This window comes from Panthera pardus, unplaced genomic scaffold (assembly GCF_024362965.1).
Source record: "Panthera pardus isolate Hobbes unplaced genomic scaffold, ASM2436296v1 HiC_scaffold_2, whole genome shotgun sequence".
In the NCBI taxonomy this organism is placed as follows: Eukaryota; Metazoa; Chordata; class Mammalia; order Carnivora; family Felidae; genus Panthera; species Panthera pardus.
In genome coordinates this window covers 140700204-140822099 of record NW_026526765.1, presented here as the reverse complement: position 1 = coordinate 140822099, position 121896 = coordinate 140700204, and the positions used below count along the sequence as shown (strand labels likewise).

Below are 121896 nucleotides of genomic sequence, written 5' to 3'. Positions count from 1 at the left end.
GAAGGCTTAGGCTAATGTAAACTTAACAAAACCCGCCCAGTTATACTTACAACCTTACTAAAAAGTCAAGTCAACATTACAGGGATGGTTTTGTCAGAAGGGCTCTAAGCCCAGCTGTTGATCCCTGGGGCAGGTTGGGGTCCTTGAGTTCAGCAGATTCTGTGTCCAAAGAACCAAGTGGCCACCAGCACTGGAGAGGATGAGACAGAGATCTGTGCTGCTTTCATGGCAAACACCAACTGCTAGGGAATGGAGACTTAGGTGCACAGAGCTCCCTCACCTTCTGTTGGACCCTTTTGCCTTCTAACTAAATGTATCCTTTTATATCTGGATTGATTCATTTATCATGTTTTTTAAATTTACTTTTGATAGACAGCGAGAGCAAGGGAGGGACAGAGAGAGAGAGAGAGAGAGAGAGAGAGAGAGAGAGAGAGAGAGAGAATCCCAAGCAGGCTCTGTGATGTCAGCACAGAGCCCAACACAGGGCTCAAACTCACGAACCCTGAGATCAGGACCTGAGCTGAAATCAAGAGTTGAACACTTAACCAACTGAGCCACCCAGGTGCCACTATACCTGGATTTAGAAAGGACCACGCAAATTTGTCACACAGGTAGTGCACTAGCATAACAGAAAGCCTTCTCATGTAACCATCAGTGTCCCCCAAATGACAAACCGAGTCACAGAAGGAATTTGCTCCAGGTCAGTTTTCTGCACCCTCACCTATGTGCAGTCCTGCAAACTGAAGTGCATTTAGGGAGGGGTAGGGAGGACGAAGTGTTCTTAAACAGTACGCAAAACCTGCCCTTCCCACTCTGTCACGTTCATGGGAAATGAGCTCCTTCTCAGAGATGCCCGAACAGGTGCGCTGGGTCTGTAATTCAGCTGATTTGGGATCAGCGTTTTCTCCACCTAGCCAAGAGCATAATGTATCATTGCAAAGATAATGAGAAAAGGTAGGAGTTTGATGAAGTCCAAAGTGTTTTGGTTCTCTTGATAGAAACTACCCTTCCTTGGGTCTGAACTCGGATGATCTAGGTCGTTTTGATTTTGTCGGAAGCAAACAATTTTCTTGTAAATTTGCAAGCAGATGTTGTCCCTATTCATGTCCATTTTATTTGATTCCAGCTGTACTCCCGTGAACATTTAATGACATGCATAATTGTTATTATGATCTGTGGTTACTGGGGATAAGTGTCAGACACTTGAATAAATCATTGTGATTAGTGTTAATTACCAAATGTTCCTAAGTTTTGTTTCTCTTTTACAGTTGTTTGGTATCTACAGTCAGTGATGCTATAACCAATTTTTCAGTATTACCAGTTTGCCTGTTATCCACGCAAAATAAAAACATGTCTCTTCTTTCAGGATTGAATATGAAACTGGATGCCAGATGATATCTAGGAATTTTTTTAAGGGCAGCTGTGGTGTTCTCTTATGTAAGAAAATGTGCTGGGATGTCTGGGTGGCTCAGTTGGTTAAGTGACCGGCTCTCCATTTTAGCTCAGGTCATGATCTCACGGTTCGTCAGTTCGAGCCCCGTGTCGGCTCTGTGCTGACAGCGCGGTCCCCTGCTCACAGTTGCTCACTCTCTCTCAAAAATAAATAAACATAATAAACATTTAAAAGAAAGTGTCCTTCTGTTAGAGAAATGACACACTGAATTACGTAGGGTTGAAGAGATAAGAGTTGATGATACTGTTCTGTTTTTTGTGCACATTTGAACATTTTCATAAAAAAAGGTAGTCCCCTCATATATGTAAGTGTAGTGCAAAGCCAATGCATCTCTTCCCCCCAGATATCAGGTTCCAGTCACAGCCCTCCTTCCAAAGGTAGCCAGTAATGCTGGCTCAGTCACACCCCCTTTTTAGGAAACTGCCCTGTTGACAGTTCTTGATATCCTTAATTATAGGCTATAGCCTTTTTCATTATGCCTCTTTTTTAAAAAAATTTTTTAATGTTTATTTTTGAGGGGGTAGAGAGAGATAGAGAATGGGGGTGGGGCAGACAGAGAGGGGGACAGAGGATCTGTGCTGTCCACAGAGGCTGACTCAGGGCTCGAATTCATGAATGGTGAGATCATGACCTGAGCCAAAGTTGGGTGCTTAACCAACTGAGCCACCCAGGCGCCCCTCATTACCCTGACTTCTTGGACACAATAAGTTGAGGTAAAAGGCTGTATTGTGGCCTTAGACCTAAGCTGTGTTTTCCAACTCTGTTTATAAGAAGCTGCTCATTTAGGGGAATCACTGGATATTTGTGTAATCCAACAAAAAGCATTGATCGAGTGACCTACCACCCTCTGTCCAGTTTGAAAAGATGAGTAAGGAGTCCTGGGAAATGCTGGGGGTCCTCCTGAGTTTTTGTGATAACCAGAGACACCCCTGTGTGTCCTAATGGGCCCAGGATCCTGGCATCTGGTGTGGCACTGTGTGTGTAGGAAAGGACAAGTTGTGTTTTTTTTTATGTTTATGATGATTTTTTTATTAAAAAATTTTTTTGAGGGGTGCCTGGGTGGCTTGGTCGGTTGAGGGTCCGACTTCAGCTCAGGTCATGATCTCACGGTCCGTGGGTTCGAGCCCCGCGTCGGGCTCTGTGCTGACAGCTCAGAGCCTGGAGCCTGTTTCAGATTCTGTGTCTCCCTCTCTCTCTGCCCCTCCCCTGTTCATGCTCTGTTTCTCTCTGTCTCAAAAATAAATAAACGTTAAAAAAAAAAATTAAAAAAAAAATTTTTTTTTGAATGTTTATTTCCTTTTGAGAGAGTGAGACACAGTGCAAGCAGGGGTGGGGCAGAGAGAGAGGGAGACACAGAATCCAAAGCAGGCTCTAGGCTCTGAGCTGTCAGCACAGAGCATGAAGTGGGCTTGAACTCACAAGCCATGAGATCATGATTTGAGCTGAAGTCGGACGCTTAACCGACTAAGCCACATAGTTGCCCCCATGTTTATTTACTTTGAGAGAGAGAGAGAGCACATGTAGGGGAGGGACAGAAAGAGAGGGCGACAGAGGATCTGAAAGGGGGCTCCGCGCTGACAGTAGCGAGCCTGAGGCAGGGCTTGAACCCATGAACCCGCAAGATCATGACCTGAGCCGAAGTGGGACGCTCAACCAACTGAACCACCCAGGCGCCCCAAGGCATGCTCTTGACATTCAGGCTGACCCTGTATGGCAGTTAGGATATTTGTGCTGGAGAACAAGGGCTCCAGTCCCTCAGGTGCCACTTTCCTCTGGCTCTTGCTCCCACCTACCATATCCCTTCTATTTCCGGGAAACAGTGCTCAACCATTCCCTGAAAATTTGCCCTCCAACTACTTGCTGCTGGCCAAAACAGCAGTATTGAGAGAGGGTACCACAATCTGTCCTCAGTGATTAAGTGCATAAAAGCGAACACCTGGCTGGGATGAAGCATTGGAATTCATTTACCTTGAAGTATAATCAGTCAAAAAAGTTAAGTGGTGATATGAGAGGTTTTCTAATGAGAGGGAAGAAGGGGATGGGGAGGGTGCCTGGCAAGCAGAAGAGGCCGCTCAGGACTCACTCTGGTCTGTGCCAGGACTAACAAAGGACCTTCCTTCCTTCTGTGGCCTTGACTGCCTAAGGCAAGGAAGACCCCAAGGGGAACGGTGACCCTTGCTTTTGAAGCCAGGAGGCTCCCTGCTACATTTGCCTGAAGAAGATGAATTTCATTGCTCTGCAGTGTTAGGTTTTCTTTCTCCAAATGTGAAGGGGGAAGAAGCCTCTTAGCTTCAGAGAAGACAGGCAGCCATAACCAGAGAGCAGCCAACATGGCTGATGTGTTTTCCATGGACTTAGGAACCAGGGTGACCACCTCATTTTGGATAGTAGAACAGTTGGGTTCTCCTCTCTGCCTCTGTGATGTCAAGTTGGGGGGCTGCACAACTGAACTGGGCCACACAAGGTCTTCTTATTTATGGTTTGAAATTCTTGCTCCGTGCCATAAATAAATTGTAGTCATTAATATGTTCTGGGATTGTTTTCAATCATTATGTTGGTTGTGAGAAGATAATTCAGAGGGTTTGTTGTGGGGGGTGGTGATGGTGTTTGTTTGTTTGCTTGTTTAATGTTTACTTTTGAGAAAGAGACAGAGTGCAACGGGGGATGGGCAGAGAGGGAATGAGACACAGAATCCGAAGCAGACTCCAGGCTTCGAGCTGTCAGCACAGAGCCCGATACAGGGCTCGAACTCACGAACTTTGAGATCATGACCTGAGCCAAAGTCAGACCTTTAACCCTTAACCAAATGAGCCACCCCGTGCCCCTCGTGTTTTTTTTTTCTCCTGCCCTTAGGGAGTTTACAGTTTATTTTATTATTATTATTATTATTATTATTATTTTTGATAGAGAGCGAGCATTCAGGGAAGGGGCAGAGAGAGGGAGAGAAAGAATCCCAAGCAGGCCCCACACTGTCAGTGCAGAGCCTGATGCAGGGCTCAAACTCACAAATGGTAAGATCATGACCTGAGCCAAAATCAAGAGTCAGTTGCTTAAATGACTGAGCCAACTGGTGTTTGTCTTTTTTTTTAATTAATTAATTTTTTTTTTTTGAGAGAGAGACACACACAGAGTGTGACTGGGGGAGGGACAGAGAGAGAGGGAGACACAGAATCTGAAGCAGGCTCCAGGCTCTGAGCTGTCTGCACAGAGCCTGACGTGGGGTTTGAACCCAGGAACCAGGAGATAATGACCTGAGCCTAAGTCAGGCCCTTAACTACTGAGCCACGCAGGCGCCCCACCAGGTGTTTGTCTTTAATAAAGATTATCCATGACTTCTCCCCAAACTATCCCAAGGTAATCAGCACATAATTTTGCTTGACGATGAAAATAGCAGTGCCTGTGAAACCTCTTTTGTGCCAGGGACTCTAAGTGAGCCGAAGCTATATTGTGAGTGCATCTGTAAATGGCTGGGCCTGAACAGGAATAAATTAAGGGGACTGTCAGGGGGATGTGAATCCCAGTCACATTACCCCCTCTTCTAGCCTCATCCAGCCTTTATTGCAGCCATGAGCTCATTGAGGGCATGCTTTTGCCTTTCTGAATTGTTCACAAGCTATTAAAGTGTTTGTAATAGTGGAAGCCAATATCAGATACTTCTCCATCCTATGAGTTTGGAGTCACTTGAAAATGTGCAGGGACTTCCGGAATTGCTAGTTTATGTCGAACCCTTAAAAGGGCTTGTGCTTTTAGAGGAATCTAAATACTGGGGCGCCTGGGTGGCTCAGTCGGTTAAACGTCCGACTTCAGCTCAGGTCACGATCTCGCGGTCCATGTGTTCGAGTCCCGCGTTGGGCTCTAGGCTGATGACTCAGAGCCTGGAGCCTGCTTCCGATTCTGTGTCTCCCTCTCTCTCTGCCCCTCCCTCGTTCATGCTCTGTCTCTCTCTGTCTCAAAAATAAATAAAACTTAAAAAAAAAAAATTAAAAAAAAAAATAGGAGACTATTAGTCAGGAATCCTGACCTGGTGAGCAGTTTTCATCTGCTTTCAGAATATGACTAAAGTTTTTCTTCAGCAGGCTTTATCAGAGTCAGAAGATATGTGGTAATAAAGCCGTGATACTGAGACAAGGGTAACAACAGTCCAATAGTGAAGCAGACGGAGTCTGGAAAATTCTGGAAATCTAGGTAAGGGAGGAAGGTCCAGAATCTAGAAGGCCAGGAAATCTGCCAGATTTGGCAAGTGGTTTACAAAATCCACCATATCTCGAAGTAGGCCGCCAACGAGTTTTTGACGGTGTTACCTGTTTTTCCAACCTTTTCAGTCTTTGCAATTGGTATGCGTTGAGAAAAGTTAGTATCTTTCCAGATAAGAGGTTAATGCCATGGGATTTATGCAGTGGTTTCCAAATTATGGTCATTGCACAAGCAGTGTCTTTACCATCCGGTTCATTGTTGGAAACGCAAGTTCTTGGGCCTGGTCGGACCTACTGACTCAGCAGTCTGTGTTAGCAAGTTTCCAGGTGATTCTGAGGCATGGTCAGGTCACAGCACCACCCCGTCTCCATGCCTTCAGTGGATTCCAGCCCCAGGAAGGTGGGATTTCCAGAACTCTTTGGTGAGAGGTGGTGGAGAGCAGAGCCTGGTCTTCAAGCTCTTTTAGTAGCAAATGCTTATGTGGCCCGTTGAGCTGGGGTGGTGCAATTCGGCCACAAAGCCAACCACAATTTTTTGTTTTTTTTTCTAAAGCTCTGGAAGGTATCTCGCCTCTTTTAGTATAAAATACTCCTGAGCCTAAGAAGGGCAGTACTGACTTCATAAGGCAAAGGAAAAAGGGCAATTCTGGGAAACACCAACATACATACCTGACTCATGGTGATTAAGTTGACAACATGAACATCACTGGGCCCCAGGGGGAACTTATGTGATGATATTAAATGAAAATTTATCCAAATGATAGTGCATAAAAATTAAATATGGATGGATAGTTACCATGAAACTGTTGAATTTCAGGAAAGGCAATTTTCGTTTGCAGAACTTACATTTTTAACTCTATGGCGGCTCAGAGGCAACATCAGGAGACTATAAGCATCATGGGAGTTTTGCCCATGTAGCCTGGGATCGGTTGTAATGGGTCCGAGGTGAGAATCAAATTGAATGAAGATGGGATGTGAAACCTGTCTTGCAAAACATTATATTTGTGTAGTCCTTCAGATTAAGATGAATTCATTAGGTAATGCAAGGAATTCTAGTTGGGATATGGAATTTTATGACTATTCTCCTTTATAAATGTAACCAGAATGGATTAGGTGGCCACTGGGTAGACATAAGTGTAATAATGTTCTCTTTAGTGAAATAGCTTGCGGAAGAATCAGTCGCCTTAGTATGAAGGGCGAGGAAGCTTTTGGACCACAGACTTACACCAACATGAAATGATCCAAAATTAAAAACAAACTATACCTCAAGCCAAACTCAAGGCTTTCTGAAAAATGAGAACCCTTATATGCATAATGGAGAAACCATCTATAAAACTAAAAATATCACCTTGGGGATGCCTTACCTTTGGGATATGAGGCTCTCAATCTTTTAAAATTACCTCTTCCCTTGCATGGATATTATATGCTGAAGAAAATTAGAGAACTCTTTCTGGCTGATTGGCTTCCCTCTCAGACTATCCTGAAAGGTGAAATTATTTTTTAGAAGGCTGGATATAATATCAGACACCGACTAACAAAAGAGTTTCTCAACTCCTCATGTGTCTCCTCTGTGACTGATCCTTCCCATTATATCTTTCAGAAATAAATTGTGACTTAGATTTCCATGCGTCATTTTTGTAAACAATAGTCTATTAAATCTTTTAATAAAATATGTGCTGGCTGCTACTAGAAAAAACTGGAGTAATACATCTTCCTTGGAGTTCTAGTGAGGGTTCTTTTATGTTAATAGCGTTCTTTTTAACAAATGAAGCTTCAGGGTAAAACTCCATTCAGTAACACCTATGGGAAATAAATGATGAGCAATAAACCATAATCAGAAATGCAATCAGAAAACAGGGAAACAGGCTAGCTTTTAACTTAGAGCTGGTTTTTTACCTCATAGGACGTAATCTGATCCAGAAAAGCTGGAGATATACGTCTATATGTAGTTATTAAATTAGGCAAGAGCACCTCTTCCTATAGCAGGCCAAAGTCTTTATAATTTACAGTAAGGTAAGAACACCTTCATTATTTTTAAAAAAGTTTTTTTAATGTTTTATTTATTTTTGAGAGACACAGAGTGCAAGCGAGGGGAGGGGGAGAGAGAGAGGGAGAAACACACACACACACACACACACGCACACACACATATAAAAGATTACCTTAATATCTCCCAATAACATGAACTTGGTACACTGAGCTTGGTGATGTATCCTGCCCTTGTTCTCAAATGGCTGTGGGCTCAAGTTTGATCTTTTCTGGGGCCATTGTGTGGGAGTGAGACTGAGGTAGGGCAGATGCAGGCAACTACTGAAGAGGCCTGAAAGGGAGCAGGCATCTCTTTAGCCCAAATCTGCAGCATTGGACAACCAGAGACATTTCTGGAATTGCTGGCAGTGACCTGAAAGTTTTGGCCAGCCTTGGGTCCCAGAAGTAGTCTGCTGTGTATTTAAGCCAGAGCAGGCAATTACCACTAGATGGCATCACATTGCAGCGAGCCGGGTAAGTGTGAACTTTGTAACGTTGCCCCTCTTAGCCCCTGGTTGTGCAGGCTTGCCCCCAGCATCTGGTTCACCTTGCAATTCAACAGCTCTGTGCTTACACAATGGATTTCTTTTGTTTGTTTGCACTCTACTTATCCAATTATGGGATTTTCTCTCCTATAGGCAAAGGAACTTAGATGAAATGGATATGTTCCTTGAAAAACATAAAATGGCAGAACTAGTGCAAATATAGAACACTTGAATAGAACAATCAATATTAAACAAATATTTCAGGAGGCTTCCCCTCCCTGGGACCCCAGGCTCAAGTTGTTTTACAGGTAAGTTCTACCAAGCTTCCAAGAAACAGTTCATTTCTAATTCCTCCTAGATGTTCCAGAGAGTAAAAACTGCCCAGCTCATTTTATGGATCTACAGTAATGAACAAGATTCACACTGTGTGAGTGGGGAGTGCACTTCTCTGCAGGGAGGTGGGGTTTCCTTAGTACCAGCTGGACTCTTGGAGCCTGGGTGATGCCCACTGTGCCCAAAGATGTGCCACAAGTCTGCCAGATTCTTCCATTGTCCCTTCTCTCCCTCTAGCTCTCCAGAAGACTAGAGCTCTGTATGCTCTGGATTGGAGACCTCGAGAGGTAAGTGGGGACCACTGATGAACACGGGGAGTGGTCCTCTGAAGGTGAAGCTGGGCCATGAAAAGAGGTACCTGAAGCCTGGGAACCACAAATATCAGAACTGGGAGGGACCACAGAGACCACAGTTTCCAGATTATTGCACCATCACCTCTCTGACCAGGCTGAGTGAATGCCCTCTTCACTAGGTGAGGTTGTAACTACCTGTTAGCCACTCTCTCCTAGGACAGCTGGGACAGAAAGTCCTTCCTGGGACTGAGCTGAAATCTACTTCTCTGGGGACTAACCAGAGAACGTGATCTGTCTGGTTGAAGCGCTAACCCGGGAAGTGAACAGCAACCAGCTGGGAAAAAAACAGAGACTTCGGGTCTGTGGTGCAGAGGTTACACAACCAGCGCTAAATCTGTGCTGGCTTTCACACACCTGGGACTTGAAGCAGATGGAAACAGATCAAGGACGTGTAGGGTCCTGACCACAGGAGCCAATGGCAGCTGGGTTTGCTGCTTTGCATACACCTGCTGTTGCTGGATAGCACAGGGTATGAATGTGAGAGGCTTCTCTATTACATAGTTGTCTCCCCTTATCCGCGGTTTTACTTTCTGCGGTTTCAGTTACTCTTGGTCAACAAAGTCCGGAAGAAGATAGTCCTTCTTCTGACAGCAGTATACGTAGCCTAATGCTACATCACAAAGCCTGTGTCATTCACCTCGATTCATTTTACTGCACACACATGGTATCATCTCACGTGGTCCTGAGAAGAAGACTGAGTATAGTACAATAAAATATTTTGAGAGGGAGACACCACATCCACATAAATTTTATTGCAGTATGTTGTTATAATTGTTCTATTTTATGATTAGATGTTGTTAATCTCTGACTGTGCCTAATCTATAAATTAAACTTTATCATAGGTGTGTATGTAGAGGAAAAAACGTAGCCCATATAGGATTCAGTACCGTCTGCGGTTGCTGGAATCTACTGGGAGTCTTGGAACATATTCTCCACCGATAAGAGTGAACTGCTGTCCAGATATCGTTTCTCTATCAGTCCATGGAGAGGGATTCCCGCCAGAAAGACTGTATCTAGGAATTAATTTATTCAAGATTATGCACACGCTCTATGGAGACAAGTTTAAAATGTAAGTAAAGGACATAGAGGATGATCTGAGTAAATGGAGAGACATTTCATGAGATGACTTAAACATGAACATGGTGATTCTTCATATATTATCTGTGATTTCAATTCAATCCCAATAAAAAATTTCATTTGGATTTTTTTTTGATCAATTTGATAGGCTTTACTCTGAAATTTATACAGAATAATTAAAGTCCACAAATAGTGAGCCAGTCTCTTTAAAAAAAAAATTTCTTAGGGGTGCCTGGGTGGCTCAGTCGGTTAGGCGTCCAACTTCGGCTCAGGTCATGATCTCACGGTTCGTGGGTTCGAGCCCCCCATCAGGCTCTGTGTGGAAAGCTCAGAGCCTGGAGCCTGTTTCAGATTCTGTGTCTCCCTCTCTGTCTGCCCCTCCCCTGTTCAGGTTCTGTTTCTGTCTCAAAAATAAACATTAAAAAAAATTTTTTAATGTTTATTTTTTAGAGAGAGAGAGGGACAGAGAGAGAGAGGTGGGGGGGGGGGAGGAGCAGAGAGAGAGGGAGACACAGAATCTGAAGCAGGCTCCAGGCTCTAAGCTGTCAGCACAGAGACCGACAGGGGGCTCGAACCCACAAACCGTGAGATTGTGACCTGAGCTGAAGTTGGACACTCAACCGACTGAGCGCCCCTACCCTTGTAACAATTTTTAAGTGTACAGTAGAATACTGTTAACTATGTGCACAATGTTGTATGGCAGATGTCCAGAAGTTTTTCACGGTAAGCCAATCTTGACAGGGAAGAGTAAGTGGGGTAATATTCCCTGGGCAGATATTAAGACAGACTCCAGAGCCATAGTAATTAAGCCAGTGTGGTACTGGTACAAGGACAGACCAACAGATCAATGCGATAGGAGGAACAGCTTAAAACAGACTCATACACTGATTGGAAGGTGATATAATATGAAGGTTGCACCCTAAGTCAACAGGGGAAAGGAAGGGCTGTGTAATAGATGCTACTGGAAAATGAGGCTCATTCTATGGAAAAAAGAACACTGACCTTGTCATCACGCCACACACAATGGTAGCTTCCAGACGAATCAAAAATCTAAATAGGAGAGCTGAAATGATACAGTTGTTTGAAGAAAAGGTAGGAGAATTTGTTGTGACCTTAGGTAGGGAAGGATTTATTAAGTAAAGCTTCAGATGTAAAATCCATACCAAAATAAGTTGATTTTCAGGACATCTGGGAAATGTTATTACAAAGATCAGAATAGACTAGAAATAAAGTGGTGAATGCCCACAAGGGATTGATACCTAGAACACAGAGAATACCTGCAAATTAACAGGAAAAAGATACAAACTCTAGTGGAAAATGGCAAAGTATTACAGGAAAGAAAAATTTACAGAATACCTGCAAAATTCTACAAGGATATATGCAAAGAAAAGAATATATATGGTTATCTTTGAAGAGGAAGAGAAGAGTGAGATTTAAAACCATATACATGTGAATAAACGGTAAAAAGGGTTCATTTAGATAAGTAGGTGAGGAGGCTTTTCGGACTAGTGAACGGAATGTCACCAAGTGAGAAGCATGGTGAACTGAGTCTTCTCTGAAGGAGACTCAAAAAGAAAAAAGAGAGTTGCTGATACCTGTTCTTTTAAGCTTCAAGCCAACCCCACCTGCCTGGTTTTATTCCTTGAAATCATGTAAACACCTTCCCTTTAGATCATCGGGTAGCCTCAGAGGCTGTCTTGATTACTGGAAGGAATGGATATAGGGCACCTAGCAAAGAGCATAAACTCAAATGTGAGTTTCCTTTTGCCATTTTATTTACTTATTTTTTATTTTATTTTATTTTTTTATTTTAGAGAGAGAGCAATGGGTAAGCGGGGGAGAGGAGCAGAGGGAGGAAGACACAGAGAATCTTATGCAGGCTCCATGCAGAGCCCGACGCACGGCTCGGTCCCATGATTGTGAGATGCTGACCTGAGCGGAAATCAAGAGTTGGACGCTCGGAGCAACCCGGCCCCTTCTCTTGCCATTTTAATGTTGTCTTTTTCAGTGGCTTTTCTGCCAACACTTCTTTACTGAAGACCTTTAAAAATCGATGACCATCAGGGTCTTTCTCCTCTGTTTTCCTCCATTTATTTTGAAGGATGGTCACGATAGGGCTCTACTACAGGTGTGTCTCCTGAGTGCCCTTTTTTCTGGGGATCACACGTCTATGAACGCAGCCTGGGACAGCATGAGCAAAGTGGACAGCCACGTTCCCCTGATGATTCATATCAAGATCCTGCCCCCACCCCTCCATCGCTGTGCTGGACGTCCATCCCAGAACTCATGCTGCTAAAACCCTTTCTCCCCAATCTTCTCCTCTCACAGGTGTTTCTTTAATTAAGTAAAAGACAGGATGCAGATACATGTTGGGTTTTATTTTGTGAAATTTGGCCTCACCTTTGCCTTCGGCTTGTCAGTTGTGCTCTCACAGAAGTTCCTCTGGGTTTGTACCCTTCCCGAATTCCATATATGTGTTGTGTGGATTTCTGTGGCCCTTGTGAGCAGAGCGAGCAAGGACAAATTGGTGGATGTTATGGAAAGGGAGGTTGAGCCTCAAGGTAAGGAAAAGCCTTTAAAAATCAAAACGGTCTCAACATGGAATGGATTTCCATGGAAGGTTAGGGAATTTCCTTTAAAAATTTTTTTAAAATAGTTATTTATTTTTGAGATTGAGAGAGAGAGAGAGAGAGAGAGAGAGAGAGAGAACGTGTGACAGGGACGGGCAGAGAGAGAGGGAGACACAGAATCTGAAGCAGGCTCCAGGTTCCGAGCTGTCAACAAAGAGCCTGATGCCTGGCTCGAACTCATGAACTATAAGATCATGCCCTGAGCTAAAGTCAGTTGCTCAACTGACTGAGCCACCCAGGTGCCCCAGGTTAGGGAATTTCTTGTCACAAGAGGTGTGTCAGATGTGCCTGCTTGATCAAGGTGTGGATGGTGGAGTCCAGGGACCGTGAACCCTCCTGACACATTAGCATCATCTGGAGAGGTTTTGGTACCCTCCCCCCAGTGCTTGCCCCCTGCCCTCAGATATTCTTATGTAATTGGTTTGGCATGGGAGTAGACATCACTTTTTTTTTTTCCACCAAGCTCTCTGGGTGATTCCAATGTGCCCCGTAGCTGAGAGCATCTTAAAAAAAAAAGGGGTGCCTGGGTGGCTCAGTTGGATAAGTGTCTGACTTAGGCTCAGGTCATGATTTCATGATTCATGAGTTCAAGCCCCGGAGTCCGCTTGGGAGTCTCTTTCTGCCTCTGCTTTTCTGTCCCTCTCTCTCTCTCTCACAATAAAGAAGTAAATAAAACATAAAAAAAAAAAAATGAAAGGGAATTTCAGGTTAGGGAGTTTGGGTCTAACAACAGAAAGTTCTTCTCTGATGTGATAGTATTTTAAGTTCCTATTTGGTATGAGGATTGTGCTCAGGTGCTTTTTGAGGCCAACTTGCTCTTCCTCACCTGTTTTCCTTCATCTGGGCTGTGTCCCGAGGCCACCTGGATCTGTCTTTGTAGAAGGAGGGAGCTTGCCACTCTTGAGGCTGCTCTGACTTGGGCCGCTGGTTTTCGCTCCCTTGGGGACCGATGGCCTGAAAGTGCCCTCTTACCTTCCCGCACTGGAAATCACAGCACTCTCTCCGAAGGGACAATTTTCTGTGGAATTGGTTATTTAACTAGCAGCTCGAGATTGAAGAAAACACGTTTCACTGTGGAAAGGCCATCGACAGTAGGCGTGAGTGTACAATTTTCTTTTTTGGGGGTGCATATGCGGAACGGGTTTAGTAAATCCCAGATTCCCGTTTTCTTAGGCAATTGGAAAAGACATTAAGGCATGACGACAAGGTCCTCCATCTGGGGGCACCTGTTAATTATTTGCAACCTGCAAGGACGAAGATAAGTTTGGGAAGAGAAGGAGGGTGAGGGCAGACAGGGTGAGAAATCGGCCGCAGAACCCCAGCTTGTAATGGGAGTTATCACCTCAAGTCCCCTCCCAAGAGTTTGCCTCCTGTTTTTCTGCAGAGACCTTAGCATGAAATTTCGTTTCTCCGATGCTCCTTCCCCTCTGTCCTTTTCAACTCACTGTCTGTTCTGTCTTTTCAGCTCCCCTGTAGGTAGGCTGGCTTTGCTGTGACACGGCGCCATTTTATAGAGTTAATTCTTCTCTTGCCTGCTTTCAGGAAAAAGATCAGGGCTTGACATTATAACAGGACTCTTTAAATGCCTGGGAGGGGGTAAGGTTCACTAAAATAAAATCAGTTGCTTGGACGTGAGTAGCAACAAGTCTCACTCCCAAACCTTAACCTTCCTACCATTAAAATGTTAAATGTAAACAAGATGGACCCTGACGTTACCTTAAATACATGCCTTCCTTAAAAACAAAACAGAACAAACCTAATCTTCAGGTAAATTTTCCCAGCTGGTTTCATAGGTTTCTCTTCTTAACCTGATTAAGTGGCCATATTTTTCCTTCCTCAATCCTTGGTGGAGTGTGGTGAGGTGCATGGGAATGAAAAATTCACCGTGTGAAGAAAATTCTGTTACCTTGCTGGTGAGCGAGCCAACCTTTGCTGGGTTGGCTTTAGTGAGCCATGGCCGAAAGTGACGCTCTCCACTTAACCCCCACATTGCCCTCCTGGAGCCACAGTGACTGGGTCACACGTGGCTGGAGCTGTAGATGATGAGGAGGAGAATCTGAAGGATGGGAGCAGGCGCTGCTTATTCATGGAATGAAACCCTGTCTTTCTAAGAGAACAAAAGCCAGTTTATGTTAGTATGGATTGCTTTTTAATTCATATGATTTTAGGGAGGGAGACAAAAATGCTCACACAAAACAAGAAATGCTAGGCTCTTCAGAACTTCTGGGTGGTGTGCAGTGCCCAGAAGCTTCTAGAGAACAAAACACAGTAATGGTTGTAAGGGAGGGTGGGTGAGGGGTGTCAGCTTTGGCCTTGATCTACTCAGAGGTTTTGCTTTAGAAGTCTGGTTCCTGAAAGGTCTAGGGATGGATAAATGCTGTGGCTCCAGGAAGGTCTTAGCAGTTCTGGGCTCCCTTACGAATCATTTGCTTGACTGTAAGAAGTAGGCATAAAGAATTTCCTAATCAAGAGTCAGTGCCCTGTGGCTTGGTGGACATTGACAATGTTGGCATGACCCATGTAACAGATAAAACACCTCCATTTGAAGCTTCTGGAAGGCTTTCCTCATTGGAGGGTGCAGGCACCATCATTACCTGGAGATTCTTCGAAGCAGGAGGAGATGTGGTGTCCAGAAAGAGGTCCTCAGACTACCAAGCTCCCTAACCTCTGGGTCCCGGCTGCCTGAGCATTTTGGTTCAATTTGAAAACTGAGCCCCCACTTCAATTAGCTCCTGGTGAGTAAGTGGCGGCTGTTGAGAACCGTGTTAGGGGATGTGATGCAAATAAGTTTTTATAATTAGGTAAATTTGAACTATTTTGATTCAACTCAGATGATCCCAGAACTGTCTGATGAAGAAAGATGCAGTGACTGTAAATAGTGCCTTGGTGTATATACGCCTGATATCCTTTACATACATATGAGTGTCCATCTTTATATGCAGATCATTGATCTTTTCTAGCTCTTATCATCAGTTTAAGCAATCCCTCCACTTAGGTTTTTATTTTCATGTGACCTGAAAATGAAAAGAAAAATGAAATGAAAAGAAAAATGTGGATGCCCTCCCAATAATGTTCTTGGAACAATCTGATTCTGAGTGTCTGCCTCCTGGAGGATCTCCCTGGGACTGTTCCTCGTGGCCCTCCCCTATCCCCCTCCCCTACCCCCCCGATAGAGATTTCCACACGGCGGGCCCACCTCCAGCATCTCAGCCCTGGTGGGTACCCTTGTTTCCAGATGGCTATGGCACTATCAGGAGATTCTGTTCTTCTTTTAGGAAATGTTACAGCTTTCCCCAGAGCTGTGTCCTATAACTACAGAGACCACAGGGCCGGTGGGGAAATATTTTCCCTTTGTTTTAGCTGAACACAGGATAGTTGGAGCAAAACTGAAACTGCTACTGAGAAAGAAGAAAAGCATGGCTATTCCGTGGGCAACCAGTCGTTTCTGTCCCACTTCATTTTCATTTCTGGAAAATCTTGAGTTTATGAAAGTGCCTGTTGATAATACAGACAGTAATCTGGTCCCCAAGGCAAAGATGGTTTCAATATTTCCCAAGACCTCTCAAAGCAACCACACAAACCAATGATGGTTTTGCATCACAGTGTGTGTGTGTGTGTGTGTGTGTGTATACATATACATATATGTATGTATGTATATATATATATATATTTTTTTTAACATGACTGATCTTCTGCCTTTTGGTCTAGTTTGGGGAGAAGTTTGTACCCCTGGAAAGGAAATGCAAGGAAAAAAAAGATGAGGCTCTATTAGTAACTACTGTATCCCTGTGAATGGAATCTCTTGGTTTGAACCAGTATCCCCGTTTAACAGATAAGGAAATTGAAGCTTAGAGAGATTAAGCCCTTTTGCTGCAGGTGTTTGTTGAGTACCTGTAAGTGCACATTCTAAGTGTTTGGGACTCATTCATTAGTGAAGAAAACAGGGTTTTCTGGCTCAGGGGCCAAGTTCCCACCTGCAGGCACAGAATGGAGACTGGAAGGCAAGTGTCTTAAATGCACTTTGCCACATTGCTTAGGGCCAAAAGGACTGGACCTTTAAGGTTATTTGAAATTAAAGTTAAAAAAAAATACTGTGATGCAAAACCATCATTGGTTTGTGTGGTTGCTTTGAGAGATGTTGGGAGATACTGAAACCGTCTTTACTTTGGGGACTTGATTGACCTCCAGGTCAAAAGACAATTTGGTAATACCTGCTGACTACCTTCCAGCCCCCATCCACCCAACTTTGGCTTTTTTTCCTTTTCTTTCTTTCTTTTTTTTTTTTTTTAATCTCCTATCAGTTTTTTTTTTAAGTCCTGTAAATGAGAGGGTTCAAGAGAAGACAGAGTAAGTCTCCTTCCAAATAATACTTGAAAGGGAAATAACCCATTTGGATTAAAACAGGTAAGTATCCAGTTAATAGGGATTTGCCTTGCGTGGACAAGTTGTTTTGAAAAAAAATCTGGAAAAAGCAATAGGAACTATTTTGAAAAACCGTATCTACATGTTCATAACAAAAAATTTTATTCTTTACTTTCATTTTGGAAAAATATATTTTTTCTAACGATGCTGCCATTAATAAAAACACTTTGGAATTCCTCCTATCCTACTGATTCAAAAACCACTTCATAAGTGACAAAAGAAATGTCATGTCATTACATCATATGGAGACTCCCATGGAGCAAAATACCATTTCTTGGAAGGACCATTTACCTTATTTTCCAGATGCGGCTCTGAATGTCTTTGTCTACTTTCCAAATCAAATCTACCCATAATTGCTGAAAATTTCTCACCACTGAGGAAATTTAAAAGTATATGTCACAAACTAAAGGCAATTTTAAAAGAGGTGTTCCAAAATATTTTGAGGAATGGCAGCATTATCGGATAAAAGGCATAGATTCCCAAGGTGCCTACTTGGAGAAAGGCTAACTCTTTATTTTGGCAGATATTGAACCACCTACCCCATGAATAGTTCAAATACATATTCAGGCATCTTTCCTCACCACATCTAAGCAAAGATTTTGGATGTTAAAATTTGGAATAGTGGTGACCTTTATCTCATTATTTTAAATGGGAAAGATTGTAAAGCATTTCCAACCCACTCAAAACAGTTTGCTCCCAAATCACTAAATCACTCTTACATCCTTCTACAACAAAGTGAAGTTTTCTGGAACCAACTACTACCTCAAATATCTTTCAAAGTTTTCACACATAGAAAAAAAATCATAGTCTTGGCAGAGGGGAACAATGCATGACCAAACTTCTGTCTTCTCACTTCTCCCTTCTAAATTTTGGGCTTTTCCATCCTTCTTAGATGTACCTACTTTCTTCACAAGCTTTTCTATCTTTCTACTCTTTGGGTAGATTTTTCCCTTAGTAAGGCGAGGGAGGTGAAGGTGGTAATACACAACACTTTTGATCGAAGAGTATACAGGTCTGTCTGGAGAACAGCCAGAGGGGACTTTTCTATTGCTATTTTATTTTATTTGAAAGACACACACACACACACACACACACACACACACACACACACACACACACAGAGACAGAGAGAGGTATCAAGTGGGGGAGAGATGAAGAAAGAAAAAGAATCCTAAGCAGTAAGCAGGCTCATACTCAGTCCAGAGCCTGACATGGGTTTGTGGGGGAGGGGGGATGTGAAGGACTCATTCCCACAACTCTGGGATCTTGACCCGAGCCAAAATCACGAGTGTGACCCTCAATGGACTGAGTCATCCAGGAGCCCCATTAAAGTAGATATTCTGATGCTAAGTGTTCAGCAGATAAGGAAACCTGTGTAAAGTAGCTTGTGTTTCTACTTGTCTCATACATGGTAACTGACTTACTAGTACACCAAACATGTTATTTAAAAACAATTTTTTTTTAACATTTACTTATTTTTGAGACAGAGAGAGACAGAGCATGAGCAGGGGAGGGACAGAGAGAGAGGCAGACACAGAATCTGAAGCAGGTGCCAAGCTCTGAGCTGTCAGCACAGAGCCCAACTCAGGGCTCAAACCTGTCAACCACGAGATCATGACCTGAGCCAAAGTCCGAAGCTCAACCAACTGAGCCACCTAGGTGCCTCTCAGACATGTTTTATACTACAGGAAAATCTCAGTATTTCTTTGAAATTCATGATTGAAGTTTTCGTTTTGGCATCTTGAAAGAATTATCTAAGTGGCATTTGCCACCTAATTCATATAACTTTTGTTTTGTTTTTGGATCCATACTCTGTTTTTTGTGTGTTTTTATTTGTTTTGCTAAGCCTGCTCTTTGTTGGATGAAGGAGATAGTTTCTCTGGAGGTCAACTGACCCTCCCCCCCCCCCAAACATGACTTGTGACTTATCTTTAATTTAGAGTAATTCATTCCATGAGTATTTCTCAGGTTGGTATTTCTTGAAACAACATTCTGGGAATGTGTTCTGAAAAAATGTTTCATTGTATAGTAAGTATGGGGACATGGGTCCCTTCACTTCTTTAGAGATTCACAATTTATAAGAATACACTAATGGCTGAGAAGTCTTGTAGGGAAAACAAAAACTTTTAATTAACTTTTTTCCAATAACACGTCCCATTTTTTTAAAAATGAAACATCTTTTAATATCTGGCAGAACACCAGTTTGGGAGACGTTCCATTAAATCTATTATTTATTTCTATCACAGATGGAAGAGGCTTCTCTGAACTTTGATGGAGTTAAGAAATGTCATACAGTTCTACAGCTGCATTTCCCAGCTCTTAAAAATATCCCAAAGAAGCAAATGCTAATGCTAGACATCAGAATTTCACAAGGGCAAAATGATGTATAAGTTGGCAAGATGTTACGCTCTAATAATTAAAAGGTTTTTCCATGTTAAGCGCTGATCATTTTCAGAAAAGGCTAAGAAGCATTTGTTTTGAATTCTAATGAAAATTAAAGAATGTAATTACAGTATGCCCCAAATGTGTTTCTATTATGAATAATTTCTCCAGGGATATTATATACACGTAGTATTCGATGCATTCCTTCAAAATCGTACTTACCACTGTTGTGAGAAGGGAGAGATCTTCACAGTAATAATATGAGTGTTACCTTACATTAAATGCAGCCAAATTTGAATTGGTAATTAGAGTCAGATTAGTGTACCAGGAGCAGATAGAATGGAAACTTCTGGAAATGAAGACTAAAGACCGCCATGGAAGCTGGTCTTCCCTTCTGGGCTTTCTGTGCAGCATCACAATCCTCCTTCCCAATCCCCACTCTTCCCCCCACCCTTCCATGCTATGTGCCCTTTGTATGTGCATTGACAAACTGTTCAAAGCTTAACTTTTGTCAGAGATACCGCCCCCTCCATGAAGTCTTCTCTGATGTCCTCCAAGTGCCTGTTATTTCTGTCTCTAGACCTATTACACTGGAAAAGTTACGTCTGTATTTTATTGTTTACATTCAACCTTGATTATGATATTTGTGTTCTTGTCAACACCCTGTCATGCAACCCACAGCCCATGTAGAAACTGTGTTTGCATTTCTTGGATTTGGACAATGTGCAGCTGGTGTCCAATATTTGTAAGTTGAATAGTGGGGAAAAAAACTCCTCCAAAGCCAAGTATTTTTTTTTTTTTTTACTGTTTGTTTGTTTGTTTATTTATTTATTTTGAGAGAGAGAAACAGAGTGTGAGCAGGGGAGGGGCAGAGAAAGAGGGAGACCCAGAGTCTGAAGCAGGCTCCAGGCTCTGAGCTGTCAGTGCAGAGCCCAACACAGGCCTCAAACTCATGAACTGTGAGATCATGACTTGGGCTGAAGTCAGACACTTAACCAACTGAGCCACCCAGGCACCCCCAAGTACTTCTTATAAGTATCCTTATACCGAGAGTTATCAGTAAAAACAAAATGGGTATCTGAGGACTGTCACCTCAGTGTTTCATGTTGGCCTTTTGTGTTAATGGTCTCACCAGGATGCCAGTTTGTACCCAAGAAGCACTTGGATACAAGAGGATACAAGTGTGTTATTTCATTATTGTGTCTTTTAGAGGCAACACAAACTTAACCAGCAGAATATTTTTCAGTATTTCTGTTGCATGAACTGCTTTTTTAAAAAAATATAATGTATTGTTGAATTGGCTAAAGTGTGTACATTGTGCTCTTGGTTTTGGGGATAGATTTCTGTGATTCATCACTTACATACAACACCCAGAGCTCATCCCAACAAGTGCCCTCCTCAGTGCCCATCACCCATTTTCCCATCCACCCTCATTGTTCTCTGTATTTGAGAGTCTCTTATTGTTTGCCTCCCTCCCTCTCTGTAGCTATTTTCACCCCCTTCCCTCCCCCCTCATAGACTGCTTTTTTTAGTGTGTTATTATTTTAGAGTGTGTGAATTTTTTTTCTTTCTTTCTTTCCTTCCTTTCTTCCTTCCTTCCTTCCTTCCTTCCTTCCTTCCTTCCTTCCTTCCTTCCTTTGAGCACATGTGAGTTGGGAAGAGGGAGGGAAAGAGAATCTTAAGTAGGTCCCATGCTCAGTGCTGAGTCTGATGTGGGGCTTGGTCCCACCACCCTGGAATCATGACATGAGCTGAAATCAAGAGTCAAACACTCAACTGACTGAGCCACCCAGGCTCTCCTAGAGTGTATGAGGTCTTGGCACCTGTCTGGATTAAACAAATAAACAAAAACTAAAGATGCTATGAAATAACATTTATAAGGTCCATTACACCTTGACTTTGAGCAATTGCCTCATTACCTTAAGTTCAAAGCAAATTCACAGTGTTCCATGTAATAATGATTTACATTTGTCTGTGATTGGAGCTTTATAAGGTGCTTTCATCTGTAGCATTCAATCAGTCAACTAGTTGATTAACATGTCAGTCCTTCAACAGACATTTTATTAGAACCCATTGCGTAGCAAACATTGGCCCTCCTGATTTGGGGATTCCTAAAATAAATAAGGCAAGTTTTTAATCTGGTGGGGGGAGAGAGAAATATAAACCAGGAAATGGGCTCGAAGGTTGTGTCTGAAGTTGGTATACATCACAGAAGGGACACAAGGTGGGGAGTGGGTGGTTCTCACTAAGGGAAGGACAGTCTACAGGAGAGCATTTGTAGAGGAGGTGTCATTGAGTGAAGTCCTATTTGATTCTTACTAGTGTCATTATTGGCCATGTTTTACAGAGGACAATCAGACTCAGAGGGGTGAAGCGTCTTCTCCGAGGTGACCCTGCTCTTAAGATTTCAAAAGTCTGTTGTCCCAACCCAAAATGTCTCCCCTGTATTCCACACAGTTCCTGGAATATGAATGTCATGCTCTAGCAGAAACAAGACAGAAAAGTTGAGGCCAGAGAACCTGAAATAGAGGATTCTATCCGCTTATTCTATTAGAATATCTGCTTATTATAATGGAGCTTGGTTCCCAGAGTAACTAGAAAAACAACTCGATTGAAAATGTTATTCATCCATAAAAAGAAGAGAGAAAGACAAACCCAAAGACAATGTTGACAGCTGGGAACAGTGGTTTTGCTAACATTTACAGGCCTGTGGGATTTCTCAGTTGCATAGAGTATTAAGGAAAGTTACTTGAAAAGTATTCAAATTACTTTGACATCATTCCCCCTGGGCAATGGGAAACTCATTTTTGGAGGTTGGGCTTCTGTTAATGTTAACACGAAACTTTGGGGGAAATAGATTTTAAAAGGATGACCCACTTCTGCTGTCACCATGCACAGATTCCAATGTATTTTCTTACTCTTCACTAAAATCCAATAGTTGTGTTCATGGGAAGGATGCTTCTGTTTAGTCACACTTTGGGTGAGTGTGGCTATATTTCTCTAGGTTGAGGACATATTGATTGATGAAGCACCTTAAGGAAGCATCCATGTGCATTTAAGATACCAGGGACAAAAGCAACTTGGTATTTGCAAAATAAACTTTTTAGTTTATTGGAAGAAAGCTTAATATTGGACGTTAGAATGAAGTGTCACTCCTAGATTTAATACAAGCTAAAACTGCCCAGAAAGGGCAAGGATTTGATATTCATTCTCTTTGCCCTGAACTTCAGACAATCACATGGGAATTATGAGCCAGAGTGTTATGTTTTATAAATTGTTAAACTGTAATATCACAGTTTGGGAAGCAGGTATTTTATTTTATTATTTATTTATTTAATATAATTTATTGTCAAATTGGCTAACATACAGTGTGTAAAGTGTGCTCTTGGTTTTTTGGGGTAGATTCCCATGGTTCATCGCTTACATACAACACCCAGTGCTCATCCCAACAAGTGCCCTCTTCAGTGCCCATCACCCACTTTCCCCTCGCCCTCACCCCCCCATCAACCCTCAGTTTGTTCTCTGTATTTAAGAGTCTCTTATGGTTTGTCTCCCTCCGTTTGTAACTATATATATATATATTTTTTTTCCCTTCCCTTCCCCCACAGTCTTCTGTTAAGCTTCTCAAGATCCACATATGAGTGAAAACATATGGTATCTGTTTTTCTCTGACTGACTTATTTCACTCAGCATAATATGGGAAGCAGGTATTTTAACTTACCTCTTACGCCAATGGACAAGACAGCCCCTTATTATTTATGATCCTTTATGGGTTAAAAAAAATGTTTCAAATGATCTCTTTTGGCCCTCATAAGTCTGTGACTTGTTGTTGTTGTTGTTTTAATTCGTGAAGAAACTGAGGCCCGGACATTTTAAATCTAAGGCTCTAGCTAATAATAATGAGTATTTTTGTTATCCTCTGGACCAGAGTTGCTTAGTTCTGTTAAAAAAAGATAAAAGAGAGAGAGGGAGAGAGAGAATTCCAAGCAAGCTGCACACTATCAGTGCACAGCCTGATGCAGGACTTGAACCCATGAACAGTGAGATCATGACCTGGGCCGAAACCAAGAGTCAGACACTTAACCCACTGGGTCACTCAGGTGCCCCCATATTAGAGATTTTGATTTCTTAACCTTGAGGCATTTATAGGTTTAGGTTCTGGTTTGCTTGCTTATAGGGGCTGCTAAGGTATCAGACGTTGATCTCATGGTTCTTTATATTGCTTCTTTGAAGAGAAATTCTCTCATGGACACAGATTGTGCCCCTACCCCTCACCTGCTGTTTCTCAAATGTGTGTAGTTAATTACAAGGGAATTTGAGTGAGAAAATGGATGATTCAGTACCTGCCCATCCCACTTACAAGAAAAGTAACAAAAATCATATCCCCAGTGGTTCAGTAGTTTGAATTACTTCAATATTTGAAGAGCAGCACATAATTAAATTCTAAGAGTCAAGAATCATACTTCTTTTAGTGGGAACGCCTGCATCAGATAAGAGTTGGGATGAACACAGCCCACTAGGGAGCTTCATTATAACCCTGTGTACAGTTTAAATTGTAGAAAAAGAAGAGAAGGAGGTGATATTACCAATGTCAGCCCATTTTCTCAGGCCACACTAGCCTGGAGTTTTAAAAGGGGTCACACGAATGGCTATAACCCATATTTGTAGCTTTTGATCCTTTTAATGGTTATGAACCTCTGTGCCTCCCCACCCACCCCTCAGCAGAGTCCCCAAGGGTTGTCTTCTACATGCTCTCTAGTTCTTTCTACCACCCATGGGGGTCATGATGTGTTTCCTTCCTCTCCTGCTTCAGTGTCATTTGGGGAAAGCTGGCTGTCCTCTGAGGGAACACAGATTTTACTCTGTTGGCAGCCTCCCCTGGTACCATTCTTGCCCCCGCCTCTGATTCTGTTCTTGGGCTTCTTAACGTAAGCCAGGGAGAAGGATAGAGTGTGGTCTTCTCCTTTGGGGATAAGTGTGGATTTCAAGGCAGGGCAAGGTTGTTAGCATGTTTCCATTTTATTTTCAGAAGTTCAAGCCCTTTCTTTTTAGCCCTGAGAGGTGAGTCTGTGAGGGGAGGCAAAACTGGGAAACATTAAAAGCTGTCTAAAGACCATCACTTTATCTTCCCCTTGGTTCTTAATGAAAATATTTATTAGCATTTCCTGGCAGACTATTACCTATTCACTGCCAGAGGGGTCCAGAATCTCAGCACAAAGTAGAACCTAGGTTAAGCTTGGGGTACACAAAATATCAATACTTTGTGCTCAACTCGGGTTGATTTTTTTCACCCCTTCTATTTTCTGTTCTCTCTTTCTTGTAGTCTCCTGTTTCCTTTGGCTAATTGATTTTTTTTTTTTTTTAATCCTAAATTCATGAAGTGAGAGCTGCTTTGAAAGGCCAAACTCCTTAGGTCAGATCTATCTTCCTGACTGAAGGAGAGGAAATGAGAGAAACCCACTGAAGCAAAGGTATGTGTGGCCATTGAGAAGAGGAACATCCTACTTCCCCCCAGAAGTGAGTGACACCAGAGCAGTAGGAGTGCATTGTCATTCCTAGGGCTAAGGAGTAAGGAACGTGGAACTCGGGGGTATTGTGTGTACAAAACAAAACGAATCTGAACTGTGCTGTAAAAGCAGTGTTTAAAATTAACCAAGGTTAGGGGTGTCTGGGTGGCTCAGTTGGTTGAGTGTCTGACTTCGGCTCAGGTCATGATCTCACAGCTTGTGAGTTCAAGCCCCGCACTGATCCTCTGTCCCCCTTTCTCTCTGTCCCTCCCCTGCTTGCACTCTCTCAAAAATACATAAACTTTTTTAAAAAGGGGGAGGGGGATAAAACTAACCAAAGGATACACAGCTCTTTGACCAATTCACAGGTGGCAAGTTCCTGAGTTTATTGCCCCTGTTTTACTGTCCAGAGTGAGGTGAATATTCCTTACTCTGAATTGGGACTCCTGGGAATGTTGTTGGGAAGACCTTTTCTCCCTTGACATTGCAAGCATCTCCCCAAACCGTCCTGAGTCCATGTCTTTTCTTTACTCTCTCTTAAAGAAAAACAACTTTTAAAAATTCAAGTAAAATGAACATGCAGTGTTATATTAGTTTCAGGCATACAGTATAATGGTTCAATAATTCTATACATTTCTCAGTGTTCATCACGATAAGTGTGCTCTTTTTCTTTTAAGTTCATTTATTTTTGAAAGAGAGAGAACACGCGAGGGGCAGAGAGACAGGAGGCCAGAGGATCTGAAGCCATCTCTGTATTGACGGCAGAGAACCCCAAGTGGGGCTCAAACTCACAAACCATGAAATCATGACATGAGTGGAAGTCGAACACTTAACTGACTGAGCCACCCAGGTGCCCCATGATAAGGGTACTCTTAAAAAAATTTTTTTAAAAATATTTATTTATTTTTGAGACAGAGAGACAGAGCATGCACAGGGGAGGGGCAGAGAGAGAGGGAGACACAGAACCCAAAGCAGGCTCCAGGCTCTGAGCTGTTGGCACAAAGCCCAACGTGGGGCTGGAACTCACGAACCGCGAGATCATGACCTGAGCCGAAGTCGGACGATGAACTGTGAGCCACCCAGGTGCGCTCATAAGTTTACTCTTAATCCCTTTCATCTATTTCACCCACCCCCTGGTCTACCATCCGTCTCCCATCTGGTAACCACCAGTATGTTCTTTGTATTTCAGAGTCTTTGTTTCTTTTCCCCTTTCTTCATTTGTTGTGTTTCTTAAATTCCACATATGAGTGAAATCATATGGTGTTTGTCTCTGACTTATTTCACTTTGCATAACACCCTCTAGCTTCATCCATGTTGTTGCAAGTGGCATTGTCTAGCTCTTTTTTTATGGTTGCGTAATATATGCATATGCCACATCTCCTTTATTCATTCATCAGTTGATGGACACTTGGGTTGTTCCTCTATCTTGGCTTCTATAAATAATGCTGCAGTAAACATAAGTGTGTATGTGTCTTTTCGAATGAGTATTTTTGTATTCCTTGAGGAAATACCCAGTAGTAGAGTTAATGGATTATACGGTAATTCTATTTTTAATTTTTTGAGGAACCTCCGTATTGTTTTTCCAGTAGCTGCGTCAGTTTGCATTCCCATCAGCTCTGTGCAAAGATTCCTTTTTGTTCAAGTCACAAAGAGGATCAGATGCCACCTGACAGTTTGAACTCTGTAGAAATGTATTTCTTAACAAGGTAACATACATGCATGCATGCATACATTTTATTTATTTATTTATTTATTTATTTATTTATTTATTTATTTATTTATTTATTTAACATTGTTTCATTTTAGCACGAATAGGGGAGGGATAGAGAGAGCGGGAGATACAGATTCGGAAGCAGGATCCAGTCTCTGAGCTGTCAGCACAGAGCCTGACGTGGGGCTCGAACTCACAAACTGTGAGATCATGACCTGAGCCCACGTTGGATGCTTAACCGACTGAGCTGTCCAGGCGCCCCTGATCTCTCCTTCTTTAAAGCTCTGAGTATATAATTGTGGAAAATGTCCTCCTACCCAAGGAGTTTCTTCAGACCCCAGTGCAAACTCTCTCATTTTGGGCAGAGGTGTTTTTGCTTACATTTATTGAGCACTACCTATGTGCCAGATGCCAAGTCGCTGTGCAAGGCGCTCTTTACATGGGTCATTAATCCTTAATCATGATGATGGTACCAGACATATAGCACCCCCCTGTGCCGGACACTGTTCTAATCTGTTTACATATATTCACTCATTTGAATCCTCATTATAAACCCTGTGCAGTGCTACTTTTACAATCTTCATTGTGCAGAGTACCACCCAAGGCTTCCAGAAGTAACAAACACAAACAGACCTGCCCAAGTTCTGACCATTGATCTCAGCTCTTCATAAACCAGGGCAGGACAATGATCCTCTCTTTACAGATGAGGACGTTGGGGTTCTCGCAGCCTGAGGGAAACTGCTCAAGGTTAAGAGCAAGTACACAGCACACCTGCAAACCAAACTCACATCTTCCTCATTCCTGAGCCCAGATCCTTTTCATTTTGCCGTTGTGTGTTCCCAGAGGCAATTCTGCCTTGTCATAAACTGCAGACCGTGGCACTTTTGATGAAAGAAAAGTTTGCCAAATGAAAAGCAGATTAATGAGATATTTGGGATGCCTTGCAGTAAATAAATCTCTTTTGAAATTCTCATCTTCTCCCACTCAAATTGCTAAAGCCATAACAGTAACAATTACCTCAACCTGGTCAAGGCTGTGTGGGAGTGAACTCTTTGAATTTTATTGCTCAGGGTAGACACGGGAGACCAACAAAACTTCGCTGTAGCTTCCTGAGCCATAGGTCAGAAACTGAATATATCAGATGTTGGCTTTCCCCAGTAGCCTCCTGTTGCCCCTCATGTGTTAGCCGTGTCTAGGAACATCATTACTTTAGGAGAGAAATAGAGCTTAAAACTAGGTCAGCATTAAAAATATTAGAAATGTCAATGCCAATCTGTTTTCCCGAAAAGCTGAAACCTAAAGCATCATTTGACCGTGACTGCCTGAGACTTGAGGGGAGTCTTTTTTTTATAATGGGTAACCTTAGATACTCCCTGGGAATTGTCAATATCCCTGGTATAACTGAGATTTCAGAATAGAAATGCAATTATTTCTGTGTGATATAGAACTGAATTTGAAGCCAGATGCTCACATATATATTCAAAAAGGAAGTTTGTGATGTGGTGCCTGGGTGTCTCAGCTGGTTGAGCATCTGACTCTTGATTTCTGCTCAGGTCATGATCTCATGGTCTTGAGTTTGAGCCCTGCCTTGGGCCCTGCAGGATAGTGTGGACCCTGCTTGGGATTCTCTCTCTCCCTCTCTCTCTCTGTCCTTCTCCCCCACTCACCTGCATGTGTTCTCTCTCTCTCTTTCTCTCTCTCTCTCAAAATAAATAAACGTTTAAAAGAATGAAGGAAGTTTGTGTCTACTCATGCTAGGCGTCAAGGTGCTGAGGGATATGAGGATAAACAAGAGTTTGTCCCTTTCTCTCAGGGTTACTAATCGATTAAGAGAAATAAGATGTAATTAGTAATAATCTGTACTCTGAGGGGAAACAAGCCATTTAGTTTTTATCTACCATAGACCCAGGTATTACATCAAGCACTTTAAGGACATGGCAGGATAGGAGGATTATCTCCATTTCTGGGGGAGGAAACTGAGGCTCAGAGTAAGTTGCCTGGGCCATTTGATAAATGCGGCTCTGACTCAAACTCAGGTAGTTCTAAAGACTGACCTGAGTTCCTTCCCTGGCATTCAGCTCTTAACTAGACAGGATGCCATTTGACCTTGAATGGCTTACCTTTTCAGGTATCCCTTCATGAGATTTAAAGGCTTAGGCAGTCAGCTCATTAAGTTGCATAAAATTTAGAGATGACCATTTTTTGACTTGGGGACGTTTTGAAGAACCCTGGCCAAATCAAACAATTGTCAGGTTTTTAAAAGGAATATGCAAAACAGAAAACTTCATTCATGCTTTTGTGTTTGTGGAGTGGGACTTATGAATGGGCTCTGGGTAGGGGACAGAAAGGGTTTGGATACCATTTGGCTATATTACTTGGTAACAAATAATGGTTTTGAATTGCAATGTGGTTATTTCAGAGTGGCCAAGTCAGCTCAGTAGAGTGGCCAAGTCAGCTCAGTAGGACTGAACAGTTTGACATGCCTACCTAAAACTGGGTGTGGGAGAGATATCTGTGACAAGGGAAGTAAGAGCCCCATCCCACATTGCCTTGGTTAGACCTTAGTTGGAAAACATTGCATTCAGTTCTGGGGAATGTACATTAGGGCAAAAAGTAACTAGGACACTTTCAGGAGAAAGATGAATGGCAAAGAGGAAATGAACCCTGGATGTTTGGAAGAATAGGGGTCTGTTGTTGAAAAGATTTGAAGAGTTGAGATAACAGTCTTCAAAAATTAGAAGGACCGTCTTAATGGAGGGATGCAGATTTGTTATTTGTGGCCCCAAGGGATGCAACGAGAAACAGCAACCTCTGGGAAAGTAGATGTGTCCTTACAAGGAAATGCTTTCATATATATATATATATATATATATATATATATATATATATATATATATGTATATATATATATACATATATATATATATGTGTGTGTGTGTATATGTATGTGTGTATATATATATATGTATATGTATGTATATGTATATATATGTGTGTGTGTATATATATATATATATATACATACATATACATATATATGTGTGTGTGTGTGTGTGTGTATATATATATGTATATTTAAAATTTATATCCAAGTTAGCATATAGTGCAATAATGATTTCAGGTTTAGATTCTAGTGATTCGTGCCCTATGTATAACACCCAGTGCTCATCCCAATAAGTGTCTTCCTTAATGTCCCTTACCAATTTAGCTCATCCCCCCATGCACAACCCCTCCAGCAACCTGCAGTTTGTTTTCTGTGTTTGAGAGTCTCTTAGGTTTTGCCCCCCTCCCTGTTTTTACATTATTTTTGCTTCCCTTCCCTGCTATTCATCTGTTTTGTATCTTAAATTCCACATATGAATGAAGTCATATGATATTGTTTTTCTCTGACTTATTTTGCTTAGCATAATGCCCTCTAGTTCCATTTACGTAGTTGCAAATGGCAAGATTTCATTCTTTTTGGTTGCCGAGTAATACTCCATTGTGTGTGTGTGTGTGTGTGTGTGTGTGTGTGTGTGTGTGTGTGTGTATCTATCACTTCTTCTTTATCCATTCATCTGTCAATGGATGTTTGGGCTCTTTCCATACTTTGGCTATTGTCAATAGTGCTGCTATAAACATTGGGGTGCATGTGCCCCTTTGAAACAGCACACCTGTATCACAAGGAAGAGTCTTCTGTTATCCCCACTCAAATACAGAGAGTTGTTATTTTCTTGTTTGTTTTGTTTTTTGGGGGACAGAAATGTTGGATACCTGGGCCTTAAGTTGTTGGAATACGAGCCAAGTAACTACTTGGTAGAGGAAATTCATTGCAGAGGAAATTCAAGATAACCATTGAATTGGAGTACCATTGGGGACTGGATTTCACAGGCATCAAAGTTGTTTCCAACCCTGAGCATCTCAGAAGCTACTGGACTCTCCTTTTAGGCTTTGCCTCCACCTTGGTCACCATGGTTGGAATATGCTTTTAGCAGATGGATGGATGGACAGATGGGTGGATGGCAGGCAGAGGATGGAAAGAATCCATGATGGATGGCAGGGGAGGGAAAGAATCCATAATGGCAGAGCAATTACTTCGGCCCTTCTCATTTAGTCTGCCATTTCTATTTTCCCTTTCCTTTATATTCACAGACTTGCCTTAGACTGTGGGCTTATGGAGGGCTAATGCGTTAATCACGATCCTCAACTTAGCCCACCATCTCATGCCACTGGGTTCTTAGAAATGATACTTGAAATGATTTTATCAAGTATCAAATCAGAGATCAAGTATTGTCACACTCCAGCACTAAGACAATCTGACTTGACTGCTTACATAAACTCTAGGTTTGTGAAACTTTTGGATGCCTCCTCTCTCTGGGGAAGACAGAACCTGAATTCTTTTCCAGATTTCAATGAGATGGAAATTTTGGGTCATCCAAGTGACAGAGAATCCATCAAAGGGTTTTATACACACTTGAAAGTACCTTTGAAAATTACTCATCTGCTAGTACATGGCTGCTGGCTCTGTGTCAGGTAGGAATGTTCAACTGTTTTGAGCCTCTACTGGCTTTTTACCCATATACACACTCAATGAGATTGACAGAAGGCTTTTGCTCACAGCCTGCAGCCGAACTCTTGTAGAGTCAACCAATAAATATCCCAGCAAAAAAAGTGGGAGCTGACCATTTTATCGCTTTCCCTGGGGCAAACACCATGGGCTAATGGCAACATGTAATCTTCAGTGACCTCACTTGTCACACCTAGAAGCAGGTTTCTCTTTAATCCATTACAGACCTGTAAATATCAGAGAAGCATAATTTATAGACCAAGAGGCATTTTAAGTGTGGGATTTGTGGGAATTTCACATTCCCCTCCTCATTGAAGATATACCACCCATCTTTTGGCATGGACACTGAGACCATGAATCTCATTTAGTTCCATGAATTGATGTCAAAGGTGTTAGGTTCATGGAGATTTTCAAAGCCCTACTAAATAGGTTTAGAGGGAGATATGGCTCCATTAAGATTATTCCTTTTGGCCAGGGTTTTTTCTAGGCACCAATAATCATCTAACTCTGCTTCATAAAGCTTGCTTCACTTGCTTACAGTTTATACTCCTAGCAGCTGAGTTCCTGGTGAGGTGTCCTTTCTAGTTGTGCGTTTTACTGCAAACTCTGGGCTCTTTTATAATTAAACTTTGATTACTCTGGTTTTTTGAACTCCTTGAGTCTCATCTCAGTTTGTTAACATTGCTAATTTGCAATGGGTATATATGTTTTGTGTTCTTTCTTTAAAAAAAGTTTATTTATTTATTTTGCATGAGAGAAAGAATGTGAGCCGGGGCTGGGGCAGAGAGATAGAGAGAGAGAGAGAGAGAGAGAGAGGGAGGGAGAGGGAGAGAATCCACAAACAGGCTCTGCACTTTCTTTTTTTTTTTTTTTTTAAATATTTTTTTAACGTTTATTTATTTTTGAGACAGAGAGAGGCAGAGCATGAACGGGGGAGGGTCAGAGAGAGAGGGAGACACAGAATCGGAAGCAGGCTCCAGGCTCTGGGCCATCATCAGCCCAGAGCCCGACGCGGGGCTGGAACTCACGGACCGTGAGATCCTGACCTGAGCCGAAGTCGGACGCTCAACCGACTGAGCCACCCAGGCGCCCCGTCTCTGCACTTTCAGCACAGAGCCCAAGGCAGGGCTTGATCTCACATACTGTGAGATCATGACATGAGCTGAAACCAAGAGTCAGACCCTTGACTGACCGACCTCCCCAGGAGCCCCTGTTTTATGTTCTTAATACATTGCTTCACCCTGGGACACCATCTCTGGAAGAGCTTGTCTGTTGCAAATTTCTGAAGAAGTTGAATATTTATTTTCGATACTTTCTCACCACCATGGCCAACATCTGTCTCCCTGCCAGATACCATTCTTTCTTTTCCCAATTTCTACATCTCCTATCCCATGAAAAAATGGCCCACTTCTCAGCCTCTTTTCCCCTAGTCCTTCTGAACACAGGGGCTAATAATGGCTGAAATGAAGGTAGTGCTTCTCAGAAGGTTTAAGTATTCAAAGGACTGAATCTCTATGGCTAAATTTTAGGCAATGGAAAAAATCATTTGAGAGGGAGATGAAGGGAGTTGGGTTGATGACACAGGATGACCAGGGCTCTCGCTTTGGTTCAGGCATGTGGGTGTGGTGCCAATTCTGGGATAGATGCAGAGATAGCACTTCTGTGCTGGGATGAGGAAAAGATACGTAATGGGTCAGGATATTGTTTGGTCTAGAGAAAAAGAAGATCCTGTGTTTTGGCATTTGATTTATTTGAGCTTTGTTTTTGGGAGTTGGGGGAGCCTGTAAGGGAGGTAGCTCATACTAAGTGCAAGGAGCTGCAGAGATTCCAGAGATAAGGAATCATAGCCTCCTCTTCTCAAGGATTCATACCGTGTTGGGGGTGAATGAGACACATTCATTAATAGACTGATCCAAAGGCAGGATATGGAAAGAGCTATCAGAGGTACAACTACAAGTGGTCCATTCTCACTAGGACGCCGGGAGAGGCTTCTTTTCCAAAGTAGGATTTTAGTTCAACTTAAAAACAAATGGTACTTTGACAGACCTGTAAGTACCCAGAACACACTGATGGTCTCACCGGAGGGGAGGGGGTGGGGGGATGGGCACAGTGGGTGAAGGGGAGAGGGAGGTACAGGCTTCCCATTATAGAATGAATGTCATGTGGATAAAAGGCACAGCATAGGGACTATAGTCAATGGTATATAATAGCGTCACATGTGAAAACAAAAACAAAATACAAATTGCTCTTTGAAAATCTGTACTTTTGAAAGAAATGACTTGAGCAAGGAAGGTGCTCTGTTTGAGGTGGGGAAGTCTGGCCCCGTAGCGTGGAGATGAGAAGATAGGTGTTGTGTTGTCGCCTGGAAAACTCAACAGGGACCTTAATCGTGCAGAGCTTTGAATACTGGGTTTAATGTTCTAGATTTTAATTCAGAAGCCATTTACAATTTGAGCAGGAGAACAATGTTCTTTCAGAAAATAACTATGACCAGGATGGGTTAAAGACTGGCGATGATGTACTCATTAGTCTACAATTGGGGGAAGAGTGGAAGATTGCCTCTAATTAATTAGCGGTGCATTGTACCTTCAGGCGCAAAGTAAGCAGTCTATCTCGATGCAAAAATCTTCTTCCCGTGTATGCATTCTTTTTCATCATGGAGCGAATATTTCGCAGTGAAGTTACCTTTAAGATACTAAGAACAAAAGCTATTTGAGGCAAATGTTTCAGAACCTTTTGTTGCTTTGCACAGACCTGTGAGCAAATAGGATTCAGCTCAAGCATTTTCTGTAGTATTTGGTTCTGCAGGAGCTGTCACGCTATTATCTAGACTTTTGTCTTGGCTAGACTCTGGCTCTTGCCACCATTATTATTCAAAGACCTGGAGTGTCGACAAGGAAATCAAAATAGCAACATGAGAGCCAAGAGTTTTTCCTCCTTTGCTTGAAAAGTCTTCGAAAGATTGTTTCCTTTGTATTCCTTGAATTCAGAATATAAAATCCTCCCAGACCTCTCCTCTTTACCGGGTCACACATTTCAAGAGACAGTGAAATTATTTTCCAGTTGTTTTTCAGTTTAAGGCAAGTGGCTTAGGAACTCCCAAGCCCTCCCTCTGTTGAGTCTATTTAGAAAAAAGAAACAAAACAAAAAATGAAGTAAATGCCATGTAATCCCAACTATATCATCCTGGTATAAAACTCCCAACATAGCATGGTAGGAAAAGGTGATGAATTTTTATCTAAGAGATCTGAGTGCTAACTCTAGTTTTGTATGTGGCGTGATAGTTTTGTTAGGTCTCATATCTCATGGGGAGTGATTAGGATTTTTCTACATGATCTCTGTGCTATTCATTGGTACTGTTCAAGATTATTTTTGCCTAAGAAATTCAGAAGATGGGGAGACACTTAAGATCGTGATCAACAATTTTGGCTAGAAGCAATGTGTTACTTTTGGGACAGAACATTCAATGGCAGTGTGAAACTCCGGAATTCTTTGTCAGTGAAGGCTGATAGTGGTGGCTTTTATCCACCTGAATCCAGGAATGAGGACAATGAGAAGTGGAACTTTGGCCAGCCCACAGTGGGTGCGTACAAGGAGTAGGAAGTGAACTTTTATTATTTTAAGCTACTGTTTTTTGGGGGAGTTATTTGTTACAATAAAACAATTAAGCTTATTCTTTAAAAATTAAAAAAAAATATTTATTTTTGAGAGAGACAGAGAGAGAGAGAGAGAGACAGAACATGAGCAGGGGAGGGGCAGAGAGAGAGAGAGGGAGACGGAATCTGAAGCAGTCTCCAGGCTCTGGGCTGTCATATGAGGAACCCAGGTGCCCCTAAGTTTATTCTAGACTGATATGGTCCCCAGAGAGTTTGACTGTGATGAATGGGGTAAAGAAGATGTTTCCTTTTGTTAAATTAAGATTTTACTAAGTTTTCTATAGATAAATGTTGTAGGTGCTTGGAGGGGAAGTAAGTTTTCTATCATTGGAAATAGTGAGATATAGACTAGGCAACTTCTTGAAGGCAGTGCTGTAGAAATTGAAGGTGGTTGTGTGATATAGTAAGAAATAGGTGTTTGCTCCTGGCACAGAGCTCCTAAAACTCTTGGAATTTCCTAAGTCATAAGAGCCATGAAGGTGGCTTATGTTAATGACACAACTTTGGAAGCGCCGTTGGATAGAGACTGGTTCAGGGAACCAACCACGTAAATAGAGGTTGGCACTTTCAGTCCCACCCTCAACTTCTGGGGAGGGGAGAGGGGCTGGAGGTTAGATCAGGCCTCACTGGCCAATGATTGCATCAATTGCGCCTATATAATGAAGCCACCATAAAAACTGAAAAGGGCGGGATTCACAGAGATTTGGGGGAGATTTGGGGAGATTGGCATGGAAGCTTCATGCCCTTTCCCCATACCTTGTCCTATTCATCTCTTCCAACTGGCTGGTGGAAGTTCCTGAGTTATATCCTCTTAGAATAAGCTGGTAATCTAGTATGCAAAATGTTTCTCTGAGTTCTGTGGGTCACTCTAGCAAAATAGCTGAACTCAAGGTGGGGTAGGCTGTTGGAACCTCCCAACCACAGCCAGTTGGTAAGAAGCACAGGTGACAGCTTGTGTCCGAGGTGTGTGTGTATGTGGAGCAGGGGTAGGTTGGGTGGGTTGGGGAAGTCATATAGGATTTACCCCTTACCCTGTGGAATCTGATGCTGTCTTGGGGGTAGACAGTGTCCACATTGAATTGAATTGTAGAATGCACAGCTGGTGTTGGAGTATTGCTTGGGGAAGCCACTCCCTTGCACGTTACAATTGGTGCCAGAATCTTAGATTCGATTAGAGATCTTCAAGGTCCTTCTAGCTGCTAGTCTAGCAGCTCCTGAGGATAACTTTTGAGCATTACACTGGTTTATGGAGTGTTTTTTTCCCAGTAACTTTCTTGCTCTCCCATGGATAGCCAAGAGGGTTTACTAAATGTGCCTTCCATGGATACTTGCACAGGTGCTAAGAAAAATTTGTTTGGAGAAGCAAGCTAATTCTTTACCTGAATCCCATAGCCAGCCACATCTATTTTTAAACAAGTACTCCTAGTCCAGTTTTTTTTTAATTAAACTAATTTTTAGTTAACTCAAATAACTAGTTTAAATTAAACTCACTTAACTAATTTTTATTTTTATTTTTTATTTTTATTTTTTATTTATTTTTTTAACATTTATTTATTTTTGAGACAGAGAGAGAGCATGAACAGGGAGGATCAGAGAAAGAGGGAGACACAGAATCTGAAACAGGCTGCAGGCTCTGAGCTGTCAGCACAGAGCCTGACGCGGGGCTCGAACCCATGGACCGTGAGATCATGACCTGAGCCGAAGTAGGACGCTTAACCGACTGAGCCACCCAGGCGCCCCACCACTTAACTAATTTTTAGATCATTGTGCATTCACGTGCTGTGTAAAAAATAATACAGAGAGATCCTATGTAAACTTTACCCACTTTGGCCTATTGAAACATATTACAAAACTCTAGTATAATGTCACAGCCAAGACATTGACCTTGATAGAATCAAGACACAAAACATTTTCATGACCACAAAGATACTTCATGTTGCCATTTTTATGGCCACACGTACTTCCCTCTCACTCTTACATACTACCCCTTAACCACTTAACTGTTCACCCACTTTCCATTTCTATAATTTTGTCATCTCCAAACTGTTACATAAATGGAATCATTTAGTATGTAAGCTTTTGGGATTGGCTTTATTTCTCTCAGCATAGTTCTCTGGAGATTCATCCAGGTTCATTCCTCTTTTATTGCTGGGTAGAATTCCATGGTATCGATGTATCACGGTTTATTTAAACATTCACTCACTGAAAGACCTGAGTTGTTTCTAGTTTTTGGTTGTTATGAATTAGCTGTTCTCAATATCCAAGGATATGTTTTATGAACAGCCTTCTCATTTCTCTGGGATAAATGCCCAAGAGTGCAATTGTTGGATTAGATGGTACTTGTATGCTTAGTTTAAGAAAGTGCCACAGTCTTCTCCAGAGTGGCTGTCATTTTACGTTCTCACCAGCTGTGTTTGAATGGTCAAGTTTCTTTACTTTCTTGCCAGAATTTTGTATTGTCACATTTTTTTTTTATTCAAACTTCTGTGATAGGTATGTAGGAGTGTTTGATTGTGGCTTTCATTTGCATGTCCCTAATGGCGAAAGACATTAGACATCATTTCATATGCTTATTTTCCATCTGCACATCCTTTTTACTCAAACATCTCTTCCTGTCTTTTGTCCATTTTCTAATCAGATTGTTTACTTTTTAGCGTGGGAGTTCTTTACATGTTACCGATATTACGTCTATTGGATATGAGGTTTGCAAATATTTTCTCTCAGTCTCTAGCTTGTCTTTTCCTACTCTTAAAAGAACCTTTCACATAGCAAATGGTTTTAGTTTTCATGAAGTCTAGTTTATTTATTTTTCATCTTGTGGATCATCTCTCTCCTGGATAATTGCAGTAAGACCACTGTTATTTATTTTTTTAAGTAGGCCCCACACCCAATGTGGGGCTTGAGCTTACGACCCTGAGATCAAGAGTTGCTTGCTCTACAGACTGAGCCATGCTAGTGCCCCAATAGATCCCCTGTTTTCTTGATTCTGCCCTTAACTACCAGTTGGCTATTGTTAACAGAGCAGAATGATCTTTTTAAATGTAATTGCTTGCTCAAGATTCTCCACACTTCCCATGTCACTCAGAATAAATGCTAGTCTTGACAATAGCTTACTATTGTCCCTCATTATCTATCTGACCTCTTTTCTTACCACTCTCTTTGGCTCTCAGTTCTGGTTACACTGGCTTCCTTGGTGATAGTCTATCAGGCCAAGCAACCCTTGATCCAGGGCTCTAACCTCTTCTTTTTGTGTGGAATATAGAACCTTAGCTGTAAACTTTCTTATTTCTCTCAGGTCTTACTGAAAAGGGATCTTTTTAGTAAAGGCTTCCATGATTTCCCATTTAACATAGAAATGACCCATTTCTTACAGACCCAAATTCAGTTTGTTTTATTTTTCTTCATGCTACTTGTCAATATCTAACCTACTACATATTTGATGTATTTGAAAAGATGACCTGTCTTTTCTTCCAGAATTAAACTCCTTGGGAGAAAGTGCTTTTGTCTGTTTTGTTCATAACTGTTCAACTGCAGGATCTAGAGAGCTTGTCACATAGTAGAGACTCAATAAGCATTTACAGAACAAAGAATGAAGAAATGAAGGAACAAGTAAAGTATGTCCCAGCATGGAGAATCTGCACTGGTACCACTGGAATAATCTTTTCTTTTGTGAAGAGAGGTTTGCTTCCTTGAGAAATTCTGGATCTAGGAAACATGCCTTAAGAATCTTCCTTCTTCTAAATAAACAAACAAAAACAGAAACAGACCTATAAATATAGAGAACAAACTGATGGCTATTAGAGGGGAGGGGCAAAATGGGTGTAGTGGGAAAAGAAGGGAATTGTCTTCCTTGGAATTAAGGGATTAGAACTCTTAATGAAATTTCAACTCCTGATGAAGTCGTAATCATCAGGGCTTACTAATGCTAAATATTGAAAGGCTGATGGGATCGTTATGGTGGAGGGGCTAAGCCGACAGCACTGGAACCCACTGATCAATCTCAACATGGTTAAACATGGGACAACCTTATGTGCTTACTGTTGTGATTTAATCGGAAGGCACACAACACCACTTATAAAATAATCTTGCAATAATGAGAAACTGAATTGAAAACTGATTAATTTTCTAGGTCTAACTGCCTGTTTGGAAGGAATTGCGGGTAATAGAAGAACATCTTAAATGACATCACAAGATACAACCAACCAACTCCATGCTGCAGAAAATACTACAGGATAAGTGATTTAGTTTCTTCAACAAATAAATGCCCCCTAAAAGGTAGGAAGAGCTCTCACAGACTAAAAGACACATTGACCACATGCTGTGTGTGGATCTTGATTTATTTCTGTTTTTTAAAAAATGTTTATTTACTTATTTTTGAGGGGGGCTGGGGGGAGGGAGACCGACCCAAAGAGGCTCTGACACAGAGCTTGAACCCACGAACTCTATCATAACCTGAGCAGAAATTGAGAGTCAGATGCTTAACCAACTGAGCAACACAGGTACCCCTGGATCTTGGTTTTAATGAATGAAGTATAAAAAAGACATTTGGTATGATTAAGGGAATTGGAGTATGGCTTGGTTATAAAGTGATATAAAGAAATTGTGGTTAAATTTGTTCCATAAGATAATGATAGTGCTGGTTAAAAAAAACCAATTATTATTGGATATAAATACTGCTGCATTTAGTGAGAGATGATATAATGTCTGAGATTTTCTTCAAAATACAGTACTCCCCAACCCCCTCACACTCTTCCAAACATTGAAACTAAAGGAATTGAACAAAAAGCTATGTGTGTGGCGTGAGGGAGGGGGTGTGGTGGATGGGACAAGAATGAGAGAATATTGATAATTGTTCATACTGGGTGATAGGTCCATGGCACCACATCCCTGTTGTGCAATTTCTTTTACTTTTTCTATGCTGGAAAATTTCTACCACAAAAAGTTTTTTTAAAATTCATTTTTGCACCTTCTTACCTAGGGATTCTCCAAGAAACAGGAAGATTGAATCTCATCAGCAAATTCTCACAAGGGGGTATTTGTCCTGTTTTCACTCTCCCTGCTTGGAGACTGATGTTCCACACGTCCTTTCAGATTTGGACTTGCCTTTGTCCAGTGGGGACTTCTGGGAGCCCGCCTCATTCCAGCACGCCAGTACTCCCCCCGGATCACGGCCACTGTCCCAAAAGGAGGTGTCTCTCATTTTAGACTGGGATCAGAAGGATCCAGATGGGTTGCCGCTTATAACTGGTATACATTTCAGCCCACGAGCAGAGGTGTGCAAGAAATAGTATGAAATTGTTTTTGTAACTCCACTTAATTTGTATTTTAAGCCTTGATCCTGCTGAAGTCCTGTTTGGATTTCTACCCATCCCTCTTCGGAAATCATACAGAGCCACAGTCATGAGGGTTGAGGTGAGAGCATGATTACTGTTTAGTGGGGTATACACTTGTAGCTTAGAGGTCCATTGGCTCGGTTGCCATGTTTCCTTTTGGTTTGGTGGCTCTTGTGTCATGGGTGGGACAGGTTGGTTCTGCTCATATGCACAACACAGCCATCTCCTCCAAGAGTTTTTGCCCTATCTAACCCTCTGACTGCACTTTAGAGATTCCTTTTCTTTCATGGTCCACGGACCTCTCTGTGATGATATAGATCTTAAGCTAACAGGAAAAGAAGACAGTAAGTGTATAATTTCAAAGTTCCTACTTCTGATAGGTTTCTGCTCAAGTATCCTCACTTTTCTGTGGAGTTTGGGATTTTAGAAATAAAAGCCCAGATGATAAGCACAGTATTGCTGCGTTCAGCCCTGCACGTCCTTCCTCTGGCCAGTGAACCCAGAGCCTGCTTCCCACTTGAATGCAGAAGGGAAAGGGTAAAAAATAAAGGGAGAAAGGGAAAAAAAATCAACAAGAACAGATTCGCATCTCAAAATATCCTTTCATTCTTAAGAAGATGAGAGTTGAATTCACAGGAAAGGTTCCATTGGGAAAAAGGAATGACTCTTGAAAATGGGGTCTCCGCATTTGCAAAGGCTGTGTAGGATCCAGGTCCTCAGAATGCTCTGACATCATCAGTGAGGTCAGAGAACTCTGCTGTGGGCCTGGTGACCTTTGAACCTTAACAGCCCTGTGCTGTAGCGAACCCTGGGCAGTGCTGCTCGTTCTCTGAGCCGTCTGACGTCCTCAGCCACTTAGGGGACTCAACTATTTTTGCTTATATTGGGTCATTTCATCATATTTTCTGAGAGTCAAGAAGGGCCAACCAGCAAGGGAAAAGAAGAGCTGGGAGTTAGGTGTCTTCTAAGAAGCTTCTGTAGCTGGTACCATGAAACAGCGACAAAAGAGGAAACATCTGGAAGATGAAGAGTCCCAGGAAACGGCTGAGCAGGGAGGAGGTATGTGCTGGGCACCTTGTCTGGGGGGGCACAGAGGCTGCGGCCAGTCTGCGCCTCCCCCAGGGAGGCGGGCAGCAGATGTTGCCGTGTCTGTCCTGAGGGTCCCTGGTGGTGTGAGATGGCACAGGAAGGCCAGATGCCCCCCAAAAGCCAGGGATTCATCCCTGCCAGTCTGAGAACTTCTCTCTTGGCCTGTTCAGGCCTGGAGCTATGTTGGACTCAGACCAGGCTGGGGTCCCGCTTGCCCAGGCTCAGTCCTGTGTTCTCTTTTATCCTCTTTATGTGATTTTCCTCTGGGGTCCCTGGGTGTGGGGTGTGATGGGTGCTGATAGAGATTGACCCATAAAAGAGGAAAGAGAAGCCTTGCTCAAAAACATTTTGAGAAGTGACATGCCTGTGCAGAAGAAGATGGTCTGGGGATGGCATCATACGGAAAGTGTGGAGATCGTATTCCTTTAGCAGGAAGAATTTACCAGTTGATCCATGGGCGTTTGTGAATCTACAGGTGTGGGCTTTCCAGAGGAGATCAAGGGAAGGGAGGGGTCTTTTACAGACCATGCCCAGATGGAGAGGGGTGAGAAATGTAGTCAGGGACTTTCAGGGAGCTCTGAAAGCTGTGGATTTACTTCCTAGGGTGCATGGTGACTGCATGCATTTTACACAAACAAGTAGCTTGTCCTGAGAAAGTGGGTGGTCACATGCAAGAGGTGGGGCAGAGTGGAGCCCACCTCAGCCGGAGGCTTCTGTCCCAAATTAGAGCTCTCTCATCAGCTTCCACGAGGTCCAGGGCCCTGAAGAGTGTAAGATGGGCCCTGGGAATGGAGGCCTGGACAGGAGGAGGATTTTGATGCAGCAGCTGGGATAGGACAGAGAAAGCAATGATTGGCAAGATACGTTTGTCTCTTTGTGTGTGATGGGGCAGGGGGAGCAATGGGGAGAAGGGGGAGAGTGTCCTTAGCTGTGAAGTCTGTCTTGTAAGGTTCCTGTCACTTACCCATATTCATTTTGATAGAGAAAAAAATTGCACATCTGCACACACACTATTTTATTAAATTGTACAGAGCATATAGGCATATATGCATATCACTCGTCCACTGTGTTCACATACGATCCATGTGTATCGAAGTCCTCTCCTGTTACACCAAACTCTGGAGTATAAGTGTGTCACAGATACTCTATGGTACATACTTACACTAAAAATAAGCATGACCCAAATATTGCATGGGAACACTCGCACATAAAAATTTTTTGTGGTTTACCTGAAACGCAAATTTAACTGGGCGTCCTCCATTGTTGTTTTGCTAACTCTGGGAACCCTTGTATACTTCACACCAGCTGACATATCATACCCTGATTAGTGTCTGTCTTCTACCAGAACGTTCAACATTCCCAGAGCCTAGAAGAGTGCCTGATACATAGTAGCTGAACACTGTTGAAGGAATGGATAAATGAATGATTGAATACACACCATAAATACAGACCATATTATATAAATCAGGAAATGTGACATGTCGCACGGTTCCTGAGTTGTGAACACACACTATGCTCCAAACGCTCTATGCGTTTCTACCCTGCTCGCCACACCGTCCCCACAGGCATGAAAGGTTTGACTGATACATATTTTTCTCACGTGTCAGACATCCTGTTCACAGCCACCACTCAGGCCTTCGCTTCTGACAAGACACTAACAAAATAGTTATCGATAGTAACTAAATGCAGGAGTATCCACCGGGGACCAGACAGTCGACCACGTGTATTCGCTGCCTCTGACCCAGGTCAGACCCTCTGTTAATATTTGTTGGATGGATGAGTGATGCATTAGCATGCCCCACCCATGGTGTCTCAGGCTTTCCTATCTTTCTCAGGAGTCTCGAAGTTGCAGGAGGATGCCCTTCAGCTTGGATCCCCTGGGGTGGCCAAAGGCTGGGGCGCAGGGGTAGGGGAGGTGTCCTCTGCCTCTGAATACTTCTCCTGTGTTTCTTCTCCACGCAAGTTCATCCATGGTGGTAAGCATTCAGGGCTCCTTGGATGTGGGGCCCCTTGCGTTCGGGGCTGGAGACACACAGATACAGGAGAGGCTGGGAAGGCATCCAGGACAGTCAGAAGTGATCAGGGCTCAACGGAGGAGCCTGGGAAGATGGCGTAGCTGTTGGGAGAGTGTGGATACGAGCTCCATGTGGGAGAGCGTGAGCCCTGGTACAATCATAGTGGGGAAGTTAAGATACAAGGGCCAGAAAGGTCCGAGCTCGAGCTGTCGGGCTGAGGGACAGAATTAAGCACCTTCAGAGGAGCTGTGCAGGCTTTGCCTTTATCCTTACTTCCAGAGAAGGGCGGAGCATCTCAGCACAGGCCTCTCCAGCTCTGGAGCAAGACCATCCAGTTCAGATCCCCACGCCTGACGCCCACCATTCACTCCACGCACGTCCATTCTTAGCACGCACACCCCAAACCCGTGATCTACAGTGCCATGTTCTCCACCACTGTCCCCATGCCACATGCACACGTACCCCGATGGTAGCCCCAACTCATGTTCTGCTCATGGCACGCGCAACCCACCACCGGCCCTCACGTTCTGCAACCCCCTGCTACCTGACTCCACACCCCCACATACAGACGCCCCCCCAGTCTCCCTACAAACACTCAAAGCCTGCAGATGCCACCAGATACACCCCCCCCCCACCCCGCCACCACCCCGGAGTATGAACACCAACACCAAGCTGCTTACACCACAGCCCCTCTGCCCTCTACCACACTTGAAGCTCCTTCAGCTTCTGGCCGGCCCCATGCACGTTCTTATGCCTCTAATTTCCTTTCCCAGGAATCCGGAGAGTACATCGAGACAGTCCCCAGCCTAGATCACCCCTAGTCCAGGGTCAGGAGCGAGGGGAGACTGCTCCCCCCTCACACCAGGTCTCCTTCTCGTCCCCTTCATCCTATAAGACCTGTGTGTCCTCTGTGTACAGAAACAAAGAGGAAAGGGGCATGAAAATATACTACATGCAGGTACAAATGCAAAAGGGTGTGGCTGTCTCCTGGGAGACAGAGGAGACCTCGGAGTCACTAGAGAAGCAGCCGAGGATGGAAGAAGTGACCCTTCCTGAGAATGTGCGGGTAGGTACTCCCCCCTCTGATGTGTCCACCAGAAACCTGCTGTCTGACAGCGAGCCCAGCGGGGAGGACAAGGACCACGAGGAGCGGGCAGAGTCAGACAGCCCGCCAGGCTCACCCACTGTTGAGGAGAGACCCAGGGCCAAGACCCCCGACTGGCTGGTGACCGTGGAGACTGGCTTCCGATGCATGGCCTGCTGCCGGGTCTTCTCCACCTTGGAGGTCCTCCAGGAGCACGTCCAGTACGGGATCAGGGAGGGCTTCAGCTGCCATGTGTTCCACCTCACCATGGCTCAGTTGACGGGCATCGTGGAACCTGAGTGCACCCAGGAGGAGGAGGATGAGAACGAGGAGGAGGGGGAAGAGAGGCAGGAAGAAAAGGACGAGAAGGAGCAGCCTGCGCAGGAGGACCCTCACGTGAAGCGACCCTGAAGCCAGTGCTCAGGCTGTGTGTTTCATTCTCCAAAGGACAACAAGTGAGCTGGGGCTGAGCATGTGAGGGCACTGTGCCTTCTCCACAACACTCCTGTCTCTCCCATCCAGGCTCACGCCTCCAGAATGGAGAGTGGGGGGCTTTGACAGCTCAGGGGACACCTTAAGGAGGGGGGTGGTGAGCGGGCCCCTTGCTTCTTGTCCAGGCATTTGATACAGTTATGACTGTCAGTGGGGATTTATCCCGAGCTTTTCAGCTCCCGCAGGAAGTCCTGCAAATTTCCGAGGGCTAACTGAGCATCTTTCCTCTTGAACCAAGAAGTGTCTTTCTCTGTTCTGGTTTCCACACAGCAATTGAGATCCATGAGCCATAAATTCCTGGAAGACGGTGTGGCCTTCTTTTGGGAGAAGTAAGTAAGGCCTGAGGTTGGTGTGGTCTGAGCTGATGTCAGGGGGTCCCAGGGGAATCTAGGGGAAGGAATTACATGGCCGTGCTGGGTTACCTTGTGGCTCCGCAGTGGCATCAGCTTGTGGCATACTCAGTGCGTCCAGGAAATTGACCTCCATTTCCTTAAGTGAGAAAGTGAGAATTGAAAAAAAAATTTTTTTGAGTTTTTAAAATTTATTTTGAAAGAGAGAGGAAGTGGGAAGGGGCAGAGAGAGAGGGAGAGAGAGAGAGAATCTCAAGCAGGCTCCTCACCATCAGCACAGAGCCTGACACGGGGCTCGAACTCACAAACCGTGAGAGCGTGACTTGAGCCAGAACCAAGAGTCAGATGCTCAACTGATGTAGCCGCCCAGGTGCCCTGAGAAAGTGAGAGTTTTGATTGGCATTTATTTCATTGACTGCATGACTGACCTGAGCTCTAAGAGCAAATACTGCCAGCGGCCCTTCTGGGATGAGAGCTCATTGCAACTTCAAGGGCTAGGAGTGGTCTGGAGAGAGGACATGGGGCCTAGCAGGACCAGAGGTTTGAGGTGTGAGAGCCTTCGGCCAAAGCCAGCATCTTATCCCGGCCCATGGATAGCCCTCTGGAAGAAAGCAGAGTGTGGAGGGAGAGAAACAAGGAAGTGAGCCCCCAAGAGATCTGGGAATATTCCAGAACCTTCCGTTTGCTATAGTAGGTCTGGAAATAAACTCAGTGTGGTGTGTGTGGCTCTGAGCTTTAAGGCAAAGGTGAAGGGTCACCCTGGCTCACGGAGCTCATGTTCACTTCTTGTCTCTTCCTGTTCTGCCTTATGTGTTTAATCAATTCCAGGGAGAAGAAAGGATCCTGGGGATAGTAGCAGATAAAATGCCAATGATGTGAAGAAAGATGAAGGAACCGGCATTCAATCTGGCATCACATGAAAATATAAATACCATATGCAATAAAGGCTGTTTTCCAAACCTTACCTGGATATGTTCTTTAAGTGAAGTTATCTATCTGTCTGTCTGTCTGTCTGTCTGTCTATCTATCTGTCTGTCTGTCTATCTACCATCTACATCTTTCCCTCTAGTGGCTCATGAACCAGGTCTCCTATAAGCACCAAAGACGCCCACAATCCTTTTCCAGCAGCAACAGTACTGAAGCACTCGGGATTGATTAGGCTTTTGTGTGACTGTTTTCACAAGGCTGGATTCCACAAATGACAAACTACACTGGCTTCAGAAGAGGTCGTCGGTAAGTAGCGGGTGCTGTAAAAACTGTGTCCCGGGGGTCGTATTTGAAAGCACTGTGAAGGCAGTCTTCAGAGGGCTGCTGGCTGGTGTGCATATCTCCCCAGGTCTGGCCTGGATGAGGGATTATGAGTTGTGGCTTCACAAGGAAACACCAGGACAGAGGAGAAATTTCTGAGTTTTGAAGCTGTCCATGGAACAGGTCCCTCTTGCATGGGTGAGACTTTGTCACAGTGCTCAGAAGAGGCCGTCTAACCAAAACCACCCGTTGTCTTTGCAGAGATAGTTGTAGCAAGAGTTTAAGCCAATAAGCTCTGATATTTTCAGTTCTGACATTAAATTTCCATTTCTAAATAAATTCTTCCTCTAGCCTCTCAAGTTTTTGACCTTTTCATCCCTGAACTTAATCTTCACAACACGGCTACCACCCCTGGAACTAAAGACGTCTAGGAGGCCCTGAAGACTCATTTCGATGCATGAGGTTGTCCCTGGACTGCAGGTGAGGGGGTAGTTATGTGTCTTTCTAATCTGAGTAGGGGGGCAATGCCAGGCTTTAGAGAACTGATGGAATTAGAAGGAAATAATTCAAAGTTCAGAGATTCTGTCCATTTAAGCAGGATAAGGTCTAATTCCAAAGTCCTATGGATTTTTTTTCGGAATGTGAAATGTGATTTCCATGGGGCTTTATTGAATCAACCATGGTTTCTGTGATCTGGCGTTGTCATTTTTATTTGAATAATAATGATAATGACAACGACAATGATAATAATAATAATAATAAACCAGCTTACTCACCGGTTTCATGTTTCTCAGCTTGTCCAATGGGGATGTCGTCTGCATATTCACATGTTTTGCCTCAAGATGCCCTGTTTCCCCTTTGCCATTCCAGGAATTCAGAATTGGGGGCTTATCCTACCCTTCCGTACTCACACCACCGTCTGGGGGATTCCACTCCCTCTCTGACGGCGTCTGTGTGCTCTGTAACCTTCCCCTTTGTCTTGTTCCTTTGTTCCTTGAGCCCATCAGGAACATTCCCTTTCCACACCCCACACCCCCAGTCTTCCTGGGTCTTCATCATTTTCTTCTCCTTTTCTTGGAAGGTTTTTTTGACTTCTCTCTTCCACTGACTGTTTCAAACACTGAGAGCTTATTTCACATAACTCGGTGGGATGCTGTTGACACAATGAGAGTTCTGGCTGCCATTCCTGTTCAGAGAGAGACTTCCCTGAAAGCACAGAGCAGAGCAACACAAGGGCCTGTGGGTCCAAGTCAGGTGTTACAGGAAGAGGTTATTTCGAAGTGTGGAGACACTTGCTGGATTTTTAAATTTGTTAATCTTGTATCCACCTGCCTTATTAAACCAGTCTTATTCTTACTAGTTTATCTGTGTGGTCTCCTGGGCTTCCTGGATAAATGATGATCTTAAATGTAAATCGAATGCTCTGTGGATAACTTGAGTTCATTATAATTCATTTGATAGATACTTTTTTAATGTTTACTTATTTGATTTGAGAGAAATAGCACAAGTCAGGGAGGAGCAGAGAGAGAGAGAGAATCCCAAGCAGGCTTCATACTGTCAGCTCAGAGCTTGATGTGGGGCTCGATCTCATGAACCATGAGATCATGACCTGAGCTGAAATCAAGAGTCGGTCACTTAACTGACTGAGCCACCCATGCTCCCCACCATTACAGTGAATTTGTAACTTGATAATCCTGTTTCTCATTCTTTTCTTAGCACCTTCTAATAATTGTATCTGCTTTATGCCACAGTCTTCACACATCAATAATCCTCCTTAATTCTGTTGAAGCAGATGAATCCATTAAGAATCTTTTCTTTTTCTCTTTATTCTTTGCATTTCCTTTCTATCTTTTAAGATCCTTTTCTTGTCTCTTTACTATCCTGACTCTTTTTTCCCCCTATTTCAGTAAACTTTCAGTCTCCTTCCCTAATTTCCTCCCAAACATTTGGAGTTTATTCCTCACAAATTAGAGGATGTTTTATTGTTGAAAAGTGATAACTTCACTGGTGTTCTTGCAATGGTGGAAGCTTCCCTGTCTGGCAGCCCACAAAGGCTGGCCCCTGGAGACCGGCAGTTGAGTTCCAAACCCTTCTAAAAACAAAATGCATAACAAGAATACCTCCCAGCAAATTAGAGTCCCTAGACAACTGCTCAAATCTCAGCTTTGAATTACCATCCAGTTAAGATGATTTGGGTAGGAGTCATGGGGTAAATGTGTCCCCAGATCTATGTAAATAGAAAACCAAAGAAACCGTGAAACGAAAATTGGAAGGAAATCACACGTGAAACAAATTAGGGAGTGGTTTTAATCTGTACCAAGATGTGCATGAGCGTGTGTGTGTGTGTGTGTGTGTGTGTGTGTGTGTGTGTGTGTGTGTTTGGTATGTTGGAGGTGGAGATGGGGGTAAAGGGTAAAGGGTCCTATGAGCTCTAATCACTTACCCAGACAAGTTCGGTGGAGACGCCCATTTGCCCTGTAACAGGTGCATCAAACCTGAAAGGTCCTTCCTGTTTCTGTGTTGCACCTGTAAGTGCAGAGGCCCAAGGTTCCCTGTGTAAGTTTCTCAGACGATACTCCAATCTGAGATTTTCTAGCCTCATCCAAGAATCTGACCTGAGTTCCCTTCTGCTCTGGGCCCCTGGAATCCTCTCTTCTTCTGATTCCTGGGGAATATTTTTTCTAGTCTCTTAGCCAAGCTCTTCCCTCTCGGAGACATTCCACTTGTTTTCCCTCAAGACTTGAACAGTACACATTTTGACAGCTTAGTGAACCTAGAGTCAGGTTAAGCTGAGAATGTGGTGACAGGCAGGATTGTCAATAGAAAAACTAGTTCCCCTTTTCTGAGGGGACTTGAGAATTTGATCTTTAAACCACTCTGTTAAGGAGGGGAAACAGAATAATAAAATTAGCAAGTAATGAGAAAGTACCACAAGCGAGGTATTCTTGTATTTGTGTGGGTTAATTAGTCTAGAGAATGACTCTGTCAGGCCCATGCCATTATCATATTGTGGGATGAGACTTACCTGGTCTAAGGGTTGTGGGCACAGCTCCTGGAACCATCTGGGAACTTTGTTCTTATTCTAGATCGCACTAGCCTGGGGCATATGAGGGGCTAGATGAAGAATTTATTCATGCCTAAGGTTACTGTATACTGTAGTCCTATCAGGTGCTAAGAAATTCCAAGATTAATGAGGTCCACCTGGCCCAGATAGCCAGAGTGGTTTGTGTGTGTGTGTGTCTGTGTGTGTGTGTGTGTGTGTCTGTGTGTGTGTCTGTGTGTGTGCACGCATGTGCAGAAAACTTCTGGCCTAAGAGAGTTCTGAGCCGGTTCTGTTTGATCTCATCAAGTGCAGGTAGGGGTCTCCTCTCCACATCACCACTGCCACCACCTTCCTAGGTGTCTGGGCCATGCCATAACTGCCACCACCTTCCTGGGTGTCTGGGCCATGCCATAACTGCCACCACCTTCCTGGGTGTCTGGACCATGCCATAACTCAAGGGTTTATGAATGGCCTGGCAGAGTGAACGCAGAGTAAGTTGGATGGGTTCCACCCGAATACCTCTCTTGCTGGGGAGTCAGGCTGATGTCTGGAGACAAGTAGAGTGTTCTCAGACTGTGTGTGTGTGTTGCCTTCTGGTTGGTTCTCTCAGCCAGGCTCTCCAAGACTTCATCCACTCTCAGCCCAAGAGATCCTTTTCATCGCAAGGGTAGGACGTTTGCCTCATTTGCCATCATATCCTTTCCCGAAAGTACAGTTATTACGAGATGTTCCCACTTCCCAGACTCCTTTCCTCTCATTTGATTTCTGTTCTGTTACCTCTTCCCTGCAGGACAGTGTGTTGACTCAATGGGCATAGATCCAAAGATTGCAGGAAATGCCAACAATTCCAAAATAACAATACAGGCACATCAGGAAAACTTCAAACCATTTATCCTGATACATTTGTTAAAATTTCACAAACAGAGTTGCCTGGGTGGTTCATTCATCTGAGTGTTTGACTCTTGAGTTTGGCTCAGGTCTTGACCCCAGGGTTGTGGAATCAAACCCTGCCTCGTGCTCTGTGCTAACTGTGATGCCTGCTTGGAATTCTCTCTCTCTATCTCTGCCCCTCTCCCCAACTTGTGTGTGCTCTCTCTGAAAATAAAATAAAATGAAAAAAAAAACCTAAATTCACAAACAATATATTAAGAGTATAAAAACTCAACAGATAAATTGAGTAAAACGTAATTTTTTCTTTATTCTTTCCCCACTATATTCATTCCAATCCTCAAAGTTAACATGATTAACCATTTGATATGCAAATTTTCAGACATTTTTCTACACATACACACTTTTTCATGTAGAGTATGAACTAAGTCCCCTCTAACTTGCTGTGATTCTGTGATTTACTCTCTCCCGTTGAGTCATCTGCTGATAAAGAAGTCCTTTTCATGGACAAATTTTCCAGTAGCTAATAGTTAACATCTGCTGAGTGCTTACTCTGTGTCAGGTACACTTCTCACTGCTTATATATAATTCTTACACACAGTTTCATGACATCCCCATCGAACAGGTACAGTTATAAACCCTCTGTAACAGATAAAGGCAGATGAGGCATGAATAACTTCTTCATCTACTTCTTCTTCTTTCCTTTGCTCCAGAACTTACACAGGGGCCAGACAACTTGGCTGAGACTTTGGAGCAAGTCAAAATCCATTCCTTTAATCATTTTGCTTTATTGTCTCTATTTGGAAGAGTGGATGGTTTTGCCACTAAAACCTTTAAATATGTTACCTTGTTACATCTCTAGCATGCATGGGTTTGTTACATGGGGTAAGTAAACTGACTTTTTAAAAAATGTTTATTTGTTTTTGAGAGAGAGACAGCCAGAGCGTGAGTGGGGGAAGGGAAGAGAGAAAGGGAGACACAGAATCTGAAGCAGGCTCCAGGCTTCATGCTGTCAGCACAGAGACTGATGAGGGGCTCGAACCCACGAACCATGAGATCATGACCTGAGCCAAAGTTGGATGCTTAACCCACTGAACCACCCATGTGCTCCTAAACCGACTCTTTATAAAAACCCTTATTCAGCTGAATGAATGTAAGCCAGGGACTAGAATGTATATATTTAAGACTGCCTACCAAATTTTAAAAATGGTTTCTTGAATATAATTTATGTAATGTCAAGTCTAGTATGCTGTCTAAATAGTAACAGACAAGTGAAGATGGGTAAAACGGTACTTCAAGTTGACCAGTACCAGGAGTGTGGTAACACTGGGGCCAGTGCAGAGACCCACAGAAAAACTTGCTGTTTCCCTCCAGGCCTTTGCAAGGGCTCCATCAACTGCCGGTGTCCCCGTAGCAGCTACTCAGCTCACTTCTTAGTATAAAAGCATCTTCAATTTGATAGACTTAAGGAAGGCTTAAATGTGGTTAGCAGCCCTGCATTCTTGATGCAATCACATCTTCAGAGTGTGGGAGAATATCAAGCTATGAAAATGTCCTTGGAAGGACTCACTTATTAAATTTGGCTTTTTCAATCTTCCTAATACTTTTTCACCAAACACCAGGCGGTTCCCTTAATTTTTCAGATTCATGTTGTTTTTCCTTTGTGTAATGAACGTTCAAATATTTCCTGAGGAGCTATTAAGGTTAAGGGGAAAAAAATAAACATCTCCAAAACAAAAAAGATAATGACAAGTAGAAAAAGCCCTGAAACTAAGGATATACTTCATTATAGCTTATTAATTGGAGTGGGAAGTTTACGCTCACTGCTTAGGGTGGATAAATAAAAGTCAAGGATTCTCTGAGTCTTCTCTGGGATCCTTATGAGTCTCCACCATTTCCGATGAGTACGATATGACAGATAAAGTATAGGATGTGTAGTTAAATTTGAATGTCAGAAAAACAATGAAAACATTTTTAGTATTAATATGCCCTGCATAGCACATAGGATATACTTATACAAAACATAAGTATTTATGATTTATGTAAAGTTCCAGTTTAACTGGGTGTCCTGTATTTTTTATTGATTAAGTCTGATGACAGTTCTGATGAGCTATGGTGGAGGCAGCTAAGGGGTGTGGCACAAAATGGCTCTTGGGTAGTTACAAGTTGCTTGAGGTCGTCTAGGTATGGTGTAAAATCCTTAGTGAACATAGCTGAAAAGCCATAGCCAGTATTTGACTGGAATTACTTCCTTGGGCTTCTCTTAGGTGGGATGAACCTTTCTCTTAATGACTTTTGGTAAATCTGGAAGCCCATATCTAAGGGGGAGCCCCAAAGCGAAATTGCATCCTTACAAACACATTTCCAATTCAAAATGGAATCTTTCTAGAACTGATTGCATATGAATAATAAGAGATGAGAAGGTTTGTGAAACTTGGGATTAATATACCTTTTACCCTTTATGAGTAAAGTTTTGCTGTCCTGGGAGATTTAACATGAGTCATGTGAAAAACCCCATGTTCTCAGACAGACAGAAATAGTCCTGTTGTACTTCTGGATGCATGGCCAGGCTCTCGTGTTTCAGACAGTGACTATCTGGTCTTAGAAAGACAGACCCAGGCCTGCATCTTTCTGAGGACCAGGCAAAGACCAGAGTTTCAAGTTTAAGTCTTATGGCTTACAGAGACAACAGTTAACTTCACGTTGTTTCCACAAGGCAAGTCATGGAGCCAGACTTGAGCTAAATTCACTGTGCAGGTTCCATCCAAACTGTATGTCAACGTAGAGCTTGTTTAAAACTATAGAGGTCCAGAAAATTCTCTGATATGCTCTTTGGGCCCTCACTGTCAGAGAGGAAGTAGGGCTGATACTATAGTGGTGCCATGAATTTTCTAGGCTTACATTGGCATTTCCCAGGCCCCAAAGACTTGGTGTTGCTTCTTGAAGTGTGCAGAGAGATTTTTCTCTCTTTTGTGGCCTCTAATAGCATTGTGAAAGGAAGGTTTTGCACCTGGCTCAGAAGAAGGCTGGGCAGGTTTAGGCTCACTGGTATTACTAGACTCAAGGAGAAACATATGCTCAAAAGTAGGGGTGTCTGGGGTGGGAAGGATATTGCTGGAATTTCACAAATGCTGTAGGACCAGGGAAGGACACCAGAAGAACTGGGCTGTGATTTAGGTTGCAGGTAAGGGAGTGAGGAATGGAACAGGGACTGACCTTATACAAGTGGCCAGCTTGTCATGCATTCATTTGTAAAAATTCATTCATTCATTCACTCATTCATCAATTGGATTGCTATCAGGTATCAGGTATTATGTCAGGTTTTGAGATATAGTAGTGAAGGAAACAAGTTCTCAGTCTTTCAGGAGCTTATAGTTCAGAGGGACTGATAAATAAATAGGCATAGGAATGAATTAATTAATTGGCATAGGAAATAAGTTGCCCAATAGAGGAAGTAGAGTCTCTGTGGGTTCAAACAGGAGTGTCAATGAACTGAGCCCAGTGGTAGGGGTAGGGAATGGGGGACCAGAGAGGGTTCTCAAAGGAAGTGATAGTGGAGATCTGCAGGATGAGCAGATATTTTCCGTGACCCTCCCAGACGGAGGGAATGAGGGAAAGATGGAGGGAAGGAGTAAAATTTCAGGAAGAGAGACCAGTCCGTTATGAATCCTTAGGATGAGGAAAAAAAATGTATGTTCTTTAGTACGTTGGGGGCATGAAATCTGAGGGAGGAAAGTGACAGGGGATGTGCCTGGAAAGGGAGGCAGGGTTTCATAGGCCATGTTCACAAGTTTAAACTTTGTTCTTTGGGCAAAGGGGATTCACTAGAGGTACTAGGCAGAGAAGTAACTATGTCATATGTGTGTTTCAGAAAAGTCAGTTAGATGACTGTGTATAGGGTGGATTTATCTGGGCATCGACACAGACAGAAAGGTCAAATTCTTCTGTGTGTGGGCCAGGGTCACACATGGGACTACACAGGGCACTGGAGTTAAGTGAGGCAGTGAGTGGGGTGGGTGGAGGCCATCATACCTTCATTCTGTTAAGAGCAACATGGAATCAGTGACACCTCCTAAGATTATACAAGGCAGAGCTTTCTTTGTATTTTAAAAAGTTACCTCACGACCTGAAAGGGTCATCACTGTAGAAGGGGAGTCTGGCACCTGCAACAGCTGAAAGGAAATAGCAACTGATGGGGAAAAGCAGAATATGAGGGGTTCTGGAGCAGAATGCTGGAAGCAAGTAGCAGCTAAGGGCCTTTCCAACTCCTGGGCCTCTCTACCTTCTCCTCTTCCTGTCCCGCAACCTCGTGAGGATGAAAAGGGTCTCCTAGAGGGGCACCTGGGTGGCTCATTTAAGGGTCCGACTCTTGATCTTGGCTCAGATCATGATCTCACGGTTCATGAGGTCCAGCCCTGCACTGGGATCTGTGCTAGTAGCATGGAGCCTGCTTGGGATTCTCTCTCTCTCCTTCTCTCTCTCTCTGCCCCTCCCCTGCTCATGCTCTTTCCTGCCCCCCTCAAAATAAATAAACTTAAAAAAAAGAAAGAAAACGGTATTCCAGAGACCTTTGGTCAAATTCCCTTGTATGAAGACTTCCCATACAATTCCTAGCTTCTTTCTTTATCTTGAGAAAAAGATGAAGTTAACAGTCATGATAATTAAGTGAGGAGTGCCACCTGAAATGTATGTATGCCACAGGTTGTCAGAGATGGAACATGCGCTAACTTGGAAATTTCTTCAGCGACCTCTCTCTGGGCCACACCTGTGCCAGCCCCATATGCAGTGCTGTTCCCCTGGAACAGAGAGGGCCCTGCTTTCTGGGCTTGCCTCAAATGAGGTGATGGACCTTGCCACAGGGAACTTTTTTTCCTTCAGAAGAGGTTGTAAACAAAGTCAGAACACCTCTCCTTAAAAGTGGTTGCTGAATTCCTTATTTATCCAGGACATTCTGTCCTACCAAAGTGTGTGCGTGTGTGTGTGATCTAGATCTGCTGAGACATTTAAGAAATAGTCTTAAAATCACAATGATGGATTCAGTATGTCTCTGTGAATTAAGTTCAGTGCATTTTTATGTTTGTTTGTTATTTAAAAAAATTTTTTTTTCAATATATGAAGTTTATTGTCAAAATGGTTTCCATACAACACCCAGTGCTCATCCAAAAAGGTGCCCTCCTCAGTACCCATCACCCACCCTCCCCTCCCTCCCACCCCCCATCAACCCTCAGTTTGTTCTCAGTTTTTAAGAGTCTCTTATGCTTTGTGTTTGTTTGTTTTTTCATGTCTAGTCTGGTCTGTCTCTTCGTGTTGTAAAATATTCACCCTACTGATTATTTTGAAAGAAGAAAACTGATGCCTGCCTCAGAGAAGAGAGCCACTCCTAAAAGTCTCCTTAGCTTCCCTTTTGAGGAAGGGAAGATACTTCTGTGGAAATAGTTTTAGGATGTGAAGGAAGCCTCTAGTCACATTGATGAAAAACCTGTGATTTTTCAGAGCACAGACCTAATGAAAGGTTTCTTTTTCTCAATGTGTGTGTCTATGTTAACATTCAGATTGACAATTATGTGTTACAAGCACCTATCTGATAAAGGGTTAGTATTCAAAATACGTAAAGTACTTAGGAACTTCAACACCCCAAGAATGAATAAGCCAATTAAAAATGGGCAGGAGACTTGAGTAGACATTTTTACAAAGAAGACATACAGATGGCCAATAGACATGTGAAAAGATGCTCAGTGACATCGGTCATTATCAGGAAAATGCACGTCAAAACTACAGTGATTTAGCACCTCACACCTGTAAGAATGGCTAAAGTCAACAACTCAAGAAACAACAGGTGTTGCCAAGGATGCGGCAAAAGGGGAGCCCTCTTGCCCTGCTGGTGGGAATGCAAACTGATGCAGCTACTCTGGAAAACAGTATGGAGGTTCCTGAAAAAGTTAAAAATGGGACTACCCTACGATCCAGCACTCACACTACTAGGTAGTGTATTCTTACCCAAAGAATACAAAGATACTAATTTGAAGGGATAAATGCACCCTGATGTTTATAGCAGCATTGTCTACAGTAGCCACAACATGGAAACAGTGCAAGCATCCGTTGACTGATGAATGGATAAAGAATATGTGGTGTATTTATGCAATAGAATATTACCCAGCCATAAAAAAAGAATGAAATCTTACTATTTGCAAAGACATGGATGGAGCTAGAGAGTATTATGCTAAGCCAAGTACTTCAGTCAAAGACAAATACCATATGACTCACTCATGTGGAATTTAAAGAAACAAAACAAATGAGCAAAGGGAAAAAAAAAAAGAGAGGCAAACCAAGAAATAGGCTCTTAACTGTAGAGAACAAATTATGGTTACCCAAGGGGAGGTGAGTTGGAGAGGTGGGTTAAATAGGTGATGGGGATTAAGGAGTGCACTTGTGATGAGCACCAGGTGTTGTATGGAATCAGTGAATCCCTAACTTGTACACCTGAAACCAATATTATACTGTATATTACTAAGTGGAATTTAAATAAAAACTTTTTTTTTTAATTTTTTTTTTCAACGTTTATTTATTTTTGGGACAGAGAGAGACAGAGCATGAACGGGGGAGGGACAGAGAGAGAGGGAGACACAGAATCGGAAACAGGCTCCAGGCTCTGAGCCATCAGCCCAGAGCCTGACGCGGGGCTCGAACTCACGGACCGTGAGATCGTGACCTGGCTGAAGTCGGACGCTTAACCGACTGCGCCACCCAGGCGCCCCTAAATAAAAACTTTTAAAATATGTGTAACAACCAGAGTGCAAAAAGTACCCCTAATCATGGCAACACCCCTAATATCCTGTGGTTTGAAAGTAACGGAATTCCCTGAGTAGGGATATGCTGTTTATCTTCATTATTCATCACCGGATGGATACCATTTGTAATTTCCAAATAGCTACTGTTTTTAGAGCCTTCTTACTTTCCGTTTCTGAAGGTCCCTCATTACCAACTCCTTTGATCTTGGGAATCTTCTACAAACCACCTATTACCACAAAATGTTACTATAACAAAACATAACAGTATTCTCCATGGGATTTGTTGTCCCAGGATGTGACCTTCATTGCCTTTCCTTGCTTGTGGCTTAGGAAGCACAAGTGGACGCACTATCTTCCTAGCTTGTGGCTTAACTGAACTCAAATCTCCTCCTGCCGATCACCTCAAAGCTTTTGTCTAGAAATTAAGCTGGTGAAGTAACGGAAGCCTTTCCCCCATGATAGGCCTTTCCTTTGATACAAACTGAAAATGAGCTAAGATAACGTTAGAAGACTTGAAGTTTGCAGGTTTTAAGAATGATTTGGAGAATCAGGAATAAAAAGGGATTCCTACATGAGAATATGAAATGTGATTTCTCCCCAGATACCATGTAACAGGGATTAGAATTTAGGTTTACTCTATGGGAGAGCACAGTTTTACTTGACCACTTTGAAGTTCTAACACTCAGATGCTCTTTGGAAATCTATTTTAAAGTTCTAGCTGAATATCTGAGAATAAAATTGCCACTTGGTGGAACATAGAATGTGAAGGGGTAAAACAAAAGTCAGGCTGGGATGATCCTGCCGAACAGAAACTGCCCCCTCCGTGATCAGGCAGCGTGAATGGAAGTCAGACCGGGAAAGGACATAGAAGCTGAGGTGGTTTCATAGTGCCAACCACAAAGGGTCAGGTGCTAAAATAAGAGCTTCTCGTGAAAGCCCACACTGTAGGAATGGCAGGGCCACCAGTGTGGGAAGTCTCTTCGTTTCTCGTACACGGGCTGGAATTATGAAGATATTAAAAAAATTTTTTTTTAATCTTTATTTCTGAGAGAGAAAGAGACAGCATATGAGCAGGAGAAGAGCAGAGAGAGGAGACACAGAATCTGAAGCAGGCTCCAGGCTCTGAGCCATCAGCACAGAGCCTGACACGGGGCTCGAACTCACAAACTGTGAGATCATGACCTGAGCTGAAGTTGGATGCTCAACCGACTGAGCCACCCAGGTGCCCCTGGAATTATGACGATATTACGACATAGGTTTTTCTCTGAAGGAGGTGGACTATGAAGTTCTTTAAATAGCATTTCCAGAGCTGATTACATATTCATGCTAACAAAGCCATATCCGTTCATCTAGGGACCTTTGAAAACAATAGAAGAATGTATATGCTGGTATCTGTCAGACCTGGGTTGGTATCTATTACTTCAGTAAATTACTTAACCCATATTATTTAATCTTAAGTAATAAGTAATTATTTAATGTCCTCATCTGGGAATTAGAGATGATAATAATAGGACTGGTGTGAATAATAAATGTGATCATGGATGTTGGCCCCTCTGGGCAGTACCTGGCAAACAGGAGGTGTCAAATAAATAGTAATCAGCAACCATTATTCGAATTATGAAGAACAGTGAGTCGCGGGCTTTTGGGGAGAGACATTTCTTATTATCTTTACTCACCTGCTAAGATCACTTGTGAAACCTTCAGAATTTGCTTTTTGCTAATTGTCTCCTATTGGTAATTCGTGCAGTGCCCTTCCCATACCTCTTACACGTTACCATTTTGTGCACTTGGCAGACTTCCAACTTGCCAGTGTCTGCCATTTTCTAGTCCAAGAGTTTCTCCTGACACTGTAGAAGTCTGCTCTGCTTGTCCAGATGGCAGGAGGAAATGAGGGGAATTAATAGTTCCTCAGGAGCAGCCCTCTACCAGTGATTGGTACATAAATGTCCCAGCTCCCTTGCCCTTTTGGTAGGACCATTGCATTTCTTAGAGTTTTTTCCATGGATTAGCCCTACTTTCCTACACTGTCACCTGGCTAATAACACACTTTTCAATGCTGGCCTTCTCTTCCCTATCTCTCTTTCTTACTTTCTTATTGGGATTTCTTCCATTTCTCAAATTAACTGTTGGAACCAGAATATTTTTTTTTTAAGTTTATTTATTTATTTTGAGGCAGATGGAGACAGCAAAAGGGGGAAAGGGACAGAGAGAGAGGGAGACAGAGAATCCCAAGCAGTCTCTGCACTGTTAGTACAGAGCCTGATGTGGGGCTCGAACTCATGAAACTGTGAGTTCAGGACCTGAGCTGAAACCAAGAGTCAGACGCTTAACCGACAGAGCCACCCAGGCACCCCGCAAGGAACCAGATTGTTTATTACTGGGTTTGGTTCTGGGGGAACCCATCCAAACTCATTTTCTTGAGATGAAAAGTTATCAAGTTGTCTTCTAGCAGAAGATATTAACTAAGAGAGAAACTGAAGTTTTCTTTATGGTTAACTCATAATTCGCTACACACGTTATTTGCTTACAGTATTGTTTAAGTAATTATACAATATAGGAGTGATACAAAAAGCATAAGGACACAACTGATCTTATAATTGAATGCATTTACTTGAAGCATCTACGAATAGGCTTCAGTTATACAAAATGCTAAGGGAAAAGTAATCTAAAATAAAACAGTTTATGACTTAGGAATAATTAAAATATCGTTTGCAGTCATTGAGTCCTGCTGAATCTTTTGAGTGCACACAATAGTGGTTGGTGTCATGGGGAAACTAAATTAAGTTGAGAGTTATTGACTAAATTTAAAAGAATGGATATGGTTGGGGAATGGGTGGTCCTTCATATTTTTTTAGTTCTTATTTACAAAAAAATATATAATAAAAAGTGCTAATATCCACTCTTTCCGCATTGTTCTCTTTTTTGAGGAATGAAAGAGAAAAATGGAAACAAAGTGGAAGCTCTTTCTTAAAGTCATTTTATTGATATTCCTTTTTTTTAATGCTTATTTATCTTGAGAGAGAGCCAGAGAGTGTGAGTGGAGGAGGGACAGAGACAGACATGGAATCTGAAGCAGACTCTAGGCTCTGAGCTCTCAACACAGAGCCCGATGTGGGGCTTGAGCTCACGAATCCCGAGATATGACCTGAGCCGAAGTCAGACACTTAACCAACTGAGCCACCCAGGTGCACCACTTTATTGATATTCTTAAAGACAAGTTTAACTGAGGAATAATTATTGTATAACTTACAGGAGTAACTTTATTTTGAATTTGGAACATAGCTTTATAAGGTAAATAAATAGAGGCAAAAGGAAGAGATTGAATAGGGCAGGAAGGCTAAGGGCAGAGCTGAAAGTCATGTAGTCATGTATGATCACAACTCAACATTGAACAGCTACTTTAATTCTTTTTTTTTTTTAATGTTTATTTATTTTGAGAGAGAGGAGGGGAGGAGCAGAGAGAGGGAGAGAGAGAATCTTGAGCAGGCTCCGTGCTGTCACTGCAGAGTCGGATGCAGGGCTTGATCTCATGAGCCATGAGATCATGACCTGAGTGGAAATCAAGAGTTGGATGCTTTAACCTATTGAGTCACCCAGGCTCCCCGCAACTACTTTAATTCTTTATCAGAAATACAAAATCCAGGCCAGAAGCACACAGTATTTATGATAAATGCTGATAACATATTATTATTATCAGACCTGTTTGCATTCTTTCTGATACAGATGATGTCTCAATTTCATTTCGCCTGAAACTTACTTTTCTAGTTTTATACATTGACTACATATTTGATTTTGAAAAGCTGTTCCAGCTGTGTTTCAGGTTGGCATGATGTGAAAAGTGTCCTTCTCTTACTAGTGACGCTTACTCACAGCTTGGGCAAAATACAGCTTGGACGACACAGTTGATTTTTGACTCCAATGACCAGGATGGTTCGAAAATATCAGTGGTTATAGAGTAGCAATTTTCAATCTTTTTTTTTTTTTTTTTAGCTTGTGAGTCCTATTTTCTGATAGAATATTGTGTAGAACTCTGTACTCTAATCTATATTACGGGAATCCTGAATCAATGTACAGGTAGTTGAAAATGTAACAAAGTATGCTCTCAGGACACTTTGTAATTATTATCTATCCAGAAGGTATAGTGGGAAAATTTCATTTCAAATTTGTACCACCAACAATATCTAACTACTGCTTGTCTTTCTTATCATAAACATCAAAAACAAGAAGGACACAAAATCTTTAATAAATACTAACAGATTTGTCAATCACATTTCCAGTGTTATCTGTTGGAAATTAATGTATCATGTATGACTAATAAGTGGTTGACTAATAAGTGATAAGCTTGTGTTCCAGGCAGATGAATCTGAATCTTACATGGTATATAAATGGGAGGAGCACAATATTATAGAAACTGGGTTATTGGTTTGAGAGAACCGAGTTCTCTTACCATATCAACCTTATGGAAGGTATAGTTTACTGTGAGAAGGTCAAAGGACATGTACATGGCAGATTAAGCCAGGAGATGTCAGGCCAGGGGATGTTTGAGGAACGACTACTCTCCATTGTCCTCTGTTCTGTCTGAGATCCTATATGATTTTGTGATCTCCCAACATGATTGCAAAATCTGCCATTAACCAACCAGGCTTGTAAATTGGCTTTAATAATTTCTTCTTATACTGTCTCACTGCACTGCCCACAAGCTACTGAATGAGACCATCTGTCATACATGTCCAATAGGGATGGCTTAGCACACAGGCCTTTCATGGATATGAGGCCCTTGTTATACATCTCTAGATATAAATGGAAGCCAGATACTAGCTTAAAAAAAAAAAAAGACCAGGGCCTTTTTGATACCCTTATTAATATATAACATAGTTAAATTTTTTAAAATTATTATTTATTTTTGAGAGAGAGAGAGAGAGAGAGAGAACCCAAGCCGGGGAGGGGCAGAGAGAGAGGGAGACACAGAATCCGAAGCAGGATCCAGGCTCTAAACTGTCAGCACAGAGCCTGATCAGGGCTCGAAGTCATGAAAGGTGTGATCATGACCTAAGCTGAAGTCAGATGCTTAACCAACTGAGACATCCAGGTGCCCCAATAAATATTTAAAGAAAATTCATTTGTATGCACAGATTTGGTAGGAATAGCTTTAAACTGAGGTTTGCACACAAGAATGAGTCAACCAGGCAGTATCTTGGAAGGGAGTTCACCAAAATGTGTTCAAATTTGATACATAGCGCCTATGAGTTAGTGATTCCTAGTATAGTCTCACAGTGTTAAAAATATACATTAAAAATAAAAAAAATTTGGACCAAATATCTGTACCTAACACCTGTAACATCTATGCAGACTTTTAGGGCTTCTAGAAACCCTTTTTAGATGCTTTAACGTAAATCCTAAAATGAGGTTTGGAGAACCTTGGAGAATTTGGATTATTGCCATTTTACATATGGAGAATAACAAACCAAACAAAATGAGCTAGGCCTCATTACATTGTAACTTAATGGCCGGACTGAAAAGCGGAGCTTAGGGTTTATGTGGTGAAGTTAAGAAATCTAATGAGTTAAACTTCAGGTAAGTACAGTTTAGCTCTAAATTTCCAGACTGGAGCTGTATTATTGAATTTGGTGTAAAAATTCATTTCATTCAAGTGGGAACTATTAGTTGCTCAAAAATCACAGTGGAATATAATTTCCTATTTGACTTTGCTCCAAATCCATGTCTGATGGCTTGGCAATGATAAAAAATTAAAGTGTAAAGATATGTGCAGGAATAATAATTAGGCTGTGAGGACAGAACTAGTAACAGGTAGGAATTGTAGGCTGCTGTCTTAGGCTATGAAGTCATCCGTAATCATCTTGCTAACAGTTTTGGAGCCATGATGTTGTGCTGAATGTCAAGTATTAACCGACTCAGTTTGTAGGTTGTGAAGTCTCTGTAGGAAGCAAAGTGTTGTTTGCTTTTCCCCTGAATTGTTGCTGAAGTACATTCCCAAAAGATTATCATTTTAAACGATCATCATTAAAAAAAGTCTTTTTCCTCTGAGAATAAAATTTGGAACATTCTACCCTAGACTGAAGGTTTGGGTGGCTTCCTGTATGTAAGCTCATGATTATGGGCAATTTTGAACTTTCCCCTCTCCTCATCACAGGAAGTCGGGAGGAGCCCAGACAAGGTGCTCATGGTGGAAATGCATGAGAAAGATTGGATAGTGGAGGAAAACATAGGAGTAGGTATTCACTAAAGCCATTTAATGTGCTCATTCAGAAGATAAATCTGAAGGATGTGAAAAGATCTAGAAATGGAAGACAACGCCAAAAGTAGAACTGGGGCAATATACATTCAGGTGCGCACGGAGCATGGAAGGGTCTGTGTTTGTATTTATTGGTTTTTGAGTGTGTGGCTTACTTGTTGTGGAGAGCAGGTGTGAACATAAGCTTTGTGTATGTGCAATACTCTTGTTTCCTCTTGCTGCAAATCCCTGGCCTCGGGTAGGATTAAATTCAGTAATGGTTAGTGGGTGTGACTCAACAAAGGAGCAGATCTCAAGAGGCAGTTCAGTTAAAGAACTTTATTCAGCAACTAATAATTGCATGAGAAGATAAGGCATGTTTTCAGCTGACACATACAAACAATGGAAACATTTTACACGAAAAACAGGCCATCTCTGCTACACATGTTTGCGCTCACTGGGATAGCAATCCCAGGAGAAAGAAAGTATTTTTCAGTTAGTTGGGTTGTTATCAAGTTCCTACCACTCTACTCCTGAAAGTACTTTTTTTTTTTTTCCCGTATGAATACTTGCAGACTTTGTAGAGTAGATATACAATGAGCTGGACCATGTATTCCCCGTAGGTAAAATAAATAGGAAGCTTAAGTACCTCTCATGGAACAGGACCCAAGTGCATTGTGAATGACCAAGCATTCGTTTTATTCCAAGGAGGGTGTTGGGTAAGTGCTTCTGGTTGTGGGCCAGATGTTGTTTGACAACCCAAGGTAGTGGCCACAGAGACCGGCCATGTCACCTCAGAAAGGGTGTGTTGGCCAACACCATCACTCCTTCTGGGGGCCATCTTTCTCATCATTTGCCACACGTCTCCCACAAAGTTGTTTTAGATGACAGATGCTTCTCGCACAGAAGCTTTGAGTTAACTACCTTTCTAGAGATTCTATTCCACCTCAAGCTGGGATTACTGGAGTTGTTCGGCAAATGAGCAAGGACTGGACCAGCTGTTCTATTTCTCACACGCTGAGACCCTTCAACTTGTTGGATGCCTGGTACTATTTGTCAGCACAGGTGCTGCAGGTGGAAAGCTATTAAACTGTCATTTATGCTGCATTTATCTAGAGGCATGCAAGTCTCCCGGAGCTGGAAAGGGTTATGCTCTTAAGTGAGAGGATTCAAAGGAAGTTTACATCTTGGGGTGAGAAGCAGACATGTAGGCAAAGACCCTGTTTGCTGATAACGCCTCCTTGGTTTCTGGGCTCCTTCAGTACTTTGTCCTCCCGCTGCCCCTCCAGATGCTGCTGTGCTGGATTCATTACTGGATTAACCCTCCTTTTCATTTTCATGTGAGTAATAAACACTGGTCTCATTGGTGTGCTGCTGACTTTGCACTTGTTTTGAATTTGCTAGCTGGCTGCAGTTTATCCTTCAAGGCATATCTGAAATTATCTTTTTTTTTTTTTTGATGCAGTGTGAAGAAAAGTGATTAGAGATGGTCTCAAAGACTAGACCACTACACGAATGGATGACCCCCCCCCCCCAAAAAAAAAAACAAAAACAAAAACAAAAACAACATCTCAAAGAGAAGAAGGTGGGATAAATACTTCCTGGCAGGGTAGGGCAGGTCTAATGTGGGTGTGCTTGGGAGACAAATATGGAAATCCTTTAGCCTTCCTATTAGAGACTGGGAGGTAAAAGGACATCTTTCAAGTTCTGTTAATTTGTTTAAGAAATGACCTCATCCTTGCATCTGAATGTGTCTGGATGCAAGTCCCAGTTGAATGGAACCCGTTGGACTCCTGATGTTATGGTGGAGCACTGCTATACCTCCTTAGTGAGATGCCTGAATAAGGTGGGTCTTTTTCTTTTCTTTTCTTTTTTAATTTATGTATTTATTTTGAGAGAGAGAGACTGAGAGAGAGAGAGACAGAGAGAATGTGCTCATGAGCAGGGGAAGGGCAGAGGGAGAGAGAGAGAATCCCAGGTGGCCCAAGGCAGGTCTTTTAATTTACTCTGTTTCCTTTGGAAAGGAGGTTAAAAGAGTAGCTTTGTATCTTAGGGAATCTATGGCATGTCAGTGCATCTTGCAGTGATATTCCTTCTACTCCATTTTTTTCCCTACCACCTCCTTCTCAGAATATACAGAAGATAGAGGTTTCCTAGTCTCCTTTTGCCGTTGGCTTTTTTTTTTTTTTTTAGTTTATTTTTTGAGAGAGAGAGACAGAGAGAGCAGGGCAGAGAGAGAGAGAGAGAGAGAGAGAGAGAGAATCCCAAGTAGACTCTGCACTGTCAGCGTGGAGCCCGAGATAAGGTAGAGCCCAGCATGAGGTTGGAACCCACCAACTGTGCAATCATGACCTGAACCAAAACCAAGAGTCTGACGCTTAACCAACTGAACCACCCAGGCACTCCACCACTGGGTTTTAAAACACTTACCGTGTCCCTTGCCCTATGCCAAGCATGCAGCCTTCATTACCTCTTGTAATACGCCAATGAGCAGCAGAGGTAAACATTGTCAACATTGTGTTACAGACAGAAAACTGAGGTGTAGAGGGGTAAAAAAAACTCAGTAAGGCCATGTAAATAGAAAGTGATACAGACCCATGCCTCATTACAAAAGCCAGAAGCCACCCGTCCACCACTTGACTGATCTGCATTAATGCTGAATCCAGGCTTTTTTAAAAGAGGTTTGGAGAGGGCTGCCTGGGTGGCTCACTTGGTTAAGTGTCAGACTCTTGACCTGGGCTCAGGTCATGATCTCATGGTTTGTGGGTTTGAGTCCTGCATTGGGCTCTGTGTTGACAATGAGAAGCTTGCTTGAGATCCTCTCTCTCCCTCTCTCTGCCACTCTCACGTTCTCTCTCTCTCTCTCAAAATAAGTATATAAACTTCATTTAAAAAAAAGTTTGGAGAAAGAGAGACCAAGTCCTTGACTTGTGTTGAAAAGGAATTACACAGACCTGAATCTCAAAATACTTTTAGATTAATAAAACAAGAAACAATGAGAAGTCCACGTATTTTCAGGGCTCAGAACAGTTGATATTCCCCTTGTCTTGTATCCATTTTATCAAGTATGAATTGATTACATTTCAATTAAAAAAAAAACACTGAAACATAAAGCGGGACAATTTAAAGTCATCTTTTTGAGATTTGACAGTCAGCATTTTACTTCCCTTTGTTGCTATGTCATAAGGCCAAATATAGATCTGATTACAAAATGTGGTTTTATTCCTCTCCATGTTCTAGACAGACAGTGTGTTAAGCTGTAGTGACCTCTACTCAAAAGAGACGTGGTTGGCGAGTCATGGAATGTGGGCAATTACTCACCCAGCAAGCACTGCTTCTGTGGATTGATAGACATCTTTAGCTAAAACATAGCAGTCATCTAGGAGAACTTAGCAAGGTTGAATGTTGAGAAACAATAGTTGCGTGGGTCTTGTGGGTTGTTGTTGTGAAGTCAGTCATCATTATGCAGGTCGGAGTTTGTCAAAACCTCAAACACAGAAATGGCGCCATAGCTTTCTGAACTGGAATGTGGCTTTGAGAGAGTGAATGTTCAGCAACTAGAGGCCAAGAAGAGTTCCATTTTAAAGAGGAAAAACCCATAGGTCAATTACATATTGCCCACCTGGCCAGGTCTTTGCCTCTGATGCTTGGCATGTTTTTGGACTCAATACCCCCTTTTGGCATGTGCTTTAAGCATGTGGGCAGGTGTTTGGGTACCACTCATCAAGGGGGGGCTGCTGTTGGCTGCTGGCACTGAACAGCACCTCCTCATGTATCTTCCTGCCCCTCTTACCCTGCACGAGAGGTCACAGCTCTATCTTCTTCCTTCACTGCTAACCTCAGTCATGACTGGGGGCTGTATCCTCTGGTGCCACCATTAATTTGGGAGCTTTGCATCTTCTTTTGAAGCTGGTTGTTTCAAGATTTGAAAATGTATATACTTAAACCTTGCCAAAAGCTTACTTGGCACAATGGTTCTTGCAAATTCTTCTTCACGTTTGAAACCAAAAAAAAAAAAAAAAAAAAAATTCTGAGCCAGTTCTTCTTATTTTGTTGTGATTTTCTTTTATGTTTTGTGAATTTCCTATTAATTCTCAATCCATTCAAGTATCAAATTTGGTATGTCCTGTATCCACCGTTAGCTTTACATTCCTCGTTATCCACTGATATTTAAATTCCTGTAAGCATGTTTTTTTAAATTAATTTTTTTGAAGTTTATTTATTTATTTTGAGAGAGAGATAGAGAGCGCATGCATGAACATGGCAGAGAGAGGGAGAGAGAGGATCCCAAGCAGGCTCCACACTGTCAGTGAGCCCCACACAGGGCTTGAACTCATGAGCCAAAATTGGACCCTTAACAAACTGAGCCACCCAGGCGCCCCTCCTGTAAGCATGTTTAATGGTGGTGCTGGCCCATGCCCTGCAAGTGTGAAGTTCTCTGAGACCTGTGAAGCAGGGGATGTGAAAAATTCAATCAGTATTTTTGCTTTTTCAGAAGAGGTGGGGCCAGAACTTCCAAGAGTCTGAAACTTGTAAAATCATTGCTATCCACAGCTGCAAGGTTGTTAAGCATCCATGAGGCATTTCAGGAGGAGATCCTTTAATTTTTCTGGTATCACATTCCGTGTCTGATAAACAATCCCTAGTGCTTACACATTTGTCCTGTCAAGAGTCTGAAGATGTCATTTTGACATACTACACCAGTTGACTTTATCTTTCCTGTTACAATAAGTAGTCTGGAGTCCATGATAAGTAGCCTGGTACATCATGTTCGAGAATCATCAGGTTCACTAAGACCCTTTTGGCCTGAAATGTTTTCACTAGTTCCACTCACCTCATTGTGCTCAACCAGCCCTTTTAAGTTTTATTTCTTGTTTCCACTGATTGCCCCCTTAAGTCAGAGGCCCTATGATTGGCCGTTTCAGAGCAGATGCTCTCAGAGTTCACCTTGATGGATCACAGATTTGTATGTCTACCAAATGAAGTGGGAAGATACTGTGAAAAGGAAATATGTTAAGTCTATCTGTCTGACATATCATGAGACTCACTTGGCATATGGGCCAATATGCATTCATGATTCTCATTGCCTTGTCTTTAAAGAAATATTTTTAAAATTGTGGTAAAATTTACATAAGATTGTTGACAGTTTTAACCATTTTGTAAATAGGTATATACTTCAGTGGTATTCACATTGCTGTGCAATGTGGAATTGTTGCAATATGAAAACCCTGTTCCCATCAGTCCTTGGCAATGACCATTCTACTTTCTGTCTCTATGAATTTGAGCACGTTAGGTATCTCATATAAGTGGACTCATACAACATTAGTTGTTTGATTCTGTCTTATTTGCTTAATGTCTTCAAGATTCATCCATAGCATGGGTCAAAATTTCCTTCTTCCTTAAGACTGCATAATATTCCATGGTATGTATATACCACATTGTGTTTGTCCATTCATCCATTGATGGACACCTGGTTGCTTCTACCTTTTGAGCAAAGCTGCCTATGAATGGGGGAGGGCAGATACTTTTTCAAGTCCTTGCGTTCAATTCTTTTAGGTGTGTATTCCAAAATTAAATTGTTGGATTTTATGGTAATTCTATTTTTAATTTTTCGAGGGACTGCCATACTGTTTTCCTCAGTGGCTGCAACATTTTACATCCCACCAGCAGTGTTTAAGAGTTCCAGTTTATCCACATATTTACCAACACCTATTTTTTGTGTTTTTTAAAATGTTTATGTATTCATTTTGAGAGAGGTGGGGGGAAAGACAGCGAAAGGGGGAGAGAGAGAATCCCAGGCAGGCTCTGTGCTGACATCGTGGGGCTCGAACTCACCACTGTGGGATCATGACCTGAATCACTATCAAGAGTCAGACGCTTAACCAACTGAGTCACCCAGGTGCACCCCCCCCTTTTTTAAATTTTTTATAACAACCATTCTAATAGATATAAAATAGTATCTTGTGGTTTTGATTTGCATATTTCTAACAGTGATATTGAATCTCTTTTCATGTACTTATTGACTATTAGTGTACTTTCTTTGGAGAAATGTCTGTTCAAGACTTTCACTCACTTTTTCATTGGGCTTTTTGTTGTTGTTGTTGTTGAGTTAAGGAGTTATTTATATATTCTGGATATTAACCACTTCTCATATGTACAAATTACATCTATTTTCTTCCATTCCATGGGTTACCTTTTCACTCTCTTGATAGTGTCCTTTGATGCGCTAGTCTTTAATTTTGCTATTGTCCAAGTTATCTATGTTTGGCTGCCTCTCCAGTCTTTGTATTTTTAGATTAAATTTCTTCACAGTGTTCTTATCTTGATGGAATAATGTTGGTTACTTTATTCTTTCCACAAGCTTCCTGTTATTAGACCTTTAATTAACCTCCCTGCTAAATGTGCTTCGAACTCCCACAGACATGAAAGTCCAGCCTGGAATATTCCTCCATAGGGAGGGTAAGCAAACAGGCTATGAGGCTAAGGAGTCTTATAGCTCCATGCTGACTTTTACTATGCTTTCCCACAAATTGGAATTCTGTTCTAAACAACATTTTATTTGGTTTGCTTGATACCCTCAGAATTCCATCTCCCTTTCCACCGCTTTCTTCACTTTTCGTTGGTGCTTATATTTTCTATTTGTGCAGTTAGTTTTATCTCTGTTGCTGTCATCTGAAAAATTAATGAGCATACTAGATACCCTTATCTAGGTCAGGGTTGTTTTCAACTTCCTTCCTGAAAGCAATTGAACCCCCTTTGCAAACAAAACCTTAAGTGGATTCTCAGCACAGCCGATAAGAGCAGAGCTGCTCTGTTTGGAGCAGGGATAAAGAGGTTTGGTTTGATGCTTTCCCCCCTCCAGCTCCTGAAGCTTTTCTCTGAACCTAGATGGAAGCTTTGTGGAGTCTACTCAAGAAAGGAAAGCTTGCTGGGGCGCCTGGGTGGCTCAGTCGGTTGAGCCGCCGACTTTGGCTCAGGTCACGATCTCGCGGTCCGTGAGTTCGAGCCCTGCGTCGGGCTCTGTGCTGACAGCTCGGAGCCTGGAGCCTGTTTCAGATTCTGTGTCTCCCTCTCTCTGACCCTCCCCCGTTCATGCTCTGTCTCTCTCTGTCTCAAAAATAAATAAACGTTAAAAAAAAAGAAAAAAAAAGAAAAAGAAAGGAAAGCTTGCTGATGGAACAGGAAATACAACATGATCATTTGTGCCCCTCTTCCCCAATTCTTCTTACATCAAAGCAATTCAGCTCTTGTATGTTAAGTGTATTTAGGAGTTCATGACATGTTCAACTTAAGCATCAGGGTTCTTTGCCTGAAATGGCTATTGAGAGATCCCCAGTCCAGCTTACTGGCCCGATGATAAGCCGCGTGGAGCTGAGGACTTGTAACCATGATATGTCTCTTGTGGATACTGACCCAGTTTATCGCTGACTACTTCCCATAGGAAAGATTTGAAAGAGAGTCACCTGGTAAGGAGGGTAGCTACTAAGATACAGGAAACTTAATTTTGATCCACAGAAATTTTAAACTGGAAAGGAGCTCAGAGATCACTAGCCCACAGGCTAGTGTTTGGTTTGCATAGCATTTAAAAAATTAATTGCCAATGTTAAAACATGAGAAACATTTGTATAAAAATCTCAATTCTAGCTTCTCTTGGAAAAAATGTAAGATCTGGCAGCACTGGGCCCATGGTCCTATACACAGTAATGAACAACTAGGAGGGCTTTTAAAAAATTCCCAGTATCCACTCTGCATCCTAGGCAGATTAAATGATATTCTCTGAGGTTAATATCCAGATACAAGCATATGTTTAAAAAATTGTGATAAAACCACATGATTTTAAAGTTACCACCTTATTCATTTTTTTGAAGTAGGCTTCACACCCAGCACAGAGCCCAACACCGGGCTTGAACTCACAACTCTGAGATTAAGATCTGAGCTAAGATCAAGAGTTGGGTGCTTAACTGGCTGAGCCACCAGATGCCGCCCCCCCCCCCCCCCCCCGACATCTTATTCATTTTCAAGTGTACAGTTCACTGTTGTTAAATGTATCACTTTGTCGTGTAACAGATCTCTGGAACTTCTTTGTGTTTCAAAACTGAAACTCTATACACATGTAATAGGATTTTCTTATCTTTTTTTAAGGCTGTTTAAGATTTCTTTGTATGTATGTACTGCATTTCTTTACACATTCATCTGTCGGTGGATATTCAATGGGTTGCTTGTATTCTGGGTTATTGTGAACAATGCCACTATGAACATGGGTGTACAAATACCTCTTTGAGATCCTAGTTTGAACTCTTTTAGATATCATATGGTGATTTTAATTTTGTTTTTTAAAGGACCCTACACGGTGTTTTCCATAATGGCTGCACCATTTTATATTCCCACCAAGAATGCATGAGCATTGCAGATTCTCAGTGTCTTGGCCAATATTTACTGTTTAGTGTTATTTTGGTAGTAGCCAACCCAATGGGTGTGAAATGATATCTCACTGTGGTCTTGATTTGCATTTCTTCTGCGGTTAGGGATGTTGAGCATCTTTTCAGACTTGTTAGCCATTTGTATATCTTTTTTGGAGAATTGTCTCTTCAATTCCTTTGCCCATTTTTTAACTGGTTATTTTTCTCTTTGTTGTTGCATTATAGAAGTTGCCTTTTCTTTGGCTGTACAGAAAATTTTAAGTTTGATGTAGTTTAATTTCTCTATTTTTGGGTGTTGTCTGCATTTTTGGTGCCATATCCAAGAAATGTCAATTTTGCAAAGCTTTTCAAAAAAATCAAGGCCAGGGGTGCCTTTGGACTCAGGTCATGAATCGTGGTTGGTGAGTTCAAGCCCCATGTGGGGTTCTGTGCTGACCACTCAGAGCCTGGAGCCTGCTTCGGATCCTGTGTCTCCCTTTCTTTCTATGTCCCTCCTCCGCTAGTGCTCTATCTCTCTCTGTCTCTCAAAAATGAATAAACGTTAAAAAAATTTTTTTAAAGAAAGCAAGATTTACTTTTGTTGTTGTTGTTGTTTATTCCTATTGTTTTCCTGGTTTCTACTTTGTTTATCTCTAATATTTCTTATTTCTTTCCTTCTGCTCACTTGTGGCTTAATTTATTTTACTTTTTCCAGTTCCTTGGGGATATAAAGTTAGGTTGCTTGACATACATTTTTTTCTTATTTTTAAAAAATGTTTATTTTTGAAGGAGAGAGAGCATGCGAATGGAGAAGGGAAGAGAGAGAGGGAGACACAGAATCTGAAGCAAGCTTCAGGCTCTCAGCTGTCAGCACAGAGCCTGACATGGGGTTTGAACTCACCAGCATTGAGATCATGACCTGAGCCAAGGTCAGACATTTAACCCACTGAACCACCCAGGCACCCCTTTCTTTTTTTAATGTAAATGTTCCCTGCTCTGTACTTCCTTCTTAGTATTGCTTTCATTGTGTTATATAAGTTCATTGTGTTTGCATTTGTCTCCAGATACTCTCTGAATTCCCTTGTGATTTCTTCTTTGACCTATTGGTTATTTAAGAATGGGTGGTCCAATTTCCATATATATTTGATATATTTTCATTTTCCTGTTTTCCCTCTACCTTAGATTTCTACTTTTGTTCCATTCTGGTCAGAAAAGATGCTTCGTATGGTTTCAGTTTTCCTAAATGTGTTAAAACTTGTTTTGTGACCTAACATGTCATTTATCCTTGAGAATGTTACATGAACACTTGATAAGAATGTGCCTTTGTTGCTGAATTTAGTGTTCCGTATGTGCTTGTACAGTGTTGTCCTCCAGTATTGTTCAACCCTTCTATTTCCTTATTGATCTACTGTCTTGTTGAAAATGATGTATTGAAGTCTTCAATTAATGTGTGGCTATCCATTTTCCCCTTCTGTTCTGTCAATGTCTGCTTCATGTATTTCTTTCCTCCTACCATCCCCTCCCTCCTTTCTTCCTTTCTTCCTTCTAGAGAGAGGGGTGAAACACAGCAAGAACACTGATTTTTAGCTCTGCAGTGTGGCTGAAGCGATAAATGTCTTCCTAACTTAGATGATGTTTTGAAAGTGGACTCAGCCTCTTTCAACTGTCCCCTTTGAAAAGCACATGGAAGTTGGGATTCCTGCTGTAGGGCTGTAGAGTATCACTAATTTTCTGACTTTAAAGACTGTCTGCTAGTATTGGGCAGATTGTAGGCAGATCATCTGCACTGACATCCGTCCATGTCAATTCATTAGGAGGGATCTAGGTTAGCCAATATTTATTTTTCCTGGCTAGCTCAAGAGCCTTCTGTAACAGAAGACCAGAGACCCCTCAGACAAGCAAACCGAAGTTGGGTTTATTATAAGACTATATATTATAAGAATGAGAAAGATATTTGAGTTCTAGAACATCTTTAGGGACCGGCTGCTCTTCATGGCCAAGTTGGCAGGACTGATTTTCTCAGAAAAGGACAGAAGGGAGAGGTATAGTGGATGAGCTGCAGGATGCTTCAAGACTTATCCAGTCCAGATTTACATGGAAGCAAATCAGATGTTTTTAGCATTTTAACAAAACTGTGTCAGTTTCTTTTTTGTTTCAGTGTTGTTTAAAAACTTGTTTTAGCCTCTATTTTGCATTGTTTACATTATATAATCATCTCACTTTGCAACAAACTATGTCTTTTAAAACCCTTTAATGAGTTTTTTTTTATAACAAGATAAAATATAAAATTAACTGGGATATGAGAGATAGTTGATGATTAAGAAGAAAAAGTTCCAGGGGTGCCTGGGTGGCTCAGTTGGTTGAGGGTCTGGCTCTGGCTTAGGTCAAGATCTTATGGTTTTTGAGTTCGAGCCCTATGTCGGGCTCTGAGCCTGTTTTGGATTCTGTGTCTCCCTCTCTCTCTGCTCCTCCCCTGCTCGTGCTCTGTCTCTCTCTCTCAAAAATACATAAACATTAAAAAAAATTTTAAAAAAGAAGAAGAAAAAGTTCCATTGCTAAAATTTATGATGTTATTTAGTGTGATTACTTATAAAAAAGTGAATATGACTTTAGGATTTAGTGTTAACTATGCCTGTTAACTTAAAAATTATTACAAATTCAGTAAATTATTTAATTTAGTAAATTGCATCAGCCATTAGAATGATTTCTCGGGTGTCTGGGTGGCTCAGTTTGTTAAGCATCCGACTTCGGCTCAGGTCATGATCTCACAGTTTGTGAGTTTGAGCCCCTTGCCGGGTTCTGTTCTGACAGCTCAGAGCCTGGAGCCTGCTTCTGATTCTGTCTCCCTCTCTCTCTACCCCTGCCCTGTTGATGCTCTGTCTCTCTTTCTCTCTCAAAAAGAAATAAACATTTTAAAAAAAGAATTATTTCTTAGACATTCTTGTAAAAATTAAAGTTGGGTATTGTAAGTGAAAATAGAAATTATTTTTATGGTATCTATACACATGTATCCTGGAGTGAGGCTTGGAAATCCTGCCAAAAAGGGCCATATTTTGTACTTTCAATGAACTTTTGTGGTATCATGTCTACTTGTGTAATTTAAAATCAAGTTCAGGTTTGGGTATTTTAATATATATCTGTGAAATCTATTGTTTTTCATGTGAGACTTCATAACTATATTCGATGAGTATATTTCTTTTATGCTTTTATTTCTTTAATGCTCAATTTTGCATGTGTATTTGCCTTTATATACCTATTTCACAATCGTAAAAATCAAGTCATCTCCTCAGGTTGGAATATTCTGTGTAGTCATATGGATTGCTTTAAATTAGTTTTAGGGGTGCCTGGGTGGCTCAGTTGGTTAAGTGGGCTCTGTGCTGACAGCTCAGAGCCTGGAGCCTGTTTCTGATTCTGTGTCTCCCTCTCTCTTCCCCTCCCCCATTTGTACTCTGTCTGCCTCTCTCTCTCAAAAATAAATAAACGTTAAAAAAATGAAGAACAGAGGTTTGGGGGCACCTGGGTGGCTCAGTTGGTTAAGTGTCTGATTTCGGCTCAGGTCATGATCTCACGGTTCGTGGGTTGTAGCCCCACGTCAGGCTTTGTGCTGACAGCTCAGAGCCTGGAACCTGTTTCAGATTCTGTGTCTCCTTCCCTCTCTGCCTCTCTCCCCCCTCCTCTCAAAAATAAATGAACATTTAAATTAGTTTTAGCAATCAAAGGGATATTTTGAGTTTTCATTCAATGCCTTCACTTCTTCCCTGTGATACATACTTTTAAAAATTTCTCCTCTATCTATTGTGAAACTCCTAAAATAGTAGGCAAGAAGATGGACAAAGCAAGTTTTAAGGTATTGTTTTCCTTCACCTCAGTTTTGGCCCACACTGTTCTCTCAACTCTGATTATTCATGAATTTGTTAATGGGTGTGTTTTGAATTTTCTCTAGCTTTCTCTTGCTATTCTGTTTGCCATCTTCCTTTGGCCTTTGTAATCCTTAGTTCTTCAGGAACCATGGAATTGTTTCTTCTGCCTGCCTTGCTCACAGCTGACTCTGCTCTAACAATCAGTCAGAGCATGCGTGATTTAGTGTTCTTTTTCTTCCGTGCCCAGCTCTGTGATCTGATGTGACAGAACTGGCCTTCTAGGGCTCCATTAGGTAGGGCACACTGACCACACAAGTGATGCTTTTTAAATACTGAGTGTGTCACCCACATGAGGTTATTAGTGGCCTGAGGGAGTTTTCTTACTATGTCATTTTATGCACTTGGGGCACCTGCACACCAGGGAGAACTTTATCCCAATGGATCAACACTTGTTTATAAGATTATGGTGATGATGACCATAAGTAATACAAATTAGGAAAAAGTTAGTCTGCTGTCCTTTCTTCCCATGCCTGTTCCCCCAATCCAGTGGGGTTTGGCTCATGACGGTGCTTCGTCAAGGTCTATCTTTTCCTCATACCCATCTTCTGGACACCAGGGCAGTTCTGGGACTCCTAGTCACTCTTTTTTTTTTTTTTAATGTTTATTTATTCTTGAGAGAGAGAGCAGGGGAGGGGCAGAGAGAGATAGGGACAGAGGATCCAAAGCAAGCCCTAGGCTCTAAGCTTCAACACAGACCCTGATGTGGGGCTCGAACTCATGAACTGTGACATCATGACCTAACCAGAGGTCAGATGCTTACCTGTCTGAGCCATCCATGCACCCACCCCCACCTCCAGTCACTTCTGATCCATAGTTCTTAAACTTTTTAAGGTTATTAACCCCATTGAGGATCTAAAGAAAGATGTGGATTCTGTCTCAGGGAAGTAAAAAGTACATAGAACACTTTAGAAATAATTAGTGTCTTCATAGATGTCCCTGAAGTTCATCTTAGGGTTCTCTAAGGAGATCTGACCTTTGGTGTTTGATTACCATACTGAGCATTATGGGAAGCACGATACCTGAGTCATCTTAATTAATGCCTGCAATGACCTGTTGAGACTTTAAGATGAGGAAATGGAATCCTAGAAAGACTGCATAGCTAGGTTACACAGGAGGTAGGGAGAGGAGCCTAGAACCTGGGACTAGAACCTAGGCAGTCTGATGCAGAGCTGGAGATCCAGGGACTCCGTTTGGAGAACCCTTGCTTTGAAGAATGTGGTTTAGTTCTAGGCTGGATTTTAATCTGAGGAAGCTTCAGGAATTTTGGACAATTATGAGGGTTCTGAATTACTAAGGTATCCAAGGGTGTGCTCCATAGGTTAGCACTTTTTTTTTTTAATGTTTATTCATTTTTGAGACAGAGAGAGACACAGCATGAGCAGGGAAGGGGCAGAGAGAGAGGGAGACACAGAATGTGAAGCAGGCTCCAGGCTCTGAGCTGTCAGCACAGAGCCCGACGCGGGGCTCGAACTCACGGACTGTGAGATTGTGACCTGAGCCGAAGTTGGACGCTTAACCCACTGTGCCACCCAGGCGCCCCTAGGTTAGCACTTTTGATAGCACCCGGGAGTTTGTTAGAAATACAAAATGTCAGATCTCAACCAAGCTCTCAACCAAGAACTACAGAGTTTTAATAAGATCCTCTAGAAGATTTGTATGCACATTAAGATTTGAGAAGCATTGGCTTAGATCGCTCAGCATTAGCAACTTAGACACCCTGTGAAACCGTTTTGATCTTAAAATTGAACATTTGGTAGTTTGGTAACAGAGCTGATGGTCCCTAATGGTATGAATGGGAGTGATGGTGGTGTTGGGGAGAAGGTGATATAGAGAGAAACATGAAGTCAGCGTGACATGTATACCTGTGAGAACAATGTGTTGGTGCCTAGTAGGAACCCCTGCTCTGATGTAACTGTATGGTCTATTAAGAATGTTCCTTTAAAATGATAGCATTCTCGGGGCGCCTGGGTGGCGCAGTCGGTTGAGCGTCCGACTTCAGCCAGGTCACGATCTCGCGGTCCGTGAGTTCGAGCCCCGCGTCAGGCTCTGGGCTGATGGCTCGGAGCCTGGAGCCTGTTTCCGATTCTGTGTCTCCCTCTCTCTCTGCCCCTCCCCCGTTCATGCTCTGTCTCTCTCTGTCCCAAAAATAAATAAAATAAAATAAAATAAAATAAAATGATAGCATTCTAGAATTGAGACACAGATTTCCGAAAATGCCTTTCTCACTTGTTAGCCGCATGCCTTCCAGCAGCACAGGATGATTTTGGGTAGTACTTGGCTGTGGATAGCCATATAAGTTTCAGAAAGGAAAGCTTTAATCTCCCCTGAATATTTCCTGCTATGGTAGGTCTTTACAAGACAGTGGGGATGTGTCACCCTTGGTGAGTGGTGTCCTCTGAGCGGATTGCGGATTGCCTGCTGTGTCCGTTTCTTGCTTTACGACCTGATCTCTGACCTCCAGATGTCAGCTATTCTTTTAGATTCCCATTTAGCTTGGATGCCAAGTGCCTTTCCCTGTACTCCATTTCCCTCTTGAATTGTTAGCATCTTCACCCGGGTTTTGCAAATAACCCCTTTCTTGTTTTTGAACTGTAGTAAATTGGGCTGCCCATGGCTACGTGATGGTATACCCTAAGCTGGGGCTTTTACTAAGCAGTAGTTCTTTTCCCTCAGCTGTCTTTTCATTTAGGCAGGACTGTCTTTTGTCATCGAGAGCAGTCATGATGAAATCACCGGATCACACACAAAAAAAAGGACCTTTAAAATCCTTTTAGGTACATTCTGGAATGTAAGACATTCTGTAGCAGAGAGGGATAAAATGAGTTAAAAGGCCCTCACAGACATGCTATTTCCATGAGAATAGCAGAGGTTTTGTAGCTAATTTAATAGGTTCCGGGATAGGTATTGGACTTTGGTGATGATGAGTGGAGACATTGTTATTTGAATGTTAAGAGAGCTACGTGTGCTTTTCCATCTCTGAGCAGGGAGCATGAAATCTATTTAGAGATGTAACCATCAGCCAAAATTGAAGAGTCTTTTAAAACAAGCAAAAAAGGCACTGCTAATAATTTTGGTTCCTGCACCAAGAGTGCTCTATAAACGTGGTGCTAAAAATTCCCCTCTTAAAAAAAAAATCTTATTTCATTATACTTTAAAGGACGGTTCAACTTCTTCAAATGATAAAGGACAAACTGTTTCAGAATGTTTAATATGGGAATCTATATTTGAGTTAACTAAAATAACCATGCGAGATTGAAATTATAGACATTTATAGGATTACCCCTGAGACATATTGGTATTTAGCAAGAGAAGAGTATCACCCAAGATGCAGGGAAACGCACATCTTTAACTTTAGACAAATGCATATACCATTTAATAATCTGGCTGCTACCAGCCCTGAGAATTTTGCTTTTCCTTTAATCACTCATTTGAAACAAGTGGATGAGTGACTGAAAGAGTAAACAATATGTAAACTCTTGAGCTGGAGGAATATTTCAGAGTGACGTGTAGATACCCATTCACGTGTAGATTAATTTTTTATCAACCATTGTCCAAAAGTCAGAGTAAGCAGCTGCTTGCCTTAGGAATAGAGCAATTACTGCCAACCTTGGAAGGGTCGCTCTGACAACCACTTTGAAAAGATCGCTCAGTGCAAGAGTCTGAATTGCAAGTTTACGGACTATACCTGGGAATGTTTCTTCATAGGGACGTACCTTACTTAATTCAACAGAATTAAATTCATTCATACTCTGTGGAGTTCCAAAGAAGACTCAAGAGCCAGTGGGGATCTAGCCACGATAGATACTACTTTCCTAAAATTGAAGATAATCCATAGTTGCCTCAAGAGACGAAGGGCATCAGTTAGTGGGCTCATTTGTTTGTCCTCTGCGGACATTTTACTAGTGATCACCAAAATCGTTCAGATTTCGATCAGCAGTGTTCTTCCACAAGGCGAAAGGAGTCCAGACAGTAGTTCAACATTTCTTGGCACTTGTGAAAAATGTAGTAATCAGAGTAATTGTCAAGGGCCTTAATTACGGCTCCAGGCGTGACTTTTTTGCGTATGCATTTTATTCTCAGTGGTATAATTTGTAAGGAAAGATTAGAGTAAGTGGATTAGCATTTGGACTATTAATTAAAAAGAAAGAGAAGATCTTGCCAGTGAATCAAATAAAGTGTTTATTTAGTTTATTTGCTCTTTTTTGCTTGTCTCTTAGGCTATGGGCAGCACACCCACCCCCAGGATATCCTTTTTTATCCATCCCTTTAGATCCCTGAGAAGCCTCTACTGATGGAGGATCTGACAAATACTGATTGTGTCTCTGCATGCATTTCTGGGTACTTTGTTGCAAAGACCACAAAAACCATTTTTACTGGTGACATTCTGAAGGGAATGTCATGAAAATAAAATATCTCTGATGTTGCTCATGTTGATCTGTCAGTGGCCTTGAAATTGGGAAAAATGAGGTTTGAAAGGAAGAAATAGGAGAAGTTGGGGGAAGGTGACTGGGGAAGGTGACAAGGGAGACATAAAACATCACCAAGGCAGAGGGAAGGAAGAAAGTAACATTTTAATGGAAGACCGTGGGAGAAAAGAAGAAATTACAGAAACAAAGATAAATGGACAGAAAAGGAATACTTGTTAATCTTTTTCATTAGGATTCGGTCTTTCTTTTTCTTTTCTTGTTAAGCTAAAACTTGGAAGCATTTCCTGTGCACCCAGTGCTGTACTAAATGCCATGTATTTTTATTTTATTATTACATTTTAATATTATAACCCTCTGAGGAAACAGTAAAGCTAATAAATAGTGCTTAGATGTATTAGCCCTGGGGCTTGATTGTCTGAGGTTGGAATCCCTAATGTATCGCTTACTTGCTCTGTGATATCCGGCATAGTAGCCTTTCTGTACCCATTTCTTCATCTGTAAACTGGTGATAATTCTAGTATTTATCTCGGTATTCATCGGTTATGGTGCCAATTTGTAGGTTAATACCTGTAAAGCATTTAGAACAAAGTCTACGCATAGCAATACTTAACAAAGATTGGCCCTTCCTATTATTTTCATTACATTCCGATTTCATAGTTGAGGCTCAGAAAAATCAAGGCAGTATCTCAAGATATCTTAGCTAGTTTCTAATGCGGGTGAATCTACTTGAAAACACATGCTTTTAATCCATATCCCATAAAAAGATACAAGACCTAGATCTAGGTCTGACAGATATTCTAGACTCCAAACATAAGTGACTTTAAAAAAAAAAATAAGTTACTTAAACTCTTAGATTCTGCTTAGATTCTCTCCCCAAAGCAGCACCTATGACAAGGGCTTGATGAGAGGTTCCCCAGGAATATGACTTTTTTTGATGTATTTATTAACTCTTAATAAACTCCTGCAACCGAATACAATAAAGCAAAATAGGTATGACGAATGGGAAAGAGCAGAGCAGAGAAGGAGGACAATGCAAAGATGCTTTTTTTAAAAATGTAAAAAAAAAAATGTTTATTTTGAGAGAGAGAGCGTGTGCGAGCATCGGCGTACAAGCGGGGGAGGGGCAGAGAGAGGGAGAGAAAGAATCCAAAGCAGGTTATATGCTGCCAGTGCGAGCCTGACCTGGGGCTGGGACCCATGAACCATGAGATCATGACCTCAGCTGAAATCGAGAGTCTGATGCTTGACCAACTGAGCCACCCAGGTGCCTCCAAAGATGCTTTTTAAAGAAGATGGCTGGCAGTAGCTGGGGCTTAGTGATGCCAGGGCTCCACCAGCATTATCTAGAATGTACCCCAGAATCATCCACCAAGGATGGGGAAAGAGGAGTCCTTATTTACCACTTCCTACCCCCTGTTGATTAAATATTGTTCCAGCGGTGTTGACCCCCTTGCACTCCCAGCTTTGCACATGACCTGGGAAAACCCAGAATCCCAGTGGACAGAAAGCAAGTGTAAGGGATCACCACTAAGGGTGGCGGTGGGGGGGGGGGGGGCGGTCATTTATCAAAGGTAATGTCTGTGGCGCCCCCTGCTGGCATAGCCGTCCAAGTAAAGTCTGCCAAGGGATTGGAAAAGGTATTTGCCACCCTCCCCTTCTTCAGTAGACATGTGGATTACCTGAGATCCTTGCTCCATGTTTGTGTATGTAAATTTTATGTCGTTAGCACTGGGTTGATAAGAAGATTGAGTGAGATGTGTGTAAAAATGATCTGATATACAAATCATGTGGAACGTGACACAGTATGTGTTCTAACATTGAGAGCTCCAAAGTTGAAGGTCAAACAGTGGTTGAACAATTATTTTTAACCCACCATTGTGGCTCCCTTTGAAATCAATGCCTCTATCATTTTACTGTATAAATGTGTCTGGGTTTTAGCAGGGGAAAATAGCCTTGGGAACCCAACAGGGCATGCATAGCTGAATTCCAAATTGATTGTTGATGTAGCCCTTTGGATTGGGAAAGTCCAAACCATTCGTCTGCCTAACGTGTAGTCATTTGGTTACTTGCTGCCTTGGATGTTGTTCCCCTAATATTCTGGGTTAAAATGAAATAGAGCAGAATAAAAGTTTTGTTCTCACTAGTTTAAAATCTGAGCCAGTTTGGCACTTCCTATATTGGGTGGAAATCAGTCTGTGCTCCACTTTCAGAACTAAAATATGGCTTTGCGATGTTTAATGTTCAATGTTGTCTTCCTGCTCCCTGTTTGAATCCTTTTCCCCTTCATTTACTCATGGTGTGATGTTGGTCACGTTATTTAATTTCTCTGGGCTTCAATTTCCTCACTGAAAAATTGGGGTAATATTAACATTTAATCTAATGAACTATGATGATGATGACTGTAATGTGTTTGGAAGAGTTCCTGGAACATAAATTCATGCAATATGTGTTAGCTGCTATTATTATTGTTGTTAGCATTATCTGTCTTGACACAGATCTGTAGCATTATTTTCTGAGTGTTTAATGTAACAGTATTTCTGTTAATCCAGTTTAATGATGAGCTGCTCGAATATAACATTTTTTAAACATTATTTCAATTTTTATTTATTTATTTTTATTTTTTAGTTGAGAGAGAGTGCAGAGAGAGACAGTGCAAGCAGGGGAGAGGGGTGGGAAGGGGGAGAATGTTAAGCAGGTTCCATGCTCAGTATGGAGCCTGATGCAGGGCTCAATCCTACTACCATGGGATCATGACCTGAGCTGAAATAAAGAGTCGGATACTCATCTGACTGAGCCAGCCAGGTGCGCCTCTAATCTAACATTTTATATGAAATATAAAGTCCCTAAGAATAGTCTAGATGACCTGGCTGAGAGATAAGTTAAAATCTTTTGACCCTCTTAGGAGCTCTCTGACATCACTAAAGCCCAGAGCCTTTCTAAAGTTGATTTTCTTTGTTGTTGTTTTTTTTTAATGAAAAAAAAAATTTAATGTTTATTTATTTTTTGAGAGAGAGAGATAGAGTGCGAGCAGAGGAGGGGCAGAGAGAGAGAGGGAGACACAGAATCTGAAGCAGGTTCCAGGCTCTGAGCTATCAGCACAGAGCCTGATGCGTGGCTCGAACTCATGACCTGTGAGATCATGACCTGAGCCAAAGTCAGAGGCTTGACCCACTGAGCCACCCAGGTGCCCCTAAAGTTGACTTTCTAAAAAGAAAATTGATATCCCTATCCATATCTGATTTGGAAACCATTTGGAAATATTAAGGACCTTAGGAAGGAATAACGATTTTGGTGATAATGCTGTGGACTTAGAGAGGTTGTTCTACCTCAAGAACTAGAGGTGCCTTATGTTCTTATTCCACATACTTCCCATGTACCCTGCACAGGCGTTTTGCACACAGGTAGTATCGATGTAACAGATCTCTATCTCCTAGATTTATAGAAGAGCCTGTAAATATAATCCAGTATGATAAGGACTCTGGCTCTGTTTTTTGATGTTTGATTGCCAAAATCTTAAGCTTCCCCTCCCTCCCCCTCTGCCTCACTTCTGGACTAGCTGCTTAGAAACTCTGGATCCTCCTTCCTTGATACTGCTGGGAAATTCAAACCACACAAGACCCTGCCTGTGCCCATGAGTCCTCATGTCAGCCTTCCCCTCTGACTACTGTAAAGACCCACGGCAGTCTCCTTTTCCTGTCTTGCAAAGCGTTTTCAGACCAGCTTGCAAAGCCTTCCCTGCTTTCCCAGAAAGCGTCATTATGTAAGTAATAACCCTTTTGCTATGAGTCATCAGTCTGGACCTTCCAACCAAATTTTGGGTGGTGGGGCAGGGTCTATCCTGTTTCTTCAGAGTGGCGACAACACACAGATAGTAGCTTGAACTGAAAAGAACTAAGGTTTTTGTGTAGAAATGGCCGAGTCCAGGTCTAGGCAAGAAAAATACAAGATAAGTCTGGGCTATTTTTGTTTTGCCCTAAAGCAAGGAAGTGTTCGAAGACTAATGGGCTCATGTCAAAAGAATTAACAGAAGCCAGGATGAAGGGGCTTCCACTTGCCAAAATGGGGGCAATTTGAGCACTGAAAAGAATAATGATGGTAATGGATTATATCACATCAAATATAAATCTATAATGATACAGAGAAAGAAGAGGGGAAAGAGAGAGAGGGAGAGAGAGAGGGGAAGTAAAAGGCAGAAGGTCTTCTTTATAAAAAATTATTCACTAATGTGAAAAGAAGATTTTTAGAAGTCACCATTTTGCAGCCAAACGTAATTCAAGCAAAGATCATAAAATAATATGAAAACTCTTGAATAAAGTGTTGTTGAGATATTTGCATGGACTCAATGTATTATCCCAAAGATGATGTGTTTTAATTGCCAAGGAAAATTAAGCCCTGTGATAGATACATGATAACAGTAGGAGGTATGCAGCATCACATGTAGTGGGTAGTACTTAGGACAAAATAATTAACATGAACCTAATGGTGAAGAAGAATTAAATACAGAATATGGGGTATAGTAGAAGGCAACTATCCTGAATTTTTCAATGTCATCAAAACGAAAACGAAAAGCTGAGTGCTCTTCTAAAAGAGATTAAAGGTATTAAAGAGACATAGCCACATGTCATGTGTGAACCTTGATTTGATTCTAGAATGAAGAAGTAAAGTAATCTTAAAAGTTATTTTCCATCAGTTGGGGAAATTTTAATGTAGATAAATGAAAGGGATGGTGTGGTTATGTAGGACACTCATTCTTAGCAGATATGTGATATTTAGGGATGAACTGACACAGTGTCTGTAACTTATTCTCAAATGTTTCAGCAAAAAAGCATATATATATTTTTATGTCAAAGAATAGAAGATTAGCCCACATAAAAAAAGGAAGAAAGGAAAGAAGGAAGGAAGGAATGAAGGAAGGAAGGAAGGGAGGAAGGAAGGGAGAATGGGAGGGAGGGAGGGAGGATTGGAGGAAACAGAAATTAAAGCAAGTGTGACAGAATGTTAACATTTTGATGAATTGAGATGGATGGTATTTATTGTTCTCTTCCTTCAAGTTTTTTTCTGGGTTTTAAAGTTCTAACATAAAAAGAAATTAAGGCTCAAAGCCCAAAATGAAATAGAAACAACAAAAGAGCTCCACAGGAGTGCCGATGCCCTCCAAATGCCCGTGTTAACTTCCTCTGAACACTTAACAGACTTGAACAGAATGTAATATTTGCACTTGAAAATTATTCTTAATGTAGAAAATAAACTGCAATTATTATGATGTCAAAAGACCTACCGCACAGCAGCACACGTTCATGAATCAATGTTATCTGCCTCTGTCTCTGGCATCTATTTGGATTGCTTTGCCCTGAAAGCTGTATAAATATGTGCTCTCTGCCAACAAGGACAAATAGACAACTGGCTCAGAAATCAAAAGATTTATGGTTGCTGTAAGTCTCCTTATTGTGGTACCTCGTTAATACCAGATTTGATTTGGGAGCGTCTTGCTCGAACTGCAAACGAGCCTTGACTTGCCTGATTGGAGAGCCACTGGCAAGACTCACCTGTGATTAACATCTCTTTGCTCAAATAAGGACGACTCCTCCAGGATGACATTTCTGACTTGTTCAGCTTGTGTTATTACATCTGAAAACAGCAGTAATTCCTCGTCCTGCTCCTGTGCCCTGAGACAATAATTGGCGGGCTCATTATCTTTTAAGACCCTGGAGGAATTTATCCTATTAAGACCGTGGACAAATGAGTACTTACCGAGATCTCTTTGACTTTGCAGTGCCTTTCCACAACTTGTTATCATGCCTAATCTTTTTTCTCCATTCTGTGGTACTTTTTTTTTTTTTAAGATGACAACTTATTTTTCTTTTCCTCTTCTGAAAGGCTCTCTGTATGAAGAAGGATTGCCAGTCAGTGCGGTTTTATGAATTCAGGGTAAAATGTAATTGTAAGGGAATTCTCTGGCCTTACATACTCCATCCTCTGCCTGTGAGAGATGCGACTATTACCATCATATTCCGTGCCTGTTCACATCTACTACATAACAATTTTTTGGTTCTTTCTTGTTTGTTTTTTGTGAATGTTCTTTGGATCTCAGTCTTCATTTTCCTACCAATAATTTCTCCATGGGAGAGAGCACAGCCTGCTCTACATGAAAATGAAAACCTGTAAGCCAGATAATGTACTCAGTGAATTTAAGGAACACGAGTTTTGGTGAGACTTCCTTATGCAAGGATTATTTGTTTCTGAAAACTGGAAAATTCCTGTGGAAGGAACACATACTTTCAAAGTGAAACCAAACTGGTGTCTCAATATCATATGAGTGTTTCCAGATAGCTAAAAGAAAGAAGCGTAAAATCAGATTCACATGACACAGGTTTGAATCCTGACTTTTTGCCAGTTGTGTGTTGTCTTTGAACAAACTGCCAGACCTCTCTGAACCACAATTCCATGAAGTAAGTATAATAATCCCCACCACACAAGACACTGTAAAAGGGTTAAATTATGATGATGTCTATCAGTGAGCCCAGAAGTGTTAGGCTTTCAGTACATGTTGGTTGAATGTGGATCTCTTGAGAATCTCTAATATCTGAATAATTAGCATGGAAAGGAAATTCACACCCTGACAAGCTAGCTAAACAAGTAGATTTATCTTTACCTAATACAAAGTCAAGGTAGATGCTGTGGTTCTTGATCCAGGGGTTTATTGTCACCAGGGTTGGGTGGCTTCTCTGTAGATCATCTGGTCTTTCCTTAAAAGTCATCACAAAATGAGGGCTATGTCTCTTATCACAAGATCTGTGATCTTGGCAGAAAGAGGAGGAGAAGAGCAGTGACTCATATTTGTCCCCTCCCCCAATCTTTTAAAAATTATTTGAGAGAGAGAGCGAGCATGGGGGAAGGGCAGAGGGAGAGAGAGAGAGAATCTTAAGTAGGCTCCATACTCAGCACGGATCCTGATGCGGGACTTGATCTCACAACCATGGGATCAGGACCTGAGCCACAATCAAGAATTGGTCACTGAACTGACTGAGCCACCCAGGCACCCCTCAGATCTGTCCCTTTGATCCTAAAAACAGAGATTTTCCAGAAGCTCCAGTCCACTGCTCCTTATATTTCTCTTGCCATAACTGTGACACATGGTCTGCTCTGGCTGTGATGGAAGCTGGAAATGGAGTGGTTGGCTTTCCCAGTCTCTGCTATGGAGGGTGGCAAAGGAGAAGAGGTTGGGAATGGGATTGGGTGTACCAGCCACACAGGGTTATCTGAGGAGGTAGGGAGGTGGTATAAGAGAACGGACTTTAGGGGCACCTAGGTGGCTCAGGTCATGATTTCGGCTCTGGTCATATATATTAATTATATATGTACTATACACATGTATATACACATGATATACACATATATATACACACACACATATGATATATACATAATTTATACTTATATACATATGATATACTTATATATACCTATGATATATACATAATTTCCGTTATCTGGTACATGGAAACTTTAATAAATTATAATTACTGACGAAATATTTTTAAAAGTTGTATTTTTGTTGTGATAGTCACTTGGCAATGAAATAGTAATAATGAGTTAACCTCCTATTAGAGAGTTAAATGCATTCAATGTATAAAATTAAACAACAATATTACAAGGAGTGGAGAAAAACTTCCTAAGAGAGACAGAAAATTCTAACGTTTTGGGGAAAAGATAAACATTTGGCAACTGTCATGAGGTAATATTGGAAGGTTCCCATTTGGCTGATGTGCTCCCAACAGCAGTCTTTGTGAAGGGTCCTTCAAGGGAAGGTGTCTTCATTAACAGGTTTGATAATAGTGATGAATTGTTTTGAAGTAGTGATTTGAATCATGGCTTAGTGAGAGCTAGTTTCAGTTGAATTGATTTAAGAGAGTTCATATTGTAAAGGGTTGAATTTTCTGCAGAATTAAATGTTTGGAGCTTTTTAAAATTATACTGATGGTAAAAGGTAATTGAAATAAAAGTTTTGATTCTTTTACATCTCCTAGAACAACACATATCAATCTTCTGAAAAAATATCTTTCAATAAAAGATAAAGTACGGGTTGTATACCTTTTGGAATAGGGACATTATAACACTAAAAATTCCTGCAAATGGGGCCACTAGACTCTTAGCAAATGAACTTTCATCTCAAGCTAGCTAGACTGCTGGAATTGCAGGTAAACAATGGATTCCTTTTTATTACAAGCATGTCCTAAATATTACATGGGGAATGCTTATACTAAAATAATATCTATTGTTTTAACAAAAATTCAAATTTAATTGGGCATCCTATATATTTACTTGCCAAATCTGTCCAACCTACCACAAGCGAATCTTAAAATCTGCCCAAGTCATTTGTTACAGGAGCCTGGTTATGTCCTCTAGACTCTGAAGAGGAAGCAAGACTTTTGATGAGTGGCCATCATTTTGTTTTTCCCACTTTTCCACAATAACTAATCAGTCTTCCTTTCTAGATCTGAGGAAGGAAGGCAAAAATGAAACCTTGTGTGAATGCATTTCCCCTCTTAGCTGTTGAACACTTCCTTGCTATGATCAAGTCAATTTTTGGTGAACTTGTAAAACGACCTGGAGAGTAGAGGTAGAGGGACACGGAAAAGTATCTGCTGTAACAATTGCCCCTGATTCCAAGGCATGAGACCTGGATATTGACGAGGATCCACCACAGGTAGGGCTGTGACTTTTCACAATGCACTTACCTTTATGTATTTATTTACTTCAGTGTATAATGAACCTCATTTACCTCATAGGATCTAACTTTATATCAAATGAGGTCATTTATGTGAAAGCACACCATAAATAAGCATTTTTATTAAGAGTCAGAAGTTAAGGGGTGCCTGGGTGGCTCCATCAGTTAAGTGTCCAACTCTTAGTTTCGGCTCAGGTCATGATCTCACGGTTTGTGAGTTCCCTCTCTCTCTGCCTCTCCTCTGATCTCTCTCTCAATTTCTCTCTCAAAATAAATACACAAACTTAAGAAAAGAGTCTGGGGGTGCCTGGGTGGCTCAGTCGGTTGAACGTCCGACTTCAGCTCAGGTCATGATCTCGCGGTTACTGAGTAGAAGCCCTGCAAAGTCTGTGCTGACAGCTCAGAGCTTAGAGCTCGCTTCAGATTCTGTGTTTCCCTCTGTCTGCCCCTCCACTGCTTGCACTGTGTCTTGCTCTGTCTCAAAAATAAATAAACATTAAAAATAAATAAAAATAAGAAAAGAGTCACAAGTTAAAACTAGGATCAAATCAAGATAAATGTGTGTAAAATTAGAGTTAATTTTGGTATTTAGTAATTTTCTAGGAATTTATTTATTTTATCTACTTTTAAAAATTTGTGTATAGTATCTAACTGTTCATTAATTGCTGGTATTATGATTGTCTGCCTGAAAGAACTAATAAGATTCAGAGAGAAACTATTAAAACTAATGTAAGAGTTTATCAAGGTTGCTGGATACAACATCAACCTTCAAAAATAAGAAAATATTTCTCTATACCAGCAATAATCAATTAGAAGTCTCCATAAAACTATTATTCCATTCATAATTTAAATAAAACTATGCAGTATCCAGGACCTTTATGGAGAAAGGTACCAAAATGAAATCTTCAAATTTGTCTATATGTAAATTGTCTATATGTAAATAGACAATGAACATGTGTCAAAGATTTTAAATTCATTAATTAACGAGCAAACCACTCATGTCATGGTCAGTTCAAAGAGCACTTGAGAAGCTAGGGATTTATAGGCACTTTAATAGAGAAATATTAAGATACAAGGGCTGAATTGGTTATAAAACAAATGTCCCACAGACCTTGGATGTTTGGAGTTTTCTGTTTCATCAGACACAAAATTATTTGCATCTACTGGGTGCAATTTTAGAAATTAACATGTAACCTCACTAGGTCTGAGACATTTTATTAATAGTAAACAGTGAAATAAACCAAGTGCATTCCATAGCAATTCTTTCCTTTTGTGGTCTTCATCCCAGAGTGATAGTGTAAGGATATTCTATGCATCTTTTTGGCCTTATTTCCAAGTTTCACATAAATTTCCTGACACTTCAAAATTCTGGTAAAGGATATAAAAGATGATCTAAATAAATGGAGTGACATTTCATGCTCCTGGGATGGGATGAATTCATATTCCTAAGATGTGGATTTTCTTCAATTTAGTATATAAATGAAATGCAATTTCAATCCAAATTCCAGTTAAATATTTTAGAGGAACTATTAAACTTTCAGTAAAAATTGTAGAGAGGAATAAAAGTCCATGGCTGTCTGTTGGTTAAGGGGAAGTCATAAAGATAGAGAGTTTGCCTGTCACGTATTAAGACATACTACGAGGCCAAAGTGATAAAAGCAATGTGCTACTCATATTAAGACCAGATAAACGGGTAAGTGGAAGGAAATAATACACTCAGAAGAGACTCATGTATCCACGGGAACTTAATAAACTTTAAAGGAGTTACCACAAATCAATGAAAATTGTTTAGTTGAAGTGTTTGGGGAAAACTGGCTCACCATATGCAGAAAAATTAAAGTGGATGCCTACCTAACCCCCAAAAAAGGATGAATTCCAGATAGACTAAATATCTAAATTGAAAAGGGAAAACCATACAGCTGATAGTAGAGAATATATGAGATAATCCTTACAATCTAGAATGGTGAAACCCTTCAAAAACTTCAAAAAGAAAATAAAACAAATGATTGATAACCATAATTGTATCAAAATTAAAGCTTTCTGTTCATGAAGAATACCAGGGGCCAAATTAATAACACGAGTAACTGGAAGAAGGTGTTTTCAAATTTTATTTTATTTTTTAAAATTAATTTATTTTTGAGAGAGAGAGCAAACAGGGGAGGGGCAGAGAGAGAGGGAGAGAGAGAATCCCAAGCAGGCTCAATGCTGTCAGCACAGAGCCTGACATGGGGCTTGATACCATGAAGCATGAGATCATGACCTGAAAGCTAAGATCAAGGGTCCTATGCTAAACCAACAGAGCCACCCACACACCCCAAGAAGGTGTTTTCAATATCTAAAAGGGGCAAGGGAGTAATAATTAGTGAAAAGTTTCTGTATATTGACAAGTCAATTACTATAGTAGGGAAACAAAGAACATGAGCAAGTAATTTAAGGGAAAGAAAATTCTGAAAACCAACATGTGCCCAAAGCCATGCTGAAGATAATTGGAAGAATGCAGTTAAATTAACAATAGTAAAGTGGCAAAAATAAGAAAGCTGGGTAATGCTAAGTATTGTCAGGGAAGCAGGTATGCAGGAAGCTTCATGGGAGAGTAGACTGGTATAGGCATTCTGCACAGTCTGGCATGATGGATACCAATTATATATATATATATATATATATATATATATATATATATATATATATATATAGCTATGACCTGGCAATTCTTCTCCTGAGACTTTATCTAAAAAAATTTTCAATCATATTTATAGCATGAAATATATAAAGGTATTTACTGCAGTGTTGTTTACAATGGTGGGAATTGGGGGCAGTTTGGGTAGACAGATGTGGAGAATACCTCCATGGGTTATTAAGGAAGCATTAGAAGGAGCACATCTGATGTATACATAGAAATTAGATCGGATCTTAAAAAGAAAAAAAAAAGCTTCATCCAAAAAAGTAGAAGCTGAATGAGATCTATAAGGATTTTCATAGTTTAACACAAATGCCAAGGAAATCACACATCACGTTTTTAAGCACTTAGTAATAAAAAGAATAAACCACAATAGAATGGTTACTTTCGAGATTGGGATAAAATGTAATAAATAAATAATAAAACTGGAGACCCTCGTATGGATCAGTGATAATAATGTGCCTTGAACTGAGGCGCGTTGTTAATATCTGGTGAATAAATAAAAAATAAAATAAAACGAAACATAACGGTGCGCTGGAGAAGCATAAGCATTCATCACTATGGAAGAGTTACGACTTGCTAAATTTACCACCATGATTGCGTTCTGGGGGATAGTCCACCTGGGAGGCAGCTGTAGGCTGATTCAGGGCTTTCACGTGCTCTGAGGTCAGAGACCAGCAAGAGAAATTCAGAAAGAAGGAGCACATTCGCCATCAAAACAGTTGTAGTCCCTTTTGTGCATATTGTTAAAATGCTGCAAATAGTTTTGGGTATCGGTCTTTGCCAGCAAGAACCCCACTGTTTCTTCATTTCTTCCCCTGTGTATTTAGCAGATTGTCTTTGTGGTTATTAACAACCCATGCTACTGTAGTTTTCCAGTATGCGAACCGCTTTGCTGAAACATGCTTTTGTTTCGTCTTTGCTACAGCTCCTCTGGAGGCCCTGTCCTGCTACTTTCGCAGTTGAGAAGGCAAAGGCTGAGCGAGACAGATAACGCGCACGATGTCAGGTATCTGGGAAGTGATGGAAATGGAACTTGATGTCACGTCTTCTGGCTTGAAACCCCACGTTTTTCATCTAATGCTTCAGGCTGCTTTCATGCAAAGAAATATTTAGTCCTAACTGAAATTCAAGTGATTGACGAAATGAAATTAATGAAATTTTTATATAGGTTTCTATTGCTGTCTTTGCAGAAATTAACTAAGAATCGGTAAAGAGCTAGTAGATATCTCAACCAGGGTAAGGCACTTTTTGGGTGGAAGTCTGAAAAACAGTGATAAATAATGTAATTCCTTGGTCATTCACTACTGTTTGGAAACTATAATTCATTTTTTTTTAACGTTTATTTATTTTTGAGACAGAGAGCATGAATGGGGGAGGGTCAGAGAGAGAGGGAGACACAGAATCTGAAACAGGCTCCAGGCTCTGAGCTGTTAGCACAGAGCCTGATGTGGGGCTCAAACTCATGGACCGTGAGATCATGACCTGAGCCAAAGTCGGACGCTTAACCGACTGAGCCACCCAAGCGTCCCTATAATTCATTTCATAATAAATTCTGAATTTCAAGGAATTTCAATTTGTCCAAATGCATGAGGCTATGAGTTACAGATATTCTATTACGTCATCCCGGATGCAGTTTCCAAAAAGAGGAATACTTAAACTTGACAAAATCAGAAAAAAGAGGAATACTTAAACTTGACAAAATCAGAAAAAATTTTAGGCATGTATGTAATACAATCTTACAAAATAACAGATATGGGAAAACTGATTAAAATAAAACATAAATGTTGAAGTAAAAGCTACGACAGTCTACTGTCAAGTGGCCTATGGGCTTTCTCCATGTGTCTTGTACAAGGCAAGACTATGGTCACTTCTCTTCAGAACCATTCAATGTCCACAGTCTCCAGGTCCTCATTTGCCACACAACAATCAGGGTGATCTGATTATTTTAGGGTTCTCCTGCATAGTTCATCCATATTTGCTTTCATAATAAAGAAAGAAATATGACTTCATCTAGCTTCATCTACCTTATCCTAACCTTACTTTCAACACACTCCTCTCCCCCATAAACCTTAACCTAGAATAAGTACATGGTCCTTCCACCTCCTCAGACTTGCTGTGTTCCTTCTCACCACAGGCCTTCTGCATATGTGCTTCCCTTCACTGGAATGTTCTGGAAGGTTCTTCAACTACTTCCATCTGTTTAACTCGTTCCTTCCTCAGATTCAGTTTAGAAATCATCTCCTCAAGAAGTCTTGTGATCCCTAGTTCCATTTGGGTCCCACCTATATCAGTGGGATATAGATCTCTGTCCTTTGCATCACTTATGCGGTTTATAATTGTATCTTTATTAATGTGGTTATTTGCTTAATTTTTGTTCTGTCTTCCCCAACAAACTACAGATTCCACGCAAATCTGTTGCTTAACATATTTTTATTTTTCCTCATCGTTTCCTCACTTTGTATCTAGTGCCCTCTGCTTGTTGGGGGCATCGGTCTTTTATTTTGACTCTTTGGGACCTCTGCACACCACACCTTTCCTGTGTTTGAGGAATACTTCACCTTGTGAGCCCATTGCTAACAGCGGAAGGGCCCAGAAACTTACTTCCCTAGCCATCATACTTTGTAGCTGAGCACAGACCTCTGACCCAGGCAATGACATGCAGCTTTACAGAGGCGTAGTCTGGAAGATTCCAGGAGTTGTCTTCAGTCCCTGGAATAAACAGTGCAATCCACGGGATTGTGCCTGGTGGTCGCCCTGGGGCTGGCACCATTTTGCATCTTACTTTGAAAATTGTTCCTGGAAGAATGGCCACAAGCCTGCTTCTGTGACTTTCCCAGAAATTCTGAGACTTCCGTCCTTAATAAAGCATTTTTATCTGCTTTAACGAGCTAGAACAGTTTCTTTGGCTTGCAACTAAGAACCTTGAAGTGAATGAATGAATAATGGAGTCTCTTTGCTGCCAACACAAATTGGATGTTTTGATGTCTATGCTGTTCTAGGAAGTTATTGCAAAAGAGATTCAAATTACAGAAGTGATCTGAGTGTTGTCTAGAGGCTTGATTATGGCCCAGCATATTTCAACCGTAGGAGGCTACAAAATGTTCTTAGATTCATGTAAATATATGCATTGTCTTCCTAATATCTATTGCTTAAAATCTTCTGACAAGTAGTTTGGAGTTCTGTGTAAGTAATTTCAGAATAATTCAGCTCTTAATGCTCTCTGTGTGTTGTTTTATTGTGTACTGCTAAGCTGAAAGAAAAATATTAGATACTTTTGTGTCAGGATTTATAAGTACTTTATCCTTTGTTCTATGCTAAAGGGAGATATTTCAAATTAAACAAATAAATTGGAAAATAGTTGTATGTGTGCTGTGATTCCCTGAATCACACCAGCCAAGATTCTGTGAATGTATGTGTCTTATAAGAAGAGAGCAATCATTAGTAACATATTCTTCTGGTAATGAACTTTGGCATCCTGGATGGAAGGCTTGGAAGAGCTGAAATACACTATAGCCAGTTATTAAATGTGTCAACTGGGATAACAGCAGCAGTGACTTAAGAGTTTAATTGGCCTCTCCTTGAACCATCTACCACTGGACCCTGCCAGCACTCACTTAGATAGTAGAGGCTCTCAAGCTCATATGTCACTGAGGCACAAAACTGTGAAACGCAGCTGCTAAAAGACATTTAAGAGGGGTGGGACTATGAAGGACTAGAGTGTTTATGCTATTAAAAGCTAAGCTGATGGGGCACCTGGGTGGCTCAGTTAAGCGTCTGACTTCAGCTCAGGTCGTGATCTCACAGTTCATGAGTTCGAGCCTCATGTCAGGCTCTGAGCTGTCAGCACAGCTTCGGATTCTGTGTGTGTCTCTCTCTCTGCCCCTCCCCCTCTCATGCTCTGTCTGTGTGTCTGTCTCTCTCTCAAAAATAAATAATAAACATGGTTTGCCATGGCATGGGAGCGACATTGGTCTAATGGCCTCCTTTTAAAAATTTTAACATTTATTTTTTTGAGAGACAGAGACAGTGAGAGAGAGAAAGCGAACACAAGTAGGAGAGGGAAACAGGCTTGGTGATGTGAACACAGAGCCCAATGTGGGGGTCGAACCCATGAACCATGAGATCATGACCTGAGCCCAAACCAAGAGTTGGCTGCTTAACCAACTGAGCCACTCAGGCACCCCATGGCCTCCTTCTTTAATTAATTTAACAATACCCTGCTTTTTTGGTCATTCTCTTGCTTTTGTCTTATGATGAAACTCATAAGTTATGATGTCAAATCCATTGGAAGAATTGTTTTTGCTATTTTTTCCCTTGTTCTATAAGCAAGTTACCAGGAAGAGTTTTTCCAGCATTCCAATGTTTTCCAACGTTGGTAGTATGACCAATATTTCCGACCATGTCCTCTTACACGAAGAACCGATTTTTACTGAACCTGTATGGATAACTGTATTCCCATGAAAATAAGATTGGAGTTTCTGAATTCTGGCAGCATCAGGTAGGAAGGAAAAGGTCAATGTTTCATCCTTGTTCATAAAGGTGTATATTCCAAATGGCTAAGAGCTTAAGAGAAAAGGGCTAAAGATTTACTTACATCTGGAAAAATAAAACATTAAAGACCCACACAAGTCATAAGCAAAACTAAACAAGCAAAAGTCCTAAAAATGATAGTTATTCTCATCCATTCATTGACTCCCATGTAATTAATTCTTAGTGATCTTGATTTTTGTTAGCAGTTTTATACAGTTATCACTTTTTCCATTAGAGTTCTGAAATTCTCATTCAGTTAGGGGGTATGATCTGAAAGCTAGCAGAAACTTGGACTAATCAGAATCCTTTCTGTGAGTCTCCTTAAAGATGAAGGACTTTGGCAAAAGCATCAGATTAAAATCATAACTGTCCGTAAATGACAAAAGACTTAAAAAATAGCCATGGTTAAAGATATGAGGGGAGAGTTTATTTTAATGAAAATGACAAGAAAAATTGGTTATTTCTTTAGCATGCAATGTTTTCTAATTCTTTTTAAGTTTTACTTATTTATTTTGAAAGAGACAGTGACAGCGTGACTGGGGCAGGGGCAGAGAGAGAGAATCCCAAGTAGGCTCCACACTGCCAGCACAGAGCCCAGTGCAGGGCTCAAACCCACAAAACCATGAGATCATGACTGGAACTGAAACCAAGAGCTGGACGTTTAACTGACTGAGCCACCCAGGCACCCCTGGCATGCAATGTTTTAAAATGCTTACAGGAATTACAACTGGCAACACTATTATACTAGGATATCCTGGATTTTCAGATATTTTATATAATTTCTGTAACAATATTAGTAAAATGTATCCATACATTATAACCTAAAGAAGGTTTAGTATCACTTCTTGTTGGACAATATTTCCCCTGCAGTTTAATGTATGAAATAAGCCCAATTAGTTTAACATGTCTCTTTTTATAAGAAGAGACAAAGAAATCTTTTGAGATGATTCAGGGACTGTCTGCAAACCTCAAAGTTAGTTCAAAGTTAAAAAAAAATACTTCATTTAGAATTTTATTTTTGGGAAGTGTGTTTAAGAAAATAAGCATTTAGGGGCACCTAGGTGGCTCAGTCGGTTCAGCGTCTGATTATGGCTCAGGTCATGATCTTGTAGTTCACAAGTTTGAGCCCCATGTGGGGCTCTGTGCTGACAGCTTAAAGCCTGGAGCCTGCTTCGGATTCTGTGTCTCCCTCTCTCTCTCTGCCTCTCCCTTGTTTGCACTCTCTCTCTCTCTCATAAATAAACATTAAAAAAAAATTTTTTTTTTTTATTTTTTTTTTTTAACGTTTATTTATTTTTGAGACAGAGAGAGACAGAGCATGAATGGGGGAGGGGCAGAGAGAGAGGGAGACACAGAATCGGAAACAGGCTCCAGGCTCTGAGCCATCAGCCCAGAGCCTGACGCGGGGCTCGAACTCACGGACTGCGAGATCGTGACCTGAGCCGAAGTCGGAGGCTTAACCGACTGAGCCACCCAGGCGCCCCTAAAAAAAAATTTTTTAAACACCCACTTAACCGAAGAAACCATTAAAAACTTCAAAGGCAAATGCAGAAAGTTACAGTTGTTAAGACCTTAGCTTTTTCAATATTGAGAAGACTGAGTTTTCTTAAGTAATCAAAGACCTGATAAAGACAACATGAAGCCCAAGAAATGATCTTGATGAAACACAGAATATTTGCTTTCTAGACAGATGGCTTAAAAGTAAAACCCTTTTATAGTCTTATTAAGAGCAGACCAGGGGCACCTGTGGCTCAGTCAGTTGAGCCTCTCGCTCTTGATTTCAGCTCAGGTGATCTCACGGTCATGAGATCAAGCCTGGCCTGGGTGTGGAGCCTGCTTGGGATTCTCTCTCTCTCTCTCTCTCTCTCTCTCTATCTCTCTCTCTCATAGTAAATAAACTTAAAAAAAAAAAAGCAGACCATTAGGTCAAGAGAACTTTGTTAAGCAGATAAAGAAAAATGTTTAGTTTTACAGAAGTGCATATTTATTAAAGCTTATCTTATTACCTTATAATAAATCCATTGTGTTTTTAGCCAGCTTGACTGCGCAGGTAAAATTCTCTCTCTCTCTCTGCCGTGCTTTTCCTCCTCTTCTCTCTCTCTTCTCAGCTTTCTGTATCCAATTTGTTTGGTCTTTGTCCTCCTCTTTCCATTAAAAAAAAAAAAAAACACTTCTGCTTTAGGACACAATTACTTTGTTTTCCTTTAGCAAAAATGTATCTCTATCATCGATATCTTTTCTTAGTCAAAACTCATCCTAGTTCCCTCACAAAGATTGTTTCTCTTATTATTTCTCGTCATTTTAGTTATACAGATTAATTAGAATTTTTAACCCTTAGAAACCTTCCTTCCTAGTGAAAACTAACAGTTACTGTCAATTTTCTGTTACTCTAGCTGGCTACTGCCGGTAGGACCCTAATCACAAATGGAGTACAATCTACCTTTTGGTACAGCCGGGTATTTGTTGCCTCCCAGTCTGACAGTTGCCAAGTCAAGTCCTCAGGACACAAAGTGTGACAAGTAAGAAGGCAATAGTTGTCTCTGGAAGAGAATGGATCAACAACAAATGGTACCCAAAAGCAAATTCACAAGTCAGAATTCAAAGATGTAATTCTTACCAATGGTTTTGTTTGCCAATCTGAATATGGAAAGAAATGGACAAAGTTAAAATTTCCCTTCCTCTCTTGGCCAGGTAACACTAACGGAGATCTGGCAGAGCTGACTTTGGTAAGAATTCTTACCTTCTTCTGATTCCTGCCAATGTTCCCAGGATCCCGCCTATAGGTTCTAGAGGTAACAGGGTGGCCTAGCAGGTCCCATTCTTATCCCTAGAAACTGTAGAGGAGGGAAAATAATTTTCCCTCTACCCTTTATGGTGAGCACCTGGCTAAGACCCCGTTATTTATATGGCTCCTCATAGATGGATAAACTTATGGAGGTTAAAATGCAATCCAAGATTATCTTTGGTAAATTAACCCGTGTTCAGCCTTAAGACAAAATTGCATTCACCTAAGTCCTCACACTGGACACAGTCTGGTTTCTAAGTCAGACTCAGTCTGGTTTCTAAATTGGACCCATTCTGAGCCTGGACCCAGTCCAGTTTTTAAGTCAGACCCAGTCTGGAAAAAGGAATGTTCAAATAAAGCTTGAAAGCTCATAATGCAAAAACTACAGAGCTTGGATCCAAAAGGGACCCACCTGCCCCCTCCAGCAGCAGTGAGGGAGCAGTGAGCTCAATGGGGGTCAGCAGGCACCTTCACCGGGACCTTAGCCTTCCCCTTTCTAGTCTTTCTGAGACACCCCACAGATTTATATTTGTGCCTCTGCTTCTGTCCGCGGTAGCTGCTGCTTCTTTTATTAACTCCCCAGGACATTGTGTAAAATATATCCTGTGACTGCTGTCTACACTGGCCTGCTGGGCCACCAGCAGGTAGCCCATTGAGTGTCTGTGACTCACTTTTGACCTCTCAAGCTCCTTGAGGCCTCTTCTCTCTACAAAGCCGGGACTATGAGCTCTTCATCATCTTCCTGTGAATCTCATATGCTCTCCTTTATCTGGCCAATAGGAGATAGTTATTCCTTGTCACGTTCTGCTTCTTATTTTCAGTGGTGGTAGTAGGAAAATTTATCACAGGATCCTTAATCCCTTAGTTACGGCTCTTCGTTAGGCTCCCTCACCCTCCCCTACAAGAGGGCTGGTTTGGATAAACTCAAGTGCAGTCTTCCATGCTAGACAGACCTTCCCTCCATTCCAACACACAGGCCCTCAAGCTGAGTCGGGTCTCCCCAGGGAGGCCTGTGGGTAGGGTTGGACTTCTTGGTAAGTGAACTAATCCACCACCCAATAGTATCGCCATCCCAGCAGGGTCTTCCTGTCTTCTGCTTGTTTCAGTGTAATATTTAAGTAATGATAATAATACTCGAGTAGTAAGAATTAACTGTAATACTCAAGACTACTGCATACAGAGTATACAGAGCCAACCTGATGATAATAACCTGAGAACATAATGTTATCACATACCGAGCTTTATTAAACCTTGTCCACAGCCAAGAGTAACTATTTTAGCAATCTAACAGGGAAAAAAATTACACAGCAACAGAAGCCATCCTGAGTTTTCTCTCTGTGCAGTACATTTCTTTTTTTCCCCCAAATGTTTGTTTCTTTTGAGAGACAGAGAGAGAGAGCACGTGCGTGAGTGCAAGCAGGGGAGGGGCAAAGAGAGAGAGAGAGAGAGACAGAATCCAAAGAAGGCTCCAAGTTGTCAGCCCAGAACCTGGTGTGAGGCTGGATCCCACCAACCAGTTAGATCATGACCTGAGTCAGAATTGAGTCAGACGCTTAACCAGCTGAGCCACCCAGGTGCCCCTACCCACCCCCCACCCCCAACAATGAATTTCCACGCGACTTCTTTAACTTCCCAATGAGCGCATCAAGTCCATAAAGATTCTCCATACCAAAAGACTACCAGTGTATATTCTTGCTCCTTTTATTCTGATAACAGAGACTCACACAAGCTGTTAGGCAGCTTTCTTTGTGAGGTGTTAAGAGAAGAAAAAAAAGAAGATGAATTACTGCCTGTGGAAAACGATCACTTGAGTGGAGGGTAGTGAGCCACTGCAGGCTTGGGGTAGAGGAGGAGAAGGAGTCACGACCCTAGCGAAGCATGCCTTCAACTCCATCAGAGGAAGGATGGATGCCATCACACAGTAAGAAGCAACCTCTTGCACCATGATAAAATGCTGTCGGTCCTCAAATCATGCGAAAAAAGGGGCTTTGCTTGTCCTAAGGGACTTCTCTTCCCAAAGCTGGAGGGGTCATAAAACAACTGCTAATGTTTTTCTAACCTTTGTCCCCTTCAAGGCACAGGACTGGAGTTGGTTTGTTTTGAATCATAATAAAATATGACAACTTCTAGCTTCTCAGCCACTCTGTCATTTATGATGCCCAATATTTTCCAAGTTCTGGTCCTTTATCATGGTGAGCCTGACTTATGAGCCATATTGAAGCTAATGCTTTCCTTCTGAAAGCAGAAACAATTTATTGTAAATGGCTATGTTTGACTATTTTTTGATGACTTCTTACTTTTGTCTCAGGAAAAATGATATTTACCGTAAATGTCTGTTTTGTGCCTGTTGAAACATCTTTGTTCTTTTACAAGAAAAAAAAATCTGAGGTTTGCCTGGCTTTTAACATTGCACTTTTGTTATGAGAGCAGAAGTATAGAACGAATGGCTATAATTTCTGAATTTAAATATTTTAAACCTCCTTGTTCATACATATACACATATATTCACTGTGATGGTTTCTTTCTTTTCTTTTCTTTTTTTTTTTTTGAAGTGTCTGCTGGGCTAAGCTACATTTCCACTCATTCAAACACTAATCTGTGCGTTGTTGTGAAGGGAATTTGCAGATGGAATTGAAATCCTTATCCAGTTGGCTTTAACTATAGGAGATTATCCTGGATAATCTAGGATCTGATTAAAGCAGTTGAAGAGCCTTAGAAGCAGGGCTGGGGACTGTGCTGTGTGTGAGAGAGAGAGAGAGAGAGAGACAGAGACAGAGAGACAGAGAAATTATCCTTGTGTTTTAAAATTTTTTTCTAGCTTATGTATAATTGACATATTACATTGTGTGTTGAAGACATAGGACATGATGATTTGATATAAGTATACATTTCAAAATGATTACCACAATAACATTAGTTACCACATCCAGCACCTCACATAGTTAACTTTTAAAAAAAATTTTTTTGGAGGTGAGACCTTTTCAGATCTACTTTCTTAGCAACTTTCCTGTATACAATATGGTGTTGCTAACTACATATACTATGTTTCAGAGTCTTTCATCTCCTTGGATAAATTTGGGCAAGGCCACTACTCATGCTCTGAGGTCAAGGGTATCACTGTTGGTTGGGCTCCATGTTCAAGTGGGGCTGTTGGGTCGGCTCGGGAGTCTGGAAGGGCAGCTAAGTGTGTGCTGCTGTCAGGTGGGGCCACTAGCTGGCTTCTGCAATCACCTCAGGTGCGGTGGGGGCATGAGCTGTGTTTCCTGGTATGGTGGTGCCAATGGCTGGATGTAGTGATTGGACAGGGATACAGTCTGTGTTTTGCAATCTGTCCGAGTTGAATGGGAACTCAGTCCTGCCTCCTCCATCACCTGGTGCCACTAGCTGGAATCTGTGTCAGGTGGGTCCACAGGCAGGGCGGGAGTTGGTACAAGGGGTCAGAATATGTTGTGTGATCAGGTTAGGCCCTGAACTTGGGCATGGCCACAGCCTGGTCTTCACAGCAGGCTGTTGGCTGTGCTCAGCTGTTGGGGCAATAGTTGTTGTAATTTGTGTGGTGGGGCTATACAAATATTGTTTCTTACCAAACTCATCCCCTACCCGTGCTAGCCAAGACTAACCCATTGGTAAGTCTTGCCTCAATGTATTTTATCATAATAATTGCATGTGATTTTCTAGTGATTTTCTAAGTGGATCTTTCCAGATTTATTAGTTGCATTCTACAGTCTATCAATCATCTATTTATGATCAAATGGACTCATGGTGGGGGGGGGGCGCCTGGGTGGCTCAGTTGGCTAAGCGTCTGACTTCAGCTCAGGCCATGATTCAGCTGAGGTCATGATCTCGTGGTTCTTGAATTGGAGCCCCCAGTTGGACTCTGTGCTGACACCTCAGAGACTGGAGCCTGCTTGGATTCTGTGTCTCCCTTTCTCTCTGACCCTCCCTTGCTCATACTCTGTCTCTCTCTCTCAAAAATAAATATTTTAAAAAATAAAATAAATATGGACTCATGGATTTTTCTTTTATTCAATGGGTTATTATAGTTCTTATTTATTTTAATGCTCACATTGTCTCTGACTTGTCCAGTGGGAATCCCTTTGACCTGGCTCCATGTGTCCTTTTGGCACATCCTCATGTTTTTGGTTCATTTTATATGTTTTTTTTCCTTTTTCTTTTTTCTTCTTTCTTTCTTTTTTTCTTTTCTTTTCTTTTCTTTTCTTTTCTTTTCTTTTCTTTTCTTTTCTTTTCTTTCTTCTTTCTTTTCTTTTCTTTTCTTTCTTCTTTCTTTTCTTTTCTTTTCTTTTTTTTTAGCTGTTTCTTACTTTCTGGCACAAAATGTTCAGGTTGCTCTTGTACTTTCCCTGCCCCAGTCCTGGAACCTGCCGTTTCACCAAAGACACCTGAATTTTTAAAATAGAGAATGGTATTTAGAAATAAAGATCTGAGTGTCAGGTGTGCTAATTAATCCTGGGGTGTAATTGTTCTGGGCTTTCAGACCCTTTCAGTGAGGAAAAGAAATCTAAATGGCTACCTCTTAAACCTGAATACTAAGTCTCACTTTAGAACCCAGCTACATTTAACCTTTATAAGCATACTTTACACTTGATTGTTTCCTTGTTCTGTCACATAAACCTTCCAAGTAGTTCCATTTCGATGCCTGGTTCTTCTTTCTCATTTATTAGCACTTTATTTCCTAGGATTTTCTTAGCCTTCTAGAATCCAGTGAAAATTTTAAATTCTATCTTCAGAGTCAATCTTCAAAGACTTCTGTGGTTTCCCTGTTATGTAACTTCAAGTCCCAGGTTCAAGTGTCTATTCCCTGGGCTTTGGTTTACCCTTTAAAGTCCACACAAAGTTGATTAATATGTAACGGACACTAATATTTGAGTAGAGATTTTGGGGGTTGGCAGAATAGATGATAGTAGACGATGTTTTCATCATGTGGATTCTTTTTCCAAAGTCTGGTGCCAGTAGATTTGTCTAATGAGTTTATCTTGTGATTTAATTTCCTATAACACTGGCCTTCTCCAGAGGAATTCTTCTCTGCAACAACCAGCAGTGGGCGTGTTGTGGGTAGTTACTTTTGGAACCTTAAGTCTTAATCTGAGCTATGGCTTCTTTGGTAAGCTCAACCACATTTGAAAGTATTTTTAAAATCTTGCAAAGGATTATGGACAAAGTGCTTCAGCTAATTTTTTGTTTATAGGGTTAAAATGCTTTTGCAAGAAGACTAAAAGCCATTAAGGCCAGGACATTAGAGTTGCTTGTGGTTTTGATTCATCTGCGGTATTTTTGCCTTATAACATCAAGGGAGAAATCTGATACTGTACCCAAGAGCAAGTTCCAAAAGCAAATGGAAAATTCTTCTCTGGTACTTCTAAACCCTGGGAAAATACAACCCAATTTTTATTTATTATACTTGGATTTATAATAGCGGGGAAAATGCTATAATTTATAGTCTTGAAGGTTTCTTCTTGCCTTGGATTTATTTGTGTTATACAAGCCCTTAAATATCTTAGCCCTTAAATATCTTTCTACATGAGTTACCTCTCTTTAGATACTATGTCCAAGCTGTACGTGGGAAATCCCATTCAAAGATGGCCAGAACATTAGAGGCGAAAAAAGCCCTGCTTCTCTTCTAGGGTTGTCTTTCCAGTTCAGCCCCAATCCACTCTTATCAGGAAAGAATTATGAGAGCTTGGGAATAGCAACTACCGATATATAAAGAATTATCAAGCCATTTATACCCAAAGGAGGTTTAAAAATGTTTTTTATTTTTAAAATTTGTAAATTATTATTATAATTTGAGGACACCAAAGAACAACGTTTGTTTAAGAAGAGAAAAAAAAATTTTCTTCTAAGGGAGAACAAGTATATCTCAATATATACATATGACATCAAGGGAGAGGTAGATAGATATCTCCTAACTAGAAACTATACACACACACACACACACACACACACACACACATATGAACTCATTGTCACAATATAGCCATGAATACATAAGACTATTTTTGGTGGTTAATAACAAAGAGAAATTTTTATCTAGGAAGTTAGCTATACATTTCAGAGGTGGTTCCCAAGATTCCAGAGTACATTTCTAAATCAATGTATAACATGTCAGACTCTGTTTACCAGACTATGATCTCCTTAAGGATGGGTACTAGGATGTTCATCTTAGTAGGTACTCAATAAACAAATGTGACACATTGTCATCAGGAAAAGAAACTGTGAGGTGTAAAAATAGGAAAGTCATGCTGATGCCTCTGACCTTCAGATGAAATGGCAGAGCAGAAATTCTTCTGTAAAAATAAAGCCCTGAAGGCCAAATCTGGTCTTCCTGGGTGGCCACCACAGGGATAACTTACCCCAGGGCTCCAGAAACAAATCTGTAGATGAACATGACAAGACTGGTTTATCTCACACAAATAAAAGAAATAACAGAGCCTTGTGCCAATTTTTGACAATTAATTTCTTTATTTGGAAAGAGAAAACCACATCACTTTAGCCATTTACTGGAACATGCAGGACGCCTACATGGGGGTGCTCTCTCGGTTGATCTCAAAGACAAACAACATAGCTCTCCATAATACCCAGCTTCCTGCCAAGGGCTGGCAGCCCAGGGGGTATGGATATGAAGAAAAAGCTTTATATTTCATCTTCAAAGCTGAGGGTGAAATGTGATGATATTCAAGCCAAAGCTTTAGGTGGCAATGCATATGCTCTGGGGGAAGAAAATCAGGAGTTATCAGCACAATTACAGTTAGTTTCTTTCGTAACTACAAACTAGTATAGGCATTGAGCAAGGACTCTAGAAAGACTCTAAATGATAGAACTTGAAAATGTTCATTTGCATATGATTTGATCATAAATCTAAAAAGAAAGTGTTTGTTAGCTCTCAGTATCTTTTCACCAAGAGAAACATGAAGTTGGCTGGAGGGTAAGTCCTTCTATGGGAATTCTGCTCTTTGGAGAAAGGAGAACAATGGATTTTTGAATGTATTAAAAGTTGTAATAGAGGGGCACCTGGGTGGCTCCATCAGTTGGGCATCTGACTCTTGGTTTCCGCTCAGGTAATGATCTCGGGGTTTCGTGATTTTAAACCCTATGTCAGGGCTCCACGCTGATGGTGCAGACTCTGCTTGGGATTCTCTGTCTCCCTCTCTCTCTGCCCCTCCCCCATTCATGCTGTCTCTCTCTCAAAATAAATAAACTTAAAAAAATGTTTAATAAAAAAAAGCTGTAAGGGATAACTGCTCTTTTTGCTGGTCCTGCATCCATCCCCCTACTACTGGAAAAAGTACCCCAGTTTTCCTTTGGGGAACTAGATTCCCCATTTTCTGGCCAAGTGTCCAGGTGGGACTCTACATCAGAGAGAATGTGACCCTGATTTTCCACGATATCATGTTTGTTTTAGGGAAAGACATCTGACTAAGGAGGCCAAGCAAAGTGAATTCTGTGGGTTGTGAGTTGAGCTTTCTATAAAACATGCTCTTTATTTTCTGTTAGACTTGAACACGAAAGGTGTGGATCAGCTATCTTTGTGGAAGCTGGGAATAAGCCATTGCATTAGGGAACAGGGCAAAGAGAAGGGGAGGGCTAGTTTTGCTGACATAGTTTGAGCCCTGGGTTCAGGTCATCTATACATTTTCAATTCATGTGATCCAGTAAATTCCGTTATTTGCTAAATCAGCATGGGTAAGATGTCTATTACGCAACAAAAAGTGATTTAACACATTAATATGGTGATTGAATTCCAAGCAGGTTTTTGGGGCACCTGGGTGTCTCAGTCAGTTAAGCGTCTGACTTTGGCTTGGGTCATGATCTCCCGGTTCATGAGTTCAAGCCCCACATCAGGCTCCACACTGACAGCATAGATCTGCCTTGGGATTCTGTCTCTCCCTCTCTCTCTGCCCCTCCCCTAGTTTCATGCTTTCTATCTCTCTCTCTCTCTCTCTCTCTCTCTCTCTCTCTCTCTCAAAAAAAAAAATAATTAGAAAGAAAAAAAAACAAACCAACAGGCTTTTCTTCTCTTGCCCCCTTGGAACACCACCTAAGTGTTTTTATGTAAAATGTAAAAGAAACATTATTGGATCATTAGGACTCAGAAACTAAAAACTCCACACAAATATATGATTGTATTGAATGTTGGTGCTAGCAGAAATGAAAGTAAAAGATCTAAGAAGGGAACTGACAGGTATTTATGGGCTATTGCTCTCATAAAACAAGTTTGGTAGAAGAAAACTTCATGCATATATTCATTCTTCCCCAAGTCCTTTGCGGAGCTAGACTGTGATTAACATCTGTTGGAGCTCTAGTGTCCTAAATACTGACCTTTGCAGTGTAAGCCCAATATCGTTTAGCAATAATAGATTAGTCTTACACATCTTGCTCTGCACGTCTGCACTGACCATATTCCTGTAATATACCTAATCTAAGATAGGGACAGAGGCAGTGTGTGTGTGTGTGTGTGTGTGTGTGTGTGTGTGCAGATATCTGAACTAGAGATGCATCATACTCCCTGTCCATAAGTGGCAGATAAGTAGCAAATTATTTGGAGACACAAAGCTTCTACTCTTCGTATGTTAGAAACAACATGAAAATTGGATAGCAATAGGGTGACAAGAAAGAGAAATCACAAGGAGGGGTTATTTGTCAAGTGACAGAGGAGTGTTTGTGTTCAGAAGCTGGGCGGATCTTCCTCTGGCTGATGTGGAACAGAGACCTCTCATAGGACAGTTGGGCTTGTGTGAAGCTTTGATGAATGGATAGATGTAAAATTATTTAAATTCGAGAGTGATGTGTCAAAGACTGTCTTGTGTTTATGAAATCCAATTTTTGAATCCATTTGTACCCTATCTTGGGCACATGGCTGACTGTATTTCTGAGTTCGGTGGGGCCATGAAATGTTGGTAGAAGTTATGGTATGCAATATTTGTCTTGGTCCTTAAAACACCAGTCACATGATGCTGTACATTCTCTCCCTTCCCTGGTCTATGGTCAGGCCTTGCTTTCTTTCTGTTCCTGTCCAACTTGACATGCTTAGAAATATCCAGGTGCTACTCTTTTCTTTATTCACTGGATTTGTAGTTTCAGTTCATCTCCTGGCTTCCTTACAACACTGCCCCTAGGACACGGCCTGACCCAAATTAAATCATAAGTGGTTGCAAAATATTCTATCGTCCAGTAGATGCTTTGCATGTGGGTGGTCCACCATGAAGCTGGAGAAGCCAATTGATTTCTATTTCTGGATTTTGAATTCCTGAACTGACTCACATGGTTCTAGAAAGGGTGTTTTGTCCTGGCTTGTGTGTACCTCACTGATTGAATTAAAACATTTGTTTGCTGAGCCAATAACTGTCCTCTGGGAGGAAATGTCATTCCTTCTACAAATCTAAGTTTCTTAGTGCTCACCAACTGCAGGGGTGAATGCAGTTTTTAAAATACTGTGGCCACAGGGGTTGTTCACTTGGTCAGACTGACCACACTCTGTTAACATCTGGATGCTAGAGGCAATGAAGCCCTCATAACTTGGGGCAGCCGTAAGGCAAACCTGACCTGTGTAATCGTATGAAAACTACTTGATGGAATACACTTGAAAGCATAGACAATTGTTGGCCACACCCAACACTCAGGATCTACCTGAATGTGAGTATTTGATAATGAGGGCGTGAGGGGAATAGGAATGATTTCGGTTCTTTCCTATACCTTGCTTTATTCTAGCAAGTCAGCTATGGATAGCTCTTAATGCCATTAGTTGTTTTCATATTAATTAACTCCTGTGTATTAAGGTTTCTTTTCCCTCAGCCATGACTAAAATTTTAACCTGTCTTCTCAATTTGTAATGTTAAGAAGAATCATATCAGGGGGTGCCTCAGTGGTTGAGTCAGTTAAGTGTCTGACACTGGCTCAGATAAGGATCTCACAGCTCATGAATTCAAGTTCTGCGTCGGGCTCTGTGCTGATAGCTCAGAGCCTGGAGCCTGCTTCAGATTCTGTGTCTCCCTCTCTCTCTCTCTTCCCCTCCCTGGCTCATGCTCTCTCTCTCTCTCTCTCTCTCTCTCTCTCAAAAATAAATAAACATTAAAGAAATTTAAGAAAAAAAAAAAGAAGAATCATGTCATAGACTTCAATTTCAAGCCACTCTGCACAGATTGCCTTTAATGGACAGGTAAGCCCAAGGGCTGTAGTTTGAGCTGTAGGGAAAAAAAAAATCCAAGGATCTTTTGAATATTGCGTTAAGCACATATGGGACTTCCAGCTTCAGCATCCTATAAGAATGAGGGTGATTAGATTGAAGGGAAACACATTATTGGAAAGCTTTTACCAGAATCCGTTGAAATCATTCTCTGTTACCCAGGGACTGGTTTTTATTCCAGATGCTTGCAATTAATTCCACATTCAAAGCCTGTTTTCTGGAGGAAGAAAGATAGGCTACTTTCAAAATTTTTTAAGGGTTAAAGGTGGGAAAGTTTTGAATTTATTTTCGTGGAGAAAACAAAATATAGTGAGGCAGCATTATAATCCCTTTTAAGGTTTTATTGAAATGTCAACCTCTGGGGGACTGAAGCTGTATGAAAAAAATGAATAAACAGTGGATTAGCATTTAGACAATATTCTTTCGTTGTTTGACCACAGAAAATAATGCTGAATAGAATTAATTTGGAATTTGGCAGGAATTTGAATAGTAGAGGTAAAGCATGCAAATAATTGAGTAAATTTGAATCTTGTAGGAACATTTATTGGAATAAATTAAAGAATAGCATGAGGAACAAGATTCTTTTGGAGGCTCTAAGCACAAAAACAACAAGAAAGTAAGAATTTTATACTTACTTAATGGTTTTCTGGAATTAAAAAAAGGAAAGTGTGTTTTAAAACCAGGACTTTTTAGCGCCAGTGCAATCAAGAACCAAAACCCATAACTGGTAATGACCATTGAAAATTGTGATTTGTTGGGGAGTATCCAGGTTAGAAATAAAATGATTTCAAACCCTGACTATCGACTATCCAATTTCAGTCAAAAATTGAGAAGGGATCACGCCTTAGCTAGTTATTTGGGATTCTTTGGATAACGTCAGATAAAGAAAGGGTACCTCATTTCTGAAAGAAAGTTTTTTTTCTAGACAGGGACCTATTCAGACGATTTAATTATTGTAGTTTATTGAGCATAAATTGTGGACATTTCAGCTATTTTCTCCACTCTCATTTAGATCTAATTAGAACTAGATGGCCTATTTAAATATATGTATATATACGAAAATAGTTATATATAATGGAGAAACTTAAAAATAGCCTAAATTAGGAAGCCATTTACTTTATTAATGGAGACTCCCAACCATGCCAGGATTTGATCAGATCATACAACTGAATGGGATTCATTTCTTTCATTTGTTCTCCTTTCTATATATTGTGACTTTCCGGGGCATTGTTTCACAAGCTTCTCCATTACTGTCTTGAGTTGTCTGTGTCTGTTATCAGTCTCAATACAGAAAATAGTGGTTCATATTTCTTCCCCTATCTCTAGTAGAATAGTCTGGAGGGAAAGGACGTAGGGCTGTGCTGAATACTGTCAGGAGTGAGTGAGAGGCCAAAGAGCTTATGTGGGGACAGTCCTCCAGTAAGAGGGTGGTGTTCAGGAGCAAAACCACAGTGGCCCAGAAGGTTGTTTAGATGAGAAGTCCTAGTCTTAAGAATGCTGCCCTGGGACGCCTGGGTGGCTCCATCAGTTGAGTGTCCGACTTCGGCTCAGGTCATGATCTCACAGTTCGTGAGTTGAAGGCCCACATCAGGCTCGCTATCGCTGTCATTGCGGAACCCACTTCAGATCCTCTGCCCCCCTCCCCCTCTCCCCTTCACCCTCCCCCACTCACCCTTTGTCCAAAATGAACACTTAAAAAAAAATACTGCCTGACCTTTGCATTCCTTTCTCTCCACTCCCATTCCCACTCTCATTCATTTGAATGAGCACCTGTGATGAGTATATCCTTGGTCTGCCTATTTTCAGAAAAAAAGAAAAGAAAAATAAAAAAGCAGGCTGGGATCATAGGAACCTGGGCATATGTGTGTGTGGTTAACTGAGAGCCATAATGTTGCACCTGTGGCCCCAATTGCCTAAGAAGGAAATTGTTTAAGAGGACGTGCTTGATCTGTGCCCATATTTCAACCCTCAATAAGACTTGAATAATCCGGAGAAATCACTGTGTGCCCAGCCCAGTGAAGGGTGATGGACAAATGCTCTTTCTCCTTTCCTTTCCTTCTCTCCCCCTATCCTTCCTTCCCTGACTCTCCTTTCCCCCCTCCCTTCCTTTTCTAATTTCCTTGCTGCTCCCTCTCCCCTTCTATTCACTAACCAAATGACTGTTTGGGGACATAGACTTGATTTACTACAAACATTTAATAAAACTTGCCATTTATTAAACCAGCCCTCTTTGGTGTATTTGTCATTGCTATAAGATCCAAAAGTGAATTACGGAGGAAAAAAATGAGATCCTCCAAATCCATTCATCTTATGACCTAATCTGATACTGCAGTGTAGGCCCCTTGAGAGCAATTACATAATTTAAGCAGAGTAATAGTGATTTGAATGTATAGATCTCCCAAAGCCATGAGTAGAATTGAAGACCTGTAACATTAGTGAAGATCTCTCAGTGTAAAAAAGCCATTTGAACGAGGATGTTTCAAGGCCCGCTGGTTTTTCCTGAGCACGTTTGAACATGAGGTAGCCATATATCTTCCGCATGTATATTAGATTATTTAAATGCCGAGTGCAAAATTGAAAACATTTAATTTCCTTAAGTATATTCAGCAGCGCAAAACTACTAAAAACATGTTTGTGAGGCTAACCAATCTCTTTCCTTTGTCCAAAAGAAACGGTTGTTTGTGTATTACTAGTGAATGCTGAGTGTGCCTCAGGTAATTGATCATGAATGATCCAAAGTTTCACCCTCTTGTCGAGCAGGAACTACCTCTCTTTGTGAGTATGTTTTGATGTTATAATGAAATGCGTTTTTATCTATTCACAGAATCCTTATCACATTCCACTTAACTGTTGTGTGTTTTTCCCTCTGGCATCTCTTCCTATCTTGGGAGCATGTCTAATTATGAGCAATCTTGGTGGGGACAGTGTCCATCTCCCAATATGGAAATGCAAAAGGTTATGGCCTCCCTTCCCTGATCCTGATAATACTACTTGGGTATGACCTATACCCCGCTGATTGGATGTTGCTGCCAAGGACTTTAAATTTTGAATGAGTAAATAAAGGAAAGGACAGCTGGACCTCTTTTCACAGAAGCAGCAGTGACAGTGTCCAGTGGTGTGGTATCCTGGCCAATAGCTGCTAAACATGATTGTGCTTTCAGCTTCTTGGTTTTTCAGAGATATTTACTTTCTAAGCCTGATCATTACATTTCCATCAATTGTGTGAATCCTCAATAACTTTTCTAATAATTTTATTTTTGGTAAACAAAGACAGATTTACTATCTGTCCTTGATTCTTTTTTTTTTAAATTTAAGTTTATTTATTTATTTTGGGAGATGCAGAGATAGTGCATGTGGTGAAAGGACAGAGAGAAGAGAGAGAATCCCGAGCAGGCTCCGGGCTGCCAGCTCAGAGCATGATGTGGGACTTGAACTCACAAAAAACTGCAAGACCATGATCTGAGCTGAAACCAAGAGTCAGATGCTTAATCAACTGAGCCACCCAGGTGCCCCCTGGTTTTGATTCTTATCCTCTCCTTGCATTCAAACTCCTTGCTATGTGATTTTGCAGTCCTTCCCATCAGAAGTAGTATGTGTGTACTTATATTTTGACTTTGGGCTTAACCATGAACTTGCTTTGTCCTAGAAAAGGTGGGTAGAAGTAATAATGTGTCAGTTCTGAATCTAGTCCTTTGGAGGCATCATATATCTGCCTGGCTTCTTGTGCTTCTGCTATCGCCAAGCTTCCTTGGATACCTTCTGTTCCTTTGCCTGTGCCTCAGAATAAATACATCTGGAATTGACCTCAACCCAACCTGCAGTGAGGAGCAAAGCAGCTTGACTCACAGCTTGAAGCAGCATCACTTAGCAAAGCCCAGCCTGGATTAGCTGACCATCAAAAGACCCAGAGATGAGGGAGTGCATCTCTCTGTGATTAACAGAACCAAACCTCTAAGGCTAGCCTGCAGATTTCTGAGAAATACGTGGCTTTTGTTTTGTGCCACTGGGATTTTGTGTTTGTGTGTTTTGTGATCTGTATCTGCTATATGCAATGAGAAGTATTCTTATTGATGGATTATAATACATTGATGTTGAGAATATGAAGGGTGCATGTGTGTGTGTGTGCCTATCTTTGGTTTTGTGGGGCAAATCCTATTGAGACTTAGCCTCATATTTACTTATTCTCTTTCCTGTTGATTGGTTGGAATGAGTATATAATTCAGCTTTCACACTGATGGGATGTGTGCGAAGTCGTGTGTGTATGTGTGTGTGAAAGTGTTTTTTTTTCCCCCTTTCCTAATAAAAAGCGAACATTGGAGACACATTCTCCACATTCTCTCTTCTTCTGTTCTTTTCTCTTCTCACCTGGAGCTGAGGCAGCTGTCTGTGTCCGTCAGGAAACGCCTAAGGATAGCAGAGAGGGAATGAATCTGTGTGCATGATGTACATGAACCACTTAGACAATTCTGGAACATCCTACTATTGAGCTTTGTATCCTTTCATAGAATACATTTTTATTTTTTAAGCTGATGGCTTTGGGTTTCCTTTAACTTGCTATTGAAAGTATCTTAACAGATATGTGGAGTATATGTGTATGGGGGCACGGGAGGACTGAATGCAGAAGTCTATATGAAAAGAAGAAAATAGCTCAGGTTATCCCTCGTGAACCTGTAGCCTCTCAGCAGCATGTGTTAAGTGGTATGTAAGCTGAGGTCAGGTGGACAGAAGTCCACTTTTACCTGACTTTTCCTGCCACAGCTTTATGTGCTCTGTATGGATTACCAGAAAATGACAGATGTTATCTTCCCTGCTGACCCTTTCGGCAGAGTGTCCATATCTAGAACGCTTTCACCCATAAAACACTGACCCTGCCTTTCAACACTTTTGGAAATAAGTGAATGTTTGGCGTCTGAGATTTGCTCCATGTCATCTGAAATCATGTAGTGTATTATTTGCAGGTAATAACTTTGACTCGATCCTAATGTCCAGGCTGCATCCTAGAACCAAGCAATCTGGATCTCTGGGGTTCCTAAGTAAATTCCATTATACAGCCACTGTTGAGAACCACTGTTCTAAACTCCATTCTCTTGTGAATTAAGCAAACTCCAAATCAAATGTGCACATAAGGGGTTAAAAAAGAGGAGAATAAAGACTATGAAGGTATTCATTATCTATTGCTATATAACAAATTGCCCTATAATTCAGCAGCTTAGAACAGTAATAAACCTTTATTGCTCCCAATTCTGGGGATCAGGAATCTAGGAACAGCTTAGCTGGGATGGCTATGGCTAAGGGTCTTTCCTATAGTTGCAATCAAATTGTGGGCCAAGGCTGCAGTCACTTGAAGGCTTCGATGGGGCTGGGGGGTCTGCTTTCAAGGAGGTTCACTCACATAGCTCTTGATATGAGGTCCTAGTTTCTTGCTGCCTTTTGCCAGGAGGCATCAGCCCCTTACCAAGTGGCTTTTCTCTCTGGAGCTGTGTGAGGGTCCTTGAAACATGGAAGCTGGCTTGTCCCAAGCAAGTAATTCAAGAGTTAGCAAGGTAGAAGCTGGGATATCTTTCATGCCCTAGGCTCTGAAGTCACACACCATCACTTTCAAAATATTCTATTGGTCGTACAGGTCATGCATCCCTACTTCCTAGGAGAGGGGACTACAAAGGTCTCAATACCAGGATTTTGGAATCGTTGAGAAGGCCATCTTGGCAAGTGCAACAGGATAGGAATGAATAAATGATTTGTGCTCATTTCAAGGGTGAATGCCTAGTAGGCTGAATGATGGAAACCCATGCTTGTAGCTTCCTTGAGGAGGCTTCATATGAATCAAAATACTCTGTGGAGTAGCCCTATTAGTTTCTCGAACACCAGGTGGCTGGACAGAGCTTTGGGAGCTCTTAAAGGGCACTATTCAAAGGCACAGTGCCTTTTAGAGGAGTTCAACTCTGCCATTTCCTGAATTAATTTTGTCCAGATTCAGATTAGCTGAGACTAGCAGCTGATGTTTAGCAAACAGATAAATAAGGTGCTAGCTTCATTAGTACTGATTTTCCTAAATGAGGGACTTACAATACCTTCCAATTGTATGTAGCTATAAAAGAGGCCTCTGACATTAAGATGCGTGAGTGAACTCTTTGCAATTCTATCTTCTCCCTCACCTTTTGCTTTTTTGGCTGTGGGAAAAGTAGGGTCTTCAACACAGTCTTAAGCTCTCGGTCTTTATAATCCCTTCCACCCAGAGTTCCTTATGCTGTGCCAACCCAGTATTGCCTAATTTATATTTTCAGGTTCAGTTTTCTCCTACCAAATGCCAGGCTTCTGTAGCCAACTGCCTATTTGACATCTACTCTTGAATGACTAATGCAAATCCCAACTTTATTTGGCCAAAACCAAATTATTTTTTGCAATATTTATTTATTTTCGAGAGAGAGAGAGAGAGAGAGAGAGAGAGAGAGAGAGAGAGAGACAGAGACAGAGAGAGAGACAGAGAGCAGAGGGAGGGAGACACCAATCTGAAGCAGGCTCCAGGCTCTGAGCTGTCAGCACAGAGCCGATCGCGGGGTTCTACCTCACCAACGCGCGAGATCATGACCTGAGCCAAAGTCATTAGCTTAACTTACTGAGCCACTCAGGTGCCCCGAGTTTGCTCTCTTCTTATGTGGGTGAGTTGACCGCGGCTGCTGTGGTTATAATATACTGTCAACCTTTCAATTTCTGGTTTCTAACTCTGTAGAAATACAGTTCTTGTCTATACAAACAAGTAAGTTTGAGAGGTCAGTCGATCTCCAAAGCAATTAAGTAAAATAGCTTATAAAGCTTGAACTGGTTTGGTATTTTTGGTCTGATGTATCCAGCAATCCTATACAGAATTAATTGGTTTGTGTGGATCCAATCAGAGCTGGAGGCAGTACTCTTTCTCCACGATTCTCCTCTGTCTGTGATTTCAAGAACCTGGGCAAATGGGAACAAAGAAGAATGAAGAACAGACTTTTAAAAGATTTCTGGCAGACTATAATGTGACTATGGATGACTTTTATTTTATCATGAGCCATCAGATTACTGGGGTTTTTTTTTTAGTCATTTTTAAAATTTAAAGTTTACTTATTTATTTTTGAGGGAGAGAGTGCGTGAGAGGCTGAGAGAGAATCCCAAGCAGGTCTCACGCTGTTAGCACAGAGCCTGATGCTGGGCTCACGGGGCTCCATCTCAAGAACCTTAAGATCGTGACCCGAGGCAAAATCAAGAGTGGGATTCTTAACTGACTAAACCACCCAGGCGCCCCTTAGTCATTTTTAACGGAGAAGGTATATCTTGTAGGTAATCTGCGGTTCATCCATCTAAAAATTTTTTTTTGTTTTTTTTTTTTGGGAAAAGGTATTAGTCTAACATATGTGCATAGAATTATTTTGTTTGTTGCTCATTGTTTCTGTTATTTTCATTGCATCAGTATTGCTGAAAGCATTGATTTTTTTCCTTCTCATTCTCTTTTCCTTTTTTTTTTTGCTTTAAAAAGAGGTAGAAATAAGTTAACCTCTAAGCATATAAAAAAGATTGGATATTTCAATGAAAATATAGATAAAAATTTGACCACAGTTGTATTTTAAGCCAATATTGCTTAAATCCTTTAGCCTGAAAGATTACCAAGTTGATAGGATTTTAATTAATGATTTTAATTTTAGAATTATAATTTTAGCATTAAAAATTTCCATATCTTTTTAAAAGTCAAGGACAAGGATAGCAAAATAAAGAATAATTGTGAGTGATACTGGATTCATATCAAATGTGCTCATACTGAAACTAAAAAATATAAAATGCAAATTTCATGGCAATTAAGATTAGCATATTCAGTAAACAACTTGTCCTGAAATTATATACTTCATATTTTAATATTTGGGCATGTAATACATTTTGAGTATATAATCATGACATTGCCAGCTTTTTATGCATAAAAAGGAAGATTTCATCTATTATTTAAAACCACAAATACCCCGTAATCATTTCTGTGTCTTCCTGTAGTAAAAGCAATATCTGTGCCTTTGACTTGGTGATCAGCATTTGATGATATACCATTTGTGTGTGTGTGTGTGTGTCTGTGTGTGTGTATGTGTTTTTTGAGCCCCGCAGCAAATTGTAAATGCCATACTTTCAGGAGAAACAGCTGGAATAAATTACAAGGAGCAGGCCGACATGGCAAGCAACAAATAAGAAAACTAAATTAGGGTTTTAAGGGCCTATCTTCAGTGGAGGAGTGGGTTTTCCCTCTGTCTCTAGGGGAGGCCCATTCTAATCTTCAAGCTGGAATTGTTCAGCTTGCTTTCTCTTGGTATTTGGATGGGAAAGTAGAGTGAGCCAGGCTTTAAATTAAATAGCAAAATACTTGCAGGATGGGGGTCTAGTGCTCTGCATAGGGAGTTGTTTTTATTCTCTGCCTTGGCACTTTTTGGATGAGTTAGACTGGAGCGTATCCCTTAGTTCTCCATTCTATAAACAGAACACAATCACTCATTTACAGAGCTTTGTTAACGCTGTAAACACTTTCAAGCACTTGTTGAAATAATTACAAGAAACTTTGAAGTATAATCCTTTACCTTAAGATCTGTGTTGACTTTTGGACAGTCTGGCTCATTACCAGTACCCCTCTATTTTGAAAAACAACAATGTTTTAAAGACTAGGACTATGGAAAGAATTGGCTCCGAAAATCAAGTTTCAGTCTTTCTTGCTGCAAACATATTGGGTATTTGGGGGCAAACTGGGTCCATGAGTGCAAGCTGCCTCTAGGAAGGGCAGTTTGGAATGAGCAGAAATGCCATTTAAACTGCCCATCTAACAAGCCAGAAATCAATCCTGGGTCAACAGAGTAAAAAAAATTTTTTTTTTTTTTGCCCTAAATTAGGACTTAGTATACTCAAAGTCATGTGTAGCAGTTTATATCTACCTCTCCTTCTTGCCCCCTACCGACAGCTCAGTGCTGTGGGCTGAGCCCTTGGATGTGATGACTGAATCAAATTGTTTTCGAGAAACTTTAGGAATTAGTGTATCTACTTGGAACATAGTTCAGCTGCTAGCTATGTTACATCAGGCAAAATGAAGCAATCATTAGTGGGTATTCTCATAATTGTTGCAAGATTGAGTTTAATATACTGTGAGTGGCCTCTAGTAAGAATTAAAAACTGTAGTTATTACTCTTGTCATACTGTTAATAATGAAACTGTAGTTATTACTGTTGTCATACTGTTAATAATATCTCATCCTAAATATTAACTGAGGTAATCTTGGCCATACTTCTACATTTGGGGACATTTTATTTCTAATTTTTTTTGTTGTTGTTGTTGTTATTCTTACTTGTTCTTGTCTCTATAGTTTTCCTTCACCACTTTCCTTAAAAGTTGTGCCTACTTTGGTTGATTTTTACTTATTCATTTACTAATTGCTTAGTGAATTACGCCAAGCATTGATGGCTAAGACAAAAGCTTATGTAAGTTTACAGGTTTATATATACTGTGCATTGACTCCCTGTTTTCACAAAATAATAGTAAGCAGGCTGATGGGTGAGTGCTCCCTAACCCGGTAAAGCCACTGATGGTTCTAAGAGGGGAAATGTCAGTGCTTCTCAACCCAGTTGCATGTGAAAATCACCTGGCTGGGCTCCACCCCTGAAAATTCTGATTTAGTGGATCCCCCGGGGCCCTGTCATCTTCCACAAGTTTTATAAGCTATCCAGGTGAGATTTACCCCAAGTACAGGTGATACCACATTCAGTGATGGGTAAACCCACAGATGAAGAGAACATGTGAGCTTCCGGTAAAGGAGGCTCCTGCTGGCAGCCGATGTCATACCTTCCTGACTGCCTGCCATGGGTCCATTTCTGCCTTTACATCTGGTTCAGGCTGTCAGGTTTCCCTCTTCCGTTTTGGCTGTGGGAGAGCACCCTTCAAGGACAAGCTGGAGCTCCACCTCCTCCATGAAACCTTGCTGTGTCTGCCTTACCCGGCCTCTGTGAACCTGTCCTTGTCCACATTCCTGTGTTCACCTGCTGTGGGTAGTTGTTTAAGCACCTTGCAGGCGTTTTGCGCTAAACAACTTGCGCTAAACAGTTTCAAGTTTGGGAACAGCCTGTTGACTTCAGGAATATGGTTCTCCTCTTTAGTAAGTACTCAATAAATGTGTGATGGTGGTGGTGAAGCAGATATTTGAGAGAGGTGGGAAGATGTGGGCTGGATTTATTTGGGAAAGACCACAGAGAAGATAGAGCTTGAACAAGTATTCAGGATTAGTTAGAATTTGAATTGTTGGCAGAAAGAGCCTTGTACAAAGTAGTATTTTTGGTTTGGCTTGAATAACTGTATGTCTGTGTGTACAAAAATATATAGGCACACATATGTACCTGTAGAGCCATCTGAATTTCTAGACCTACATATATATATATATATATATATATATATATATGTATATATACACACACATGCATACCTGCATATATATATATACACAAGTGTATGTATGTACACACACATATATATGTATATATAAATATACACACACACACACTATATATATATATATATATATATATATATACTCTGTTGAACCAGGATTAATTTCTGGCTTATTAGATGGGCAGCTTAAACAGCATTTCTGCTCATTCCAAACTGCCCTTCCTAGAAGCAGCTTGCACTCATGGACCCAGTTTGCCCCAAATTCCCAATATTTTTGCAGCAAGAAAGACTAAAACTTGATTTTTGGAGCCAATTCTTCCCACAGTCCTAGTCTCTAAAACATTGTTGTTTTTCAAAATAGATGGGTATTGGTGTATATATACTATATATATAGGGTGTATATATATGTGTGTATATATATATATATATATATACACATAGGGTGTGTGTTTGTAGTAGCTCGACCCCCTTCCCCATGTGTGTTTTGAACTAGCTGTCAAGAATATTGTATTAAAATCTAGAGCACTAGTGATCTTACTCACTTAAAAAGTCTGGTATTGCATGTGAAATTAAAAACTTTTCAAATTAATTCCATCTCAGAGATGTGTCTGGAACCCTTGTCAGCACTTCCTAGTTCTGACAGGCCACCTGGATGCATGATGGGAACATGGTGCTACAAGAGCAGGAATAGTCAAATCAGCCAGGAACCAGGTTTCTGTTTAGTACGACATTGATTTCAGATAGTACCAAGGTCACCAAACCATCTTCTTGTGCCCATTGGGTTTGGGGCACTAGATTTTTCTGTCCAGCAAGACATTTATTTATTCAGAATTTAAAGCTCAATTTCAAGTTGAGTGCTTTTTAAGTAGACCCAGCTTTTTTTCCCCCAATGTGTGAGGACCACTCAGCTTTGTTTACAATATGTATGACCTTGCAACAAGCCTTCCTCCTAAATCTCCCTGTGCTTTTGTATTCAGCATTAGCCGACTCCCACCGTAAATTCAGTGCGGCCAATTGCTTTTCATAATGAAGTTCATGTAAATGGAAGTAGAGCAGAGGTTTTATTAATGAGACTGATCTATTATTAAGACCGATTTGATCATCCTTTCTGAATAGTGAGATAAAAGTCAAAAATAATGTTCCTTGTCAACAGGCTTGATGAAGAAAATGAAGTTTGGAAAATTTACACATCTTAGTTTTTGGAGGGGGGGGGGAACGCAAGCAGGGTAATTTATTTTGAGTCCTATTCAAGGTTTTTATAACTTCTATTAAAATCAGGATCTTCTGAAGGCATATCAGTTGTACATAATGAAAATTTTATTCATGTGCAACATGGAGCCAGATGGTGATGTCTTTAGGGTCCATATGTAGTCAATTTCTAGGATACCTATACACTCATGTTTTCTTTTCTACTCTCCCCATGGATCTACTCATGGATGTCATGCCACGTATCTGGAGTTTTAGTGTGCAAAACATGGTCTGGTCAGGGCATTTACTACCCAGCTCACATTAAAAACAAACAAATAAACAAACAAACTCAAATGGTATAATTATTAATGGTGGTTTCATAGGAAGTAGGATATGCAATGGAGTGGTACAGTTTGAGATGAGGTGGGGCCCTTCTAAAGGTTCCTCAACCTGTATAGCTATTTGCTCTGCCTATTTTTGAATCACCGATGTTTTGAATATGTATGTCAAAGCCCTCATTGGTACCTTATTAATTTACGTTTGTTGCAAATTATTTCTTTCTATATTTTTGTGTGTTTCTGACTCTTCAAAATGATTTAAAATGTAATAGCCTATGTTGGGAAACGTGAAAGAAGCTGAAGGAATTGAAACCCATTCAGGGATGGATCAGTAAATCAACATTTAAAAAATGACATTGCCCAGGGCACTGGTGTATAGAGAGAAGTAGAAGATAATTAGGATAAAGCCCAAAAGGGTTTCTTGTGTTTGTGGATGAAGGATATACACAGGGACATGGAAAGAGATAGAGTTCTGATGGCTGCAGAGGGGGAGGAGGGAGGCAGGCTAACACTAGTCTTCTATCAGAGAAGAAGGCAAAGAAGTGTGGTGCTCTGCGGCATATCAGATATGAATCTCTCCATTTACAAAGGCCAGAAAATCAATTCAAACTGATTGAATTACAAAAAGAAGAGAATTTATTGACTTATATACTGGCTTCATTAAAAAAAAATTATTGGCTTTAATAATTAAAAATCCACAGAAGATACCCCTGAGTCCAAGTTCACAAGTAATTACATCAGAAATCTTTCTCCACTTCTGGGTTCTGCTCTCCTTTAATGGCTTCCTCCTCAGGTGGGCTCTCCACAGAAGCTTCTGAGCTGTAGCCTTCCTGTTGAGCAACCCTGATGGAAAGAGAGCACCTCTTCTAAGGGATACGCTCCCACCCCCCCCCACCCCCCCCCTCCGCCATCTCTGAGCTGATTTCTT

General features: G+C 41.3%; 1 protein-coding gene and 1 long non-coding RNA gene across 3 annotated transcripts; both read left to right on the top strand.

The window, feature by feature from the left end:
* The first annotated feature begins 5474 nt into the window (after positions 1 to 5474).
* LOC109278890 (uncharacterized) lies at positions 5475 to 10105 on the top strand. Its single transcript, XR_002085881.2, has 3 exons — positions 5475 to 8467; positions 8730 to 8964; positions 9688 to 10105. It is a non-coding gene; the product is annotated as an uncharacterized LOC109278890 (long non-coding RNA).
* Positions 10106 to 36524: 26419 nt separating this feature from the next.
* Positions 36525 to 46103, top strand: LOC109278889 (protein FAM170A-like). 2 transcript variants are annotated; one of them, XM_019469574.2, is made up of 6 exons: positions 36525 to 39051; positions 39755 to 41168; positions 43034 to 43174; positions 43987 to 44752; positions 45060 to 45118; positions 45968 to 46103. In XM_019469574.2, the coding sequence occupies exons 2-4, from the start codon at positions 41099 to 41101 to the stop codon at positions 44706 to 44708; spliced, it is 933 nt and encodes a 310-aa protein (XP_019325119.1). In that variant the 5' UTR covers positions 36525 to 39051; positions 39755 to 41098; the 3' UTR covers positions 44709 to 44752; positions 45060 to 45118; positions 45968 to 46103. The 2 variants fall into 2 exon arrangements, with proteins under 2 accessions (XP_019325119.1, XP_053763514.1); XM_053907539.1 differs by lacking the exon at positions 36525 to 39051 and having other exon boundaries at positions 39641 to 41168.
* Positions 46104 to 121896: the final 75793 nt, after the last annotated feature.

What these genes read in the sequence shown, in the direction of transcription:
- LOC109278889 (XM_019469574.2), top strand. Translation starts at nt 41,099, where the DNA reads ATGAAACAGCGACAAAAGAGGAAACATCTGGAAGATGAAGAGTCCCAG. An exon ending in AACGGCTGAGCAGGGAGGAG is followed by an intron (nt 41,169 to 43,033) that starts GTATGTGCTGGG and finishes TATCTTTCTCAG; the next exon opens with GAGTCTCGAAGTTGCAGGAG. An exon ending in ACGCAAGTTCATCCATGGTG is followed by an intron (nt 43,175 to 43,986) that starts GTAAGCATTCAG and finishes TTCCTTTCCCAG; the next exon opens with GAATCCGGAGAGTACATCGA.